This window comes from Fundulus heteroclitus, chromosome 22 (assembly GCF_011125445.2).
Source record: "Fundulus heteroclitus isolate FHET01 chromosome 22, MU-UCD_Fhet_4.1, whole genome shotgun sequence".
Taxonomy (NCBI): Eukaryota; Metazoa; Chordata; class Actinopteri; order Cyprinodontiformes; family Fundulidae; genus Fundulus; species Fundulus heteroclitus.
Window position 1 is genome coordinate 4,468,346 of NC_046382.1, and position 144,179 is coordinate 4,612,524.

At 40.6% G+C, this 144,179-nt stretch overlaps 2 protein-coding genes across 2 annotated transcripts; both read right to left on the reverse strand.

Moving 5' to 3' along the window:
• Nucleotides 1–9,421: 9,421 nt before the first annotated feature.
• LOC118557035 (mas-related G-protein coupled receptor member X1-like) lies at nucleotides 9,422–79,767 on the reverse strand. The gene is made up of 3 exons (XM_036125912.1): nucleotides 79,741–79,767; nucleotides 10,075–10,250; nucleotides 9,422–9,971 (listed from the first exon to the last, which is right to left on the reverse strand). Exons 1-3 carry the CDS (start codon nucleotides 79,765–79,767, stop codon nucleotides 9,422–9,424), a joined length of 753 nt encoding a protein of 250 aa, XP_035981805.1.
• Nucleotides 79,768–93,787: 14,020 nt separating this feature from the next.
• LOC118557036 (G-protein coupled receptor 4-like) lies at nucleotides 93,788–96,351 on the reverse strand. The gene is made up of 3 exons (XM_036125913.1): nucleotides 96,280–96,351; nucleotides 94,512–94,744; nucleotides 93,788–94,408 (listed from the first exon to the last, which is right to left on the reverse strand). Exons 1-3 carry the CDS (start codon nucleotides 96,349–96,351, stop codon nucleotides 93,868–93,870), a joined length of 846 nt encoding a protein of 281 aa, XP_035981806.1. The 3' UTR covers nucleotides 93,788–93,867.
• Nucleotides 96,352–144,179: the final 47,828 nt, after the last annotated feature.

The following is a 144,179-nucleotide window of genomic DNA, read 5'->3' on the forward strand; positions in this document are numbered from 1 at the left end:
AAATAGCTTTATTATGATTCCTGCAAGGAGAATTTCAAATTATATGGACATGACAATGGGAGAGTAAAGGAAGAACAAAAAGTGAAAGAAAAGAAAAAAAAAAAGAGTAGAGGTGAAAGAAAGAGGAGATAAAAGGAAGAGAATGATAAAATGTCCTCTGTCTGCTCCATCACCTGGAAAGAGACACAAAAAGAACAGCACAACCAACAGACATAAAGCAACAGATACACTCTAATAACACCTAGATGCCATTGCTAAATCATATATATTATTATGTAAGCTTACATGTGTAATGTGATATTTGAAAAAAGAAAGTGACACAACATAAATAAATAAATAAATAAATTATAAGATTACTGTATATAAGTGAACACTTAATACCTGGGACCCAGCACCTGTGTGAGATGTGAAAGTGCACTAGTTTAGGTGAAGATTATCCAGAAATAGCTTGATAGTGATTGTGGAGAACCAAAGACCCACCTTCCCCGAGCACAGAGGCAGGCGTCAGGGGACCCGTAACCCCGGACTCCCAAAGGGGTCCCTAAAGCAGGTCGCCCAGGAGGGGCCGACACAGGATATCTGCAACCCCCCCCCCCAAGGAAGGAGCAGAGACGACCCCGAGGAAATCCCCCAGCCACCGCAATGCCGACGCCCTCAAGAGCCGCGGAGACGAGCCCGTGGGCTCCGCCGGCAGCCAGCCCCGCTGAAGTGGTCCCGGCCATGGGCCCTGAGGGCCAGAGGCCCCAGGGGCGCCCCGCCCCCGCGACGAGGGCCCCGGCCGCCCCCCGGGGGGCCAGGCCCCGCGAAGAGGCCGCCAGGAGCGGGCCGGCGCACGCCCGGGAACCCGCCCCAAACCCGAAGCCAACTAATGTGTTATTACTTTATTGACACGCCTTGCTAATACCGTTGTTAGTATACGCAGATCTCCATTTAACAAGGATATAGGCCTATAGGATTGGCAATCTGTGGGATCCTTGCCTTCTTTATGAATAACAATTACTGTGGCTTCTGACCATGATGGTGCCTATTCTTGTGACTCCAAAGCGAATGTATAAGCATTTAGTAATAAAGGTGTAAGTGAGTCTTTAAACACTTTATAGAACTCATTAACATAGCCATCTGGCCCTGGGCTTTTGTTGCCCTTAAGAGAGGAGATGACTTGTTTAATTTCAGTCTCCTCAAGAGGTTTGTCAAGTTCTTCAGCTAACTGGTCTGTCAGTTCTGTGATCTTTATGTGTTCTAAATATTCTGCAATTCCTGCTCATTTGTGCACGTGTCCGTATTTTTATACAGTAATTTGTAAAACTCTGAAAATGCTTTGTGTATGTCATTTGGTTTTGTAACATAAGTTGATTGGTTGATTTTGTACAATATTTAATGCTTGCTGTTTCCGTAGTCTAAACGCTAATGGTTTACTGGCCCTATTTCCATCCTCATAGTATCTTTGATTTGTAAATCTTAAATGACCTTCAATTTTATCAGATAATAGGCTATTGAGTTGTCTTCGAGTTGCGTTTAACTCTTTTACAATGGCAGCTTTTTTAGATTGTTTATGTTCATATTGTAGTTTTTTTATTTTACATTCTAGTTCTTTTTGCTTGGCTTCTCCCGCTTTCTTGCTGATGCATATGAAATTATTCTGCCTCGTAAACATGCTTTAGCGCAGTCCCATAAAATTAAAGGATTTGTTTCTGGTTTAGAATTATTGTTCAGATATTCCTTTAATTCATTAGTAATGAAGGACACAAATTCTTTATCATTCAACAGGGATGTATTTAGCCTCCACTGTCTGGTTGTTGGTCTAAGTCCTATGTCCCATTGTAACAAGACAAGCGCATGGTCGGATAAGGTGATCGGCATAATCTCAATATCAGTCACTTTGTCCAAATTTGCCTTAGGAGTAAAGAAATAATCTATCCTAGAAAGTGAAATCTCTAGCTTGGGTGTTTACTTCTCCATACATCGACAAGACCAGCCTCTAAAGCAAGGTGTTTAAGGGCTTTACTCATTTTAGACATTGGTGTTCTTGATGGTGGTTGTCTATCGGGACATTGTACAATTAAAATCACCTGCCATCAGCAACAGTCCAGTACTATGTTGTATGATTTTATTGTTTATTGTTTATTGATTTTATTTATATATGTTTTAATGAATCCTGGTTCATCTTCATTATGTCCTTATACGTTAATGAGAGAAACTTCGACACCATCAATTACCCCGTTTATTAAACTATTAAAAATCTCCCTTCACTATCTCTATGCAATGAATTTTCAGTAAAGTTTATCTGTTGGTGAATAAGTATTGAGATTCCTCTTTTGCGCCCAGATTTGTGGGAAGCATAATATATTTTGTCTGTCCAAGATTTTAACTTTTCATGTTCTGCATCAGGCAGATGCGTTTCTTGTAGAAAGGCAATGTGGCAATTGAATTGTTTTAGGATAGAGCACGGGGCCGTGGCCACGAACAGACATGTGGTACGTACTGATCACAGATCAGGGAGTCAGTGTGCCTTTGGTCAGGCTGAGGAAACACTACAGCATCTCTGGTTCAGATGTCCCAGACTAGCTCCCCTCTTCTCTTTGTTAAAGCAGTGGGTGGGGGGGTTAGGACTCAGTTTTAATATAAACTGTTTATTTTTGGTCCCAGAAACTCAGCACCACAACGGAGAAATTATTGTCTGGTTAATTTTTTGTTTGGTCAGGTAAAGATGAGCGTTTTGGCTCAACAGGAGAAATAAAATGAAGGAGACAGATTCTGTAGATGTTGACCTGATGATCAGAGGACTGGTGGCTGTACGCAGGCCAGCTGACAGCTTTGCTAGGGCCCGGGACAACGCAGTCTTTTTGGGCCCGCCCCTACACCTGCCACCACCACACACACACACACACACATGCAAACACGCACACACACACACACACACACACACACACACACACTAAAAAAAAAGTCAATTTAACTGTGTACTTCATGCCCTGGAAATCTCTGTATTTTATATTGGATATTTTAAACCCATCTATTAAATTAAGTGCAGTGGTTGATCTTTTCTTCATAGGAGAACAGCAGCACTGCAGCCAAAATATGGCCTTTTTTTACCTGCTGTATATCAGCCAGTCCCTAAGCTTGACGTATCATGAAACTGTTAACCTTCTGGGTTTTGTGATTTTTATTTTACTGTTACAATTAAATAATAATAATAATATTAATCTTTGTCATGTTTGCCTTAAGATGTCGGGCCCACATGCAGAACACACTCGGTAACAACAGGTAAGTTTTAAAGAGTTGATTTCGACACAGGAGTATACAAGGCAGCAGAGCTAATCTGCGGACTGGAGATGGCTCGGGCGAGAACTCAGGAAGCAGGTAACCGGATCGATCACGAGGCGCAGTAATCCGACCGGAGAGGATGGCAGTGTGGACTCAGCTGGATGTTGGTCGTAGGTGTCCGGGCAGCTGGAGAGCGGAGCAAGGGGGTCCGAGCAGCACCGGGGAATCCAGGGATCCAGAAGAGCGGATGGAACCAGGGAAACGTCGGGGGAAGCCTTACGTCCGTGAAGCAGGGATCGACTCGAGACGAACGGGTGAATCACAGGAGGAGTCACGAGGAGGATTGTAGAGCTCGAGGATGGACGAAGGAACACAAGGAGGTACCTGGGAGACACAAAGGGTTGTGGTTAGCGTGGAAGCTAAGTTCTGTGGCGAGACGTTGAGGCTAGTAGGCATACCACAACGGTAACACTCTGGCATCCACCCGCTGTTCGAGTGCAGATCTTATAGTGCAGCTCCGGTGCTGCTGACGAGCTGCAGGTGCGCCTACTCCGCCCACCAGCCAACTGCGAACACCTGTGGATAGAGAGAGACGGTAGCAGGCTGTACGTCCCTGCCAGCTGAGTCCTGTCACCACCCCCCCCCCCCCCAAGGGTCGCCACCTGGCAACCAAGAGGAGGACGTGGAGGGACGAGAGGAGAGGAAGGAGTCAAAGAGGGATCGATCCGGGATGGAGGAGCCAGGGATCCAGGACCGATCCTCGGGACCGCGGCCAACCCAGTCAACGAGATACTGGAATCCCTTACCTCGCCGACGGGAGGCCACGATCCGTTGGATCTGGCGTCCATGAATGTCCTGGGAGGGTGGAGGGGGTTCGGCCGGAGGGCACAAGGGGCTGGAGTTGACAGGCTTAATCTGAGAAACGTGGAACGTGGGGTGGACTCGGGAGTGAGACGGAAGGCGGAGACGGACAGTCGTGGGGCTGAGTATGGAGGTTATCTCGTAGGGTCCGGTGAAGCGTGGGGACAGTTTGCGAGAGGCGGCTCGTGAAGGGAGGTCACGGGTGGAAAGCCAGACTTGCTGACCGGGTTGATAACTGGGGGCAGGGACTCGCTTACGGTCAGCAAATCGGCGGTTAGTTTCAGCGGTGTCTTTGAGGGCTTGAATGGTCTGGGTCCAGTAGTGTCTGCAGCGGTTGATGTGATCCTTGATGTGAGGAAACGGCGATCCGTCTATTGTCCTCGGGCAGTAGTGGTGGCTGATAACCCAGGGAAATCTCGAAGGGGGACATCCCAGTTGCGGTGGAGACGTGACTGTTGTGAGCATATTCTATCCAGGGGAGGTATTTGTTCCAATCCGAGGGATTCTGTGAGGTGAGATAACGGAGAGCGGTCTCCAGCTCCTGGTTCAAACGTTCTGTCTGACCGTTGGTCTGCGGGTGATAACCAGAGGTTAGGGTATACCGGGCCCCGGCAAACTCCTTCCACACCCGCGATATAAACTGTGGACCACGGTAAGACAGAATTTCCTGGGGGATTCCGTGCAGACGGAACACATGTTTGACCAGGAGCTGGGCCGTTTGGAGAGCTGAGGGAAGTTTTCTGAGGGGAATGAGGTGGCAGGCTTTAGAGAAACGGTCGATAACTGTGAGGATGACTGTCATGCCTTGAGAAGAGGGGAGTCCAGTAACGAAGTCCAGGGCGATGTGGGACCAGGGGCGTTCTGGGACTGGCAAGGGCTGAAGGAGGCCTGCAGGTGGCCGATTTGACGAGTTCTGTGGCGAGAGGTCGAGGCTAGTAGGCATACCACAACGGTAACACTCTGGCATCCACCCGCTGTTCGAGTGCAGATCTTATAGTGCAGCTCCGGTGCTGCTGACGAGCTGCAGGTGCGCCTACTCCGCCCACCAGCCAACTGCGAACACCTGTGGATAGAGCAGAGACGGCAGCAGGCTGTACGGCCCTGCCAGCTGAGTCCTGACAATCTTATGTTCATGGTGTTTTTTTCCTAATCCACCTCCTATATCTTTCAATCCTTATGTAATTTTGTCTGTATTGTGTGCACCAGCCTGCTGCTTTAATCCTATTTATTTCCCCATCGTGGAATAAATAAAGGATTAGCTAGTGTTATCTTAAGTAACACTTTTTAATAGGATATGTCTACTGGGTTCTTTCAAGGTCTTAATTACATTTTCTGTGTGGGCTCCAGTAACATATGATAGATAATATCTACTTTGAAAGTTAACATGAACTGCTGCTGAAGATGACCACTCTTATCTACCTGGATGTTCTCTGGAGGCCTGAAACGCCTCAGTCAGTGACGTCAGTCTGTGGGTCTGGTCTGTCGGGCAATCAGAGAAGTTTCGTCTCCTCTCTCCGTTTCTGCTGCCAGACGTTTTCTTGCTCATGGTTTTTCCCGTGCTTATATGAATATGTTATGTTTACACTGAATTTAACTGGCTTTTTACAAACCATACAGCCTGTTTTCATTTACGGAATTAAATTTTAGCCTGACCCGTTTGTCCCCCCCCTGTGGGCGGGCGTGGCTGTACGTCTTAGGACAGAGTTTACCCGTTATAGGATGGAGTCAGACTAGAATGAGTTTATTTTTATTTGGGGAGGTAGAGATATTTTATGTTGTGTAATTGATGAATTGCCTATTCTGAAATATTTAGTTCTTTTTTCTTTTGGGTTTTAGGCTGTAGGTACGTTGTGTATGAGTTCAATGTATGTAATTAATGAGTTTTCATTGTAAATGAAACATTGGACCAAAATTGTTTCATTTACTAATTTTCTATCCTGAAAATTAGTGCAATCTACTGTGATTTCTAGAGTGATTTTTCAAGCTGTATGCAAACGAATTTCTATCTATGTAAAAAGAATCCATGGTTTCACACCCCTGAAAGGTGTGATATGCTGATGATGCTCAGGGTTTCATTAAAATGTGTGTCAACAGACAACCGTGCTTCTTCTTATTTTGATATGAATGTTAAGTTTTTACTGTTATTCTGATCTTAGTGATTGTCAACAGAATATCTCTTTAATGCAGTGCTCATGCTGTCTCTCTCTCTCTCTCTCTCTCTCTCTCTCTCTCTCTCTTTCTTTGATAAATTGAATCCCTGTTTTGGATTTTAAATTTGACTTACAATAGTAGGAGATGTCACCTTAGAGCTAAAAAAATATGTTTTTCAACTTCATTGGCAAATATTCTCTTAATACATGAATTCTAACTAGAAAGAGAAATAAAGTCTAAACTACAATATAAGAAGTAAAATAGGTTTAGTAGGTAAGCAATAGAACACATTGTTCTTTGTTTTTTACACACGGTTAGCTGAAGTTTGTTCTCTAAATCAGGATTTTCTCTGAGATTAATGTTACTTGCTAGGTTATTATGTTAAATTTAATAAACTGACTACATAATTTCCTCAGCTCTTTAGAGACTATAAGGGTTAAATCCTTTATTGTCCTAAAATGGAAAAATTTGGTATGACAGGTCCAAAAAAAACATATGAATGCGGATATATAACAAGGACTTGTGCCTAATACTAAAAGTAGCTCTTAGTAATGTAATTTTACAAAAGTCTTAGAATTTCCTTAATTCAAAGATATTTCTTCTAATTTTACCTTGGTAAAATAAAAGCATCTGAGACATTCAGAGAGTTCCTACAGTAAAAAAAGAAATGTTAGGAGTAGAGAGGAAGACTTTTATCGAGCTCAGAGGGTCTGAAGCAGGAAGATGATGGGAACAGAGAGAGCTGATTGGTTGATCCCTGAAGAGAGAGAGGTGATTGGCTGATCCACCTCCTGAACAGTGGAGGAAATCACATAAACTTCTATAAATATTGTACAACTACAATGTGTAGATAAAACTTGATCATCACCATAGAGGGAAATTAATTAGTTACCACGCCCAGTGGGTTAATGGCGCTGCTCTCCTAACGTAACTTTTATTGAGGATAAATAAATGACAGGAAAAATTTAATAATCATGAATAAAAGTGAAGAAATTTGCAAAGAATAAATAGGTAAGAAAGTATTTCTGTATTAAACATGATGTCAGTAGCCTAAATAATTATCTAATTTGCTTGTGTGATGTCATCTCCTCGCTTCTGATTGCTGCACTGATCGCATCTCACTGGTGAATAAAAGAATCAAGACGTGTTGAGGCTGATCTTCAATGATTGGTTACTGAGTAGACAGGACAAGCTAAACAGATTTGGTCCGCCCCCAAAGAAAGAAGATAAAATCCTTCACATAATCTCTCTAGACACCCAGGATGCACAAAACCATTTGTAATAAATAGAGAACTTATGCTATTAAACCTGCGACAGACTGGTGACCTGTCCAGGGTGAACCCCGCCTCTCGCCACTGACAGCTGGAGATTGGCACCAGCAACCCCTCATGACCCCATGAGGGATAATCATGTTGGAAAATGGATGGATGGGTGCTATTAAACCTATTTCCTTAGAGATAATACTAATTATTATTTAAAATGAAGACAAAAAGGTGGTTTTGTTATCAGAAGTTCTGTAAAAGAGAAGAAAATGTTTTTGTACTAATTGTATTTTTGTATTAATGAATACAGTGTAAATTCTGTAGTGTAAAACTGCAAATGTGCACATTTTATGTACAGGGTCATCCTAACAGTTATAAATTATAATTGAGTTTAAAAAAAAAGTTTTTTAATGTTTAATAAATAACCCTCTGTCTGTTAGGTATTGTCTGGTGAATATAAGCCCAAACAGCTGATATCAGGACAATAGTTGAAAGGAATGATTCCAGCACAGGCGATCATTTAACAGGAAACTCTGCACACATAGAATAAAGGAGTGACAACTTCTCTTCAAGTTCAAGAATTTATTAACAGAAATAAAATGAACATCGAGAGAACATCACAATCTAATGCTGTTTATCTAAATTAACACAATATTTCAATTAACAAATCCTCTCTATTAGGCTAGTGAAACTTAACTAAACTACTAAGCAAAATTAAGGTAAAAAGAAGCTAAGGGTCTATTTACAGACAGAAAAAACAAACAACTTAAGTATATTAGAAAACCACAATCAGAACCACAAAAAAAAAAAGAAAACCACAATCAGAATGATTGAATGAAGGTATTGAGGGCAGGTGTTGGCCTAGTAGTTCGAGCAGTGCGCACAGTGAGGATGGGTTAAGATGCAGAAGGGAATTACTCCATTGTGAGATCAATGGTGTTCATTTATAATTATTATCAATTATAATCAATTGTTTTCCTGTTTTTCTTTATTAATTTTTTTATACATTTTTCAAATCCTTCACATTTTTACATTTTTCCACATTTTTCAAATACTTCAAATTCTAAATATTTTTCAAATTCTTCAAATTGTATAAAGACTGATAGTACTGATTACTACTACTTCTACTACTACTACTACTACTGATAGGGTTATGATAAATAACTTCTTTTATCCTAGAATGAAAACCACACAACACAAGTTTAGACTGTTCTAAAGAAGAGGACAGAGGATAAATCTAAACAGGACTTTTACTCCCTGACAGTCTGGGATCGTCTGCGCCGGTCTGCCTCTGTCTTTCTGCCTTTATTGTCACACATCAAAAAAAGGTCAGGAGGATTCAGGAGTTTACAACATGGGGGTTGAAAACAAAGAAGGGAGCAAGTTTTTTTGCGGGTGATGATCAGTCACCAGCTTCATGCACATCTGGATAAGGGAGACATTCTTATCTTGGAGAATCATTTGTTCTCCCTGTCTAAGGTTAAAAACAACAGAACCTTCCTGAAAGCAAACTCTTAAAACAAACCAAATGCCTGTAACTTGATAAAAATAAAATTATTACATTCACATTTCTTTAACAACAACAACTACTACTACTACTACTGTTTAAATGGTTTAGCTCTTTCATAACTTTCTTCTAATCCTTCAGTTTTTGTCCTTTCATGTTCAAATTGGTTCTTCTTTGACTTCAATGTTTTTCAGCTAGTTTTTCTGTTCTGCAGGGATGTTCTGCATCTTTTGCTCAAATCTTTCTGCAGATTAGCATTCTCACTCGCTGTTATGCAGGAACAGCTTTTTCTTGTTATTATTATTATGAAGCACATTGTTTTTCAGAAAAAAGATCAGCTACAGTAGATTATTGTGGAGGCTCCAGATATTAAACCCTAAACCGTCTCAGTATGTGGAGCAGTCGTGCTTTCAGTATCCTTGCTGCTCATCTCCTGATTGTCTGATGCTTTACAAGAACAGAGTGAAGCCAGAAACTTATCCAGGAAGCTTTTCCGACTCAACAAATACAGAGTTGTGTCTGCAAGGGGACTGAGGTAAATACAAGACATTAACAGATTATAAGGAATTAATTGGGATTCCTTTGGCATGTAAAAACCAGCCATGGGCAGGAAAAGCAGAGAGTAAATTAGCAGCACCACAACCTGAATGGCTACGATTCGTCTTTTTTCTTCTGCTGGGACACTTAGGGATCCAGACAGAGCTTTAATAGTCCCAACCAAGCAGAAGATGAAGACTGGAAGGGGCAGGAGGATCCCACAAGGGAAGATGATTTCAAAAAAAATATCAGTAGTTTTATAATCAGTAGTTAGATACATAATTAGCACAGCTAAAAGAGGAATAGACCAGACCACAACACAGACCACCACGTAGGTCTTGATGTTTCTCCTGAATCTGTACCACAGTGGCTTGGCGATGACCAAATACCTGTAATAACAGATGGAGCTGTTTAGTCCATGGAGACTATCAGGTGCTGACTAATGGGATTATATGAGACAATAAAAAAGCTTAAAGGGAAACACATAGTTACCTTTCCAAGGAGATGCAGACCATGAATATAACACTGGCTATTAAACCAAAGTTCATGATGGGATAGCCAATATCATACCTAGACTGAACTAAATATGTAATTCTTCCGCAGAACTGAATGAGATCAGAAAAGAGAAGGTTGATGACGTAGACTGGGACACCCTGATCCTTTTTTGCCTGCAACAAAGACAACAGAGAAAAAAGTAACTAATGACACCAGAATATTATTAACATGGAAAATGTTTCCTGTTTCAAACATTTCAGTCATTTCTAGGTAAGAAAAGGTAAACTTACACCTGAAATGAGAGAGAACCATTATTTAAAGAACAAACACAAAGTCAAACAGCTCATTCATTGTTGCTGAACATTGTTATTGTGTTTTGGACCTGATAATTCAGCCAGACACAAAGAGCAGATTTAAAAGATTTATTAAACAGCAGGTGTAGCTGGTGCAGGAAACTTCTGGAATGGACTCAGGAACCACTGGAAGGGAGAGGGACATGTTAGTGACAGAGAGGCAGAGTCAGGAAACGTCCACAGGTCGATGTCCAGAAACTGAGAACCAACAGGAGAGTCTGACAGGGACGAGGAACCAGGCAGGAATCCACAAACGATCAGTCACTGACAGGAAGGCAGTCTAGGAACGATGGAAGGTCTTCTCACACAAGGTAATCAATAATCTGGCACCTGGACTCTGGAGGAGACAGGTATAAATGGGGCAATCCTCAAATGACGTCAAATTACTAAATTTAGAACAGGCAGTGCATCTGCGTCACTGTTGGAAAGGCTGTGTAGAGGTGAAGCAGACAGCTCTGTCCTGAATATTGCATCATCAAATATAACAGTAACAATGAAACTCTGCTGCTTCAGAGTCTGCTGGAGTGATTCTCCATGTTACCATGGTGACCATATGACAGGAGTTTGTTTCATTCCCTTTACTAAACCCTGAAAGAATGCAGAGAAATGCCATCGCTGGATAAGAGCGTTTAAGTGGGAGGACTTTACAGTTCAGAGGTAACTTTGTTCAGGGTTTATTTGATCACAAGGGATGTTTTATATGATCCATTCATGTAGATCTATCTAGCAACAAAAATACATGAACAAGCAGACAGCTGTGACGGACTCAGAAAGGGGGACATTTGGTTTCAGTGGACAGACACATAATAATCTAATAAACAAAGCAAATGTTATTTTTGTGAGACATCTGCAAATTAATACAGAGCCGTTTACCTTCTGAGAATGGGTTATTGAGGGATCAGTCGAGTTTATATCCGTGAGGCAAACGTCCTCGATCTGTTCAAACTGCTTCACACTGATGTGTTAAATCTTCAGGTTTAACACATTAACTGATTGATTAACTCTATTTCCATGTGTAGATGGTTGTAAATGAGACAGAGCGGACTGGATTTGCTCTCCCTGCTGCCTGTACTCCCGACTATTGAAGCATGTTGAAATGAAGCCACTGGGACATCCTCATCTCCCAAAATTATCGATGCTGCAAATGTTGCCATTTCCCAGTTTGTAATTTTATTGTCTGACTGTCTGGGGAACTGGAGATGATTTCTGGGGTGTGGAGCCAATCTGATTTATTTTAGAAATGCCCTATAGATCAACCCACAGGTGTAGCAGCTCCACAAATCAGAGCAGTCCCAGGTGCAGGACATCAGGAGATGATTGGTAGAACAGCACCAGGAGCACAGGCTGATGTAAGCAGTCAGCAGCAAAGACACAGAATCACATTACAGAAAACATTTATGTTCTTTGTCTCACCTGTAGAAAAAGTGCAACAATCACTATTAGAGTCAAAGGAAGTCCAATGACTATGGAGAACCAGTCCACCATTTCTAGGATTGTGTAACGTGGATCAGAGTCAGGGAAATAACCAGGGAAATAATCAGGGAAATAATCAGGGAAATAATCAGGGAAATATGGGCAGTAAAGAATTGAGTGGTTTTGGTATGTGAAGTTGTAGCAGGAACTGAACATCCTTTCCAAAGACGTCTTGTTGTTGTTCAACCGTTCCATCCTTCAGTGTTGAACCAGAACTTTGAAGACAGTGGCACCTGCAAACATAAGTGGTGATTGTTGTGTAAATCTTAAAAAAAGCCCACCTTATAAGTATAACATGTGAATCCAAATGTTAAACTAGAAAACCTAAAACATGTGAACTTTGACCAGCCAGATGTCTCTAACAAGCTGATCTGCAGCACAGGAACACCTCGGGGGACTGTGCTGGTACCCAGTGTTGTGCCTGAACGCGTTCATTGAACGAAAGTTCATGAACTCGTTCATATTTTGGGCGAACGTGAACTGAACGTACTGTATTACTGCCTGATAAACGTTATTGTGAACTCGTTCATTCTGGTGTCTGTGAACGGCACGCTCTCTCAGTTCAACTTTGTTCAATAGGTTGCCAAATTTTTATAGAGCCCTCCGGCTAAATCACACCGTAAACAGGCCTTAATATGTAGCGGGATAAACACCCAATCTGGCAACACCAGCTACCAGTGTCGTAGCCTACAGCCGCGCCGCGTGCGTCATCAAAACAAAATGCAGCGTGGAAGCCACAGCAGCATGGAGGCGACCGTGGAGGCGACAAAGCAGCAGTATGATCACTTAAAACAGTTTTATGAGTGACCAGGTGGTCTGTGAGGATGATGGCAACAATCTTACATTTCTCTGCAAACTTTGCCCGCCGGCTTTCAGTAAAAAACATCCGCACTTCAGTAACATCCAAAGCAAATCTGAAACGGCATATAGAACTAAAGCATCCGGCTAGCCTCTCAAGGTATGTGCAAGCAACTAAAAAAACAAAAGACAGTCAGGACAGATCCTCGAGCCAAATTCCAATAACTGCGTACAGTAGCGGCTCCGTTGTCATCTCCCAGCCGCAGGTGAACAACCTGGTGGTGCAGTTTATTGTTGGAGACCTGCAGCCTTTGAGCAAAGTGGAATGCCCAGCGTTCATAAACTTAGTTAAGGGGTTGCAGCCATCCAGACAGGTGCCATCAAGAAAACAAGTACAAACACTGTTAAATAAAAAAAAAAAAAAAGAAAATCAGACTCTGAGTCTTTTTAGTTATTGTTTTTTTGTCTTTTACTTATTCAATGGCCAAAACATTGAAAAGTGACTTGATAATGTTTAAATGTTTTGCACTTTGAATATTGCACTTTCAAGCTCAACCTTAAATTCCTACCTCAGCCTGGTCCCTCAGTTTGTGTTAGTAACATGTTCTTGAGGGTTTTACTATTCATGTAACTTGTTTGTTAAACCTGCCTGGTATAATTTTCCAGGATCCCAGTATTCCTTTTTAGTATGTACTGAAATGAAATTTCAAATGGAAAAAAATATAAAAAAAAAAAAAAACATTTGCACCTTAAAGACTACTTTCCTGTGTTTCTTTTAGTAATTCTTCGTAAAAAAGACCAAGCAGCACATCTTTCCTGATGTTTTTGAGAATATACTGTAGGGGTGAAAGCTGCAGCTGCTACTAGTGTGAAGTGAATGGACAGCAACAAAGCGTTAAAGCAACAATGGGGAAATGCTGTCCCCTCAATGCTAATGTAAACCCTGGTTGGATAAGGATTCAAAACTGGATATGAAGATGAAATCTGATGCACAGTTTCAGTGTTACAACTGAGAACATAATTGCTGTCTGTGGTTCTACAGTAGGCTATGGTGTAATTGAGCAATATATGAAGAAAAAAAAAAAGAACTATGAACTAGTTCATTTTTTGTAACTGAACTTAGTTCAAAAATTTTAATTTTGAACTATGAACTGAACTAGTTCATTTTAAAATGTGTGAACTGAACTTTGAACTAGTTCACCTAGAAAGAGAACTTTCCCAACACTGCTGGTACCGGTTCTGTTCTCCCTCTACTCCCTCTACACTGCAGACCCTCCATCAGCTCACCAGGCTGATAATTAACTTATTTGATCATGAATATTATTAACTATAATTGGATATTATAATTTATAAGGTGTTATTCTAATCAAAGGAATGAGAATTTTTTTTCCTAATAGTTGTGATTAAGGGCTACCAGAATTTAATGATAACTAGCAACTGGTTTTATTAACTAACAATTATTAACCTTATTTACCATGAAAGATGGATGACTAGCCAGTTGTAAGACTGATGTAGACTTGTCACCAGTAAATGTTAATAACATTAACTTATAATTGTGATTGTAATCATTATCATTAACCACAAGCAATGTAAAAATGTCTATGTATATTCATGTTGTTAACTCAAAAGCAGTGATTGGTAAAGATTCAAACACTGATATAAAAACCACAGACGGCCACAATTAAACTATTTAAACTATATTAAACCAATAATTCCCAGTTACTGCAGTAATTCTGTTTAACACTAATGCTACTTGAACACATTAACTACTGAATCAAAACAACATAACAGAAGAAAATAAAGAACAAAGCAAAACAGCAAAGTGATCAAATTTGGATCTAGTAGACTTTGGTAATTTTCCTAACTTAAATAAGCACCTTTAATAGATGTATTCATGTATTAATTGTATCTCGTTTCCATGGAGATGCATATAAAAGCGTGATACGCTATCATCTCAGCCTTCTTCCCTGAGAAGACACAAACAGCCGTCCCTCTCACTGTTTTTTTCCCCACGTGTCACGTGATTCAAGTCCTCGCTGGTTCCGAGTTTTTGCCAAATCAACTTTTCCCTGTATTTCTAAACAGGAGGACTCACTCAGCTTTCAACTTTAAACTACATAAATTTATTTCTGATCCCACTGGAAGCCGCTACCTTCCAGCGATTGACACAGACTCCGCTCGTTGTTTTGGCCAAACAAAGCGTCAGAGAGCGCCCAGAAAACTTGGTGTTTCTTTCTGAACTGTGGGCTGGTTGATAACATCAAGACAATGGTCCTCTGGAGAGCGTTCATGGAAATATAACAACTCACCTAAACACTCACACATAACTGATGTCCACAACAACATACAAACTTCATGCGACTAGACTCCAAGGTTAACCCCCTGCATAAATTTTGTTTCATCATATGTGTTTTTCTCATGCCAAGTTTTTTAATATCTAAAACTGTGTCCTGGAATAGGATAAAGTGTGAAATATGTCTTTTTTTCCTCTCCCTCCCCAAATGTGGCTCCTATATTTCCACAGAGTTAAAGGCAGCGCCCTGTAGTAACCGCATCAGGCGGGGTCCTCGGCAGCAAGGCCTCAGTCAGTCGTTCCCCCAAATGTTTGTGATGTTAGGGTTACTGGGTTAGGGTTACTTTCGTTATACTGGAACTGTAATTTCCCTCTGGGATTATTAAAGTATTTCTGATTCTGATAATCTGTGACATTACAAAGATGATATTCCATTTATTCTTAGATTATTTGTTTTAAATGATCATTCAGTTCTGACAGGATAAACATGTTCAAACTTTTATCCAGACTGGTATTTTGATTGGCAGGCACATACTTGTCAGGGGATGGAGGAGGTTCCCTCTCTGGAAGGATGGGCGGTGGAGATGACACGAGTTTCATCATTGGAAAAAAATTCATAAATGACTGGCTAGACTGGATATATATGAAGCAAAGTGGGTTAAACATTTAAGTTTATTAGAAGGCCCCTGAAAGGTGTGATATGCTGATGATACTCAGGGTTTCATTAAAATGAAAGAGAGAGAGAGAGAGAGAGAGAGAGAGAGAGAGAGAGAGACCGCAGCAGCGGAAAAACATGAACAGGGAAAGTAGCGCCGTTTGGTTTATTTTAATACCATAAATTAAATCAAGCTGTACGTTTTGTAAAAAGCCCGTTAAATTCAGTGGAAACACAACAAATTTATATAAGGATGTGAAAAACCGTAAGCAAGAAAACGTGGAGCGACAGAAACGGAGAGTAGACGAAACTTCTCTGATTGCCCCGACAGACCCACAGACTGACGTCACTGACTGAGGCATTTCAGTCCTCCATGGAACATCCAGGTAGATCAGTGGTCATCTTCAGCAGCAGTTCATGTTAACTTTCAAAGTAGATATTATCTATCATGTTACTGGAGCCCACAGAGAAAATGTAATTAAGACCTTGAAAGAACCCAGTATATATATCCTATTACAAAATGTTATTTAAGATAACATTAGCTAATCCTTTATTTATCCCACAACGGGGAACATTTATAGGATTAAAGCAACAGGCAGGTGCACACAACACAGACAAAATTACATAAGGATTGAAATATATAAGAGGTGGACTAGGAAAAAAACACTAAACATATTATTATTATTATTATTATTATTATTATAATTTTATGTTATATAAAGGCCATATTTTGGCTGCCGTGCCTGCTGTTCTCTTAAGAAAAGATCAACTAGTGCACTAAATTCAATAGATGGTTGGAAAATATCAAATATAAAATACAGATATTTCCAGGGCATAAAGTATACAGTTAAGTTGTCTCTTTTTTTGGTGTGTGTGTGTGTGTGTCATGTGGTGGTAGCAGGTGTAGAGGGGGGGGGGGGGGGGGGCAAAAGGGCCCGAGCAAAGCTGTCAGCTGGCCTGAGTACACTTTGATCACAACCATTAGATTTTCTTTGTTATTGCTTCCTTTGATTAGAATAAAGCATTATTAATTCTAATATCCAATTATAATTATTAACATTAATAATAAAATAGGTAAAATTGCATAACAATGGGTGATGATGATGAGGATGCAGACTGAATTACATACTTTAAGATATTTAATGATTGAATAACTCACAGTCTGTCAGGTATTGTCTTAATATCAGCTCAATTGGCTTTGATATTTGGACATAAGGTAAAAGATTCAAGCACTGACATTCTTCTAACAGTAAACTCTGAAACTTCTCTTCAAATATAAGAATTTTTTGACAGAAATAAATGCTAATCATGAGAAAACCATGAATAATGTTTTCCTGAATTAACGATACATTTCTTTCTTTCCAAGGAATCCTGAAAGGTTTTATTTTCATTTTAGGCTACAGACAGGGACTTTAGGTTTCATTGGATCCAACATTAAAATCAAGTCAGCTAACTAAATGCCAAAAAATGTTTAGGGTTCAGTTTACAGTTTCTCTCATAGATGGTGATGCAACAAGTTTGTGTTTTTGGATTGAAGGATTCTTCCCATTTCCTCTCACCATATCAGCATCACCTGCTGCCACTAATTAACACCAAGTCATTCCACTTGTGACTCTGCCTACTTATACCTGCCTCACTCTACCACTCCCTGCCAGAACGTCTTCACTCACTTTCTGCATGTTTTCTTTGAATCTGCTCTCTATCACCTGTTGATCCAGTGTTCCTGTGCTCTCCCTGCTCATCGTTCTGGTGGTTGTGGTCATCCCCTACTTTGTTCTGTTGCTTTTTGGACTCAATGCTCCTCTGGAAATGTCACCAGCTTCTGCTCTGGTCAAGATCTGTCTCTGTCATCATCTGGTCAGCCTGTCTCTGTCATCACCTGGTCAGCCTGTCTCTGTCATCATCTGGTCAGCCTGTCTCTGTCATGCCATTGCCTGCCATCACCAGCTGGTCTTACCTTCATCTATCTGTCTTATCAATCATCACACTCTTCAATAAACATTAAAACTAACCACACCATGTTTGATTGATTATCAGGTTTCCAGAGTACAATTAAATACATGAAGTATATCCAAATGCTCTTGGAAATATTTTTATAATCAAAACATGTTAAATTACTGCAAATACCAGTAATAAATAATTCTTAGTTATTTCTAAAGCAAATAAATCGCATGTATAGAAATAAATTTGATATTTTTTACCTTAAAAGTTGAATTTTTAAATGTTAAAGCGCTCTGTGCAGCTGCAGTGGAGATTTGGGGATTTTGTCCTCTGCATTGTTCATTTATAGGTAATGTAAGACATGCAAATATTTCTGATAAACATGTTTCTGACACGCCTGCTTTGAGTTTGTCCAGAGGGGCGTTGCTTTTCAGTTCATCAGGTAAAAAGTCTCTATATCCTCCTTTCCATGCAGCTGTGACTTTAGAATCAGATAAAATACCAGTGATGTTCATAAAGCATTTCAATCTGAAAAACTCACACAGAAAGAAGAGACAATTAGAAGAATTTATTGATACAATATTTTAAGACTTTGGTGCTCAGACCTCGGCAGGAAACATTCACGCTGAATTATACTTTAATATGCATAAGCAGGTGTATGAGAATAGGAATGATCCCCCAGGCCTGAAACTGGTGGTGGAGTGGAGATAGAAGAAGTTTGTTTAGTCCATATGATGATCTGCTTGAGCTAGATGTCCAATTTGATAATCACAGGTTTGCATGATTGTCCATGATGAGCAAGCTTGAAGCGACTGTGGAGAGGAAAAAACTCCCCTTTGGGAAGAAACCTCTGGCAGAACCAGGCTCAACATGGCGGTCTTCTGCCGGACCGATTGAGATATGACAGTGAATTCTGTAGAGTCCAGGAGGAATTACACTCTAATAGGAACAAGGTTGTAGGAGCACATAGGAAAGCCAGATGGAGCTGCTATGATGGTGGAGAAGGGGATGGAGGTGGGTTGAATCCGGTCATGGGTTGAGTCCAGATCAGACATCGCACAGCGACTGCTTGCTTGCTGGGTAGAAGTTGAGCTGGATTTAAAGTTCTTTTAAGACGGATCCAGGACACTGATTGGCTTTGACGAGGAGCAGTTCAAAGCTGATTGGCTTGCGTCGGAGGCGAATGAGTCCCTGATTGATGGAGGTAAGCAATGAGTTTCTTCAGTCTGAATTTCCGCATTTAGCTCCATTATACAAACGAACTGGACTGTTTAAAAAAAACACAAAACTCTCTTTAAGGCTTATTTTTGAAAGATTAAATAAAAAATCCCAAACACAATCAGCTTCACGTCTTTGATGTAATCAACGACTACACAGATATAAAAAAATAAAAGAGACTGAAGAAATTATTTTGATCACATTAACACATTTACTAAGAAACTTTATGATGTTTTTAATTACTGTTTAAATAATTAAATATTCATCCTGAACTAACTATAAAAACGGGTTAAATTAGCTCTGTTAAGTTGTGATTTGCACATATTTTGACCATAATGTGCAAACTTCCACATTTACATTTTATTTAAGCAGACATCTCTTTTCCTGGTAGCACTGTTGCCTGGCAGCTAGAAGGCCATGGGGTCTTTCTGCTAGGAGTAAGAATGTTCTCCCTCTGCAAGTGTGGGTTCACTCCAGATACTAAACCTTCTACCTGTATGTTAGACCCAATCCCAACCAAGTTGTTTAAGGAGGTATTACCTTTGATCAGTGGTCCTATTTTAGACATGATTAATCTATCCTTGGTAAATGGATATGTACCACAGGTTTTTAAAGTAGCTGTTATTAAACCTTTACTTAAGAAACCTTCTCTTGATCAAGATGAGTTAGTTAACTACAGACCTATATCTAATCTTCTTTTCTTATCTAAAATTCTTGAGAAAGTAGTTGCTAATCAACTCTGTGAACATTTACAAAGTAATGACCTACTTGAGGAGTTTCAGTCAGGCTTCAGAGCTCATCATAGCACTGAAACAGCTCTGGTGAAGGTCACTAATGATATTCTCATGGCCTCAGATAATGGACTTGTGTCTGTACTTGTCCTGTTAGATCTCAGTGCTGCATTTGATACAGTTGATCACAATATTCTCCTACAAAGACTTGAACATACTGTAGGGATTAAGGGAAAAGCATTAGGCTGGTTTAAATCTTATCTGTCGGACAGATTCCAGTTTGTTCATGTTAATAATAAATCTTCCTCAAACTCTAGAGTTACCTGTGGAGTACCACAGGGTTCAGTCCTTGGATCAATTCTCTTTACTATATATATGCTTCCGATTGGCAAAATTATCAGACAGCATGGGATTAATTTCCACTGTTATGTGGATGACACTAAGCTATATTTATCCATAAATTTCCGCATTTAGCTCCATTTCAATCTGAAAAACTCACACAGAAAGAAGAGACAATTAGAAGAATTTATTGATACAATATTTTAAGACTTTGGCGCTCAGACCTCGGCAGGAAACATTCACGCTGAAATATACTTTAATATGCATAAGCAGGTGTATGAGAATAGGAATGATCCCCCAAAAAATTGCCGAGGTCTGAGCATCTGTATGCTCATAAGCCAGGTGACTATAGCGAAGGATAATGGATGAATAATTGAACTGCCAAGAAGGTTTGCAAACAGCTTACCAAGTCAGGCCGTGGTTATGGAGGCCTGCGAGCAGGCCGTTGCAGTGAAGGCTTACCCAAGTACAGCGAGATGAATGGGAGATGATGATTGGGTGAACGATAAGGTAAAGATGAATTTATCAGGGATGCTTGATGAATGATTTCTTGCGGATGATGCACATAGATAAATGAGTGATCATGAAGAGATCCGAGACAGGTGAAAGGACACATGACAGGATGCAACAAAATGCATAACGGATGCCTGTCGGTATGCATGAAAGGTATGTGACAGGGTGCATGATAGGAAGAACACAAATAACTGCAAATAATATGAGTGAGTTTTGAACCACCACCAGTATTTGAAGTTGAATTACCTTAAAGCTGATAGAGCATTGAGCATGAAAGGACCAATGTGTGCCCAGAAGCAGAGAACTTGAATTGATACCAAAACAGGGCCGTTGCCACGAAGACTTACCAAAACAGGGCCGTTACCACAAAGACTTACCAAAGTTCTGTGAGATGAATGGAATGTTTATGATGCGTTTCTTGCTGATGCGTTTCTTGCTGATGCGTTTCTTGCTGATGCGTTTCTTGCAAAGTTATGTGAGATGAATGGAATGTTTATGATGCGTAACTTGCTGATGCGTAACTTGCTGATACGTAACTTGCTGATGCGTAACTTGCTGATGATGAACATAAATAAACGAGTGATCATGACGAGATGCAAGACAGGTGACAGGACACATCAGAGATGCATGACAGGATGCATAGGAGAATGCATAACGGAATGCATGAAGGGACGTATGACGACGCAGGACCAGACGCGACAAGACGAGTGATCATGACGAGATGCAAGACAGGTTACGGGACACATGACAGGATGCAACGGTATGCATAACAGAATGCATTACGGTATGCATAAGAGAACACATGACAAGACGCAGGACCAGACGCGACTCCGAGTGATCATGACGAGGTGCAAGACAAAAGACAGGACACAGGACAGGATGCAACGGGATGCATAACAGCAAGCATATCGGTATGCATGAAAGGACGCACAAACGCAGGACCAGACGCGACACCGAGTGATCATGACGAGATGCAAGACAAAAGACAGGACACAGGACAGGATGCAACGGGATGCATAATAGCAAGCATATCGGTATGCATGAAAGGACGCAACAAACGCAAGACCAGACGCGACCCCGAGTGATCATGACGAGATGCAAGACAAATGACAGGACACATGACACGATGCAACGGGATGCATAACATGATGCATGACAGAATGCATGAAGGACGCATGACATGACGCAAGACCAGACATGACCAGACGCACAAGAAATGCATGACAGAATGCATTACAAATACGAAAAGAATGCATGAAAGGGTACTTGACAGAATGCATGATAGAAAGAGCACAGGACTACAAATAATATGAATGAATTTTGAACCACCACCAGTATTTGTAGTTGAAATACTTAAAATTAGAGGGCATTGAGCAGCTAAATGAATGGATGCCCAGAATGATATACGAGGCATGATGGTGACCATGCCCATTTGTTGAAGTGATCAGGAATCTGAGAACCAACAATTATATAGAACTCCCCCAAAACCTACGGATGGCAGCATCCGTAAAATCTTTAACATATCTTCAACAGAACACATTATAGAAATATATATTTCCGATCCAGGCGAGAAGCAGACCAGACTAGAAGTTCAGAACACAGCTCTCAACCAGAGTATCCTGTTCAAGAAGGAAACAAACAAGATTAGTTAACTTGAGCTGCCTGGAATAAAGCATGCCTCTGGCAATGATGCATCTGCGAGACTGAGCTGAACGAGCGAGGAGGCAGCTAACGGAAACACTGATATGGAATGAGACTAATATCATGTGAATCCGAGAGCTTAAATGCAGGAAGCCATGATGAAACTAGGTTGAAATCCATACCTAGAACTCGATTTGCAGGTTAACAGGTTTAATTTGAGAGGACAACTGGGAATAGTGAAAGAAGATCTATTTGAGGAAAGTGACCATAAGATAAATGGATGAAGACGGGCAACACTTCTTAAGACATAATTATCAAATAATATTTGCTTAACTCATGAATGCGTAGAATGCCGAACACATACTAAATGCTGTCATGAATCGAATAAGCTTATTTAGCTTATTCCATGGCGTTTTAAATGAATTTAATACTTTAACTCAGATTCTGCACTGCATTCTGACAAAACTGATGATCTTCAATGTTTATTAGCTTAATTATCCTCACCAGCCTGCAGACAAGCTCCGTAATTGAAATACTATCACCAGACAACAGCACCCGCAGTGACGCTCTCCGGATGTTCATCTTAAAATAAATTCTTGAACCTGAAAAAAGAAAATTGTCAATCCCTAAAGCATGAGCAAATGGCTGTTAAAAGATCGCCAATACTCAAATCATTCCCCAACAGCCAACACGACGTCAGCTCCCAGCTGACGTTCAGACAATACCTACAAAAAAGCATAAAATAACTTTAACATGTATAATTTCATACCTGAAGTAATTGATTGGCAAAACTTTGAAATGACCACTGAAATGACAAGAGTGACAAAAGTGGCCTAGTCAGCATAAATAAAAGTCTGAATCCAGTACAGACCGGTCCAAACAGACGCCGAATTGCACCAGAGTTGCAGCGGTTTAACAATTGGTATTAATTACTGGATTTAAAATGCACTTCTGAAATAAAAATGGGGTAAGTATCAACTCAACCCTACTGTCCGGTTAACAGAACATAAATAACATTGAAGGTGCTTGCAGAAGATTGCCAATAGTTAGTCTTATGATGACGAATCAGAGGTTTGAAAATGCGACATTTGCTAGTACAGCCTGCAGGTTGATGATAAAGGGGAGACGTGTTACCATATCAAAAGGTAGTAAGAGAACACAGAATGGGAAATTAAATAGAAAAGAGGAGAGTGATAACAAGGTTAAGATTTAAGCCTACAAACTTAATTTACACTTAAAATCAAAGCATACCATGGCAAGAAATTACTGTAGAAAATATAAACAATGAGTTAAATTAAAATGATATAATTTCGAAATAAGAGAAGATATATGGAGTCCATTACGAACCATACTCCAACCAGTAGGTGGCAGTAATGTTACTACAAGCCTGTTGCCAACCCCCAAAACCAGAAGAAGAAAAACGACAACAACATTAGAATGGATGGGATACGTTCTGCCTAAATAGACGGACATACAGAAGCGTAATGAGCAAACGCGTGCAATATAAATTAAAACATGAGTGGATACATATTACCCTGAGCTGCTCGGAGCGGGAATGAGTGAGGAGATCCGGCTGAAAGTTGCGGCAGGACGATACGGAAAGGTGGGTCTTGCAAAGCCGATCGAAACCAGAGAGATCCCACGGTGAAGCGGAGTCCTCCCCAGCGCGCTACGAAGCGGAGCGGGACCAGAGCCGAAGCAGAGCTGAGACGGCGTCTGTGCCAGGAATCGGATATGATGGGAAACAGAGGTTGGGTGACGGAATGAGATGCCACAGGCGGAAGAAGGCCAGCTAAGAGAGTGAGTCCAGGTCAGCGCTGTTTAAGATATGCTGGAGTGAATATAGCAGTCGGAGATGATGTATGCGCGGCTAGATGCGTTCCCAGAAGCAGGAGGATTTGAGGATAAGTTGTTATCGTCTTGAATCCGGTCATGGGTTGAGTCCAGATCAGACATCGCACAGCGACTGCTTGCTTGCTGGGTAGAAGTTGAGCTGGATTTAAAGTTCTTTTAAGACGGATCCAGGACACTGATTGGCTTTGAGGAGGAGCAGTTCAAAGCTGATTGGCGTGCGTCGGAGGCGAATGAGTCCCTGATTGATGGAGGTAAGCAACGAGTTTCTTCAGTCTGAATTTCCGCATTTAGCTCCATTATACAAACGAACTGGACTGTTTAAAAAAACACAAAACTCTCTTTAAGGCTTATTTTTGAAAGATTAAATAAAAAATCCCAAACACAATCAGCTTCACGTCTTTGATGTAATCAACGACTACACAGATATAAAAAAATAAAAGAGACTGAAGAAATTATTTTGATCACATTAACACATTTACTAAGAAACTTTATGATGTTTTTAATTACTGTTTAAATAATTAAATATTCATCCTGAACTAACTATAAAAACGGGTTAAATTAGCTCTGTTAAGTTGTGATTTGCACATATTTTGACCATAATGTGCAAACTTCCACATTTACATTTTATTTAAGCAGACATCTCTTTTCCTGGTAGCACTGTTGCCTGGCAGCTAGAAGGCCATGGGGTCTTTCTGCTAGGAGTAAGAATGTTCTCCCTCTGCAAGTGTGGGTTCACTCCAGATACTAAACCTTCTACCTGTATGTTAGACCCAATCCCAACCAAGTTGTTTAAGGAGGTATTCCCTTTGATCAGTGGTCCTATTTTAGACATGATTAATCTATCCTTGGTAAATGGATATGTACCACAGGTTTTTAAAGTAGCTGTTATTAAACCTTTACTTAAGAAACCTTCTCTTGATCAAGATGAGTTAGTTAACTACAGACCTATATCTAATCTTCTTTTCTTATCTAAAATTCTTGAGAAAGTAGTTGCTAATCAACTCTGTGAACATTTACAAAGTAATGACCTACTTGAGGAGTTTCAGTCAGGCTTCAGAGCTCATCATAGCACTGAAACAGCTCTGGTGAAGGTCACTAATGATATTCTCATGGCCTCAGATAATGGACTTGTGTCTGTACTTGTCCTGTTAGATCTCAGTGCTGCATTTGATACAGTTGATCACAATATTCTCCTACAAAGACTTGAACATACTGTAGGGATTAAGGGAAAAGCATTAGGCTGGTTTAAATCTTATCTGTCGGACAGATTCCAGTTTGTTCATGTTAATAATAAATCTTCCTCAAACTCTAGAGTTACCTGTGGAGTACCACAGGGTTCAGTCCTTGGATCAATTCTCTTTACTATATATATGCTTCCGATTGGCAAAATTATCAGACAGCATGGGATTAATTTCCACTGTTATGTGGATGACACTAAGCTATATTTATCCATAAATCCTGATTAATCCAGTCAGTTACTTCGACTGCAGTCATGTCTTGATGACATCAAAAGCTGGATGACTTTATATTTCCTGTATTTTACATATTAATCAGGTTTCCAGAGTTAAATTTTTTCACCTCAGGAATATCGCCAAAATTATAAACATTTTGTCCAGGGGTGATGCTGAAAAAGTAGTCCATGTATTTGTTACTTCAAAACTGGACTATTGTAAATCTTTACTATCAGGAAGTCCACAAAATGCAGTTCAAAGTCTTCAGCTGATCCAGTTTTTGTCCGTGAGGCAGACACCCTGTCTGTTTTTAAGACTAATCTTAAAACTTTGCTTTTTGACAAAGCTTATAGTCAGAGTTGCTCATGTTACCCTGAGCTATCTCTATAGTTATGCTGCTATAGGCTTAGGCTACTGGAGGACATCAGGGTCTATTTCTCTCACTCTGCTGAGTTCTCCTACTGTTCTCCAGTTTTGCATTACATGTTGTCATTTCAGCTTTTAACTTTCTGTTCTCTCTCTTTTATCTTCATAGAAGGTACACTTGGTCTGGCGTTCTGTTAGCTGTTACATCATCCAGGGAAGACAGATCACCAGCCATTACCATCTAATGTAGAACAGATTACTGGATCAATGTGTGCTTCTGTGTTTTTTGTCTCTCTTGTTGTGTCTCTGCTCTGTCTTCTCTAACCCCCAGTCGGTCGAGGCAGATGACCGTTCATACCGAGTCTAGTTCTGCTAGAGGTTTTCCTTTCCGTTAATGGGGAGTTTTTCTTTCCACTGTCGCTTCATGCATGCTCGGTATGAGGGATTGCTGCAAAGCCATCAGCAAATCAGACGACTGTCCACTGTGGCTCTACTCTCTTTCAGGAGGAGTGAATGCTGCTTGGAGAGACTTGATGCAACCTGCTGGGTTTCCTTAGAGAGGAAACTGAGGATCTGATGGAGTCTGACTTTGGAAAGAACCTTGAGGTGACATGTATCATGATCTGGCGTTATATAAATAAACTTGAATTGAATTAAACATTCATGCTGAACTAACTATAAAATCTCACTGCAGTGTTCAGTGGAACTTAAATATCAACAAAGAATCAAGAAACACTGAAAGCAAGAAAGACAAAAATATGCTCTTATCCTAGAATCTTTGGTCTGATTTCATAAAAAATAACTTGTTTTAAGATCAGCCTACTTCCAAAGCTAATGGTTACAAAAACTGTTGAATATAAAACTAATAAATAATGTCTACACAAAATAATTGTATGTATGCACACATACTAATTAGAAAACTGGTTATATTAGCTCTGTGAATTTGTGATTTGCTGATATTTGACCATAATGTGCAAACTGGATGTATCTACATTTTATTTAACCAGACATCTCTTTTCCTGGTTTTTTGTACTGTGATGCTCTCTGTTGACCTGTAATGGACTGGTGAACCCCACTTCCCACTCAATGACTTCTGGAGATATGTTCCAGCCCCCCTTTTCTATGTTAAGAAACATTTAAGTAAAAACATTTGCACTAGTTTTTTAACTATATTTTAAATTTCAACCTTTTTATGGAACATCTGGAAATGCTAAAAATAATGCATGATCTGCATTTTCTTTCTTTCCTTGTTCATGTTTGTGTGATTTCAAATCAGACTTTTGACAGGCACCATGCAAATCATTTTGGGTTCAAATAATATTCAAATTAAATTTCTGAAAAGTCTTACCTTGTCTCACCATTAGAATAAGCGTCATCATAACTCTTATGCAAATTGTTTCCCAAACAAAAACTGTCTGTAGGTAAAGAGGAGGAAATGTAATTTCTATTAAAAAAACAAGAGCTTTTCCCATATATTTTTTAGGGAAAGGCACATAAATAAATGTAGAAAAAAGTGCATAAAAATACAAAAAACAATAAAGAGGTTGGCACAGTGGTAGTGCAGGCAATCCATATGTGGGGCCCTGTTAGGTACATCTCTGATATTTGACACATGTCCTGCCTCTCACACAGCCCCAGTTCCTGTCAACCTACTGTTGTGCTATTACACACTGTTTAAAGTTTTTTAGTGTTTCTTAAATAACTCTGTCTGTAGGTATTGTCTGGTGAATATCAGCTCAAGAGCTGATAATAGGACAATAGTTGAAACAGATGATTTGAGCACTGGCGTTTTTTTTTTTAACTGCAAACTCTGCACACATATAGAATAATGAGTGAAAACTTCTCTTGAAGTTGAAGAATTTATTAACAAGGGTCCCCAAAGGTCCATCCTGGGCCCCTCCTATTCAGTATCTACATACTCCCTTTTGCTCAGATTATAAAAACATCAGCTACAATAACTATTGAGAAGACACACAGATCTACATCACCATGTCACCAGGTGACTATGAATTGGAGAAATATGATCCCTCTTGTTGATTTTCATCAGAACTCTTGCTGCAGCACTTTGGATCAGCTGAAGACTTCAAACTGCATTTTGTGGACTTCCTGATAGTAAAGAATTACAATAGTCCAGCCTTGAAGTAACAAATGCATGGACTAGTTTTTCAGCATCACCCTTGGACAGAATGTTTCTATTTTTGGCAATATTCCTGAGGTAAAAAAAGGAAACTCTGGAAACCTGTTTAATATGGGATTTAAATGACATGTCTTGGTCGAAAACACCGAGATTTTTTACTTTATTACCAGAGGCCAAGTTAATGCCACCCAGATCAATCAATCAATCAATCAATCAATCAATCAATCAATCAATCAATCAATCAAATTTTATTTGTCAATTACAATTTGCATTGCAATCGAAAAGTCAGTTCCAGTACAACCGTCCATCACATACACTTAACAAGATGAAGTGATTGATGAAGAACTTTATTTTTTGAGGACTCTGGCCCAAAGATTACAACTTCTGTCTTGTCAGAATTTAAATGCAGGAAATTTAAAGTCATCCAGCTTTTGATGACATCAAGACATGACTGCAGTCGAAGTAACTGATTGGATTCATCAGGATTTATGGATAAATATAGCTGAGTGTCATCAGCATAACAGTGGAAATTAATCCCGTGCTGTCTGATAATTTTGCCAATCGGAAGCATATATATAGTAAATAGAATTGGTCCAAGGACTGAACCCTGTGGTACTCCACAAGTGACCCAAGAGTTTGAGGAAGATTTATTATTAACATGAACAAACTGGAATCTGTCCGACAGATAAGATTTAAACCAGCCTAATGCTTTTCCCTTAATCCCTACAGTATGTTCAAGTCTTTGTAGGAGAATATTGTCATCAACTGTATCAAATGCAGCGCTGGGATCTAACAGGACAAGTATAGACACGAGTCCATTATCTGAGGCCATGAGAATGTCATTAGTGACCTTCACCAGAGCTGTTTCAGTGCTATGATGAGCTCTAAAGCCTGACTGAAACTCCTCAAGTAGGTCATTACTTTGTAAATGTTCACATAGTTGATTAGCAACTACTTTCTCAAGAATTTTAGATAAGAAAAGAAGATTAAATAAAGGTCTGTAATTTACTAACTCATCTTGATCAAGAGATGGTTTCTTAAGTAAAGGTTTAATAACAGCTACTTTAAAAGACTCTTTAATAGATTAATCATGTCTAAAATAGGACCACTGATCAGAGGGAATACCTCCTTAAACTACTTGGTTGGGATTGGGTCTAACATACAGGTAGGAGGTTTAGATCAGGGGTGTCAAACTCATTTTGGTTGAGGGGCCGCATACAGCTTAATCTGATCTCAAGAGGGCCACACGAGTTAACTCATTGCAAGATTAAATAGAACTAATAAATGTGGACTTGTTGATTTTTATATTAAGTTAATTTCACTTTTACACAATATATTATGAATAACCTCAGCGTTTTTAAGAAAAGTATGTGCAATTTCAACAATACTTTTACTCAGTTAAACATTTACTTGTGCATTATGCATAAGAACTGATCACAGTGATTATACAATGTTGAAAAATATTTATTCACATTTTTTGGAACTTAAAAACAATGTCCTGCATGACAAAATACATCAAACAGATAAAAATTAAGAAATGATTTGAATTTTTCCACACCTGAAGCTTAATCTGCTAATTAAAACACAGCGCCCCTCGTGGACAATATAGGAACTGCATATTTTCAATTAAACGAAGTACATGTTTTTTTCAATTGTTTTATCATTCTCTTCCTTTTATCTTGTCCACTTGTGAAAGTCAAATCTGATGAGCTCTTTGTGGCATCTTATTGCCACATTGCCAGACAGGACACTGGAAAAAAAAAAGATAATGCATTTAGCCACAGGGCCGGACTAAATTGTTCGAAGGGCCGGATCCGGCCCGCATGTTTGACACCCCTGGTTTAGATGAAGCTAAAATTTTAGATAGCTCAGAAAGCTACTGCTTTTAAACAGTTCAGACACTGCACAGGTTGTAAAGATTCCTCCAATGCTGCCTCACTTACTGAGGATGAGGTAATCATGTTTGGGAGGATGCCAATAATTTTTTTTTAATGGAATCAATTTTATTTATGAAGAATCCCATAAAAACATTACTGCTAAGAGCTAAGGGAATGGATGGATCAACAGAGCTATGACTCTGTGTAAGTTTGGCAACTGTACTGAAGAGAAATCTAGGATTATTCTTATTCTCCTAAATTAATGATGAAAAATATGCTGCTCTAACTCTGCGAAGGGTCTTGTTATACAACAATAGACTGTCCCTCCAGATTAGGTAGGATTCATCTTGGTGTGTAGAGCGCCATTTTCTCTCCAATTTCCTAACATTGTGCTTCAAGGAACGCAGCTCTGAATTAAACCAAGGAGCCAGCTTCCTGTGGATAATCACCTTCTTTTTCAAGGGAGCTACATTGTCTAATGCAGAACGCAATGACGAAGTCATACCATTTACAAATACATCTATTTGTGAATTGGAAGAAACAACATTGCTGCTATCTGCAGGGTATTTCTGCAATACTGACGATATTAAGAGGGGGACAGACTTTTTAAAGTTTGATGCAGCATTGTCCGATAAAGATCTACTATAATGGAACCCTCTTTTGGGGGTGGAGAACTCAGTTAGATTAAACTTAAATGTTATTAAAAAATGATCAGATAGGACAGGGATGTGAGTAAACACTGTTAATTCTTCACAATCAATGCCATATGTCAGCACAAGGTCTAAAGTATGGAGCCAAGAGTGCGTTGGTTTATGCACATTTTGAGCAAAACCAATTGAATCTAGGATAGTTTTAAAGGCTACACTAAGGTTATCACATTCTGTGTCAACATGAATGTTAAAATCACCCACTATGATAACCTTGTCAGTGTTTATCACCAAATCAGATAAGAAGTCTGACAACTGATCCAAAAACTGAGAGTAAGGGCCTGGTGGACGATACAAAACAACAAACAGAAGAGGTTTTATTGCTTTGCAGTTTGGATGAGGGAAACTGAGGGTTAAATGTTCAAAAGAAATGTAATTATTAGTTGGCCCGGGACTAATTAATAAATCAGACTGAAAGATGGTTGCCACTCCTCCTCCTCTTCCCACAGATCTGGGAATGTGGAAATTTGAATAATTGGAGGGAGTTGACTCATTTATACTAACGTAGTCCTCTTGTAGCCAGGTTTCTGAGACAAAAAAAATCAATCTGTTTATCAGAAATCAATTCATTAACTAACAAAGTGTTTGGAGGGAGAAACCTTATATTTAATAGACCACATTTAATTGTTTTATTTTTAGGTTCAAGGTGAACCGTATTGATTTTTATTAGGTTTTTATGATTTGTTCCTTTTAGATAAGTTTTTGATCTGTTAAGTTTTGGCCGTGGGAAAGACACCGTCTCAATAGGATAATGGATGGGTAACAGTACAGAAGCTGCAGAGAGGTGTGTTAAACTACGGCTCTGCTTCCTGGTCTGGACCCTGGGTTGTCAGCATTTAGGAGAACTAATAAATCCGGCCAGATTTCTAGAAAGAAGAGCAGCACCATCCAAAGTAGGATGGATGCCGTCTCTCCGGATCAGACCAGGTTTTCCCCAGAAAGTTCTCCAGTTATCAATATAGCCCATGTCGTTTTCAGGACACCACCTAGACAACCAGCGGTTGAATGATGACATGCGGCTAAACATGTCATCACTGTTCAGATCAGGCAGGGGACCAGAGAAAATTACGGAGTCCGACATTGCTTTTGCAAACTCACACACCGAAGCAACACCAACTTTAGTTGGCTCCGTGCTAGTGTTACGGGTCTCAAAGGATGATGACCACATTAACAAATATGTTACCTGTTTTAAGCAGGTGAAAGAGGAGAAGTGAGGACAGGATACGAATCGTTTCTCTCCCAAATCACGTCTCGTTTATTAAACATTAATTTGTCACAAACATTGCTACATTTTATCTTCAGCTTGTTTAAACTCTGTTTACTCAGTTCCTTAAATCAGTTCAAAAGTCCTTTAAACCATCTTTAGTTCCACATTTACATTAACAAATCTTCTTGGTCACATACATTCCTGAGATGAACACATCTCCATTATCATGTATTTACATTCACAGTCTTTGTGCATAAAATCACTTATTTTTATATCACAGCCTACTACTGGCTCAAAACACTCAAATTAAGTGTTAATTATACAAGAAATGTGCATAAAACTAACACAAAATTAAGCTTCTGTAAAATGTACAGGTCACTGAAATATGCAGCATGGAATGTTCTCATGTTAACTTTAACCAGTTTCCAATAAACAAAGATTTAAATAATTAAATTCAAAATTAAACGAAAATTCACAGAATAAAATGGTACAAAATGCAAATAAAGTGCTTATCTCACCATAAGTGCTGTTAAATCCTTTTTTTTAAATGCTACAGCATGTGCTCAGGAGTTTTCAAAATAAACCCAACCGCCATCTCCATTGTAGGACTCGTGGCGCTCAACATGTCAGCCACTCAGGGAAATGCACTTCCAAAAGTAACTTTACTTAATTTTTATACTTATGAAAACAATGTCAAATACACACACACAATAAATTAAACTAATGCTTGGCTGAATACACATATATTTGGCGACTTACTAACCTGTTTTAAGCAGGTGAAAGAGGAGAAGTGAGGACAGGATACGAATCGTTTCTCTCCCAAATCACGTCTGGAGAAACAGCGGAGGCGTGCTCCCCTTTACCGCTCCCAGCGCAACAAGAGAGAAACAAAAGTTCCGCCCCCCGCTTTTACGGAGGAAAACTACTGAAACTTAAAATCACCAAATAAACACAAATACAATTTCAAACAAATGTGGTAACCCTATTGTGGGTGCCACACTAGCAAAGGGGCGGCTATCATCTGGTTTTTCCATAGCACGGAGCCGGGTCTCTCATTCTGACACCCTCGCCTCCAAAGCTACAAAAACACTACATTTATTACAAGTACCATTATCACTAAAGGAGGCAGAGGAATAGCTAAACATCTGACACAGAGAGCAGGAGATAAGGGGAGACTTAGTCAGAGACGGAGAAGCTGAAGTAATAGTAGGAGAGGAAGCCATTGTGGAGCTAAAGCTAGGCTAGGCTAAAGCTAGGCTAGCGCCCTTTTACCACGCCAAGAGAGCAAACCGTGAAACACGAGGAGTTCCCAAGCGTGATGTGCAGCAACAGAAAATGTTTTAAAATTGCTTATGTGTTAGAAACAGATGTTACAGCAAAGAGATTAAACATAAAAGCGAGAGAATCTGGAGCAACAAACCGGTGCTCACACAGTAAAAACAGGAAGTGACACAATACGCCTTACCGCAAACAGGAAGTGACGTCAGCCAAGAACTGTGTGTCTGATGACTCAGCAATAGTTGGCTGCAGTGAAAGGGGTGATGAGAGTGAATATAGGACTGTGGTGGGCAACTTTGTCACTTGGAATGAGCTGAACCATCTGCAGCTCAATGTGACAAAGACTAAGGAGCTAATAGTGGATCTGAGGAGGACAAACACACCTGTGACCCCTGTTTCCATCCAGAGGGTCCTTGTAGACACTGTGGAGGAGTATAAGTACCTGGGAGTATACTTTAACAATAAGCTGGACTGGACTAGAAACACCGAGGCGGTCTACAAAAATGTTCAAAGCCGACTCTTCTTCCTGAGGAGGCTGAGGTCCTTTAACATCTGTGGGACGTTTTATGAGTCTGTTGTTGCCAGCACAATCTTCTTTGCTGTCTCATGCTGGGGCAGTGAGCTGGGGGTCACTGACAACAACAGACTGAACAAACTGATCAGGAGGGCGGGTGATGTTGTGGAGCTTTACACTCTGACGACCGTGGCACAGAGGAGGATGCTGTCCAGGCTTCAGTGCATCTTAGACAATGTCCCACACCCTCTCCATGACACACTGACCCAGCAGAGGAGCTCCTTCAGCAGAAGGCTCCTCTTACCCAGATGCACCACAGAGCGCCACACTGATTCTGATTCTGATACAAAATAATTGTATGTATGCACACATACTAATTAGAAAACTGGTTAAATTAGCACTGTGAAGTTGTGATTTGCTGATATTTTGACCATAAGGTGCGAACTGGATTTATCTACATTTTATTTAAGCAGACATCTCTTTTCCTGTACTGTGATGCTCTCTGTTGCCCTGTGAAGGACTGGTGAACCCCACTTCTCATCCAATGACTTCTGGAGATATGCTCCAACCCCCTCCTTTTCTATGTTAAGAAACATTTGAGTAAAAATATTTGCCCCCTTTAAAAGAAAAAAAATATATATTTAAACTTTCAATGAAACATCAGGAAATACTAAAAATGATGCATGATCTGTAATTCCTTTCCTTGTTCATGTTTGTGTGATTTCAAATCAGACTTTTGACAGGTGCTATGCAAATCATTTTGGGTCCAAATAATATTCAAATTAAATGTCTGAAAAGTCTTTCCTTGTCTCACCATTAGAATAAACGTCATAACTCTTGGGCAAATTGTTTCCCAAACAAAAAACTGCCTGTAGGTAAAGAGGAGGAAATGTAATTTCTCAAAAACAAATAAGAGCTTTTTTTAGGCACATGAATAAATGCAGAAAAAAAGTGCATAAAGATGAAAAAAAAAAACATTAAGAGATTGGCACAGTGGTAGTGCCTTCTTGGTACATCTCTGACATTTGACACATGTCCTCCCTCTCACACTCAGGCCCAGTACCTGTCAACCTACTGTTGTACAATTGAACACGGTTTAAAATTATTTAATGTTTCTTTAATAACTCTCTCTGTGTTAGATACTGTCTGGTGAATATCAGCCCAAGAGCTGATATTGGGACAATAGTTGAAATGGATGAATTCGAGCACAGGCGTTCTTTTACCAGCAAACTCTGCAAAAACATAAAATGAGGAGTGAAGACTTCTTCAAGTTCAAGAATAACATAAATAAAATGAACATCCAGAGAACATCACTATAAAATGCCTTTTTATCTGAATTAACACTATATTTCAATCAACAAATCCTCTCTAGTAGGCTTGTCAATTTCACTAAAACTACTAAGCTAAATGGAGATAAAAAGAGACTAAGCTAAAGAACTATAAATACACAAAATATCAAAATGACAAAGATATTTGAAAACCATCATCAGAAAGATTCAGAGAATCACTGCAGAAAAGTTTAATAAATAGTCAGTGAATGAAGCAAGGTGTTTAATGACATCCATATAAATACAGACTGTGGAAGAACCACCGTGCTGGTTCTATTGGACCTCAGTGCAGCATTGATACTGTTGATCACTCCATTCTGTTAGAACGCCTGGAGAACTGGGTCGGCCTCTCTGGTACAGCTCTCAACCGGTTTAAATCCTATCTTAAGGACTTTTAGTGTCAGTAGGTAACTTTACAACAGAGATGACAAAAATCACATGTGGGGTTCCCCAAGGGTCCATCCTGGGTTCCTCCTGTTCTAGATCTACATGCTCCCTCTAGCTCAGATCATAAAAAACAACAACATCAGCTACCATAACTATGCAGACGACACACAGCTCTACATCACCATGTCACCAGGTGACTATGAACCAGTTCAGGCACTGAGTAAATGCCTAGAAGAAATCAATGCAGGATGAGACAAAATGTTCTTCAATTGAATAAAAACAAAACAGAAGTAATAATTTTTGGACCAATAGAGGAGAGATCAAAAGTTAGCTCACAGCTTCAGTCACTTCAGCTAGGAACCACTGATCAGGCCTGAAACCTGGGAGTAGTTATGGACTCAGACCTGAACCTCCAAAAGCATCTAAAGACAATTACAAGGTCGGCTTTCTATCACCTGAGGAACATTTCTAGGATTAAAGGACTGATGTCTCAGCAGGATCTGGAAAAACTAATCCATGCGTTTATTTTTAGTAGAATTGATTACTGCAACGGTGTTTTCACAGGTCTGCCTAAAAAGTGGATCAGACAGCTGCAGCTGATCCAGAACGCTGCTGCCCGCGTCCTCACTAAGACTAAGAACGTAGAGAACATGGACCCGGTTCTGAAGTCCTTCCACTAAGACTAAGAACGTAGAGAACATGGACCCGGTTCTGAAGTCCTCACTAAGACTAAGAACGTAGAGAACATGGACCCGGTTCTGAAGTCCTCACTAAGACTAAGAACGTAGAGAACATGGACCCGGTTCTGAAGTCCTTCCACTATGACTAAGAACGTAGAGAACATGGACCCGGTTCTGAAGTCCTTCCACTAAGACTAAGAATGTAGAGAACATGGACCCGGTTCTGAAGTCCTCACTAAGACTAAGAACGTAGAGAACATGGACCCGGTTCTGAAGTCCTTCCACTAAGACTAAGAATGTAGAGAACATGGACCCTGTTCTGAAGTCCTTCCACTAAGACTAAGAATGTAGAGAACATGGACCCGGTTCTGAAGTCCTCACTAAGACTAAGATTGTAGAGAACCTGGACCCTGTTCTGAAGTCCTCATTAAAAATAAGAACATAGAGAACATGGACCCGGTTCTGGAGTCCTTCCACTAAGATTAGGAACATAGAGAACATGGACCCGGTTCTGAAGTCCTCACTAAGACTAAGAACGTAGAGAACATGGACCCGGTTCTGAAGTCCTCACTAAGACTAAGAACGTAGAGAACATGGACCCTGTTCTGAAGTCCTCATTAAGAATAAGAACATAGAGAACATGGACCCGGTTCTGAAGTCCTTCCACTAAGATTAAGAACGTAGAGAACATGGACCCGGTTCTGAAGTCCTCACTAAGACTAAGAACGTAGAGAACGTGGACCCAATTCTGAAGTCCTCACTAAGACTAAGAACATAGAGAACATGGGCCCGGTTCTGAAGTCCTCACTAAGACTAAGAACATAGAGAACATGGAACCAGTTCTGAAGTCCTTCAACTAAGACTAAGAACGTAAAGAACATGGACGCAGTTCTGAAGTCCTCACTAAGACCAAGAATGTACAGAACATGGGCCCGGTTCTGAAGTCCTTCCACTAAGACTAAGAACGTAAAGAACATTGACGCAGTTCTGAACTCTTCACTAAGACTAAGACCGTACAGAACATGGACCTGGTTCTGAAGTCCTTCCACTAAGACTAAGATTGAGAGAACATGGACCCGGTTCTGAAGTCATCACTAAGACTAAGAACGTAGAGAACATGGACCCGGTTCTGAAATCCTTCCACTAAGATTAAGAACGTAGAGAACATGGACCCTGTTCTGAAGTCCTCACTAAGACTAAGAACGTAGAGAACATGGACCCGGTTCTGAAGTCCTCACTAAGACTAAGAACGTAGAGAACATGGACCCGGTTCTGAAGTCCTCACTAAGACAGGGGTGTCAAACTCATTTTGGTCTAGGGGCCGCATTCAGCTTATTCTGATCTCAAGGTGGCCACACATGTAAACATATTGCAAGATTAAATAGAACTAATAAAAGTGGACTTGTTGATTTTTATATTAAACAAATTTCCCTTTTACAAAAACATATTATGAATAACCTCAGAGTTTAAGAAAAGCATTTGCAATTTCAACAATACTTTTACTCAGTTAAACATTTATTTAAGTGCATCATGCATAGGATCTGGTCACAGTGATTGTAAAATGTTGAAAAACATTTCTTCACAGTTTTTGGGGCTTAAAAACACTGTCCTGCATGACAAAATACATCAAACAGATAAAAAATTAAGAAATTATTTAAAATCTTCCACATCTGAAGCTCAGTGCTGCTGTTAGTTCCGATTGTAATGCTTATTAAAGCTTGGCGCCTGACTACAGCCACATATGGTAAGAGGCAGTCAGAGGTTCGGCTGAGGAGCCTGTGTGTGAATAACAGACAAGTACTTATTGTAATTAAACTTACATTTTTACATACATTTAGGGAGGTATTCAATAATAGTATTAATATTTTCCTATGAATATAAACAAACACATCAGGAAAACAACAGAAAATAACCCTAATAACACCCAAGAGTTTCTTTCTCTTATTTAAGTCTGTCCTTTTGTTTGCAGGATGATTAATGGTCCATTAATCAATGATCTGTGTTTTTTTTTAGTCTATGATCCACGGCAATAGATCCGGGAAAATGAAATAGCCCCGTTCAATTAAATCTTACCGCACAGCTGCGGTCATCAGGTAGCTCCCATCCTGGGTCGGAACAGGGGATGGAAAAAAAACCCTGACCCCCATAACGTCATAAATAAAAAAAAAAATTAGCACTTAAAGACGGTTAAACTGCCATCCATCCAGAATTCCATAGGCCATTGACAAATTTAATGAAAAGTAACATAAAATTATCATTAAAAGACAAAATTTAGAAAAATCAAAGTGCTTATGTAATGCTTTGAGAACATATCTCCTATTCGGCCGCAAAATGAACAAAAATAGAATGATCTTATAAGCTATAAGACCATTTTTAAGATGCCATTACATAGATTTATAAGTGGCCGTGTAGCCAACGCATTTCCTTCGTCTGGCGGTACAGGACGGTACACTTGAGACCAGGACGAAGACAGTAGCCGAGAACTTGAGACCAGGACGGAAACCCAGGAGTAGAGAACTTGAAACAAGGACGACTCACCAGGAGCTGAGAACTTGAGACCAGGACAGAACCCAGGAGTCGAGAAACTTGAGACCAGGACTGTTCACCAGGAGTTGAGAACCTGAGACCAAGATGGAACCCAGCAGCCGAGAACTTGAAACCAGGACGAAACCCAGCAGCCGAAAACTTAAAGCCAGGACTGAGCACAGGAGCCGAAGACAGACCCCAGCGGAACACCGGAACCGGCGAACCCTAAACTGTGGGCTGAGTTGGAACGGAGTCTCTAGCTGTGACTTAGCTGGAACAGTGTTTCAGGCGGAGGCTGGGCTGGAATGGAGTCTCTGGCCGAGGGTGAGCTGGAACAGAGCTGAAGCAGAGTCTCTGGCAGTGACTGAACAAAAATAAAGCTATAGAAAGTCTTTTGGCTGACTGAACAAAAACTGAGCTGATACAGGATACTGACTGAAACTGAGCAGGAGTTGAACACTACTGACCGGCAACAAGCACAGAATAAGGTGGGTATATATAGAGGTGACAACAGGTGGAAACAAATCAGTGATAATTGCAGCCTGACAGGTGGAACCAATCAGGCTGCGCAGGGAAGAGAAAGAGGAAGGGAGGTTCAGCTTGCAGCCTACAAGCTGCATCCTGACAGTACCCCCCCCCCCCCCCCCCCCCCCCCCTCCCCCTCCCCCAAGGCCAGACACCGGACGGCCCAGAACCTCCCACACCGGGTGGGTGGAGGGGGCCCAGGAAGGCAGGCGATAGTCAAAACTGAAAACTGAGGAACCAAAGGGCCAGCGAACACGGAGAACCAATGGGCCAGAGAATACAAAAAACCAAAGGCCACAGTAACACGGAGAACCAAATGCCACAGTAACACGGAGAATCAAAGGCCAAAGTAACACGGAGAATCAAAGGCCAAAGTAACACGGAGGACCAAAGGCCAAAGTAACACGGAGAACCAAAGGCCAAAGTAACACGGAGGACCAAAGGCCAAAGAACACGGAGGAACCAAAGGAGCTAGAGAACACGGAGAACCAAGACAGGCACAAGCCGGAGCACAACCAGTGTGCGGAACACCAGGGAAAGGAACAGGCGCACAACAGCGGCAGGGGAAAGAACAGGCGTACGACAGCACCAGAGGTGAAGAACAGGCGTACGGAAACACTAGGGCTCACGAGACGTATGGAAACGCTGGCGCACAACTAGTGTAACGAAATGCCAGGGGAAGGAACAGGCGTACGACAACGCCAGAGGGAAAAACAGGCGTACGACAACGCCAGAGGGAAGACCGCCGGGAAACAGGAACATCTAAAACACCAGGAACAAGTACAGAAGGCGCCCTAACACGCCAAGGAACCAGAACGAAGGGCATCCTAACACGCCGGAGAACAAGAACAAAGGGCATCTTAACATGCCAGGGAACAAAGGGTGAGCTAAGCAGCAACAGGCCAGGCGCGCCAGAGGGCACAGACAGCAACCTAGGAGCGCCGGAGGGCTCTGGCGACGACCTGCGTGCCCTAGGCAGCGACAGGCTGAGCGCACCAGAGGGCACAGCCGACGACTTAGAAACACCGGAGGGCTCTGGCGGCGACTAAAGACAGGGAAAAACGGGAACTAAAAGGATTTAGGTGAACAGAGCAGAGAAACCAGGGAAAGCCAGAACAAAACAGAAACTAGAGAAATAAATACAGAACTCAGACAGGAACTACTGGGCTAGGACAGGTACTACCGGGTCTAGACAGGAACTACTGGGCTAGGACAAGGACTACCGGGTCTAGACAGGAACTACTGGGCTAGGACAAGGACTACTACGAGAGGTCTAGACAGGAACTACAGGGCTGGACGGAACTACTGTTCTAAAACTAGAAAATCAAAACAAAACCAGAAAACTAGGAAGGGGATCAAACGCTAAAGCAAAACTATAAAACAAAGCAAAACAGGGAGGCGAGGGCAGGCACAACTAAACTAATGAAAAACTAGATAACTAAAGCTAGAAATAACAACACAAAGCAAAACAGGAAGTCTAAGGCAAAAAACTAGAATTCAAAGGCAAAACTCGGAAGATTAAAGGCAAACCTAGAACAATAGAAGAGAGCTGAAAAGAAAAAAAAACAAAAGCTAAATAGAAACTCAAGTACTCTAAAGTAGGAACTAAAAAGCAAAGCAGAATTAGAACACAAAACAGAAACTAAAGAACTCTAAGAAACACTGAAATACTCTAAAACTAAGGAATGTTAAGTAACTCAAAACACAAGGGTCAAAAATAACTTAAAACAGAAACTAGAAGGCGCTGGGCAGCAAAGTCTTAATATGCTGGGCAGCGGCGATAGTTACGCTGGGCAGCGTCAGAGGCGGGTCTCGCGGTGAACGATCCCGAAAAACAGAGTCAAAGGCAGGGCGTCGCAGACGCGACCCCGGCAAGACGAACCAAAGGCGAGGCGTCGCAACACAGCGACCCAGGCGAGATGAACCAGAGGCGGGGCAGATCCTGCCAGCTTCTGCACCAAGCTCTGTTTGTGCTCGGGTTCATCCCGTGGCCGGTCCGTAATGTCACGATATTTTTCTGGGATGAACCCGGACACAGCGCGCACACACAGAGCTAGTTCTTAAAAGTGAGTTTATTGAACAGTGTGGATGATGGAAGACGAGAGGAACCAGAGTCTTTTACCAGACGGAGATGTAGGGTGCAGAAGCTGGCCGGCAGGAAGAGTGTGGAGGGTCAGACCAGGAAGGAACACTGAAGCTGATGACTTGAGACCAGGATGGAAACCCAGGAGTAGAGAACTTGAAACCAGGACCGCTCACCAGGGATTGAGAACTTGAGACCAAGACGGAACCCAGCAGCCGAGAACTTGAAACCAGAAATAAAATATGTTCCACATATTTTAGGAAAATGCACATAATTAAATGTGGAAAAGAAAGTGAGTCATAAAGATACAAAAAAACAATCAAGAGACTGAGTGCACTGGTGACACAGTGGTAGAGCACATAATCCATGTATAGAGGTCTTAGTCCTTGATGCGGCCCTCCTGGGTTCACCTCTGACCTTTGACACATGTCCTCCCTCTCACACTCAAACCCGGTTCCTGTCAACCTACTTCATTAATGGCCACTAATGCCACAGAAATGTTTTTAATCTTATTAATTAAAAGTTTGCGTATTCCCAAAAGCTGAAAATTTTGTACGGCAAAAAAAGATCCTGATTTATAAAAATGCACACCAGCATGCAATTTCCTGTTATGAATGACAATTTGATCTGAATATTTGCGAACCAGGTTCCTCATGTAATGCCTTCCACACACCCAGATTCAGTCATAAATGGTCAACGCAAACCATCTAATGCTTAACAATATGCAAATACGTCGGCTGACAGTTGTTATTTCATGGTTAACTTTGTAACCACATAGAAAAGAGCAACTAAACTTTAAAAAAAGTGAAAGTACTATAATCAATGTGAAAATCAAAGGTAAAAATTGTACATATAAAAAGAAGTTGTTAAAAAGTTAATCATATTACTCTAGTCACAGTTTTTTTATTAACTTTCCATAAAAACACATCCAGAGAACATCAAGAAAGGTGCAGAATAAAAGTATACATTTTAATGAAAAATAAATATATAGTATATGCATAACTGCTTTATATATTTAGACTAGTCCAAAAATATAAATTTATCTCTGGTTTATGATGGCAACATTGAGAAAAAAGGATTCTTCACCAATAGCAATAGCAGGTTGAAGTCACATGAGACGGAGCTCCGGTGTTACCAGATGTTAGTAGCTCCATGTTAGCGCTGGGAAACGGCTTCTGTTCAACGTTAAATTTCTGACATTAAAAGCTGACTAAAAAAGAAGCAAAACAAAGGTGAGCATTAGTTCAACTTTGTAGTCCAACTGATTTTAATGTTTGCTTTTAGTTTCTATTCTCCCATGTCTATTTTGTTTCTACATTATATTCCTACTTGCTTTTATTCTGTTTTATTTTCCTGTATTTGAATCATGTAAAGCACATTGCGTTGTTTCTGTACTGAAATGTGCTATACAAATTAATTTGCCTTGCCTAATAGGGACTGTTGAAGAGGGGAAGTCATTGATTATGACATTGAACACTGATGGTCAAAATAATTAAACGTCATAGTATGACTCTGATGACAACTAAATTTAAACCAGGGCATGTAAGTCAGTGGAATAGAAAAGTTAAAATAAAATTAGAGTAATATGACAAATTGTAAATTAGTCAAGATGTAACAATATTTGAGCTATGGTTAAATGACAAATAATGGATATAATTGTGCATAAAGTATTGGCTACAAATTCCCCTGGTATCTCTATTCCATGGCTTGCCATTAGAAATAAAATCAGACGGAGTAGGAGACAACATGAAATGTGACACTGTTACAGGCACACAGGAATGGCTCTCATTGCAGTGGGGAGGGGGGGGGGGGGGCACTGTATAAAGACTTGCTGCCCACAGACAATCATTGTCCCTTCACACTGTTCCTCAGCAGCAGCAGTGGAAACCCCACACTGTGGAGACCAGCTTTAGCAGTGCTGGTCAGGCTAAGCAGTCTGTTTTCTGAGAAACCAACATCAGAACTTACAGACTACTGTCCTGGAGACGGTCTGCCTGTAATCTTTCTTAGCTGTTGCAGGAAAGCTGAGTTTAGACGGTGCAGAGCGATCTCTTCTATGGCCAAGCTGAGAGGAAAAGCTGACTTGAAGCCGCCCGCTGCAACCGGCTCAGACCCCCACAAGAGCAGCTATGCCAGGGAAGCTGAGTGGAGGTCCCTGCTTCCACCACCTGGTAGATTTTCTAAACGGATGTGTTTTTCTTACATTGTTACTGAATTTAAGAAACTAAATTAGAAATAAGGGAAAATAACTTTTTACTGATTCTACACATTCTGGTCTACTGAGCAGAAGAGATCAACATTTAAAAATGTAGAGGGTAAAAAGTTAGATTAGTCAAGGGACGATGAAACAGAAGCACATTGTTACATTTTGTCTTTTAATTAGTGTGTGTGTCACGACCCCCTGTTGGTCTAGGGAAGTGGGGTCATGAACATATAGGCAGAAACCGGTAAATTATAAAATTATAAATTTATTTGATACCAAGAGGTGCAAGCAATAAACAAACAAAAAGAGGGTGGATGAGGGTCCTGTGAAAATAACAAACCAAATTAAATAAAAGAGATCCTCAAAAGGAGGATTATGCCTAACTATACATTTAAACAGAGGAGATTCTTACTAAAAAACACAGAGAGCACAGCACCCACTACACCTAATGAGACTAACATAGAAAAACTCAGTGTGGCAGTCAGTAAGAACACTGGCCCTAATTCCACCCTCTTCTTGGCCTCAAGGTAATAAATGCACAAAAAGCAAACACAACAAAAGATACTGGCACAGGCTACTAAACACAAACCAAAATGGGTAACCATAAACTTAAATGAGCCACTCCACTAGGCACAAATACATCAGCTAACAAACAATTTCTCATTCACACGAGGCACACAAGTCAACTGGCTGTGACAAGCTGCCTCAATCAACGGGTTGGCTCTCCTTATGAGCAGGAGGTGATTGTAGGTGGTGATGAGCCATTGGTTGAGGTGGAACTGAGGGAACCAATAGAGGGGATTGAGGTCAGCACCCTAGAAAGCAGGAAGTAGGCGGGTCTTTCTACAGGAACATGCAGCCTACTTAGAAATGAGAAAGGAAAAAAGAAGGAAACACAAATATGACGTCAACAGCCGTGACACTCCCCCCCATAAACACAAACTCCCCAGTTTGTAAATTTGAAAAGTCTAGACTTAACCACCCCTTTTTTTAAATTCATGAATGTAGTCTAGATAAGGCATCTGCAATAATGTTTTCTGAACCTTTCTTATGATGCATCTCCAGATTGTATTCTTGTACAATTAATGCCCACCTCATGAGCCTCTGATTATGGTTATTCATTCGAGATAAAAACACAAGTGGATTGTGGTCTGTGTAAACTACCACTGGCAAAGAACTGGAACCGACATAGACCTCAAAATGCTGTAAGGCCAACAACAGAGCAAGGGTTTCTTTTTCGATGGTTGAATAGTTAAGCTGATGGCGGTTATACTTCTTTGAGAAGTAACATACAGGATGGTCTATACCCTCTACATCTTCCTGCAAAAGCACAGCACCAGCTCCTACGGCACTGGCATCCACCTCCAGCTTAAAGGGCTTGGAAAAGTCTGGGGCAGCCAGGACAGGAGCGTGAGAGGGGAGAGACTTAGCTCTATTGAATGCAATTTGACATTCCGGGGTCCACACAAAGTCGGTTTTAGGGCTAAGCAACCTGGTTAACGGTTCGACCACAGACGAGAAGTTCCTACAAAACGCTCTGTAATAACCTGCCAGACCGAGAAATGAGCGCAATGCTTTACGAGTGGTTGGAACTGGACTTGAAGTAATAGCTTCTACTTTTGCCTCAACTGGACGAACTTGACCTTGACCGACTTGACGGCCTAGATAGGTCAAAGTGGCTTTCCCAAACTCACATTTAGCTAGGTTTATGGTAAGGTTGGCTTGATCAAGGCAAGAAAATACTTCAGAGAGGGAAGACATGTGACTCTCCCAAGTATCAGAGTAAACAATGAGGTCATCTAGGTAAGCATTACAGTTTTTAACCCCAGCTAATATTGTGTTAACTAACCTCTGCAAAGTAGCCGGAGCGTTACACATTCCAAAGGGCATTACAGTGTACTGCAAGAAATCATCAGGAGTCACAAAGGCTGAGACCTCAGAAGCACGCTCAGTAAGAGGGACTTGCCAGTACCCTTTTAAGAGGTCTAGTTTGCTCACAAACACTGCTGTACCGAGGGTATCAATGCAATCTTCCATCCGCGGCAGAGGATATGAATCACGCACAGTGACAGCATTAACTTTTCTAAAGTCTGTGATAAATCTTGGTGAACCGTCAGCCTTGCTTTCTAGAAGACATGGTGAACTCCATGGACTAGAGCTAGGTTTGGCAAGGCCATGTTGAAGGAGGTACTCTACTTCTCCTTTCATTACACCCTTACCTCACGCTTCATGGAATTTGCGCGGTAAGGGTGCTGCTTAATGCTGCTTAAAAAAACACAAAACTCTCTTTAAGGCTTATTTTTGAAAGATTAAATGAAAAATCCCAAACTTTCGCACAATCAGCTTCACGTCTTTGATGTAATCAACGACTGAACAGATATAAAGGAAACAAAAGAGACTGAAGAAATTATTTTGATCACATTAACACATTTACTAAGACACTTCATGATGTGTTTAATTACTGTTTAAATAATTAAATATTCATCCTGAACTAACTATAAAAACAGGTTAAATTAGTTCTGTGAAGTTGTGATTTGCACATATTATGACCATAATGTGCAAACTTCCACATTTACATTTTATTTAAGCAGACAACATCTCTTTTCCTGGTAGCACTGTTGCCTGGCAGCTAGACGGCCATGGAGTCTTTCTGCATGGAGTTAGCATGTTCTCCTTCTGCATGTGTGGGTTCTGTCTGGGTACTCCGGCTTCCTCCCACGGTCCAGCCAAAAAAATGACTGATAGGTTAATAAAGCCTTTAAAGGCTAATTCGAAGATACCAGAGTGTCCATGGTTGTTTGTCCTGTGTTTCTCTCTGTTACCCTGTGATGGACTGGTGAACCCCGCCTCTCACCCAATGACTGCTGGAGATATGCTCCGGCCCCCCTCCTCTTCTATGTTAGGAAACATTTAAGTAAAAACATTTGCACCTGTTATCAAGTATATTTTAAATTTGAACTTTTTTTATGAAACATCAGAGGATAATTAAATAATGCTATCTGTATTTTTTTCCATTCCATGTTCATGTTTGGCTGATTGAAATAATATTCAAATTAAGTTTCTCAAAAAGTCTTAGTCTAGCCAACAGAATAAATGTCATAACTCTAATGCAAATTATTTCAGTGCAAACAAAAAACAGTCTGAAAGTAAAGAGGAGGAAATGTAATTTCCCAAAATCAGATTAGAGCTTGTTCCACATATTTTTAGGGAAATGCACATAATTAAATGTAGAAAAGAAAGTGAGTCATAAAGATACAAAAAACAATCAATAGACTGTGTGCACTGGTGTCACAGTGGTGGTGCACATAATCCATGTATGGAGGTCTTAGTCCTTGATGCAGCTCTCCTGGGTTCACCTCTGACCTTTGACACATGTCCTCCCTCTCACACTCAAACCCGGTTCCTGTCAACCTACTTCATTAAAGGCCACTAATGCCACAGAAATGTTTTTAATCTTATTATTTAAAAGTTTGCGTATTCCCAAAAGCTGAAAATTTTGTACGGCAAAAAAAGATCCTGATTTATGAATGACAATTTTATTTGAATATTTGTGAACCAGGTTCCTCATGTAATGCCTTCCACACACACAGATTCAGTCATAAATGGTCAACGCAAACCACCTAATGCTTAACAATATGCAAATAAGTCGGCTGACAGTTGTTATTTCATGGTTAACTTTGCAACCACATAGAAAAGAGCAACTAAACTTAAAAAAGTGAAAGTACTATAATCAATGTGAAAATCAAAGGTAAAAATTGTACATATAAAAAGAAGTTGTTAAAAAGTTAATCATATTACTCTAGTCACAGCTTTTCTATTAACTTTCCTTAAAACACATCCAGAGAACACCAAGAAAGGTGCAGAATAAAAGTATACATTTTAATGAAAAATAAATATATAGTATATGCATAACTGTTTTATATATTTAGACTAGTCCAAAAATATACATTTATATCTGGTTTATGATGGCAACATTGAGAAAAAAGGATTCTTCACCAATAGCAATAGCTGATTGAAGTCGCATGAGACGGAGCTCCGCTGTTACCAGATCTTAGTAGCTCCATGTTAGCGCTGGGAAACGGCTTTTAAGGACTTTAAATTTCTAACATTAAAAGCTGACTAAAAAAGAAGCAAAACAAAGGATCATTAGTTCAACTTTGTAGTCCAACTGATTTTAATGTTTGCTTTTAGTTTCTATTCTCCCATGTCTATTTTGTTTCTACATTATATTCCTACTTGCTTATCTTCTGTTTTATTTTCCTGTATTTGAATCATGTAAAGCACATTGCGTTGTTTCTGTACTGAAATGTGCTATAAAAATTAATTTGCATTGCCTAATAGGGACTGTTGAAGAGGGGAAGTCATTGATTATGACACAGAACAGTGATGGTCAAAATAATTAAACGTCATAGTATGACACTGATGACAACTAAATTTAAACCAGGGCATGTAAGTCAGTGGAATAGAAAAGTTAAAATAAAATTAGATTAATATGACAAATTGTAAATTAGTCAAGATGTAACAATATTTGAGCTATGGTTAAATGACAAATAATGGATATAATTGTGCATAAAGTATTCTCCTGGTATCTCTATTTCATGGCTTGCCATTAGGAATAAAATCAGACGGAGTTGGAGACAACGTGAAATGTGACACTGTTACAGGCACACAAGGAATGGCTCTCACTGCAGTGGGGGGGGGGGGGGGGGGGGGGTCACTGTATAAAGACTTGCTGCCCACAGACAATCATTGTCCCTTCACACTGTTCCTCAGCAGCAGCAGTGGAAGCCCCACACCGTGGAGACCAGCTTTAGCAGTGCTGGTCAGGCTAAGCAGTCTGTTTTCTGAGAAACCAACATCAGAACTTACAGGTAACTGCCCTGAAGACGGTCTGCCTGTAATCTTTCTCAGCTGTTGCAGGAAAGCTGAGTTTAGACGGCGCAGAGCGATCTCTTCTATGGCCAAGCTGAGAGGAAAAGCTGATCTGAAGTCGCCCGCTGCAACCGGCTCAGACCCCCACAAGAGCAGCTATGCCAGGGAAGCTGAGTGGAGGTCCCTGCTTCCACCACCTGGTAGATTTTCTAAACTGATGTGTTTTTCTTACATTGTTACTGAATTTAAGAAACTAAATTAGAAATAAGGGAAAATAACTGATTTACTGATTTTACACATTCTGGTCTCCTGAGCAGAAGAGATCAACATTTAAAAATGTAGAGGGTAAAAAGTTAGATTAGTCAAGGGACGATGAAACAGAAGCACATTGTTACATTTAGTCTTTTAATTAGTGTGTGGAACTTTGGTCATTCATTGATTTATAGCTGAATAAAGTGAAGTTTTAATAGGGAAGGATTAATAGTTACCCTGAGAATTAATACAGGATGAAGTAAATGCATATCATAAAAATATTTGCTGTTTATAAAGACACAACACATTCTTTATATTATTATTCCAGAGTTAAATATCTCTCTCTATGCATTGTCTACATTGTTACATTGTCTTACATTGTTTAATTTCTATTGTTTACATAAATTGCTGCTGCATCTGGATACGTGAATAGCACACTGTCTATTTCCCCTGCATTGTTTACATTGTTACATTGATTTTCATTTCAACTGTTTACATAAATCGCTGCTGCATCTTTATCCTGAAAAATAGTGCAATCTACTGTGATTTTTAGAGTGATTTCTAGAGTGATTCTTTTCAAGCTGTATGCAAACGAAATTTCGTTCTGTACGCACTTTGTGCATACAAAATGACAATAAAGATATCTATCTATCAGTCTGTGTTTGTGGAATGTCTCCTCATATTTCTTTCAGCATGTTATTCATACACACAGACAGACGGACAGTTTCTATTGTAAATAAAGAGTCTCCTTATGTTTTCAAAACATTTATTAAAATATGTCAGTTTAGCACATCATTAATTGAAAGTAAATATAGAACAAGCATTAAATAACCCCTCATGGGTGTAGGGTTGCATAGGGATCATAGGGACATGTCCCTTCCAACCGCTCCGTCTGTCCTGTCCCCTTAAATTAGCAGCGTATGTGGTAAAAGAAGGAAATTTATCACTCTCAACTGAGGTCTGGGAAAAGATTAACAAATTACAATTAATGACCTCGAGCTCCAATACTTGGAAACAGTTCTGTTGGAAAAACACTGTTTGATATTTTGTAACTCCAGTTCAGAAAAAAACATCGGGGGAGCGGAGACACATGCTGGAGACTCTGTGGAATAAACGGGACAAACCACCATCACATCTTCTGGAGATGTCCGGTGATTAAAGTTTTTTGGAGCAAATGTGTTCCCACCTAAATAACATATTTAATGAAAGAATCCCATGTAAATGTGAATCCTTATACTTAGGAAATATTCCATTTGATAATTGGACTCTGGAAGATAGAGAACTGCTGTTAATGCTTCTGGCAGCAAGCAAAAAACAATCACCAGAAAATGGTTAAAGCCGGAAGCACCTACAGTTGAGGACTAGGTTAATATTGTACAGGACATTGACATTCAGGAGAAGTTATCTTTTTCTCTTCAAGGTCGAAGGGAATCATTCTTCAGGATCTGGTCTAAATGGACAAACTGTGTAAAATCAGTAATCCCTGTGGACTAAATATGTCTACCACATGTAAATATTGTTGTGATGTGTATTCCACCCCGGTTCAGGATCATGGCAATATTATGTTCTTGATTGTGCTTTACCCATAACATAAGAAAAATAAGAATAGACCCCCCCACTCAATCTTTTGTTATGAATGTTCGGTTATTATACAAAAATACCGGATTGGCTTATGTTATTTCTGCTCATACTTCTATTGTGGTGGAAGCTGGTTTGTACAAAGTAACTGTATCTTGCCTTTCCAAATAAAAGTTAAAAAAATAAAATTAGCAGCGTATGTGACTGCTCTGTGTGCTGTTTAACTCCACTCTCATTCATTGTTATGCCTTAAGTTCTGCCTTCCGCTGGTGCTGTGCAGCAAGAAGGTCCTGGGTTCGAGTCAGACCCTGGGTCCTTCGGAATGGAGTTTGCATGTTCTCCCTGTGCATGTGTGGGTTCTCTCCGGGTACTCCTGCTTCCCCCTACCGTTCAAAAACATGACCTGTTAGGTTAATTCGTCTCTCTAAATTCTCATTAGGTGTGAGTGTGTGTGTGGATGGTTGTTTGTCATGATTGTCATGATGTTTCCCTGCGATGGACTGACGACCTGTCCAGGGGAAACCCCACGTCTCACCCATTGACTGCTGGACATAGGCACCAGCACCGCTCAGGACTCCAATAGGGATAGACGTGTTAGAAGATGGATGGAAGCAGACTGAGGATGTTGTATCGTTCTCTCCCTTTTTTGTCCTCTTTCTTTCATCTTTTCTCCTTTTTTTCCTCTTCTACCTTCTTGTTGTAGTGTCCATATAACATGAAATATTTCCTGCATAAATTATAATAAAGCTTCTTGCATATATATATCAAGCGGAGCACTATGGCGAAAGCAGTAAGGGCAAAGGGTAATCTGTTGGGCTCTTTTTGGCATTATGACAACAATTCTTATTGCCACGTGTGTATATGTATACACATATGTAAATATATGTTTTTGTATATTGTTATTTATATATTTATAAATGTTAAATATATATATTTAAATGAATAAAATGCAAAATATTTCAGCACATGACTTTCTCAGTACTTGATAGTTTTAGAACATAACATAAAAGTATATGGCATTTGACATCTTAAAAGTCTTAAGCCCCCCCACCTGAACATGAGAAAATCCTCTTTATTCGATGCTGTAGTGCACATATTCTGGGGGGAAATAGGGAGTACCAATATGGCGGCTGGTGGCTTCAAAGCGACTCGTTCAAACAGCGGGCAATTAGCACTCCAGTGTATAATATAGCTCAGTGGAATAAACGCTGACACGCGACATGGCCACAGGTGGAAATAATTCATCAATTAACTTCAAGAGCAGAGAGACACACTTACCAAGGGAAGTTGTTGTCAGCTGTTCTGTCCGCTGAACATTCGGATCTGGTGGTTTGCTTAAAGGCATACTATGCAACATTTTTCAGTTAATTAATGTGTTCCATACCGTTTTGGATGATTAAATGAGTCATTTCAGGTCGAACAAAGGTTTTCTCGGCCGCCCTGGGGGTCTGTGGGGGAAATACCGCACTTGCAATTGCAAGAGCTCTCGGCTCGCACCCACAGAAGTCTTGCTTTACGGCGAGAACTCCATGTGTTTTTTCCCTGCCATTCACTATATGCACGTGCGAAAGCAACAACAAAGAACCGCGTGTTAACGTCAAATAAACATGCAAGCATATCGAGTTTTATTATTATTATTATTATTATTATTAATATATTTTTTTTTTATGTTGGCGAGACGCCACCGCGGCGGCGAGGCGGCGGCGGCCGCGGCTTGGCGAGGCGGTGGCGGTATCGTCTCGCCAACATAAAAAAAATAAAAAATAATAATAATAATAATAAAACTGGCGAGGCGGCGGCTGGGCGAGGTGGCGACGGCGGCCGCCTCGCCAAGATAGCGCTGCGGGAAGCTTGATGTTCATACCTTCACTGTGTTAGTCATTGTTTGTACTGCCGTTTTTTCCCCTTTTCGTTGCGTTCGCCTGTCTGCTAAGCTCAAAACAACCGCGCCTGGGTTGACGGAGAAACCAGAACAGCTGAGCATCTTTACGACAGTGCACTTTTACTTTCGCCCTCTGGGGGGAGCCTCGCTGGAAAATCAACCCCGGTTGCATAGTATACCTTTCAATCCAAAGAAAGTATTTGACCACCACAACTTTCATTCATATCAACTGTGGTCAGTTTGAGATGTTCTTCCAAAAGTAAAAATGATAAACACCGATAAACCTCAGACTGGCAGATCTTCGTTTTGCAAAGACCCGCCCTACTCTGCTTATGATTGGCTAATGTCCTGGCTCTGCCAGATTTCATTGGTTGAGCGCAGTTTTTGTTTAAAATCTTGAATAAAAAGACTACACGGAACATTTTGCGCTCATTTTCCAAATGACGGAAATGCGTCGCAGCGATGGCTAACTTTAACCCCTAATAATATTACTTATTCAGATCATAGGGAAGAGGAATGTATCCCCCCAGGGATAAAACATGAATGACCAGAGGGGGGGACATCAAAAACAGAGGGGGGGGGGGGGGGGGGGGGGGGGTAAATCCCCCCCCCCCCCAGCAAATCGCACCAGCCCGTATTGATGTGTTAAATCTTCGGGTGGAATCCACTAATTGAACGATAATGTAACGACCCTCTTCTTTTTCTTTGCTAACAAAATAAAACATCTCTATTTTCACGTGTAGATGGTTGGAAATGAGACAAATTCACTCTCACTGCTTCATGTGTGCTCCCGACTATTGAAGCATGTTAAAATTAAGATCCTGGGACATCCTCATCTTCCAGAATTATTGGTGCTGCAAACGCTAACATTTCCCAGTTTGTCATTTTATTGTCCAACCGTCTGGGGAACTGGAGTTGATTTCTGGAGGGTGGAGCTAATCTGATATATTTGAGAAATGCCCCATAAATCAACCCACAGGTGTGACAGCTCCACAAATCAGAGCAGTCCCAGGTGCAGGACATTAGGATATGATTGCTAGAGCAGCACCAGGAGCAGAGTCTGATGTAAGCAGTCAGCAGCAGAGACACAGAATCACGACACCGGAGGCCGTGAGAGGATTGCAGTAATCGACGCGAGCAGGAGGTCTGAAAAAGTTGGAGGGAGGTGGTTGGACGGTTGTGAGCGCGGCAAAACGAAAACGTATATTGGAGTTGGAAAAGGTGGAGTTGGCATAAGCTGGTATGTGAATGGTTCGGATGGAAATGGAGACAGGAATTGAGGAAGATATGGAATATGAAGGGTGGACGCCAGTGGGGAGAGGAAGAGGGAGAGGACGGGAAAGACAAAAAATAAACGAAGGAAAGAGTATTAGTGACATTCAAGGAAATAAAAGAGAACTGGAAGGAAGTAGCTCTGAAGAAGAAAGGATAGTGAGAAGGAAAGTTGTGAGGGAGGAAGTTAAAATAATATTAAAACTAAAAAATGAAGAAGAACAGAATAACATCAGCCCCATTGTGGTGTCAAGAGAAGTAAAAAAGAAAATCGGAGATGTTGAAATGGTGAAGATATTGAGAGATGGAAATTTATTGGTAGTTTGTAAAAATGAAGAACAAAAAAATAAGGCTTTAAATGTGGATAATATATGTAAAAAAACTGTGATGGAGAAAAAAATAGTAGGCGAAAATAAAAAAAACTAGAGGAGTGATTTATGGGATCCCTCTAGAGGAAGATCTTGAGAAAATTAAGAAGAATATTACAGGAGGAAAAGTGAATAACTTGAAGAGGTTGTCAAGAACAATAAATGGAGAAAGAGTAGGTAGTTTGTCAATTCTCATTGAATTTGAAGAGAAGGATTTGCCACAAAACATCAAAATAGGATATCTCAGTTTTCAGGTCAGGCCTTATATCCCTCCACCACTTCGTTGTTTTAAATGTCAAAGGTATGGACACATAGCAGCAGTTTGTAAAGGGCAGCAGAGATGCCCAAAATGTGGTGAAGATCATAAAATGGAGGAATGTAAAGAAGAAGCACAAGAAAAATGTTGTAATTGTGGAGGGCAACATAGAGTTACGTATGGAGGATGTGAGGTGAGGAAGAAGGCAAAAGAAATCATTCAGATTAAAACAATTAAAAACATTAGTTATGCAGAGGCTGTTAAAAATGTGAAGGAGCAGACAACAAGAAAGAGTGAACAAACAGTGAATCAAATCCCACAGCAAAGCAAAGTGCAGTTAGAAGAAAATATCACAGTGTCAGTAGAAAAATTAATACTATTTATAGCATATGTTATCAACTGCACCGACCAAGTCAAGCATAAAACTGAGAAAATCAAAATAATAGTGAGAGGAGCAGAAAAATATTTGGGGTTTAAAGAGGGATCATGGGAGAACATAAACAAAAAGCTGGAGGGGGATGGGAGATCAGGACCACCAGCTGAAAATAATTAATGTTAATATTACAATGGAATGCAAGAAGTTTAATTGCTAACGGACAGGAATTTAAGGGTTATGTTGATAGTCTTGAGGAAAAACCAGAAATTATTTGTGTTCAGGAAACATGGTTAAAAACAACATTAGATTTTGTGATTAAGGGATATAATAGTGTAAGAAGAGATCGACAGGAGGGAGGGGGAGGAGGATGTGCAATATTTATAAAACAAGGGATACAATATCAGGTATTAGGGAAGGGGAAAGAACTTGAATTTATAATAGTTGATATATGGGAACAAGAAAGTAAATTCAAAATAATAAATTTTTACAATCCATGCAAAACATTATCAATTGAAATAATGGAGGAGTTAATGGTATATTTGGAAGAGAAAGTAATTTGGTGTGGGGATTTTAATGCAAATAGTACATTATGGGGTAAAAGTAATGATAAAAATGGAAAAGTTATAGAGGAATTAATGGAGGTGAAAAATCTTGTATGTATTAATGATGGTAGGGGAACAAGAATCAATGTAAGAACAGGGATGGAATCAGTTTTAGATTTAACAATTGTTTCAAATGTTTTAGCTGGTATATGCGAGTGGTTCATTGATAAAAATACAACAATAGGTAGTGATCATTATCCAATCGTAGTTAAGGTAGGATTAAATCTAAATAAGAATATAAAGGTAAATAAAAAACTGAATTTTAATAAAGCAGATTGGATTAAATTTAGGTATTTGAGTCAAATAAATTTAGAGAAAGTAGATATGACAAGGGATATAGATGAAGTTAATCTAGAAATTTGCAAAATAATTATGGAAGCAGCAGATAATTCAATAAAGAAAACAGGATGTAGAAGTGATAAGAAAATGGTGCCATGGTGGACAGATGAATGTAAAAAAGCAATAAAGATAAGAAATAAAGCATTTAAGGTATTAAAAGGGAATCCGATTTATATAAATTTAATTGATTATAAAAGAAAGCAAGCAATGGTAAGAAGAACTATTAAGAACGCAAAAAGAGATTATTGGAGGAATTTCTGTAGTACAATAGGGAGAGAAACCAAAATGGAAAAAATATGGAAAATAATTAAAAGAATGAATGGCAAAAAGAAAGAGTTTGAATATCCTATATTAAAAATGGATAATATAAATATAGTAAGAGATGAAGATAAAGCTGAAACATTGGCAAGAACATTTAGTAAAGTTCATAGTTCAAATAATATAAGTGAAGAGGGAAGGAGAGGGAGAGAAAATACAAAACTTAAATATAAAGAGCTATTAGAGAATATTGAAGAAACAAATAATTTGTTAAATGTTGAGTTCACAAAAGCTGAATTGAATTCTGCACTCAGGAAGACAAAAAATACAGCACCAGGTAAAGATAAGATTTGTTATAGAATGATAAGACAACTTAGTGAGAAATCAAAAGATGTAATATTGCAAGTATATAATAAAATTTGGGAGGAAGGAAAATTACCAATGAATTGGAAGGAATCAGTTATAATACCAATAGCAAAACCAGGAAAAGATAATTCAAACCCAGGAAACTACAGACCAATAGCTTTAACATCCAATTTATGTAAAATAATGGAAAGAATGATTAACAATAGGATGGTTTATTATTTAAATAGTAAAGGATATATATCAAAGTATCAAAGTGGGTTTAGAAAAGGGAGGAGCACTAATGATCCAACGTTATGTTTAGAACATGAAATTAGAAGAGCACAAGTAAATAAAGAAAGTGTGGTGGCAGTATTTTTTGATATAGAAAAAGCATACGATATGATGTGGGTGGAGGGATTATTGATTAAATTATATATGTTGGATATTAAAGGAAAATTATTTAAATGGATTAAAGACTTTTTAACAAATAGAAAAATACAAGTGAGAATAGGGGAAGAGTATTCAGAAAAATATAAGGTAGAAAATGGAACTCCGCAAGGAAGCATTATAAGTCCTTTACTGTTCTTAATTATGATAAATGATGTGTTTAATGGTATTGGAAAAGAAATAGGATGTTCATTATTTGCAGATGATGGAGCGGTCTGGAAAAGAGGGAAAAATGTAGATCATATGGTAAAGAAAGTACAAAAGGTTATCATTGAAATAGAAAAATGGGCGTTGCAATGGGGATTCAAGTTTTCAGTTGAAAAGACAAAAGTAATGATATTCACAAAAAAAATAAACAAGGAAATAAAATTAAAATTATATAATCAAGAATTAGAACAAGTAAAGTGTATAAAATTTTTAGGAATATGGTTTGATGAAAAACTAAACTGGAATATACATATTCAAAAAGTGGTTGATAAGTGTAAGAAAATCTTAAATATTTTAAGATGCTTGGCTGGCAGTGACTGGGGAGCAGATAGAAAATCAATGAAGCAGATTTATAATGGAATGATAAGATCTAACATAGACTTTGGGTGCATAGTTTACGGTTCAGCAGCTAAAACACATCTGAATAAATTAGACATAATTCAACATCAGGCAATAAGAATATGTACTGGAGCATTTAAAACCACACCAACAGCTGCAATAGAAGTAGAAATGGGAGAAATGCCATTAGATTTAAGAAGAACAAAACTAGAAATAAATTACTGGTTAAATTTACAAAGCAATAAAATTGATCATCCAACTCGGGAAATTTTAGGTCCATGTTGGGAAAAAGAAAAGAAAGAAATGAGGAGTTTTGGATGGAATATTGGAAATAAAATAAAAGAATTCAAGATTGATATTTTAGAAATAAGTCAAACACCAATGTCAATAATACCGCCATGGATTTTACCAGAAGCAAATGTAGACATGTCAATAATAGAAAAGAAACAAGATAAATCATACACGGTAGATAAATATTCAGTACAGATGCATATAAACAAATATTACAAATATATTCAAATTTATACAGATGCGTCAAAGATAAATGGAAAGATAGGAGTAGCTGTTGTGGTGCCAGAATTCGAAGTAAAAATAGGAAAACGGAGCACAGATGGGTTATCAGTATACACAGGAGAAATGTTGGCAATATTGTTAGCCTTGCAATGGGTGGAAGAAATAAAACCATTAAAAACAGTGATATGTTCAGATTCAAGTTCAGCATTATTAAGTATTAAAAATGTTCAATCAGATAGTAGGATGGATATATTATTAGAAATATTTTATACATTGTATAGAATACAGAATATGGGGCTGGTAGTTGTATTTGTATGGATTCCAGCTCATATAGGGGTAGAAGGAAATGAGAGGGCAGATAATATGGCAAAAAGGGCAATTCATAATAATATTAGTTTTAAAGTTAAAACAAGTAAATATGAGGGAAAGAGTATGGTTAAAGAAAAACTGATGGAAAAATGGCAAAAAAGGTGGGATGAAGAAAAAACAGGAAGATGGTTTTATAAAATACAGAAGATAGTAGGAGAGAAAAGAAATGAAAGAAGAAATAGAAAGGAAGGAAGGGTGATAACAAGATTAAGATTAGGGCATACAGGTCTTAATTATACACTTTTTAAAATACAAAAGCATAATAATGGAAAATGTGAGTATTGTGACAGATATGAAACGATAGAACATGTTATGTTAGAATGCCATAAGTATGAAAGAGAAAGAAGGTGTATGAAAAGAGAGTTTGAATGTATTAAGGAAAAGATTAATTTGATAGATATTTTGAGGAAGAATTCGGGGAGTAAACATATACAAATAATTATTAAATATTTAAAGAAAACTAAATTATTTCAAAGAATATGATTAAAATAGGTGTGTGTGTGAATGGGTGCATGATCTAGGGGGGTGGATTATAAAGACATATATAAAAATGGATGAGAGTATGTAGGTATATATAAATAGGAAATTAATTTAGTTAAATTATATATTAAAGGTAGGAGTAGGAAGAGATAAATAATTATATAAGTTGATAGTCCATTTCGAACCACACTCCATACCAGTAGGTGGCGGTAATGCTACTTAAAGTTTGTTGCCAACCGCCAATAAAATCAACAAGAAGAAGAAGACACAGAATCACAGGAAAAGATTGTGAATGTCACAGAATACATTTAAGTTTTTTTTCTCACCTGTAGAAAAATTGTAACTATCACTATTAGAGTCAAAGGAAGTCCAATGCCCATGATGACCCAGTTGATCATTTGTAGGATTTTGTAAAGTGAATATGAGTACTTTTGAACTGAGTTGTTATTTTCTGTGAAGTTGTAGAAGGAACTGATCCAGCTTTCCAAAGAAACCTTATTGTCCTTCATGTCTTCCATCCTTCAGTGTTGAACCAGAACTTTGAAGACAGTGGCACCTGCAAACATAAGTGATGATGGTTGTGTAAATAAAAGAAAAGCTTTTATGATTGAATTTCAAGTATAACATTTTAATACAAATGATAAACTAGAAAATCTAAATGATGTGAGGTTTGTCTCTGACAAGCTGATCTGCAGCACAGGAACACCTCAGGGAACTGTGCTGGTTCTGGTTCTGTTTTCCCTTTACACTGCAGACCCTCCATCAGATCACCAGGCTGCCACTGAAGTAGATTTGCCACCAGTAAATGTTAACAACATTAAATAACAATTGTGCTTGGAATCATTACCATTACCACAAGCAAAGGAAAAATGTCTCTGTATATTCATGTTGTTAACTCAAAAGCAGTGATTTGTGAACTCTTAGAGAAGATTCAAACACTGATATAAAAACCACAGATGACCACAATTAAACTATTTAAACTATATTAAACCAATAATTCCCAGTTACTGCAGTTATTCTGTTTAACACTAATGCTACTTGAACACATTAACTACTGAATCAAAACAACACAAGAGAAGAAAATAAAGAACAAAGCAAAACAGCAAAGTAATGAAACTTGGATCTGTCATGTTTTTCAAATGCTTAGCCCACATGCAGACACGAACGGGAGACCAGTACACAGTCTAAAGATGTTTATTTTAAAGGAATATGAAGAACAGAGAGCAAAGCTATAGGTAGCCTGGAACGAGGCCTGAACGTCGGGGCGGGAATGACATTAGTCGAAGAGACCTAACCGGGGAAGAGTAAGTGCCAAGGGAATGAGTGTGCCTACTCTAGTAGGTGGGTGGTGGCTGGAGGGCGGCAGATGGAGCTGGCGAGAGATCCGAGACAACCATTTGAAATTTCACATTGAAATTTCCTTATTTTTGAAGGAAAAGCACTGTACTTTTCAATGAAGATAACTTTAAACTAGTCTTAACTTTAAAGAAATAAACTCTATACATTGCTAATGTGGTAAATAACTATTCTAGCTGCAAATGTCTGGTTTCTGGTGCAATATCTACATAGGTGTATAGAGGCCCATTTCCAGCAACTATTACTCCAGTGTTCTAATGGTACAATGTGTTTGCTCATTGGCTCAGAAGGCTAATTAATGATTAGAAAACCCTTGTACAATCATGTTCACACATCTGAAAACAGTTTAGCTCGTTACAGAAGCTACAAAACTGACCTTCCTTTGAGCAGATCGAGTTTCTGGAGCATCACATTTGTGGGGTCAATTAAACGTTCAAAATGGCCAGAAAAAGAGAACTTTTATCTGAAACTCGACAGTCTATTCTTGTTCTTAGAAATGAAGGCTATTCCATGATTCTATTTTCTATTAATTTCACAATGTGTGGTGGTGAACAAGTGTGACTTTTCATGGAAAACACAAAATTGTTTGGGTGACCCCAAACTTTTCAACGGTAGTGTTTGTCCACATGCAGGAATGATTTCCTGTGGCGCTCTGTGGTGCATCTGGGTGAGAGGAGTCTTCTGCTGAAGGAGCTCCTCTGCTGGGCCAGTGTGTCATGGAGAGGGTGTGAGACATTGTCTAAGATGGACTGAAGCCTGGACAGCATCCTCCTCTCTGTGTCCAGTTCCTCCCCCACAACATCACCGGCCCTCCTGATCAGTATGTTTAGTCTATTGTTGTCAGCGACCCTCAGCCCGCTGCCCCAGCATGAGTCAGCAAAGCAGATTGTACTGGCAACAACAGACTCATAAAGCATCCTCAGCATCGTCCCACAGATGTTAAAGGACCTCAGCCTCCTCAGGAAAGAGTCGGCTTTGGCCCTTTTTGTAAACTGCCTCTGTGTTTCTAGTCCAGTCCAGCTTATTGTTAAAGTACACTCCCAGGTACTTATACTACTCCACAGTGTCTACAGGGACCCCCTGGATGGAAACAGGGGTCACAGGTGTTTTTGTCCTCGTCAGATCCACTATTAGCTCCTTAGTCTTTGTCACGTTGAGCCACAGATGGTTCAGCTCACACCAAGTGACAAAGTTGCCCAACACAGTCCTGTATTCACTCTCATCACCCTTGTCAATACAGCCAACTATTGCTGAGTCATCAGAAAACTTCTGAAGATGGCAGGACTCAGTGCAGTAGTTGAAGTCTGAGGTGAAGAGGGTGAAAAGGAAGGGGGAGAGGACAGTCCCCTGAGGGGCTCCAGTGTTGCTGACCACCATTGCCATCTCTGAACGCCCTTTTCTTCTCATTCAGGATGGCCTTTTTTTCTTTAGTGATCCAACGTTTATTGTTGGCCTAACAGGTGACAGTCTGAGCTGGAACATTGCAGTCCACACATAAGTTGATATAGTCCGTAATGCACTCTGTGAGCCCCACGGGGAGGACATTGATGGGCTCACAGAGTGCAGGCCAGTCAGTCTCCTCAAAGCAGGCCTGCAGTGAACCAGGTTGTGATCTGACCTGCCCTGAGGAGGGAGATAAGTGTAGATGTAGATCTTTAATGTTAGCATACATCAGGTCCAGGGTCCTCTCATCTCTGGTAGGGCAGCTCACATACTGTTTGAAGGTCAGCAGAACTTTGTTCATGGTGACATGGTTAAAGTCTCCCGACATGATGATGAGGATGTTGGGTCTGTAGTTTGGAGATGGTGGTGTGTATGATGCTGCAGGCAGATGTTGGGTTTGCAGACGGAGGGAAGTACAGGACAGCAGCGATGACATGTGGGATCTCTCTAGGCAGCTGATATGGACAGAGTCCAACGGCCAGCAGTTCAACATCCGGGCTACAGAGCTGTTCTTTAATGGTGATGTGACCCGGGTAACACCATCTGCTGTTTACTAGAATGGCAAGCCCCCCTCCTTTCCGCTTAGCGCTCTTAGTGTCCCGGACGTTGTGAAAGCCATCCACGGAGACAATCTGGTCCGTAATGTCCTTGTGCAGCCATGTCTCGGTGAAACACATCAAACTGCACTCACGGTACTCCGGTTGGCTCCACGTTAGCGCTGTTAGCTCGTCCATGTTGCTAAATGAACTGCACGTTTCCCATAATGACAGAGGGGAGACACCGCCTCAATCTTCTCCTTTTAATAAGCCCGTCTTGTCTCAACCCTCCTTTCATCCCCCGATGTTGCTTTCCTCCTCTGCAACCTCGACGTGTTTTTCTCTAGAGTTCGGGTGGTATTCCAGCTGGTCTGGCCACCACACCGGTCGGCATTAGGGCGATCAGCTGTTCTCCGGAGTAAACAAAGGCAGCATGTCCCGGTGAGCGCGGCATGATAAAAATAACACGAAAAAGCACGAAAACTCTCTGAAAACAACCTCGTTAGAGAGAACAATACTTCACAGAGTTACTGTGAAAAAACAAGAGCAATCAAAAAAAGATAAAAGTAAGAACGTTAAAAAGCAACCCGGAGCGATGTAACTGCAGCATGCTGCTTTCGCGCATGCGCCTAAAAATTACTTTATATCTATTATAATTATGATCTATCTATCTATCTATCTATCTATCTATCTATCTATCTATCTATCTATCTATCTATCTATCTATCTATCTATCTATCTAGTTATTATTTTTTCTATTTATTTCTATTTTTTTTTCATTATGTCCTCATCTATATGGTTAGTGTAGTGGTAGTGGACAAGGGGGTAGATGTTGGTAACCAGAAAATAATCAGCACAGATGGTGGTGTTTGTCTGGGTGGAGGTATTTTTGCTGTTTGTTTTTGTTATTGTTAAATACTTAAATGAAAATAAAACTGTTAATAATAACAGTGATTGACGTAAGATAAAGGCTCAAGTTGCTAACCACTAGCCATAGATAGGTGCCTCAACCCCAAGGAACTACCAAGGGGCAACTAACTCGAGACAATCAGAATCAGTATCAGACATACTTTAATGATCCCAGGGGGAAATTACTTTTGTTACATGCTCCAGATATACACACATTGGTATATATACACTACCGTTCAAAAGTTTGGGGTCACCCAAACAATTTTGTGTCTTCCATGAAAAGTCACACCTATTCACCACCATACGTTGTGAAATGAATAGAAAATAGAGTCAAGACATTGACAAGGTTAGAAATAATGATTTGTATTTGAAATAGGATTGTTTTTTTTACATCAAACTTTGCTTTCGTCAAAGAATCCTCCATTTGCAGCAATTACAGCATTGCAGACTTTTGGCATTCTAGCTGTTAATTTGTTGAGGTGATCTCGAGAAATTGCACCCCACACTTCCAGAAGCAGCTCCCACAAGTTGGATTGGTTGGATGGGCACTTCTTGCGTACCATATGGTCAAGCTGCTCCCACAACAGCTCAATGGGGTTCAGATCTGGTGACTGTGCTGGCCACTCCATTACCGATAGAATACCAGCGGCCTGCTTCTGCTCAAAATAGTTCTTGCACAATTTGGAGGTGGGTTTAGGGTCATTGTCCTGTTGTAGGATGAAATTGGCTCCAATCAACGCTGTCCACTGGGTATGGCATGGCGTTGCAAAATGGAGTAATAGCCTTCCTTATTCAGAATCCCTTTTACCCTGTACAAATCTCCCACCTTACCAGCACCAAAGCAACCCCAGACCATCACATTACCTCCACCATGCTTAACAGATGGCGTCAGGCATTCTTCCAGCATCTTTTCATTTGTTCTGCGTCTCACAAGCGTTCTTCTTTGTGGTCCAAACACCTCAAACTTGGATTCATCTGTCCACAACACTTTTTTCCAGTCTTCCTCTGTCCAATGTCTGTATTCTTTTGCCCATCTTAATCTTTTTCTTTTATTGGCCAGTCTCAGATATGGCTTTTTCTTTGCCACTCAGCCATGAAGCCCAGAATCACGCAGCCGCCTCTTCACTGTAGATGCTGACACTCAAACTAGAGACTTTAATGTACTTATCTTCTTGCTCAGTTGTGCAACGCGGCCTCCCACTTCTTTTTCTACTCTGGTTAGAGCCTGTTTGTGCTGTCCTCTGAAGGGAGTAGTACACACCGTTGTAGGAAATCATGGAATAGCCTTCATTTCTAAGAACAAGAATAGACTGTCGAGTTTCAGATGAAAGTTCTCTTTTTCTGGCCATTTTGAGCGTTTAATTGACCCCACAAATGTGATGCTCCAGAAACTCAATCTGCTCAAAGGAGGGTCAGTTTTGTAGCTTCTGTAATGAGCTAAACTGTTTTCAGATGTGTGAACATGATTGTACAAGGGTTTTCTAATCATTAATTAGCCTTCTGAGCCAATGAGCAAACACATTATACCATTAGAACACTGGAGTAATAGTTGCTGGAAATGGGCCTCTATACACCTATGTAGATATTGCACCAGAAACCAGACATTTGCAGCTAGAATAGTCATTTACCACATTAGCAATGTATAGAGTGTATTTCTTTAAAGTTAAGACTAGTTTAAAGTTATCTTCATTGAAAAGTACAGTGCTTTTCCTTCAAAAATAAGGAAATTTCAATGTGACCCCAAACTTTTGAACGGTAGTGTATGTATTTACAACATTCCACACAAGGTAGTATCACAATAGTCATATCACTTCACCTTGGCAATCCAAGTGAAGTGATATGACTTGTGCAAAAACAGTGCAAAGAATGCATAAATGTCAGTTACAGAGGGGGGGGGGTTAGAATAACTGAGGGAGGCGTTGTTGTAAAGATTGATGGCCACAGGCAGGAATGATTTCCTGTGGCGCTCTGTGGTTCATCAAGTATTACACTAAGTATATCAAAATGCTCTTGTAAACAGTTTTATAATCATAACCATAAACATGTTAAATAACTGCAATTACCAGTATTAAATAATTCTTAATAATTTCTAAAGCAAATAAATTGCATGTATAGAATTAAATTTGATATTTTTACCTTAAAAGTTGAATTTGTAGATGTTAAAGCACTCTGTACAGCTGCAGTGGAGATTTGAAGAGTTTGTTCTCTGTGTTGTTCATTTATAGTTCATGTCAGACATGCAAATATTTCTATGATAAACATAATCTGACACGCCTGCTTTAAGTTTGTCGAGAGGGGCGTTGCTTTTTAGTTAATCAAATAAGAAGTCTCCAGATCCTCCTTTCCATATAGCTGGGATTTTAGAATCATATAAAATACCAGTGATGTTCATAAAGCATTACACAGCCTAACTGGACTATTTAAAAAATCACAAAAAAAACTCTCTATGGCTTATTTTTGAAAAGATTAAATGAAAAATCCCAAACTTTCATAAAATAAGCTTCACATCTTTGATGTAATCAATGACTACACGGATATAAAGAAGACAAAAGAGACCGAAGAAATTATTTTGACCACATAAAGACATTTAGTAAGACACTTCATGATGTGTTTAATTACTCTTTAAATAATTAAACATTCATGCTGAACTAACTATAAAAGATGAATCTCTTATTGTTCTGAGACAATCTCAGTGTTCAGCAGCACTTAAATATCAACAAAGAATCAACAAACGCTGAAGGTAAGAGAGCCAGAAATATGCTGTTATCCTAGAATATATGGTCTGATTTGATCAGAATTAACTTTTGTGTTAAGTTCAGCCTGCTTCCAAAGCTAATGGTTACAAAAACTGATAAATACAAAACCAATGATGTGTAATGTCTACATAAAATAATTGTATGTATGCACACATACTGATTAAAAAAATGGTTATATTAGCTTTGTGAAGTTGTGATTTGCTGATATTTTGACTATAATGTGCAAACTGGATGTATCTACATTTTATTTAAGCAGACAACTTTATCCTGGTCTTGGTCTCTTTAAATTAGCCTTTAAAAGCTTAAAGTGTCCATGGTTGTTTGTCCTGTGTTTCTGTGTTGCCCCTGCCTCTCACCCAATGACTGCTGGAGATATGCTCCAGCTCCCCTCCTTTTCCACAATAAGAAAAGGAGGAAACAAAGTAAAAACATTTGCACCTGTTTTTTTCAAGTATATTTTACATTTCAACTTTCTATGGAACATCAGAGAACACTAAAATAAGTGTATCTGTATTTTTCTGTCCTTGTTCATGTTTGGCTGATTTTAAATTAAGCTTTTGACAAGCACCATGCAAATTATTTTGGGTTCAAATAATATTCAAATTAAATTTCTGAAAAAGTCTTAGCCTAGCCATTAGAATAAATGTCATTACTCTTATGCAAATTGTTTCAGTACAAACAAAAAACAGTCTGTAAGTAAAGAGGAGGAAATGTAATTTCTCAAAAACAGATTAGAGCTTTTCCCACGTATTTTTAGGGAAAGGCACGTAAATTAAACATAGAAAAGAAAGTGCATAAACATACAAAAAACACTCAAGAGACTGTGTGCACTGGTGACACAGTGGTAGAGCACATAATCCATGTATGGAGGCCTTAGTCCTTGATGTGGCCCTCCTGGGTTCACCTCTGACCTTTGCCACATGTCCTCCCTCTCACACTCAGACCCAGTTCCTGTCAACCTTCTTCATTAAAGGCAACCAGTTCCACAGAAATGTTTTTAATCTTATCATCAACCAAAGTTTATGTATGCCCTGTTGTGGAAAATGTTATTGATGAATGTAACTCTGATCATATCAGGTCTGGATGCACCTGCATAACTTTCCCGTGATAAAGAAACTCTCATGATTACAGATTTACTGTGTTTCCTCATCCAAGGACACAGAGAGGAGGTGAGTTAGATAGGAACTGGATCATTCCAGTGGCTGCACTCTGAAGATTACTCCCACTTTCTTTGTTAACCCACAATATATAAAAGTTTAGTATTCTTTCTCTCTTCGCTCTGTTTCTTGACTTCGTTAGGGGACAGAGACATTGAAACGCTTCTTGCTTATGAATTAATTAAATAACTTACATAGACAAAGGATGCATCATTTGTTTTCATGAGTTGTGTGCTTACTTAATTGATAGTTATTAATATCCACTACATGATGAAATTGCATTTATTCCAAGATCATTTCTAATGTCTTCATCGATATTGTTAGTGCAGTGCTGTTAGTTATGTAAAGGAGCAAGGGGGTAGATGTGTGTAACCAGAAAAGAATCAGCACAGATGATGGTATTTGTCTGGGTGGAGGTATGTTTGTTGTTTTTTGTTATTGTTGAATACTAAAAATGAAAATAAAATTGTTAATAATAAAAAGCTAAGATAAAGGCTCAAGTTGCTAACCACTAGCCACAGTTAGATGCCTCAAGCCCAAGAAACTACTGAGGGGCAGCTAACTCGAGAGAAAGGCTACTAGCTGACCGAGTGAATGAGCTTCAAACAAAATCCACATGAAATTTTAAAAAGTGGGGAAGAGAGAGAAGAGAGCGATGAAGGAAAAGAGATTGGAACGTAAAGATAACGATCAGAATAATAACCCTGGAGCTGACGGCTCGGCTCATTCAGAATAATCATGACAAAATCCACAATAATAACCATGATGTGTTTAATTACTGTTTAAATAATTAAACATACATGCTGAACTAACTATAAAAGATGAATCTCTTATTGTTCTGAGCCAATCTCACTGCAGTGTTCAGCAGCACTTAGATATCAACAGAGAATCAACAAACACTGAAGGTAAAGAGCATAGAATTTATGGTCTGATTTGATCAAAATTAACTCTTGTGTTAAGATCAGCCTACTTCTAAAGCTAATGGTAATGAAAACTGTTGAATAAAAACCTAATGATGTGTAATGTCTACAGAAAATAATTGTATGTTAGATAAGATAAGACAGGCTTTATTGATCTCACAATGGAGAAATTCACTTGCCACATCGGTTCATACAAGAAGGTGCAGAGTAGGGAAGGTGCATTCAGTTATATACAGTGAATCTTTATATATACAATGGATCAAAAAGGATACAAAAAATACAAAAGAAATAGAGTTGGGCATATGCTGTCTTATTTACATACATAGTGATCTATATGTATATAAACATATATATATATATGTGTGTGTGTGTATGTATATATATATATGTGTATGTGTGTATGTACATATATATATGTGTGTATGTACATATATATATATATATGTGTATGTATATATATAAATATATATATATATATATATTAGGGCTGGGCAACGATTCAAATATTTAATCGCGATTAATCGCCCTGATTAATCGCGATTAATCGCATTGTATTTACAAACTCCAAGAATGAATTCAAAAGTAGTGTAAAGAGCACTTTTATTTTAATGTTCTGCTGCCATATGAACAAAAGTGTTGTAACATTTGTAGCACTTATTTTATACTGGATATTTTCAACCCATCTATTGAATTTAGTGCACTAGTTGATCTTTTCTTCATAAGAGAACAGCAAGCACTGCAGCCAAAATATGGCCTTTTTTGACCTGCTGTATATTAGCCAGTCCCTAAGCTTGATGTATCATGAAACTGTTGACCTTTTGGGTTTTGTGGTTTTTATTTTATTATTACAATTAAATAATAATAATAATAATAATAATAATAATAATAATAATAATAATAATAATAATAATGTTATGTTCAGTGTTTTTTCGCTAATCCACCTCTTATATATTTCAATCCTTATGTAATTTTGTCTGTGTTGTATGCACCTGCCTGTTGCTTTAATCCTATAAATTTCCCCGTCGTGGGATAAAAAAAGGATTAGCTAATGTTATCTTATCTTAAATAACACTTTTTAATATATGTACTGGGTTCTTTCAAGGTCTTAATTACATGTTATGTGTGGGCTCCAGTAACATCCATCCATCCATCCATCCATCCATCCATCCATCCATCCACTGATCTACCTGGATGTTCCCTGGAGGACTGAAACGCCTCAGTCAGAGACGTCTGTGGGTCTGTCAGGGCAATAACAGAAGTTTCGTCTCCTCTCTCCGTTTCTGGGGCTCGACGTTTTCATGTTTTTTCACGTGCTTAGATAAATTTGTTGTGTTTCCACTGAAATGAACCGGCTTTTTACAAAACATACAGCTTGATTTCATTTACGGTATTAAAATAAAGCCAAACGGTGCTACTTCCCCTGTTCATGTTTTTCCGCTGCTGCGGTCTCTCTCAGCTGTTTGTGTGTTAAGTTTGTGTGAGAGCTAAGTGGGCGGGCCAGGCTGAGCCTACGTGCTGATTGGCTGGCGCCGCTGAGCCATGTACGAGAGGGGAGGGGGAGCGGGAGAGTGCTGCCGTGACAGCGCGCTGCAGTCAGCGCGCCTGCTGACTGACACTGACTGAAAGCATGTGAGCAACATGCGTTAATGCGCGATAAAATAAATACCGCCGTTAATAGTCTAATGAATTAACGCGAAATTAACGCGTTAACTTGCCCAGCCCTAATATATATATATATATATATATATATTTATATACGCCTACATACATACGTACCTACACGTATATATGTGCATGTACATTCGTGTATACATTTGTACATACATACATACATGTGTACTGACATATGTTCAGGTGGTGATAGCAGCAGAAGTCACTACATCAGGATTATTTCACGGGTTGTGGCACAGTGTATTAATTAGATTATTGCACAGTTGTTATTACTATTGTGGATACAGTTATAGTGCAGCATTGTATAGTCTGGTAGCAGCAGGGATGAATGATCTGCGGTAGCGCTCCTTTTTACAGGCAGGATGTCTAAGTCTGCCACTAAAGGAGCTGCTCAGCTCCTCTACAGTCTGGTGCAGGGGGTGGAAGGTGTTGTCCATGATGGATGTGAACTTGGACAACACCCTCCTCTCAGCCACTTCCTCCACAGAGTCCAGAGAGCAGCCTAGGACAGAAGTGGCCTTCCTCACCAGCTTATTCAGCCTCTTTCTGTCCCGCTCTGTACTGCCAGGAGCCCAGCAGACGACAGCGTAGAGGAGGGCTGAGGCCACCACAGAGTCATAGAAAGTCTTAAGCAGAGGCCTGCTCACTCCAAAGGACCTCAGCCTCCTCAGGAGGTGTAGCCGGCTCTGGCCCTTCTTATAAAGAGCGTCGGTGTTATGTGTCCAGTCCAGCTTAATATTGACGTGAACACCCAGGTATTTGAAACTCTCCACAGTTTCTATGTCCTGCCCCTGGATGTTCACAGGTGAGTGAGGTGGGGGTCTTCTCCTGAAGTCCATCACCATCTTCTTGGTCTTACTGGTGTTTAAGCACAGGTGGTTCTTCTCACAGCAGTCCACAAAGTCCATGATGACCGACCGGTACTCCAGCTCGTTCCCCTCAGACACACAGCCCACAATGGCCGAGTCGTCAGAGAACTTCTGAAGGTGGCAGCTGTCCGTGTTGTAGGTGAAGTCCGAGGTGTAAATGGTGAAAAGAAACGGAGACAGAACGGTGCCCTGGGGAGCCCCGGTGCTGCAGAGTGTCATCTCTGACTGACAGCCCTGCAGCTGCACATGCTGAGGGCGGTTAGTGAGGTAGTCGATGGTCCAGTCAGCTATATGTTTGTCCACCCCAGCGTCCTCCAACTTCTCCCTCAGCAGCACCGGTCTGATGGTGTTGAAAGCGCTGGAGAAGTCAAAGAACATGACTCACAAAGCGCTCCCGGTGGTCTCCAGGCTGCTGCTCCTCCATCTTCTTCCCATAATTCTTCTTTGCCACCCTGATCCTCCACTGGAGCTCCCGCTGGACTCTACGCTAGTCAGGCTGTCGATGTCATCACCATGACAGCTTTGGAACATGCTCCGGTCTGTGGATCTGAAACAATCCCTCAGTCTCTTTCAGTGGCCTCATCTCACCAGACTTTCACTGATTTCTTCTGTGCTATTGTTCTCCTCATTAGTGGAATGTAATGGGGGAGCAGGTAGACGAGGTTGTGGTCAGAGCGTCCGAGTGGGGGGAGGGGGGCGGAGGTCTAGGCGTCCTTAACATTGGCATAAAAAAGGTCCAAAGTTTTATTTATTTCCCTTGTAGCACACGTGACGTACTGGGTGAGCGTGGGGAGGGTGGAACAGAGGGAGGCATCTCCTGTGATCAGCAGGAGAGAGCGGGAGTGTTCTGTCTGCAGTTTGTTTACCGCCGCGTGAATCCGCTCACCCGCAGCGGTGGCATCTGCTGAAGGAGGTATATAACCACAGAGCACGATCACATGGCCAAACTCTCGCGGCAAGTAATAAGGTCTCAAACTCACTGCGAGAAATTCAACATCTGAGCAGCTTATCTGCTGCTTCACGTGAACATGAGCCGCGCTGCACCATCTCTCATTCACAAACACCACCAGCCCCCCTCCTCTCTTTTTTCCACTCTCCGCCAAAGTTCTGTCCGCGCGGATAAGTTTAAAGCCGTCATGAGAGATCACTGAGTTCGGGACAGATATATCTAACCACTAGCCTGGGTGCCATTCCGAACTTAGTCCCGCCCACAACGTTTGAGGTTGGGAAGTTCGATCTGGCATTGCTCAATAGTAGCGCGAGTATGCTCGCCCAATATCTGGCGGGCCAATCAAATCGTCAGGGTGGGCTTTATGTGATGATGGACAGATGATCAACAGTAACGTAAACAACCATGTCACCAAAGCGCGCTTGGGTTGAATTCGTTTACAACAACGATGGCTGTCGCTGGAGAGTTGAGGTGTGTAGATTCTGCTATTAGGTCTGTTCTTGAAGAAATCGACAGCAAATTAATTTAAAAAGAGGAACAGAGAAACGCGATCAAGGCATTTGTTGAAAAGAAAGATGTTTTTGGCGTCCTTCCTACGGGATTCGGCAAAAGTTTAATTTATCAGCTGGCTCCGTTGGTCACTAAGAAGATGGGACACAATGAAAACCCATTCGTCATTGTTTCTCCTTTGGTCGCACTCATGGAGGACCAAGTGAAAGAAGCAACTGAAATGGGCATCACGGCGATGCAACTCGGCGTGAACGACGAGGTGGATATAGCCAGCGGTCGTTGCCAGCTCCTTTTCGGAAGCCCAGAATCCTGGCTGCTGAACAACAAGTGGAGGGTCATGCTAGGCTCCGATGTTTTTCAAGCCAACGTTATGGGTATTGTTGTGGACGAAGTTCATCTAACTTACAAATGGTAAGAGATCATCTGACTGTCTGACTTAGTAAATAACTCGCAATGTCGTGATATGAATCCCATGTTGTGAACATAGTAGGTTGGTCTCCTTCGTCGTCTGCCCATTTTTTTAACACAAACATGTCGCGTTCCAACCGTATTATAACGTTCTGACAGGACCGACAAATGCGATGCGATTTATTTGATGTTTTTGTAGGGTTGTAATCCTAAACGGAGAACTTGCTCGTATGTGCATTCGCCTTTATTGTTTTTATGAAAAATTCAATTCAATTCAATTCAATTCAATTTTATTTATATAGCGCCAAATCATGAAACATGTCATCTCAAGGCACTTTACAAAGTCAAGTTCAATCATATTATACAGATTGGGTCAGATTATACAGATTGGTCAAAAATGTCCTATATAAGGAAACCAGTTGATTGCATCAAAGTCCCGACAAGCAGCAGTCACTCCTGGGGAACCGTAGAGCCACAGGGAGAGTCGTCTGCATTGTACATGGCTTTGCTGCAATCCCTCATACTGAGCAAGCATGAAGCGACAGTGGGAAGAAAAACCACCCATTAACGGGAAGGAAAAACCTCCGGCAGAACCGGGCTCAGTATGAACGGTCATCTGCCTCGACCGACTGGGGTTACAGAAGACAGAACAGAGACACAACAAGACAGACAAACAAGCACAGAAGCACACATTGATCTAGTAATCTGTTCTACATTAGATGGTAGTAGCGGGTGAGCCGTCTTCTCTGGATGATGTCACAGTTAACAGAACGCCAGACCAGGTGTACCTACTATGAAGAAAAAGAGAGAGAGCAAAAAGTTAAAAGCTGAAATGACGACAGTCATTTCAATGTAATACAATGCAAAACTGGAGAACAGTAGACTGAAGAACAGTAGAAATCAGTAGAGTGAGAAAATTAGACCCTGATGTCCTCCAGCAGCCTAGGCCTATCACAGCACAACTATAGAGATAGCTCAGGGTATGAGCCACTCTAACTATAAGCTTTGTCAAAAAGGAAAGTTTTAACATTAGTCTTAAAAATAGATAGGGTGTCTGCCTCACGGACCAAAACTGGGAGTTGGTTCCACAGGAGAGGAGCCTGATAGCTAAAGGATCTGCCTCCCATTCTACTTTTAGAGACTCTAGGAACCAGCAGCAGACCTGCAGTCTGAGAGCGAAGTGCTCTGTTAGGAACATACGGGGTAATCAGAGCTCTGATATATGGTGGAGCTTGATTATTAAGGGCTTTATACGTTAGAAGGAGAATTTTAAATTCTATTCTTGATTTAACAGGAAGCCAATGAAGGGAAGCTAAAATTGGAGAAATATGATCCCTCTTGTTGATTTTCATCAGAACTCTTGCAGCAGCATTTTGAATCAGCTGAAGACTTCGAACTGCATTTTGTGGACTTCCTGATAGTAAAGAATTACAATAGTCCAGCCTTGAAGTAACAAATGCATGGACTAGTTTTTCAGCATCACTCCTGGACAGAATGTTTCTAATTTTGGCGATATTCCGGAGGTGAAAAAAGGAAACTCTGGAAACCTGTTTAATATGGGATTTAAATGACATGTCTTGGTCGAAAACAACACCAAGATTTTTAACTTTATTACCAGAGGCCAAGTTAATGCCATCCAGATTAAGGGATTGATTAAGAACTTTATTTTTTGAAGACTCTGGCCCAAAGATTACAACTTCTGTCTTGTCAGAATTTAAATGCAGGAAATTTAAAGTCATCCAGCTTTTGATGTCATCAAGACATGACTGCAGTCGAAGTAACTGATTGGATTCATCAGGATTTATGGATAAATATAGCTGAGTGTCATCAGCATAACAGTGGAAATTAATCCCATGCTGTCTGATAATTTTGCCAATCGGAAGCATATATATAGTAAATAGAATTGGTCCAAGGACTGAACCCTGTGGTACTCCACAAGTGACCCTAGAGTTTGAGGAAGATTTATTATTAACATGAACAAACTGGAATCTGTCCGACAGATAAGATTTAAACCAGCCTAATGCTTTTCCCTTAATCCCTACAGTATGCTCAAGTCTTTGTAGGAGAATATTGTGATCAACTGTATCAAATGCAGCACTGAGATCTAACAGGACAAGTATAGACACAAGTCCATTATCTGAGGCCATGAGAATATCATTAGTGACCTTCACCAGAGCTGTTTCAGTGCTATGATGAGCTCTGAAGCCTGACTGAAACTCCTCAAGTAGGTCATTACTTTGTAAATGTTCACATAGTTGATTAGCAACTACTTTCTCAAGAATTTTAGATAAGAAAAGAAGATTAGATATAGGTCTGTAATTTACTAACTCATCTTGATCAAGAGATGGTTTCTTAAGTAAAGGTTTAATAACAGCTACTTTAAAAGCCTGTGGTACATATCCATTTACCAAGGATACATTAATCATGTCTAAAATAGGACCACTGATCAGAGGGAATACCTCCTTAAACAACTTGGTTGGGATTGGGTCTAACATACAGGTAGAAGGTTTAGATGAAGCTAAAATTTTAGATAGCTCAGAAAGCTCTACTGCTTTTAAACAGTTCAGACACTGCGCAGGTTCTAAGGATTCCTCCAATGCTGCCTCACTTACTGAGGATGAGGTAATCATGTTTGGGAGGATGCCAATTATTTTATTTTTAATGGAATCAATTTTATTTATGAAGAATCCCATAAAATCATTACTGCTAAGAGCTAAGGGAATGGATGGATCAACAGAGCTGTGGCTCTGAGTAAGTTTGGCAACTGTACTGAAGAGAAATCTAGGATTATTCTTATTCTCCTCAATTAATGATGAAAAATATGCTGCTCTAGCTCTGCGAAGGGTCTTGTTATACAACAATAGACTGTTCTTCCAGATTAGGTAGGATTCCTCTTGGTGTGTAGAGCGCCATTTTCTCTCCAATTTCCTAACATTGTGCTTCAAGGAACGCAGCTCTGAATTAAACCAAGGAGCCAGCTTCCTGTGAATAATCACCTTCTTTTTCAAGGGAGCTACATTGTCTAATGCAGAACGCAATGACGAAGTCATACCGTTTACAAAGACATCTATTTGTGAATTGGAAGAAACAACATTGCTGCTATCTGCAGGGCATTTCTGCAATACGGAGGATATTAAAAAGGGGACAGACTCTTTAAGTTTTGATACAGCATTATCCGATAAAGATCTACTATAATGGAACCCTCTTTTGGGGGTGGAGAATTCAGTTAGATTAAACTCAAATGTTATTAAAAAATGATCAGATAGGACAGGGTTGTGAGGAAATACTGTTAATTCTTCACAATCAATGCCATATGTCAGAACAAGGTCTAAAGTATGGAGCCGAGAGTGCGTCGGTTCATGCACATTTTGAGCAAAACCAATTGAATCTAGGATAGTTGTAAAGGCTACACTAAGGTTATCACATTCAGTGTCAACATGGATGTTAAAATCACCCACTATAATAGCCTTATCAGTATTTAACACCAAATCAGATAAGAAATCTGACAACTCATCCAAAAACTGAGTGTAAGGGCCTGGTGGACGATACAAAACAACAAACAGAAGAGGTTTTATTGCTTTGCAGCTTGGATGAGGGAAACTGAGGGTTAAATGTTCAAAAGAACTGTAGTTATTAATTGGCCTGGGACTAATTAATAAATCAGACTGAAAGATAGTTGCCACTCCTCCTCCTCTTCCCACAGATCTGGGAATGTGGAAATTTGAATAATTGGAGGGAGTTGACTCATTTATACTAACGTAGTCCTCTTGTAGCCAGGTTTCTGTGAGACAAAACAAATCAATCTGTTTATCAGAAATCAATTCATTAACTAACAAAGTCTTTGGAGGGAGAGACCTTATATTTAATAGACCACATTTAATTGTTTTATTTTTAGGTTCAAGGTGAACCGTATTGATTTTTATTAGGTTTTTATGATTTGTTCCTTTTAGATAAGTTTTTGATCTGTTAAGTTTTGGCCGTGGGAAAGACACCGTCTCAATAGGATAATGGATGGGTAACAGTACAGAAGCTGCAGAGAGGTGTGTTAAACTACGGCTCTGCTTCCTGGTCTGGACCCTGGATTGTCAGCATTTAGGAGGACTAATAAATCCGGCCAGATTTCTAGAAAGAAGAGCTGCACCATCCAAAGTAGGATGGATGCCGTCTCTCCGGATCAGACCAGGTTTTCCCCAGAAAGTTCTCCAGTTATCAATGTAGCCCACGTCGTTTTCAGGACACCACCTAGACAACCAGCGGTTGAATGATGACATGCGGCTAAACATGTCATCACTGGTCAAATCAGGCAGGGGACCAGAGAAAATTACGGAGTCCGACATTGCTTTAGCAAACTCACACACCGAAGCAACACCAACTTTAGTGACCTCCGATCGGCGTGATCGGGTGTCATTACCGCCAGCGTGAATAACAATCTTACTGTATTTACGCTTATCCTTAGCCAGCAGTTTTAGGTAAGATTCTATGTCGCCCGTTCTGGCCCCTGGCAGGCATTTAACTATGGTCCCTGGTGTCTCTAGTGCCACGTTTCTGACTATTGAGCTCCCAATAACCAGGATCGGCTTCTCAGCGGGTGTGTCGCTGAGTGGGGAAAATTTATTTGAAACGCAGACGGGTCGGTGGTGAACTGGGGGCTGAAATCTAGAGCTATGCTTCCTACGAACTGTCACCCAGCCGGCCTGCTTACCCGGCTGCTCGGGTGCTTCTGGAGGACCACTAAGTGAACTAACGCTAGGTCTATGTGGCTCCGCGCTAGCAGAGGGGCGGCTATCAGCTGGTCTTTCCATAGCACGGAGCCGGGACTCTAATTCTGACACCCTCGCCTCCAAAGCTACAAAAACACTACATTTATTACAAGTACCATTATCACTAAAGGAGGCAGAGGAATAGCTAAACATCTGACACAGAGAGCAGGAGATAAGGGGAGACTTAGTCAGAGACGGAGAAGCTGAAGTAATAGTAGGAGAGGAAGCCATTGTGGAGCTAAGGCTAGGCTAGGCTAAAGCTAGGCTAGCGCCCTTCTACCACGCCAAGAGAGCAAACCGTGAAACACGAGGAGTTCCCAAGCGTGATGTGCAGCAACAGAAAATGTTTTAAAAGTGCTTATGTGTTAGAAACAGATGTTACAGCAAAGAGATTAAAGATAAAAGCGAGAGAATCTGGAGCAACAAACCGTTGCTCACGCAGTGAAAACAGGAAGTGATACAATACGCCTTACCGCAAACAGGAAGTGACGTCAGTCAGAGTCAGAATCAGTTCACATGTGTTGAATGACTCCTTGTATGCTTAAATTCTTTTTGCAACACTGGCAAAAATCGTTCACGCTCATCTTCTTATTCTAGGCTACTTCTTTTTCAGCGTGCAGTTGAGTTCTGTTGACAATTATGCGTCGCTTAACATACATCACACACTCTGTTGCTCTTATTGGTTGTAGGTCTATCCAATTGAGTGCAGAGGCATTTTTTTCCCTGGTTCATTCGAAACACGCCCCATAATCACAGCTCTATGAAAAAGTATAAGACTCAAATTCTGACTAGAATTGAGTATGACTACGTCAGGCTATCTAACCACGTTTCCATGAAGCAAATTATACTAGCGTCTCTGTACCTCCTTTCGAAACGGGTTAGTGCTGCGAGCTCCTTGGTCTTGTTGTGGAGAGATCTTACGTTTCCCATGACAACCGATGGTAAATAACTTTTCCTCCGCTTCGTCCTGCCGCCCCTGCAGCCTCTCCGTTTCCTCTGTATGTCAGCAGAGATGTCTGATTTCTCAGCGTGGTGGGGAGCAGGGCAGCAGTGTGTGGGGTCCCGTAGTCCGGAATCCCAGATACGGTATTCACTAATATAAAAACACTATAAGACTATAAAAACAATATATAACACTATAAAAACAATATAAAGAAGAGAAAGTAGGAAGAAGAAAGGACGGAGTCGAAGTAAAAGGCTGTGTGTGTGCAGCGTCATCTTGGAATATTCAGCACATCAAGCATGAGCCTACGGTCAGGTAAAGCAGATGACATAGAGAACATGGATAATGCAAGCAAAACAGACACAAGTTCTAAGTCTACATGCTCATGTTAGTCCAAACATTTGTCAACAAGCTCTGCAGCATTAAAAGCAAGTAATTTTTAAAAGAAAACAGAATTTGTTTAAATGCTGTGGTTTTATCTCAGCATCTTGCAAGGTGCAAATAAAGTGTATGGACTGTGGCAGCAACAGATATTTAGCAGTGCTACATTCAAGTCCACTCCCTGCTCCAGCTGAGAGCTTTGAAGCTGATAAAGATACAGAATTTATTGATTTTTATTTCTCAAGAGTGCTTGGTTCAAAAGTTTTTTGACGGTCCCTAACTGCACCACCGCGTGTGGGAGGAGGGAGCAGCTGAGAGACGCTGGCCGAAATCGGAGTCCTTCAACTGGATCAACCGTGAGCTAGATCTCGCTGACTGCGCGGAGCTTGAATGTCCAATATCCAACTTCAAACCAACTTCACTGCGGTGCTGGATCATGCGTAAATACGCAGCGTGAACCCCAAGTGTTGTAGCTGAGGGGAAAATGTTGGACCGGCTTGATGAAACTCCTTCTCATTCACAAATTAGACCAACATGGATAGAATAATGATAATCTGTAGTGTTTTTATTGCCTGGATGTGAATCTGATAATTCATATTGTGCCTTTTATAATCAACTACAATATTTTCTTATCAAGCGAGCTCTGCATGGGGTCCAATGTAATTCTCCCTGCGCGGTGGGAGACTCGTTTTGAGGAAACTATGGTTGAAGCTCACTGTCTCCCTTGCTGTGGTTGCGGAGAGGTGTCTGTTTTGTAGAATAAATCATCCACCGATGAGTTACTGATCTGGAAAAGCCGAATCTGAAACCACAGAAAAACATTTCAGATCCCAAGTGTACAGCGTTCTAATTCTTCCAGTCTATTGGCAGCTTTCCTTAAGAGGTCGGACACTGAACGTCTATGGAGGACCAATCCTGCCATAATTAAAAATACACACAGAAATAAATAAAGGACTTAATAATATAAAATGGCTTGAACAAGTAGCTAATAATATGAATTTGTGTGCCATTAAATGCGACAAAATAATAAAAAGAAGATATTTATTGAACAATTGATCAATTATTCTTAAAAAAAATATATAATTTAACTTACACTTTTATTTTTACTTTTCTTCTTGCTTTTATGGTGACTTATTTTTAACCCACTTGTTTTCTGTTATACGTTTTTATTGAAGTCTTTATTTTGTCTTTGTGTATTTGTTTCAAGTGTGTTTTTTGGTTCCGTATTTCCACTGCAACCTTTTTTATTGTTTGATATTTATTTACACCAACATTTTTAAAATATGTTTTTATTTTTGTTTCATTCTTATTTACAACACAACATTTTTAAAACATGTTTTTACTCCACCATAAATATTTCCTTTCCTTTTATTTTAACATCCTTGTATTTCTGAAACAATCATTTATTTCTGCCTCTAACATTTCTGTTTTTTTTACCCAACGTATTTTTGCCTGCCCTTTTTATTTCCATCTGTATTTCCACTTAGTATATTTCTACTTCGTGTTTTTAAAGCAACATTTTTAAAGCATGTTTTTCTCCACCATAAATATTTCTATTTTATTTTATTTTAACCTTCTATTTCTGAAACAATCATTAAAGATTTTGTATCCCCAAAATGCTGCACTTTGCTTCCTTCAACTTTCTGTTGAAGGAAGATTACAACAACATGGGGGGAAGGGGGGGGGGGAGAAAAAAAGACAGATGCTTGACAATTTATGCTGTCACAAATAAAGAGTCAAACAACCAACAAAAAAAACCCTCATTGCACGAAAAGCACAAATAACACAAGACACATATATGCAGAAGGTAAACATTTGAGACCCGTCGCGGGTCATCAGTTTTTATGAGCATCAGTTATGTGTGACTGTTTGGGTGAAAATGTTTATATTTCCATGAACACTATCCAGAGGCCATTGTCCTTGATGTTATCAGCCGGCCAACAGTTCAGAAAAAGCATCCACAGGTGTCCGCAGGGAAGGGGGTTAGCCGGGGGCTTTTCTGAGCACTCTCCGCCATAACAATCCAGGAGTAGAGATAGGGAGGGCATAATCCAAATATGTTATTTGTTATGAGGACAAGCTGCACTGCCTTTCCTGTCAGCTTTAAGTCATTTTGCTGGCTCCAAATGGTAAATGCAATTTTTCGAATTGTTGGGCTTTTCTGCGCTTCACTTCTAGATTTTATCCCATCTCCCTTTAAGTTCAACCACCAAAGCCAGTCTGCGTTCCAGCGCATCCAGCTTTTCAGCTCTGCTCCTTCACCTTCCAGATCTGTCCGTTCACAGCCATAGTGATCGCGTCATATGCAGCCGGCAGCCTGATCAAGACCAAATGGCTACCGACCTCCGCTGTATTTGCTGATACTTCAAAAATCCACAAAAAACAATAAGTAGAGATCCAATTATCCTGAATCCAAACATGCAAACGTTTAAAACGTCCAGGAATGACAAAGTCGAAAGAGACACACCGTTTTCCATCCAAGAATATAGGGTGTATCCCGCAAAATGAGTCAAATCAGGACCGGACGGGTCCCCCTGTCCGCCTACAGGTGGGAGGCTGACCTGGTGCAGGGAGAACAACCTGGAGCTCAACGGTGTAAAAACAGTGGAGATGGTTGTGGACTTCAGGAAGAACTCAGCCCCAGCTACCCCCATCACCCTCTGTGACTCCACCATCAACACTGTGGAGTCTTTCTGCTTCCTGGGAACTTTCATCTCCCATGACCTAAAGTGGGAGCTGAACATCAACTCCCTCACCAAGAAAGCCTTGCAGAGGATGGACTTCCTGAAGAAGGCAGCTGAAGAAATTCAACCTGCCAAGGACAATGATGGTGCAGTTCTACTCCTCCATCATTGAGTCCATGCTCACCTCCTCCATCACCATCTGGTACGCTGGTGCCACCGCTAAGGACCAGAGCAGACTGCAGCGGGTCATCAGGTCTGCAGAGAAGGTGATTGGCTGCAATCTTCCATCTCTCCAGGACCTGTACGCCTCCAGGACTCTGAGGCGTGCAGGAAGATTGTGGCTGATCCCTTCACCCCAGTAACAAACTATTTCAGTCACTTCTCTCTGGCAGGAGGCTGCGATCCATCAGGACCACAACCTCACACCACAAGAACAGTTTTTTCCCATCTGCTACCAGCCTTTTGAACAAGGCCAAGAGCCGCCCGTGAGACTGGACACTGTCTCTCTCTCCCGGACTTACAAGCTTCTGCATTACATTAACGCACATTCTACCGTGTATATAGGTTCTGTATATATATATATATATATATATATATATATATATATATATATATATATATATATAATTTTGTTTTGCCTGCACCATCAACACCAAGTCAAATTCCTTGTAAGTGCAAACCTACTTGGCAATAAACTTGATTCTGATTCTGATGTCATTGTCGAGTATGTATTTATGGTTATAACAAATGTTATCTCCACAAGGGTTTCATACATTGATGGGACATTAATGTGATCCAGCCCACTCATTATGACTAAAAATAAAGCTAAAGTCTTTAAAGTTAATGCTGAAAACCCGCTAGCCAAAATACTACTTGCTCCTGTTAACACCCAGTTCCGGACATTCAAAAGGAGCGTGTTTTAAAGCATAAAGCTTAACCGTTCCGCTCCATCGTCGGCCGATAGAGCTATGAACCTTATTCCCGCATTGATATTGAATATTAATGTCAGTTTAAAGGCAATTTTGATAACTTTAGACTTTGACCAATTTAGCAACCGACTGCTACAGCGACCCCAGGTGCCAGGAGGGAGAATCGCATTAATAAGATCGACCATAAGGTTAAATGATTTTACTGCGCAAATCATTCTTTAGAATATTATTTACTCAAAATAATGTTCTGCTTAACTTGGGCTTTGCATTGTGAATGGATTCAAACACATGCCAAATGTTTTTTTACTTCATTCCATGCTTTTTGTAATCAGATATGCAGTGAACAAGGCTTCACTGAATTATTCTGATTATGGTCAACCACTTTTGTTTTGTCATGAAGCTGAAGCGCAAGTTCAATCGAAGAAACTCATCGCCTGCCTCCAATCAGAGTCCGATACGCCTCTGATGTGAGCCAATCAGCTACGAACCGCACCTCCATGAAGCCAATCAGCATCCTGCGCTCATCTTAAAAGCAACTTCAAATCCACGTCTCAGCCTGCTAACCAGCAAGCGCAAACGGATTGCATGTCGGATTTCGAATCAGATGTCCGATTCAACCCACCCCCAACCCCTTCTCCACCATCGTAGCTGAGTTCATCTAGCTACCAAGACGTTCCTCCATCCTCAACCCATCAGAGTGTTTTCTCCCTTCAGTCTTCATTACTCCCTATCACCTCGTTATTGGTCCGGCAGAAGACCACCATGTTGGGCCCGGTTCTGCCAGAGGTTTCTTCCCAAAGGGGAGTTTTTCCTCTCCACAGTCGCTTCATGCTTGCTCATCATGGACAGTTCATGCAAACCTGTGTTTATCAAGTTGGACATCTATCTTAAACAGATCACCATATGGACTGAACAAACTTCTATCTCCACTCCACCACCAGTTTCAGACCTGGGGGGAACATCCCTGTTCTCATACATCTACTTATGCATATTAAAGTATAATTCAGCATTAATGTTCCTGCCGAGGTCTGAGCGCCAAAGACTTAAAATATTGTGTCAATAAAATCCTTCTAATTGCCATTTCTTTCTCTGTGAGTTTTTCAGATTGAACTTTGTTTTGCATGTAAATAGTTCCTTAGCTTCTTTTTATCTTCATTTTGCTTAGTAGTTTAGTTAAGTTTCACTAGCCTAGTAGAGAGGATTTGTTAATCGAAATATTGTGTTAATTCAGGTAAACAGCATTACATAGTGATGTTCTCTGGATGTTTATTTTATTTCTGTTATTAAATTCTTGAACTTGAAAAGAAGCTGTCACTCCTTTATTCTATGTGTGTGCAGGTTTTGCTGTTAAAAGATCGCTAGGGCTCAAATTCATCCCTTTCAACCATTGTCTTGATATCAGCTTAAGAGCTGATCATCACCAGACAATACTTAACAGAGGGTTATTTAATAAACATTAAGTAACTTTAAACAGTGTATAATTGCACAACAAATGCTATCTGTATTTTCTTTCATTCCATGTTCATGTTTGCTTGATTTTAAATTTAGCTTTTGACAGGTACCATTTTAGGTTTAAATAATATTCAAATAAAATTTCTGAAAACTCTTAGTCTCACGATTAGAATAATCATCATCATAACTCGTATGCAAATTGTTTCAGAACAAACAAAAAACAGTCTGTAGGTAAAGAGAAGGAAATGTCATTTCTCAAAAACCGATTTGAGCTTTTCCCATGTATTTTTAGGGAAAGTCATGTTAATAAATGTAGAAAAGAAAGTGCATAAAGATACAAAAACAATCAAGAGAGTGGGTGCACTGGTGGTACGGGGGTAGTGCACGCAATCCATGTATGGAGTCCTTTGTCCTTGATGCGGCCCTCCTGGGTTCATCTCTGACTTTGCCACATGTCCTCCCTCTCACATTCAGACACAGTTCCTGTCAACTTACTTATTAAAAGCCACCAGTGTCACACAAATGTTTTAATCTTATCATTGTCATGGTTTTCAGGTGACGAGTCCACATGCAGATACGAACGGGAGGCAATGCACAGTTTTAAGATGTTTATTTTGGAAACAGGCAGATCTACGGACGGAACTACAGGCGATCCGGCAGGGTCAGAACGTCACGGCTGGAGAGTCTGCAAGAGAGAGGGAGTAAGTGACTCTGAAAGGAGAACCAGGAGAACTGCTAGGAGTTGCGCTGCTTACCATTGGGCTGGGCGGACCTAACCGGGAAGAAGTAGCGTCGAGGGAACTCTGTGATTCTACTCTGCTGATGATAGGCGGCTAGTGGCTGAGGACGGCAGATGTAACTGGCGAGGGATCCTGAGCGAGCCTAGTCGGCAACGGTTGACAGATGGATTGACCAGAGTGAGCGCAGAACCAGCAGAATCCGGGAGAGGGGATCTCAGGCCTCGCTGGGTAACATCCAGGAAGTATGAGGGGAGCGCCAGAGCAAAATCTGAGCGGACAGGTTCTGCTGGTCTGTTTCTTCGGACGAGATGTCAAGACAGGTGAGTGCATCCAAGCACCAAAATCTGAGACAAAAACAGGCAGAACCAAAATTAGTCAAAGTCAAAAGAGCAAAAAACTCACAAGTAGGTTTCCGAGAGTGGGACAGAGGCCACATCGTACCACGACTGGTTAAGGCTCTGGCGTCTTCCATCTGTCAGCGCTCTGCTTAAGAAGCCAGAGGAAGCCGCCTGCAACGAGCTGCAGGTGTGGACCACGCCTCCTCAGCCAACTAGACACACCTGAGGAGTAGAGTTAGAGCAGGACAACACAGAGAACCCTGACAATCATAAGATAATATATAAGGTCTAGAGTGGTGCTGAATAAAAGTATACATTTTAAGGAAAAGTAAAAATATATATGTAACTATTTTATATATTTAGACTAGTCCAAAAAATATAGTTAGCTTTGGTTTATGACTGCTACGTCAATTTAAAAAGATTTTTGCATCAACAGGAATAGCAGGTTGAAGCACATGAGACGGAGCTCAGGTGTTACCAGATCTTAGGAGCTCCATGATAGCGCTGAGAAATGGCTTCTGTTTGACGTTCAATTTCTCAGAGCGGACCAAAAAAGAAGCAAAACAAAAGTGAACATTGGTCAACCTTTTGTGCGTTGGTGTCGACTTCAGGAAGCAAAGAGGCTCAGAAACCTTGTGGAGGTTGCTGCTTTCCTTCTGGACAGATGAATGTTTGCTAAAGCTAACCTGTGGACCTGACAACTGGCTCGCAAACAGTACAACTGAAGGTTGGAGCGAGAGCAGGCGAGCATGAGTGCGCTCAGGAGCAGAACTTCTATCTATCTCCTGTTAATGTTGGGCGACATTTCAACCCAAATTTCCCCACTGTGGGACAATAAAGGAATTATTATCTTATCTTAACATATGCTCCGCGTTAAGGGTTTCCCCCCAATGATGAAGAGTACCCTCCTCTACGCTCTTCTGTTTGGAGATCAGCTTAAGAGCCATAGGGAGTAGACGCTGTCCCCAGTAGGATGCAGCGCTCTAGGGAGTATAAATAGGCATGTTAGTGTTGTACCTCAGCCATGATGAATATAAATATAAAACTGTAACTAACAGCTATAAGAAGTATGAGACTATAGGACCTTCCTTGGATCATCCTGTAAAAGCTACTGCCCCTATTAGTAGTTGGAGCCCTCTGCACCCTGTACTTTCCTTTTACTCCGTGTAAGCAATTAAACATTGAATAACTTCTTTTGAAGGAAATTACTTTCTAAATAGAAACTAAACTTTAACAGCTTTCTTCTAAACAAGCCAGAGAAATAGTCACAGATTCAGCTGAGGCTCTAGGCAGGTATCGACCTGGGAAAAAGAGAAGGAGGGAGCTTAGAATGCCTATCACATGAGTCTTTATAGATGCCAAGCTTTGCCTGCAAGGACGTTCGCTCCTCCCGCTATCATCAGTAGAAACTGGTCACCTCTCAGGTATTACACTGTCCAAGTGTACATGCTGCCTCAAGATAACTGACCATTTCCCTTTGTCTACATCAATTTATGCTACATCCGTGACATACACAAATATATATGAGTCAACTGTTATTTTACCAACAAGTGCTTTCAACAGCTCCAACTACCTGTAGTTTCCTGTAATAACTAACAGGCCCCCTGGTGATTACCACAAAACAGTTCAGATAAATCAAATGTGAGCCGGAGAAAAATCAATGGAAAATTTTAACAATAATCAGCATGAACTTTTTACAAGTCAATTGTCTTCCCCCAAGATCATAGTTTTAGCATTTATCTACAATCTATTTAAGTATAGAGTATTTTAGGTTCCTAGGCACTCATTATTTTAATTTACATTAGAGTAGGTAATCTAAGCCTGTGTACTAATATGGTCATATGTGTCTACTCTAACTGCCTGCCTGAACGCCTCCTATCTGTAACTCTACACATCCATGGATGAGTATCCAGCGCATCCAAATTTACTCAAACCTCACAGCAGAGGACGTTACAGGTCAGGCCTTTTCTCCAATGAAAACATCACCCTATCTAAAATGTAGTAAAAACAATCTGAGGCCCAGAGAAATCCTGCTCTAGGACAATCAGAGCAAAAGACCCTGCCGTTTTCCGAGCTGACCTCCTAGGCTCAGGAGCGGAACGGCAGGATAGCATTCCAACCCTCATAGGCTGCCCTGTTCTGTACTAAAGAAATTAAATGTTTTTGGGTAACAGTTTTTGTGTACATCGGCGGGTCGCCGATGCATAATGATGGGGAGGAATGTAACGGATGGCACCAGTAGGTGACGCAGTCTCCGTAGCCTGAGCCTCTATAAAAAGGGAAGTTAGAAGGGTGGTAGCCAGGAGTTCACTTTCTGTGTCTGGAACCAGGGGTGTGGTGGATCCACGTTGTTGGCTGGCTGGGGTAGGTTGGGGGGAAGATTGTTTTGAGTTGATCCCCTTCGGTAGGTTTGTGCTGATTAGGTTTTTTTTGTTGTACAGGGCCGCCTCTATTGTTGGTGTTCGGGTGGTGGTGTTGCCTGTGTGTGTGAGTGTTTAAAGCCGCAGGTAGGCTTTTACATTTACTGTTTTTAAGTGATGCAGGTAAGCAGTGTTTTAATGAATACTTTGTAATTTTGTATCTTTGTTTGACAGGGTTGTCACTGCTTCCTGCTGTCCTTTATAGGTTGATTTTCTTTTTTTTTAGTCCACCCTGTTTGGATTGTTTGTTTTCCTTTCGACTACTTTTAAGGACTGGCTAACAACTTTCCATTTATAGGGTAGTTCACGCGTGACGTCAGCGCTACATCCGGACACTGTGGTTGGCAAAAAACAGAGCTGCTCTCTTCTACTACATGACAAAACGGGTGATTTAGAGCGTACTTTTAGTTAGTTTATTTTTGGAATCTAAACAGTGCCTACGACTTGTTGTGCTCCCGGTTGCACAGAGAGGCATTCCAAATCGTTGGATGTACGTTTCTGTCGTTTACCGAAGGACGAAGAAAGAAATGGATAATTTCAATGAAAAGAGCGCAGGCAGACCCTCCCAATGGACTGGGGGAGCCATCATACTACGACAGAATTTGCAGTCTACACTTCATCTCCGGTAAATTAGGGTGACCATATTTTCATTTGGGAAAAGCAGGACACCTTTAAGGGGGGGGGGGGGGGGGGGTGTGTGTTTGGGAATCTCTGTTCCCATGCACAGAGATGTATGTGGCATAGGGCTGGGCAATTAAAATTAAAAAAGAAAAGGCATATTGATCGATATCGATAATTATAGAAAATATTTAAAACCATAGTTTATGTGCAGCTCTGCCTGGACATTTTATGATATTGCTAAATGATTTGATTTAAAGAACACAAACACAGAATTCCAATTAAATCTTTATTCAACCACCTTTTTTAACCATAACAGATTTTTTTTTTTTTTTTAAGAAAAATAACTTAACTTTATATAGCGGATCAAGAGTGGCAGGTTATTGTTTGAAGCCAGGTTTTTCAGCTGCAGAGAACAGCAGACATATCCATCACTATGAAGCACGTTACTGCATGCGTGATGTCCTTATGCCGCTTGGACGCTTTGTCATTTTATCACAAAGAAGGGAGCCCAGTTTAGCTGCTATGCCTGCTTTGTTTTGGAAGAAGTTAAGCGACGACGACGAGGCGCAGCTCGCGCTGCTGCGGGTGTGAGCGGCTTACGTGATGAATACTGGTGGGTTGCGTTACCAGACTCTGCTTTTACCGGTTCCTTGCAAGTTTTACAAATCACTGTTGTTTATTTCTATCAGGCTGGCGAACTAGTAAAACCTCGTTTTGGGACCGTTTCCTCCGCCGCTACTTGCTGCTACATATTCACGTGCTCTGTGTTGTGGTTTGAGAGGGCGGCGCTTAGTGACGGCGTGCCGACTGTAGCAAGGAAGTAAAACTGTCTATCGAAGTTTTTATCGACCGTATTTTTTCCTATCACGCCCCACGTCTATCGATCGATAGATATTGTTATCCACGCTATCTATCTTCTGATTAAGAACAGGGCTGCCCGCACTGACACGGCTCAGGGGTTACGTCACACGCAGCGCTGTGCGCAATGCCCTAGTGCCTGTCAATTTAATGGTCCAATGAAGGTAATTTAAAAAGCAGGACATTTCCTCACTTTCTAAAAAAAACCCGGGACGCCCGGGACAGGACGTGAAATACGGACATGTCCCGGGAAATACGGACGTTTGGTCACCCTACGGTAAATACAACTTAATTCTGCTCTAGTCATTGTTCTACTTAAATAGCGGCGGAGGGGAGGTGGCGATCGCTACACGGGCCGGAGAAGCGGTAGCAGCAGCAGCCGTTGTCTGAAGCAGCAGCCGCTGCTGCTTCAGACAACGGCTGCGGAGCAGACAGCGGCGGCGGCGGCTGCTGCTGCCATTACGCCCCCGTTCACGGGCGCTAGTACTTCTGTGTTTACGCTGCAATGTCGCCGACACCCCCACCCATTTTAACAAGACAAAAACACCAAAATAATCCTTCCTCTGCTGAGACGCGGCCTGTGTCCGACGCCGCTTTCTGCTGTTACACAAACATGTCTGAACATCCATCCATCCATTTTCTGACCCGCTTAATCCCTCATGGCGTCGCGGCCGTTGCTGCAGCCTTTTTCTCGATATAAAATAATTGTAGCCTTCCAGTGGTTTCGTGGCTTTCATGCTCTCTCGTCTGTACTGGCCTGCGTGTTTATAAGGCAGCTGTGTGTCGCGGTACGAAACCCCTGGCCAGCATTTCACAGACTCGCTCCGTCCCTTCAGGCTTTTGCTGTGTGGATCTGGCAATCTGATACCATCAACCATGAACTTACTGTTAAAACGATCTTGTGATACGTTATCTAAAGAAGAAAAATACGTGGAGAACTCGTCAGTTTCTCTGTTTGCGTCCGCCATTGTGTTCGTCTTTTGCCAACCAGTCCGGCGCGCATGCGCGAAAACCCGCATCGAAACAAAAACAATGAACTGGTCTATAGAGGCTATGGAGACTGCGCCACTTACTGGTGCCCCCCGATACAAGTTAAATCCCTGTTTTGGATTTTAAATTTAACTTACAATAGTAGGAGATGTATGGAGTGAGGATTGTCTTAAAAAGATTTGAACAAATATAAAAGGATATTTATATATATACATATACATACATTTATAACTATCCAAGTACAAAATACAAATATAAAAATGTGACATACAAATAAATAAACAAAATACAAATATAAAAAAGTGACATACAAATAAATAAACAAATTTATATAAATAAACGTGTCTTTGTAAATATATTTTCGAGATTTGAAAATAAAAATGCTTGACTTTGTATGTGGAATCTGCATTTGGTAATCTCCTTTTTGCATTTGTGAATCTCCATTTTCCTTTTATGTCGATGACGTAATTTTGAGACATTGCTACTGAGAGGGTCTGAAGCAGGAAGATGGTGGGAACAGAGAGATCTGATTAGCTGATCCACCTCCTAAACAGTAGAGAAAATGAGTACATAAACTTCTATAAATATTGTACAACTACAATGTGTAGATAAAACTTGATCTTCACCATAGAGGGAAATGAATTGGTTACCACGCCCCGTGGGTTAATGGTGCGGCTCTCCTAACGTAACTTTACTGAGGATAAATAATTAACAGGAAAAATTCAATAATCATGAATAAAAGTGAAGACATTTGCAAATAATAAATAGGTATTTTCTGTATTGAACATGTCAGTAGCCTAAATGGTCATCTGGCTTGCTTGTGTGATGTCATCTCCTCACTTTTGATTGGTGCACTGATCGATTCTCACTGGTGAATAAAAGCATCAAGACGTGTTGAGGCTGATCTTTAACGATTAGGTCCCCAGTGGACAGGACAAGCTAAACAGATTTGGTCCGCCCCCAAAGAAAGAAGATGAAATCCTTCACATAATCTCTCTAGAGACCCAGGATGTGTCACACAGTGGAAATTTGTTTTCTTGTGATGGTGGGATTATGTAAACATGTGTGCATGATTTCTCTTTTAGTGCATGTTTTTATTGTTGTGGTGTTTTCATCCACTGTGAACTCTGAGGACAAATTACCAGGGGCCTGTTTCAGAAAGGAGGTTAAGTGAAAACTCTGAGTATGTTAACCCTGAAATGAGGGAAACTCTGGGTTTTCTGTTTCAGAAAGGGAGGTAAGTTAAACCTGAGAAAGCAGAGTAAGTCAAGCCCGTTTCTGAAAGAGAGGTAACTTATACTCAGAGTCAGTTACCATGGCAATTTACTCTGTGAACCTAACCTGGTCGGGAGCAGGTTTTCTTGAGAAAACCCAGAGTTTATTTTGGTCTCCTCCCCTTTTTTAAAGAGGAAATGGTGTTTAAACACCTCATTGATTCTTTGGGGACATATTCATTGCGCACATTTCAGTCACGCAGAGCGCATCAAAGGGAATGAAATGTCCTTTTATGGATGATCTTGTTGACGAAGAGGTTGTATTACTTCGTAGGGAGTTACATTTACGCCGGGAAAGGATTTTGAGGCCCAGAGTGGATTTTTTGTCATATCCCTATCCTATCACAGCAATTTATATGGTGTTCTTCATTTGCTAAAAAAAAAAAAAAAAAAAAAAAAAAAAAATTTAAATAGTTTTAATACTTCCTAGAATTCACCTGTGACCATACACTCACCTCTCACTTTAGTTTCAGAATGTTGATTTCCAGATCTGCCTTTTGGATCTGGCGGTCCAAGTATACAAGTTCTTTGCTGTTTTTTTCTATCTTTTTAATAAGAAGAAGTCTATATAACTCCTTAACTGGCAACTGAAAATACATTAGATTAGAGTTACATCATAAATGTAGTCTAAAATTCAGAATGAAACTGTGGCATTTACTGTAAATCACTGAACTGTGTCCATCTGTGCACCAGAAGTTGATGGACCTTCCTCCTGCCGTTCTTCCATAACTCTGGGGAGGTAGAGATAAGAATGACCATTTATAGATATAAACTTGGATTCTATAGGATACTCCACATATAAATGTGAATGTGTAGATTGTTTGATGTGTACACATATAATATTAAAATTACCTCTGTAGGCTTGTCTGTGGCAGCAGAAACGGCTTCTTCATCCCCATCATCCTGTGCAGATGAGCATTTCATAGAGTACACTTTATAATACTATTTGTCATAATTGATGGTGTATGGAGTAGGCTACTGACAACTGCATGGGGTAATGTTGGGACAGGAGGCTCCAAGAGGCAGATATTACCATCCGAATCTGTTGGAACCAACAAAAAACCCAATCCAAAGTAATATAAATGGAAGTATCATATTTAGTCTATATAAAAAATAACACTGTAGGTAGACCTCTTACATTTTATGAAGGCACTTAAATCTTCTGGAGTGACTGGCCATCTCTTCTGCATTTGTCAGGAGTGGTGGTGCAGGTCCTCCTCCTGTTTTATGAGCCTCTGCCTTCTTTCTGTTGGCTGAGTAGAAGTCAAACGAGAATGAACATTTAGACCTATGTCAAAAATGCTACACTGAATGCCATTTAGTCATTTAATATGTCAAATGTTTGTAAAGCCAGGTAGCTACTCCTATGATGTGCTCAAGGCTTACCTGCTTGAAATATGTTTTTATATTTCATTTTCAGCTGCTGCCATGTTCTTTTGATGCCTGCAGGATTGCACATATCCATGAAAATTAAATAAGGTTTAATAAAATACTGTTCTTCTAGTTTCACCTCTGATATTATAACAGTTGGGTAAGTTACTCTAAAATAGTTCTTAATTACTAACTACAAATTTTATCTTCAACAAGTCTAATTAGATTAATGTAATAATTACTGTCTCTAGAAAGTATTGGTCTACTTACCAATTTGTTTTACTTACTTATTAATTACTTTCTAAATCCCAAATTAACCTCAACCACTTGAACAATACAAGGAGAGACAAGAAACTGCACTTCTAACGCTTTCAAATAAACAATATTCAATTGCATGAATTAATCTTAAATTGACCAAAGTGTGTAACTAGAGGGAGTAAGTTAAATTAAAAATATACCTTTTAAAATTTGATATTAAATCCACTATTGTTTTATAGTCTTTAATTTAATTGCAGTATTTAGATGACTTAGTAATTTAATTCATTACACCCAACACTGTATAAAAGTAATTAACCAGTTCTGCTGGTGAGAAATATGCACACCTTTTTTTGTCTGACGCTGTTGCCATGGTGACTCGTAATATCTGTGCTCCATTGATAATGGCTTTTTATAGTAGTGGTGCACGCGCTTAACTCAGAGTCAGGCAACTCAGAGTTGATTGAACTAACTAATTTCAGCTGTTCTGAAACACAAAACTCAGAGTTTCCCATCTCAGGCTAAGTCAACTTAGAGTTCAAGTTTTAACTCAGAGTTGGTTGAACCTCCTTATTGAAACAGGCCCCTGATGATGGCCACCTGTGGAGTTGTGGGTGTGCCTGGAAGCAGCCTATCAGCTGTTTCACAGACTTGCCAAAGGAAGCTGGCAGAACATTTAAAGGGTGAAGAACTCACTACAGGAGCAGAGGGGAGAAGCAGGCCATAACAGCCAGGTGTGGTGGGAGGAGAGACTAAGTAACCACCAAGTATAAGTATAAGCAGACTGATCGGCACGACGTGGGGACCATCTCTGCAGCAGGAACAGAGTGCAGTGGAAAACAAAGCGTTGGATTGGCAGCGGGGCGCCTGCATCCGTGAGTAAACGTTTTCCACTGACATCTGCAGGGTTTTGCCACGTTGGAAGGGCTGCAGCAAAGATCAGTTGGCTCCACAAACAACGCTTCTGGCCAGCGTGTGTTTGTGTTTGCAGGAGTCCAGTGGCGAGTGAGAGGCGCTTGGGGGCGGACCACAGCAAGGATGCGGTGCAACTGGACCAATCCTGAGACGGCTGCGGGGTGGAACTAAGAACTCACTACTTTTGTGGACTCTGCTGCTGGACAATTATCCTGGACTGGAAGCCTCCCGTTTTTAGTTGTTTTACTGATTTTAGATTATTTAAAGAAAACATTTTATTGTGTTTTTTAGCTTTTTAAGAGACTGGTTTTTATGAGAAATAAAAACCCTCCACTTTAATCTGATCTGTTCTCTGTTCCCTGGGTTCTGACTCGCTAGCTCCCTCTAATTGTGAAAGGACCTACTGTAACACTGAGCTGTCCAACTTGGTGTTGACAGATGCACAAAACCCTTTGTATTAAATACAGAACCTATGCTATTTAACCTGTGATGGACTGCTGACCTGTCCAGGGTGAACCCCGCCTCTCGCCCATTGACAGCTGGAGATTGGCACCAGCACCCCCTCATTACCCCATGAGGGATAAACGTGTTGGAAAATGGATGGATGGGTGCTGTTAAACTTTTCCTTAGAGACAATACGAATTATTATTCAAAATAAAGACAAAAAGGTGGTTTTGCTAGAAGAAGTTCTGTAAAAGAGAAGAAAATGTTTTTGTACTAATTGTATTTTTGTAATAATGAATACAGTGTAGATTCTGTAGTGTAAAACTGCAAATGTGCACATTTTATATACAGGGTCATCCTAACGGGTATAAATTATAAATGAGTTTAAAAAAAGTTTTTTAATGTTTAATAAATAACTCTCTGTCTGTTAGGAATTGTCTGGTAAATATCAGCCCAAACAGCTGATATCAAGAAATTATTTGAAAGGAATTAATTCCATCACTGGTGTTTTTTTAACAGCAAACTCTGCACACATATAGAACAAAGGAGTGACAACTTCTCTCCAAGTTCAAGATTTTATTAACAAAATAAAATGAACACCCAGAGAACATCAGTATAGAATGCTCTTTATCTGAAGTAACACTTTATTTCAATCAACAAAGCCTATGTAGTGAAACTTAACTGAACTACTAAGCAAAATTAAGACAAAAAGAAGTTAAGGACCTATTTACACACAGAAGAAACAAACAACATAAGTATATTAGAAAACCACCATCAGAATGATTGAATGAAGGTGGTGGCCTAGTGGTTAGAGCAGCGTGCTTGCACCCAGAGAAGGATGCAAGTACCCGGTTTGATCACCACTGCCTGCACTCTGGGTACCTGAGCAAGACCCTTAACCCCAGATTGCTCCCCAGGCGCCGCACATGGCAGCCACTGCTCCCCAAGAGTGATGGGTTAAGATGCAGAAGTGAATTTCTCCATTGTGAGATCAATTATAGTTATCAATGATACACAGCATTCTTATTATGAAGCACATTGTTTTTCAGAAAAAAAACAGCTACAGTAGATTGTTGTGGAGGCTCCAGATATTAAACCCTAAACAGTCTCAGTATGTGGAGCAGTCGTGCTTTCAGTATCTTTGCTGCTCATCTCCTGATTGGCTGATGCTTTACAAGAACAGAGTGAAGCCAGAAACTTATCCAGGATGCTTTTCCGAGTTAACAAATACAGAGTTGTGTCTGCAAGGGGACTGAGATAAAGACAAACAAATAACAGCATATCAAAAATTATTTTGTTTTTCTTTGATAGGAAGTAACTAATCACGGGCAGGAAAAGCAGAGAGTAATTTAGCAGCACCACAACCTGAATGGCTACAATTCGTCTTTTTTCTTCTGCTGGGACACTGAGGGCTCCAGACAGAGCTTTAATAGTCCCAACCAAGAAGAAGATGAGGAATGGAAAGGGTAGGAGGGCCAAACTAGGTATGATGTTTTCATAAAAAATAACTGCAGTTTTAGTATCATGCATAAGTAGTAGAGCTGAAAGAGAAAGAGTCCAGACCACAACACAGACCACCACATAGGTCTTGATGTTTCTCCTGAATCTGTACCACAGTGGCTTGGCGATGACCAAATACCTGTAATAACAGATGGAGCTGTTTAGTCCATGGAGACTATCAGGTACTGACTAACAGGATTATATGAGACAATAAAGAAGCTTAAAGGGAAACACATAGTTACCTTTCCAAGGAGATACAGACCATGAATCCAACACTGGCTATTAAACCAAAACACATAATGACATAGCCGATAGGAAACTCCATGATGGGATAGCCGGTATCATACCTAGACTTAACTAAATATGTAATTCTGCCACAGAATTGAATGAGATCAGAAAAGAGAAGGTTTATGACGTAGACTGGGACACCCTGATCCTTTTTCACCTGCAACAAAGACAACAGAGAAAAAAGTAACTAATGACACCAGAATATTATTAACATGTAAAATGTTTCCTGTTTCAAACATTTCAGTCATTTCTAGAGGTTAGAAAAGGTAAACTTACACCTGAAATGAGAGAGAACCATTATTTAAAGAGCAGACACAAAGTCAAACAGCTCATTCATTGTTGCTGAACATTGGTTTTGTGTTTTAGACCTGATAATTCAGCCAGACACAAAGAGCAGATTTAAAAGATTTATTAAACAACAGGTGAAGCTGGTGTGGGAAACTTCTGGAATGGACTCAGGAACCACTGGAAGGGAGAGGGACATGTTAGTGGCAGAGAGGCAGAGTCAGGAAACGTCCACAGGTCGATGTCCAGAAACTGAGAACCAACAGGAGAGTCTGACAGGAGCGAGGAACCAGGCAGGAATCCACAAACGATCAGAGTCACTGACAGGAAGGCAGTCTAGGAACGATGGAAGGTCTTCTCACACAAGGTAATCAATAATCTGGCACCTGGACTCTGGAGGAGACAGGTATAAATGGGGCAATCCTCAAATGACGTCAAATTACTAAATTTAGAACAGGCAGTGCATCTGCGTCACAACTGGACAAGCTGTGTAGAGGTGAAGCAGACAGCTCTGTCCTGAATATTGCTTCATCAAATATAACAGTAACAATGAAACTCTGCTGCTTCAGTGTCTGCTGGAGTGATTCTCCATGTTACCATGGTGACCATATGACAGGAGTTTGTTTCATTCCCTTTACTAAAGCCTGAAAGAATGCAGAGAAATGCCATCGCTGGATAAGAGAGTGTAAGTGGGAGGAATTTACAGTTCAGAGGTAACTTTATACAGGGTTTATTTGATCACAAGGGATGTTTTATATGATCCATTCATGCAGGTCTGTCTAGAAATAAAAATACAAGATAAAGCAGACAGACACATAATAATCTAATAAACAAAGCAAATGTTATTTTTGTGAGACATCTGCAAATGACCACAGAGCCATTTACTTTATGAGAATTTGTTATTGAGGGATTGATCAAGTTTATATCCATGAGCCAAACATTCTCAATCTGTTCAAACTTCACATTGATGTGTTAAATCTTTAGGTTCAACACATTAACTGATTGATTTACTCTATTTCCATGTGTAGATGGTGGTAAATGAGAGAGCGGACTGGATTCACTCTCCCTGCTACATGCACTCCCGACTATTGAAGCATGTTGAAATGAAGCCACTGGGACATCCTCATCTCCCAAAATTACTGATGCTGCAAACAATGCCATTTCTCAGTTTGTAATTTTATTGTCTGACCGTCTGGGGAACTTGAGATGATTTCTGGGGTGTGGAGCCAATCTGATTTATTTTAGAAATGCCCTATAGATCAGCCCACAGGTGTGACAGCTCCACAAATCAGAGCAGTCCCAGGTGCAGGACATCAGGAGATAATTGCTAGAGCAGCAGCAGGAGCAGAGTCTGATGTAAGCAGTCAGCAGCAGAGACACAGAATCACAGGAAAAGATTGTGAACGTTACAGAAAACATTTATATTCTTTGTCTCACCTGTAGAAAAATTGCAACCATCACTATTAGAGTCAAAGGAAGTCCAATGACTATGGAGAACCAGTCCACCATTTCTAGGATGGTGTAACATGGATCAGAGTGACGGTAATAACCAGAGTCATATGGGCAGTATAGAATTGAGTGGTTTTGGTATGTGAAGTTGTAGCAGGAACTGAACATCCTTTCCAAAGACGTCTTGTTGTTGTTCAACCGTTCCATCCTTCAGTGTTGAACCAGAACTCTGAAGACAGTGGCACCTGCATAAATAAGTGATGATTGTTGTGTAAATCTTAAAAAAAGCCCATCTTATTTTTAAGTATAACATGTGAATCCAAATGTTAAACTAGAAAATCTAAATGATGTGAGCTTTGACCAGCCAGATGTCTCTAACAAGCTGATCTGCAGCACAGGAACACCTCAGGGAACTGTGCTGGTACCAGTTCTGTTCTCCCTCTACACTGCAGACCCTCCATCAGCTCACCAGGCTGATAATTAACTTATTTGATCATGAATATTATTAACTATAATTGGATATTATAATTTATAAGGTGTTATTCTAATCAAAGGAATGAGAAAAAATGTTTCTGAGTGGTTGTGATTAAGGGCTACCAGAATTTAATGATAACTAGCAATTGGTTTTATTAACTAACAATTATTAACCTTTTTTACCATGAAAGATGGATGACTAGCCAGTTGTAAGATTGAAGTAGACTTGTCACCAGTAAATGTTAACATTAAATTATAATTGTGATTGTAATCATTATCATTAACCACAAGCAATGTAAAAATGTCTCTGTATATTCATGTTGTTAACTCAAAAGCAGTGATTGGTAAAGGTTCAAACACTGATATAAAAACCACAGACGACCACAATTAAACTATTTAAACTATATTAAACCAATAATTCCCAGTTACTGCTGTAATTCTGTTTAACACTAATGCTACTTGAACACATTAACTACTGATTTAAAACAACATTACAGAAGAAAATAAAGAAAGATAAACAACAAAGTGATGAAACTTGGATCTAGTAGACTTTGGTAATTTTCCTAACTTAAATAAGCACCTTTATAAGATGCATTCATGTATTATATAATACAAATCTTATCTCGTTGCCATGGTGATACGCTATCATCTCAGCCTTCTTCCTTGAGAAGACACAAACAGCCGTCCCTCACTCTGGTTTTTTACCACGTGTCACGTGATTCGAGTCCTCGCTGGTTCAGAGTTTTTGCCAAATCAACTTTTCCCTGTATTTCTAAACAGGAGGATTCAGTCAGCTTTCAACTTTAAACTACATAAATTTATTTCTGATCCCACTGGAAGCCGCTACCTTCCAGCGATTGACACAGACTCCGCTCGTTGTTTTGGCCAAACAAAGCGTCAGAGAGCGCCCAGAAAACCTGGTGTTTCTTTCTGAACTGTGGGCTGGTTGATAACATCAAGACAATGGTCCTCTGGAGAGCGTTCATGGAAATATAACAACTCACCTAAACACACACACATAACTGATGTCCACAACAACATACAAACTTCATGTAACTAGTCTCCGAGGTTAACCCCCTGCATAAATGTTGTCTCATCATATGTGTTTTTCTCATGCCAAGTTTTTTAATATCTAAAACTGTGTCCTGGAATAGGATAAAGTGTGAAATATGTCTTTTTACCCTCTCCCTCCCCAAATGTGGCTCCTATCTTTCCACAGAGTTAAAGGCAGCGCCCTGTAGTAACCGCATCAGGCGGGGTCCTCGGCAGCAAGGCCTCAGTCAGTCGTTCCCCCGAAATGTTTGTGATGTTAGGGTTACTGGGTTAGGGTTACTTTCGTTATACTGGAACTGTAATTTCCCTCTGGGATTATTAGTATTTCTGATTCTGATAATCTATGTGACATTACAAAGATGATATTCCATTTATTCTTAGATTATTTATTTTGAATGATCATTCAGTTCTGACAGGATAAATATGTTCAAAGTTTTATCCAGACTAGTATTTTGATTGGCAGGCACATACTTGTCAGGGGATGGAGAAGGTTCCCTCTCTGGAAGGATGGGCGGTGGAGATGACACGAGTTTCATCATTGGAAAAAATGTCATCTAAATAACTGGCTAGACTGGATATATATGAAGCAAAGTGGGTTAAACATTTAAGTTTATTAGAAGGCCCCTGAAAGGTGTGATATGCTGATGATACTCAGGGTTTCATTAAAATGTGTAAATAGACAACTGTGCTTCTTCCTATTTTGATATGAATGTTTTTACTGTTACTCTGATCTTAGTGATTGTCAACAGAATATCTCTTTAATGCAGTGCTCATTTTCTGTCTCTCTCTCTCTCTCTCTCTCTTTCTCTCTCTCTCAGCGCTTTGGCTTCTCTTTTCTAAAGTTGCCTGTAAATTTTATGAGTCACAGGTTGCGTTTTTATGGGCTTGTTTCTGAAAGTGAAGTCGCTTATTTGGGCTCTAAAATAAGTGACGATAAACGCGAGTTATAAAGAGACCTGCGTGCACTGCAGACACTTTGTCTGTACGGCACTTATGTCAGTTTTTCATGTCAGTGATCGACTTTTCTCTGTTTACTAGATCTTCTCTGTCAGAGTTACCAACACATATAGAAGGATTTTCCCCTTCTTTTGGTTAATGATTAGTGATTAATAAGTCCAATTGTTATATTCACTGAAGGCTAGTAGATCCACGCCCACTGACAGGGGGGGACAAACGGGTCAGTTGTACCGGGCCCAGGACGGGGGTGGGGGGGTTAAAACTGACACTCTGACCATTAAAATACAGGCAGAAGTAATTTTTAAGAAAATATTTGTGAAAAATGTTTAATATTGAAGTAACTAAATATACAGTTGAAGCTGCTGCAGTCAGCGCGCTGACTCACGGCACTCTGCTGCTCCCCCTCCCCTCTCATACATGGCTGAGCGGTGCCAACCAATCAGCACGCAGACTCAGCCTGATCCGCCCACTCAGCTCTCTTCACAAACAACCGTGCTGCTCATAGACATAATATGAGAGTAGACCCCGCATTGACTGTCGCGGCGCAGGAATTACGGCCGCCATCTTGGGGCGGTCGACCTGCCATCCTAACCTGCTGATTCAAGCTGAACACACTAATGATACCTCAGCACTGTGCGGCGTATTTTTGTTTAAATCGACGGACTATTGACGTCAGGGATTACTCGAGGGATTACTTTTCACAAGTAAGATTAAAAGATATTGTTTATATTAGAAAGTGATTTTTTTAATATTAGATAGAGAGATACAGGTCAATACATCCAAGTTTTTGTGACTTAGTCTCTCCGAAATTGCATCTACTCTGTGAAGGCATCAGAGCTTTGTTAGACATTAGCAAATATATATATATATATATATATATATATATATATATATATATATATATATATATATATATATATATATATATATATATATATATTCCCCTTCACCGAGCAGCTGCAATACATATATATCTATCTATATAGGTAGATAAATATTTTTTGTTATGGCCTGGCTCTTAGACCATAACAAATCAAAGGGAAGCCCCTTATTTAAGTTATCCCATGGGATAACTTAAACTGGGATTTATTTAACAAAAATCAGAACTGGTTGGAGAGGAGAGGGAAATAGAGAAGTAGGTGGCAGAGAGAGAGAAAGAATGATCTGAGCTACTCCCAGCTGGGGTTGGTGCTTGGGCTGGAGCTGTCAGGTGAGGAAGCTTGCTGCCGTCAGTGTGGCCAGCTGCCTCCACTTCCAATCAGCACCAATTAGAAGCTCTACAGTACACAGGGACTCAGAGGAAAGGCCTTGGGCCGTAAGAAAAAAAATAACAAAATAATATTAATTATTATATATATATATATGTGTGTGTGTGTGTGTGTGTGTGTGTGTGTGTGAGTGGCTGTGTTTTGCAGCATACATAAATTCTGACAGAATATTCAATTACTTTTAACCGCACTAAGAACATTTAAATGCACTGAACCATTTGTTATAATAGCTATAGCTTTAAAGTTTTCAGAAAAAAACAACGTGAAAATTACTCCAATAATCAGCAAGTATAGTTGACTAAAATTGATTCTGCACCTGGTTAACACATTACACTGAGCGGAGTTGTCGATCGCCCCAAGATGGCGCCCCTAAATCTCGTCAGTGCCTATAGGCGAGAGCGGTCGATGCGGGATCTACTCTTTATATATGTCTATGGCGGTGCTGCTCAGACTCGGAGAGAGAGAGAGAGAGAGAGAGAGAGACCGCAGCAGCGGAAAAACATGAACAGGGAAAGTAGCGCCGTTTGGTTTATTTTAATACCGTAAATTAAATCAAGCTGTACGTTTTGTAAAAAGCCCGTTAAATTCAGTGGAAACACAACAAATTTATATAAGGATGTGAAAAACCGTAAGCAAGAAAACGTGGAGCGACAGAAACGGAGAGGAGACGAAACTTCTCTGATTGCCCCGACAGACCCACAGACTGACGTCACTGACTGAGGCGTTTCAGTCCTCCATGGAACATCCAGGTAGATCAGTGGTCATCTTCAGCAGCAGTTCATGTTAACTTTCAAAGTAGATATTATCTATCATGTTACTGGAGCCCACAGAGAAAATGTAATTAAGACCTTGAAAGAACCCAGTATATATATCCTATTACAAAATGTTATTTAAGATAACATTAGCTAATCCTTTATTTATCCCACGACGGGGAAAATTTATAGGATTAAAGCAACAGGCAGGTGCACACAACACAGACAAAATTACATAAGGATTGAAATATATAAGAGGTGGACTAGGAAAAAAACACTAAACATATTATTATTATTATTATTATAATTTTATGTTATATAAAGGCCATATTTTGGCTGCCGTGCCTGCTGTTCTCTTAAGAAAAGATCAACTAGTGCACTAAATTCAATAGATGGTTGGAAAATATCAAATATAAAATACAGAGATTTCCAGGGCATAAAGTATACAGTTAAGTTGTCTCTTTTTTTGGTGTGTGTGTGTGTGTCATGTGGTGGTAGCAGGTGTAGAGGGGGGGGCCCAAAAAGGCCCGAGCAAAGCTGTCAGCTGGCCTGAGTACACCTTGATCACAACCATTAGATTTTCTTTGTTATTGCTTCCTTTGATTAGAATAAAGCATTATTAATTCTAATATCCACTTATAATTATTAACATTAATAATAAAATAGGTAAAATTGCATAACAATGGGTGATGATGATGAGGATGCAGACTGAATTACATACTTTAAGATATTTAATGATTGAATAACTCACAGTCTGTCAGGTATTGTCTTAATATCAGCTCAATTGGCTTTGATATTTGGACATAAGGTAAAAGATTCAAGCACTGACATTCTTCTAACAGTAAACTCTGAAACTTCTCTTCAAATATAAGAATTTTTTGACAGAAATAAATGCTAATCATGAGAAAACCATGAATAATGTTTTCCTGAATTAACGATACATTTCTTTCTTTCCAAGGAATCCTGAGAGGTTTTATTTTCATTTTAGGCTACAGACAGGGACTTTAGGTTTCATTGGATCCAACATTAAAATCAAGTCAGCTAACTAAATGCCAAAAAATGTTTAGGGTTCAGTTTACAGTTTCTCTCATAGATGGTGATGCACCAAGTTTGTGTTTTTGGATTGAAGGATTCTTCCCATTTCCTCTTACCATATCAGCATCACCTGCTGCCACTAATTAACACCAAGTCATTCCACTTGTGACTCTGCCTACTTATACCTGCCTCACTCTACCACTCCCTGCCAGACCGTCTTCACTCACTGTCTGCATGTTTTCTTTGAATCTGCTCTCTATCACCTGTTGATCCAGTGTTCCTGTGCTCTCCCTGCTCATCGTTCTGGTGGTTGTGGTCACCTCCTACTTTGTTCTGTTGCTTTTTGGACTCAATGCTCCTCTGGAAATCTCACCAGCTTCTGCTCTGGTCAAGATCTGTCTCTGTCATCATCTGGTCAGCCTGTCTCTGTCATGCCATTGGCTGCCATCACCAGCTGGTCTTACCTTCATCTATCTGTCTTATCAATCATCACACTCTTCAATAAACATTAAAACTAACCACACCATGTTTGATTGATTATCAGGTTTCCAGAGTACAATTAAATACATGAAGTATATCCAAATGCTCTTGGAAATATTTTTATAATCAAAACATGTTAAATAACTGCAAATACCAGTAATAAATAATTCTTAGTTATTTCTAAAGCAAATAAATCGCATGTATAGAAATAAATTTGATATTTTTTACCTTAAAAGTTGAATTTTTAAATGTTAAAGCGCTCTGTGCAGCTGCAGTGGAGATTTGGGGATTTTGTCCTCTGCATTGTTCATTTATAGGTAATGTAAGACATGCAAATATTTCTGATAAACATGTTTCTGACACGCCTGCTTTGAGTTTGTCCAGAGGGGCGTTGCTTTTCAGTTCATCAGGTAAAAAGTCTCTATATCCTCCTTTCCATGCAGCTGTGACTTTAGAATCAGATAAAATACCAGTGATGTTCATAAAGCATTATACAAACGAACTGGACTGTTTAAAAAAACACAAAACTCTCTTTAAGGCTTATTTTTGAAAGATTAAATAAAAAATCCCAAACACAATCAGCTTCACGTCTTTGATGTAATCAACGACTACACAGGAAATATGGATCATAAACGTTTAAGTGGAGGAGCTAGAAAAAAAATTCAGCAAGAAAAGAAAAAAAAGGAATCAGTTTTACTTGAGAGTGTTCCAAATATCTCCAGCTTCTTCAGTACAAAGACATCTGCTGAAAGCAATTTTATAGATATAAAAAAAAAAGAGACTGAAGAAATTATTTTGGTCACATTAACACATTTACTAAGAAACTTTATGATGTTTTTAATTACTGTTTAAATAATTAAATATTCATCCTGAACTAACTAAAAAAACGGGTTAAATTAGCTCTGTTAAGTTGTGATTTGCACATATTTTGACCATAATGTGCAAACTTCCACATTTACATTTTATTTAAGCAGACATCTCTTTTCCTGGTAGCACTGTTGCCTGGCAGCTAGAAGGCCATGGGGTCTTTCTGCTAGGAGTAAGAATGTTCTCCCTCTGCAAGTGTGGGTTCTCTCCAGATACTAAACCTTCTACCTGTATGTTAGACCCAATCCCAACCAAGTTGTTTAAGGATGTATTCCCTTTGATCAGTGGTCCTATTTTAGACATGATTAATCTATCCTTAGTAAATGGATATGTACCACAGGTTTTTAAAGTAGCTGTTATTAAACCTTTACTTAAGAAACCTTCTCTTGATCAAGATGAGTTAGTTAACTACAGACCTATATCTAATCTTCTTTTCTTATCTAAAATTCTTGAGAAAGTAGTTGCTAATCAACTATGTGAACATTTACAAAGTAATGACCTACTTGAGGAGTTTCAGTCAGGCTTCAGAGCTCATCATAGCACTGAAACAGCTCTGGTGAAGGTCACTAATGATATTCTCATGGCCTCAGATAATGGACTTGTGTCTGTACTTGTCCTGTTAGATCTCAGTGCTGCATTTGATACAGTTGATCACAATATTCTCCTACAAAGACTTGAACATACTGTAGGGATTAAGGGAAAAGCATTAGGCTGGTTTAAATCTTATCTGTCGGACAGATTCCAGTTTGTTCATGTTAATAATAAATCTTCCTCAAACTCTAGAGTTACCTGTGGAGTACCACAGGGTTCAGTCCTTGGATCAATTCTCTTTACTATATATATGCTTCCGATTGGCAAAATTATCAGACAGCATGGGATTAATTTCCACTGTTATGTGGATGACACTAAGCTATATTTATCCATAAATCCTGATTAATCCAGTCAGTTACTTCGACTGCAGTCATGTCTTGATGACATCAAAAGCTGGATGACTTTATATTTCCTGTAATATACATATTAATCAGGTTTCCAGAGTTAAATTTTTTCACCTCAGGAATATTGCCAAAATTATAAACATTTTGTCCAGGGGTGATGCTGAAAAAGTAGTCCATGTATTTGTTACTTCAAAACTGGACTATTGTAAATCTTTACTATCAGGAAGTCCACAAAATGCAGTTCAAAGTCTTCAGCTGATCCAGTTTTGGTCCGTGAGGCAGACACCCTGTCTGTTTTTAAGACTAATCTTAAAACTTTGCTTTTTGACAAAGCTTATAGTCAGAGTTGCTCATGTTACCCTGAGCTATCTCTATAGTTATGCTGCTATAGGCTTAGGCTGCTGGAGGACATCAGGGTCTATTTCTCTCACTCTGCTGAGTTCTCCTACTGTTCTCCAGTTTTGCATTACATGTTGTCATTTCAGCTTTTAACTTTCTGTTCTCTCTCTTTTATCTTCATAGAAGGTACACCTGGTCTGGCGTTCTGTTAGCTGTTACATCATCCAGGGAAGACAGATCACCAGCCATTACCATCTAATGTAGAACAGATTACTGGATCAATGTGTGCTTCTGTGTTTTTTGTCTCTCTTGTTGTGTCTCTGCTCTGTCTTCTCTAACCCCCAGTCGGTCGAGGCAGATGACCGTTCATACCGAGTCTAGTTCTGCTAGAGGTTTTCCTTTCCGTTAATGGGGAGTTTTTCTTTCCACTGTCGCTTCATGCATGCTCGGTATGAGGGATTGCTGCAAAGCCATCAGCAAATCAGACGACTGTCCACTGTGGCTCTATTCTCTTTCAGGAGGAGTGAATGCTGCTTGGGGAGACTTGATGCAACCTGCTGGGTTTCCTTAGAGAGGAAACTTTCTGACCAACCTGGAGGATCTGATGGAGTCTGACTTTGGAAAGAACCTTGAGGTGACATGTATCATGATCTGGCGTTATATAAATAAACTTGAATTGAATTAAACATTCATGCTGAACTAACTATAAAATCTCACTGCAGTGTTCAGCGGAACTTAAATATCAACAAAGAATCAAGAAACACTGAAAGCAAGAAAGCCAAAAATATGCTCTTATCCTAGAATCTTTGGTCTGATTTCATAAAAAATAACTTGTTTTAAGATCAGCCTACTTCCAAAGCTAATGGTTACAAAAACTGTTGAATATAAAACTAATAAATAATGTCTACACAAAATAATTGTATGTATGCACACATACTAATTAGAAAACTGGTTATATTAGCTCTGTGAAGTTGTGATTTGCAAACTGGATGTATCTACATTTTATTTAACCAGACATCTCTTTTCCTGTTTTTTTGTACTGTGATGCTCTCTGTTGACCTGTAATGGACTGGTGAACCCCACTTCTCACTCAATGACTTCTGGAGATATGTTCCAGCCCCCCTCCTTTTCTATGTTAAGAAACATTTAAGTAAAAACATTTGCACTAGTTTTTTAACTATATTTTAAATTTCAACCTTTTTATGGAACATCTGGAAATGCTAAAAATAATGCATGATCTGTATTTTCTTTCTTTCCTTGTTCATGTTTGTGTGATTTCAAATCAGACTTTTGACAGGCACCATGCAAATCATTTTGGGTTCAAATAATATTCAAATTAAATTTCTGAAAAGTCTTACCTTGTCTCACCATTAGAATAAGTGTCATCATATCTCTTATGCAAATTGTTTCCCAAACAAAAACTGTCTGTAGGTAAAGAGGAGGAAATGTAATTTCTATTAAAAAAACAAGAGCTTTTCCCATATATTTTTTAGGGAAAGGCACATAAATAAATGTAGAAAAAGTGCATAAAAATACAAAAAACAATAAAGAGGTTGGCACAGTGGTAGTGCAGGCAATCCATATGTGGGGCCCTGTTAGGTACATCTCTGATATTTGACACATGTCCTGCCTCTCACACAGCCCCAGTTCCTGTCAACCTACTGTTGTGCTATTACACACTGTTTAAAGTTTTTTAGTGTTTCTTAAATAACTCTGTCTGTAGGTATTGTCTGGTGAATATCAGCTCAAGAGCTGATAATAGGACAATAGTTGAAAAAGATGATTTGAGCACTGCCGTTTTTTTTTTAACTGCAAACTCTGCACACATATAGAATAATGAGTGAAAACTTCTCTTGAAGTTGAAGAATTTATTAACAAGGGTCCCCAAAGGTCCATCCTGGGCCCCTCCTATTCAGTATCTACATACTCCCTTTTGCTCAGATTATAAAAACATCAGCTACAATAACTATTGAGAAGACACACAGATCTACATCACCATGTCACCAGGTGACTATGAATTGGAGAAATATGATCCCTCTTGTTGATTTTCATCAGAACTCTTGCTGCAGCACTTTGGATCAGCTGAAGACTTCAAACTGCATTTTGTGGACTTCCTGATAGTAAAGAATTACAATAGTCCAGCCTTGAAGTAACAAATGCATGGACTAGTTTTTCAGCATCACCCTTGGACAGAATGTTTCTATTTTTGGCAATATTCCTGAGGTAAAAAAAGGAAACTCTGGAAACCTGTTTAATATGGGATTTAAATGACATGTCTTGGTCGAAAACACCGAGATTTTTTACTTTATTACCAGAGGCCAAGTTAATGCCATCCAGATGAAGTGATTGATGAAGAACTTTATTTTTTTAGGACTCTGGCCCAAAGATTACAACTTCTGTCTTGTCAGAATTTAAATGCAGGAGATTTAAAGTCATCCAGCTTTTGATGTCATCAAGACATGACTGCAGTCGAAGTAACTGATTGGATTCATCAGGATTTATGAATAAATATAGCTGAGTGTCATCAGCATAACAGTGGAAATTAATCCCGTGCTGTCTGATAATTTTGCCAATCGGAAGCATATATATAGTAAATAGAATTGGTCCAAGGACTGAACCCTGTGGTACTCCACAAGTGACCCTAGAGTTTGAGGAAGATTTATTATTAACATGAACAAACTGGAATCTGTCTGACAGATAAGATTTAAACCAGCCTAATGCTTTTCCCTTAATCCCTACAGTATGTTCAAGTCTTTGTAGGAGAATATTGTCATCAACTGTATCAAATGCAGCGCTGGGATCTAACAGGACAAGTATAGACACGAGTCCATTATCTGAGGCCATGAGAATGTCATTAGTGACCTTCACCAGAGCTGTTTCAGTGCTATGATGAGCTCTAAAGCCTGACTGAAACTCCTCAAGTAGGTCATTACTTTGTAAATGTTCACATAGTTGATTAGCAACTACTTTCTCAAGAATTTTAGATAAGAAAAGAAGATTAGATAAAGGTCTGTAATTTACTAACTCATCTTGATCAAGAGATGGTTTCTTAAGTAAAGGTTTAATAACAGCTACTTTAAAAGACTCTTTAATAGATTAATCATGTCTAAAATAGGACCACTGATCAGAGGGAATACCTCCTTAAACTACTTGGTTGGGATTGGGTCTAACATACAGGTAGAAGGTTTAGATCAGGGGTGTCAAACTCATTTTTGTTGAAGGGCCGCATACAGCTTAATCTGATCTCAAGAGGGCCACACTAGTTAACTCATTGCAAGATTAAATAGAACTAATAAATGTGGACTTGTTGATTTTTATATTACATTAATTTCACTTTTACACAATATATTATGAATAACCTCAGCGTTTTTAAGAAAAGTATGTGCAATTTCAACAATACTTTTACTCAGTTAAACATTTACTTGTGCATTATGCATAAGAACTGATCACAGTGAATATACAATGTTGAAAAATATTTATTCACATTTTTTGGAACTTAAAAACAATGTCCTGCATGACAAAATACATCAAACAGATAAAAATTAAGAAATGATTTGAATTTTTCCACACCTGAAACTTAATCTGCTAATTAAAACACAGCGCCCCTCGTGGACACTATAGGAACTGCATATTTTCAATTAAACGAAGTACATGTTTTTTTCAATTGTTTTATCATTCTCTTCCTTTTATCTTGTCCACTTGTGAAAGTCAAATCTGATGAGCTCTTTGTGGCATCTTATTGCCACATTGCCAGACAGGACACTGGAAAAAAAAAAGATAATGCATTTAGCCACAGGGCCGGACTAAATTGTTCGGCGGGCCGGATCCGGTCCGCATGTTTGACACCCCTGGTTTAGATGAAGCTAAAATTTTAGATAGCTCAGAAAGCTACTGCTTTTAAACAGTTCAGACACTGCACAGGTTGTAAAGATTCCTCCAATGCTGCCTCACTTACTGAGGACGAGGTAATCATGTTTGGGAGGATGCCAATTATTTTTTTTTAATGGAATCTATTTTATTTATGAAGAATCCCATAAAAACATTACTGCTAAGAGCTAAGGGAATGGATGGATCAACACAGCTATGACTCTGTGTAAGTTTGGCAACTGTACTGAAGAGAAATCTAGGATTATTCTTATTCTCCTAAATTAATGATGAAAAATATGCTGCTCTAACTCTGCGAAGGGTCTTGTTATACAACAATAGACTGTCTCTCCAGATTAGGTAGGATTCATCTTGGTGTGTAGAGCGCCATTTTCTCTCCAATTTCCTAACATTGTGCTTCAAGGAACGCAGCTCTGAATTAAACCAAGGAGCCAGCTTCCTGTGGATAATCACCTTCTTTTTCAAGGGAGCTACATTGTCTAATGCAGAACGCAATGACGAAGTCATACCATTTACAAATACATCTATTTGTGAATTGGAAGAAACAACATTGCTGCTATCTGCAGGGTATTTCTGCAATACTGACGATATTAAGAGGGGGACAGACTTTTTAAAGTTTGATGCAGCATTGTCCGATAAAGATCTACTATAATGGAACCCTCTTTTGGGGGTGGAGAACTCAGTTAGATTAAACTCAAATGTTATTAAAAAATGATCAGATAGGACAGGGATGTGAGTAAACACTGTTAATTCTTCACAATCAATGCCATATGTCAGCACAAGGTCTAAAGTATGGAGCCAAGACAAGAGTGCGTTGGTTTATGCACATTTTGAGCAAAACCAATTGAATCTAGGATAGTTTTAAAGGCTACACTAAGGTTATCACATTCTGTGTCAACATGAATGTTAAAATCACCCACTATGATAACCTTGTCAGTGTTTATCACCAAATCAGATAAGAAGTCTGACAACTGATCCAAAAACTGAGAGTAAGGGCCTGGTGGACGATACAAAACAACAAACAGAAGAGGTTTTATTGCTTTGCAGTTTGGATGAGGGAAACTGAGGGTTAAATGCTCAAAAGAACTGTAATGATTAATTGGCCCGGGACTAATTAATAAATCAGACTGAAAGATGGTTGCCACTCCTCCTCCTCTTCCCACAGATCTGGGAATGTGGAAATTTGAATAATTGGAGGGAGTTGACTCATTTATACTAACGTAGTCCTCTTGTAGCCAGGTTTCTGAGACAAAAAAAATCAATCTGTTTATCAGAAATCAATTCATTAACTAACAAAGTGTTTGGAGGGAGAAACCTTATATTTAATAGACCACATTTAATTGTTTTATTTTTAGGTTCAAGGTGAACCGTATTGATTTTTATTAGGTTTTTATGATTTGTTCCTTTTAGATAAGTTTTTGATCTGTTAAGTTTTGGCCGTGGGAAAGACACCGTCTCAATAGGATAATGGATGGGTAACAGTACAGAAGCTGCAGAGAGGTGTGTTAAACTACGGCTCTGCTTCCTGGTCTGGACCCTGGGTTGTCAGCATTTAGGAGAACTAATAAATCCGGCCAGATTTCTAGAAAGAAGAGCAGCACCATCCAAAGTAGGATGGATGCCGTCTCTCCGGATCAGACCAGGTTTTCCCCAGAAATTTCGCCAGTTATCAATATAGCCCACGTCGTTTTCAGGACACCACCTAGACAACCAGCGGTTGAATGATGACATGCGGCTAAACATGTCACTGTTCAGATCAGGCAGGGGACCAGAGAAAATGACGGAGTCCGACATTGCTTTTGCAAACTCACACACCGAAGCAACACCAACTTTAGTGACCTCCGATTGGCGTGACCGGGTGTCATTACCGCCAGCGTGAATAACAATCTTACTGTATTTACACTTATCCTTAGCCAGCAGTTTCAGGTAAGATTCTATGTCGCCCGTTCTGGCCCCTGGCAGGCATTTAACTATGGTCCCTGGTGTCTCTAGTGCCACATTTCTGACTATTGAGCTCCCAATCACCAGGATCGGCTTCTCAGCGGGTGTGTCGTTGAGTGGGGAAAATTTGTTAGAAACGCAGACGGGTTGGTGGTAAACTGGGGGCTGAAATCTAAAGCTATGCTTCCTACGCACCGTCACCCAGCCGGCCTGCTTACCCGGCTGCTCGGGTGCTTCTGGAGGACCACTAAGTGAAGTAACGCTAGGTCTATGTGGCTCCGCGCAAGCAAAGGGGCGGCTATCATCTGGTTTTTCCATAGCACGGAGCCGGGTCTCTAATTCTGACACCCTCGCCTCCAAAGCTACAAAAACACTACATTTATTACAAGTACCATTATCACTAAAGGAGGCAGAGGAATAGCTAAACATCTGACACAGAGAGCAGGAGATAAGGGGAGACTTAGTCAGAGACGGAGAAGCTGAAGTAATAGTAGGAGAGGAAGCCATTGTGGAGCTAAAGCTAGGCTAGGCTAAAGCTAGGCTAGCGCCCTTTTACAACGCCAAGAGAGCAATCCATGAAACACGAGGAGTTCCAAAGCGTGATGTGCAGCAACAGAAAATGTTTTAAAATTGCTTATGTGTTAGAAACAGATGTTACAGCAAAGAGATTAAAGATAAAAGCAAGAGAATCTGGAGCAACAAACCGGTGCTCACACAGTGAAAACAGGAAGTGACACAATATGCCTTACCGCAAACAGGAAGTGACGTCAGCCAAGAACTGTGTGTCTGATGACTCAGCAATAGTTGGCTGCAGTGAAAGGGGTGATGAGAGTGAATATAGGACTGTGGTGGGCAACTTTGTCACTTGGAATGAGCTGAACCATCTGCAGCTCAATGTGACAAAGACTAAGGAGCTAATAGTGGATCTGAGGAGGACAAACACACCTGTGACCCCTGTTTCCATCCAGAGGGTCCTTGTAGACACTGTGGAGGAGTATAAGTACCTGGGAGTATACTTTAACAATAAGCTGGACTGGACTAGAAACACCGAGGCGGTCTACAAAAATTTTCAAAGCCGACTCTTCTTCCTGAGGAGGCTGAGATCCTTTAACATCTGTGGGACGTTTTATGAGTCTGTTGTTGCCAGCACAATCTTCTTTGCTGTCTCATGCTGGGGCAGTGAGCTGGGGGTCACTGACAACAACAGACTGAACAAACTGATCAGGAGGGCGGGTGATGTTGTGGAGCTTTACACTCTGACGACCGTGGCAGAGAGGAAGATGCTGTCCAGGCTTCAGTCCATCTTAGACAATGTCTCACACCCTCTCCATGACACACTGACCCAGCAGAGGAGCTCCTTCAGCAGAAGACTCCTCTTACCCAGATGCACCACAGAGCGCCACACTGATTCTGATTCTGATACAAAATAATTGTATGTATGCACACATACTAATTAGAAAACTGGTTAAATTAGGACTGTGAAGTTGTGATTTGCTGATATTTTGACCATAAGGTGCGAACTGGATTTATCTACATTTTATTTAAGCAGACATCTCTTTTCCTGTACTGTGATGCTTTCTGTTGCCCTGTGAAGGACTGGTGAACCCCACTTCTCATCCAATGACTTCTGGAGATATGCTCCAACCCCCTCCTTTTCTATGTTAAGAAACATTTGAGTAAAAATATTTGCCCCCTTTAAAAGAAAAAAAATATATATATTTAAACTTTCAATGAAACATCAGGAAATACTAAAAATGATGCATGATCTGTAATTCCTTTCCTTGTTCATGTTTGTGTGATTTCAAATCAGACTTTTGACAGGTGCTATGCAAATCATTTTGGGTCCAAATAATATTCAAATTAAATGTCTGAAAAGTCTTTCCTTGTCTCACCATTAGAATAAACGTCATAACTCTTGGGCAAATTGTTTCCCAAACAAAAAACTGCCTGTAGGTAAAGAGGAGGAAATGTAATTTCTCAAAAACAAATAAGAGCTTTTCCCACATATTTTTAGGCACATAAATAAATGCAGAAAAAAAGTGCATAAAGATGAAAAAAAAACATTAAGAGATTGGCACAGTGGTAGTGCCTTCTTGGTACATCTCTGACATTTGACACATGTCCTCCCTCTCACACTCAGGCCCAGTACCTGTGAACCTACTGTTGTACAATTGAACACAGTTTAAAATTATTTAATGTTTCTTTAATAACTATCTCTGTGTTAGATACTGTCTGGTGAATATCAGCCCAAGAGTTGATATTGGGACAATAGTTGAAATGGATGAATTCGAGCACCGGCGTTCTTTTACCAGCAAACTCTGCAAAAACATAAAATGAGGAGTGAAGACTTCTTCAAGTTCAAGAATAACATAAATAAAAGGAACATCTAGAGAACATCACTATAAAATGCCTTTTTATCTGAATTAACACTATATTTCAATCAACAAATCCTCTCTAGTAGGCTTGTCAAATTTAACTAAAACTACTAAGCAAAATGGAGATAAAAAGAGACTAAGCTAAAGAACTATAAATACACAAAATATCAAAATGACAAAGATATTTGAAAACCATCATCAGAAAGATTCAGAGAATCACTGCAGAAAAATTTAATAAATAGTCAGTGAATGAAGCAAGGTGTTTAATGACATCCATATAAATACAAACTGTGGAAGAACCACCGTGCTGGTTCTATTGGACCTCAGTGCAGCATTGAAACTATCGATCACTCCATTCTGTTAGAACGCCTGGAGAACTGGGTCGGCCTCTCTGCTACAGCTCTCCACTGGTTTAAATCCTACTTAAAGGACTTTTAGTGTCAGTAGGTAACTTTGCATCAAAGATGACAAAAATCACATGTGGGGTTCCCCAAGGGTCCATCCTGGGTCCCCTCCTCTTCAATATCTACATGCGCCCTCTAGCTCAGATCATAAAAAACAACAACATCAGCTACCATAACTATGCAGACGACACACAGCTCTACATCACCATGTCACCAGGTGACTATGAACCAGTTCAGACACTGAGTAAATAGAAGAAATCAATGCCTGGATGAGACAAAATGTTCTTCAATTGAATAAAAACAAAACAGAAGTAATAATTTTTGGACCAATAGAGGAGAGATCAAAAGTTAGTACACAGCTTCAGCTGCTTCAGCTAAAAACCACCAATCAGGCCCGAAATCTGGGAGTAGTGATAGACTCAGACCTGAACCTCCAAAAGCATCTAAAGACAATTACAAGGTCGGCTTTCTATCACCTGAGGAACATTTCCAGGATTAAAGGACTGATGTCTCAGCAGGATCTGGAAAAACTAATCCATGCGTTTATTTTTAGTAGAACTGATTACTGCAACGGTGTTTTCACAGGTCTGCCTAAAAAGTGGATCAGAACGCTGCAGCTGATCCAGAACCTGCTGCCCGCGTCCTCACTAAGACTAAGAACGTAGAGAACATGGACCCGGTTCTGAAGTCCTCACTAAGACTAAGAACGTAGAGAACATGGACCCGGTTCTGAAGTCCTTCCACTAAGACTAAGAACGTAGAGAACATGGACCCGGTTCTGAAGTCCTCATTAAGAATAAGAACATAGAGAACATGGACCCGGTTCTGAAGTCCTTCCACTAAGACTAAGAATGTAGAGAACATGGACCCGGTTCTGAAGTCCTTCCACTAAGACTAAGAACGTAGAGAACATGGACCCGGTTCTGAAGTCATCACTAAGACTAAGAACGTAGAGAACATGGACCCGGTTCTGAAGTCCTTCCACTAAGACTAAGAACGTAGAGAACATGGACCCGGTTCTGAAGTCCTCACTAAGACTAAGAACGTAGAGAACATGGACCCGGTTCTGAAGTCCTCATTAAGAATAAGAACATAGAGAACATGGACCCGGTTCTGAAGTCCTTCCACTAAGACTAAGAACGTAGAGAACATGGACCCTGTTCTGAAGTCCTTCCACTAAGACTAAGAATGTAGAGAACATGGACCCGGTTCTGAAGTCCTCACTAAGACTAAGAATGTAGAGAACATGGGCCCGGTTCTGAAGTCCTCACTAAGACTTAGAACATAGAGAACATGGACCCGGTTCTGAAGTCCTTCCACTAAGACTAAGAAAATAGAGAACATTGACCCGGTTCTGAAGTCCTCACTAAGACTAAGAACCTAGAGAACATGGACCCGGTTCTGAAGTCCTCACTAAGACTAAGAACGTAGAGAACATGGACCCGGTTCTGAAGTCCTCACTAAGACTAAGATCGTAGAGAACATGGACCCTGTTCTGAAGTCCTCATTAAGAATAAGAACATAGAGAACATGGACCCGGTTCTGGAGTCCTTCCACTAAGATTAGGAACATAGAGAACATGGACCCGGTTCTGAGGTCCTCACTAAGACTAAGAATGTAGAGAACATGGACCCTGTTCTGAAGTCCTCATTAAGAATAAGAACATAGAGAACATGGACCCGGTTCTGAAGTCCTTCCACTAAGATTAAGAACGTAGAGAACATGGACCCGGTTCTGAAGTCCTCACTAAGACTAAGAACGTAGAGAACGTGGACCCAATTCTGAAGTCCTCACTAAGACTAAGAACATAGAGAACATGGGCCCGGTTCTGAAGTCCTCACTAAGACTAAGAACATAGAGAACATGGACCCGGTTCTGAAGTCCTTCCACTAAGACTAAGAACATAGAGAACATGGACCCAGTTCTGAAGTCCTTCAACTAAGACTAAGAACGTAAAGAACATGGACGCAGTTCTGAAGTCCTCACTAAGACCAATAATGTACAGAACATGGGCCCGGTTCTGAAGTCCTTCCACTAAGACTAAGAACGTAAAGAACATTGACGCAGTTCTGAACTCTTCACTAAGACTAAGACCGTACAGAAGATGGACCTGGTTCTGAAGTCCTTCCACTAAGACTAAGATTGAGAGAACATGGACCCGGTTCTGAAGTCATCACTAAGACTAAGAACGTAGAGAACATGGACCCGGTTCTGAAGTCATCACTAAGACTAAGAACGTAGAGAACATGGACCCGGTTCTGAAATCCTTCCACTAAGATTAAGAACGTAGAGAACATGGACCCTGTTTTGAAGTCCTCACTAAGACTAAGAACGTAGAGAACATGGACCCGGTTCTGAAGTCCTCACTAAGACAGGGGTGTCAAACTCATTTTGGTCTAGGGGCCGCATTCAGCTTATTCTGATCTCAAGGTGGCCACACATGTAAACATATTGCAAGATTAAATAGAACTAATAAAAGTGGACTTGTTGATTTTTATATTAAACAAATTTCCCTTTTACAAAAACATATTATGAATAACCTCAGAGTTTAAGAAAAGCATTTGCAATTTCAACAATACTTTTACTCAGTTAAACATTTATTTAAGTGCATCATGCATAGGATCTGGTCACAGTGATTGTAAAATGTGGAAAAAACATTTCTTCACAGTTTTTGGGGCTTAAAAACTCTGTCCTGCATGACAAAATACATCAAACAGATAAAAAATTAAGAAATTATTTAAAATCTTCCACATCTGAAGCTCAGTGCTGCTGTTAGTTTGTAATGCTTATTAAAGCTTGGCGCCTGACTACAGCCATATATGTTAAGAGGCAGTCAGAGGTTCGGCTGAGGAGCCTGTGTGTGAATAACAGACAAGTACTTATTGTAATTAAACTTACATTTTTACATACATTTAGGGAGGTATTCAATAATAGTATTAATATTTTCCTATGAATATAAACAAACACATCAGGAAAACAACAGAAAATAACCCTAATAACACCCAAGAGTTTCTTTCTCTTATTTAAGTCTGTCCTTTTGTTTGCAGGATGATTAATGGTCCATTAATCAATGATCCGTGTTTTTTTTTAGTCTATGATCCACGGCAATAGATCCGGGAAAATGAAATAGCCCCGTTCAATTAAATCTTACCGCACAGCTGCGGTCATCAGGTAGCTCCCATCCTGGGACGGAACAGGGGATGGAAAAAAAACCCTGACCCCCATAACGTCATAAATAAAAAAAAAAAAATAGCACTTAAAGACGGTTAAACTGCCATCCATCCAGAATTCCATAGGCCATTGACAAATTTAATGAAAAGTAACTTAAAATTATCATTAAAAGACAAAATTTAGAAAAATCAAAGGGCTTATGTAATGCTTTGAGAACATATCTCCTATTCGGCCGCAAAATGAACAAAAATAGAATGATCTTATAAGCTATAAGACCATTTTTAAGATGCCATTACATAGATTTATAAGTGGCCGTGTAGCCAACGCATTTCCTTCGTCTGGCGGTACAGGACGGTACACTTGAGACCAGGACGAAGACAGTAGCCGAGAACTTGAGACCAGGACGGAAACCCAGGAGTCGAGAAACTTGAGACCAGGACTGTTCACCAGGAGTTGAGAACCTGAGACCAAGATGGAACCCAGCAGCCGAGAACTTGAAACCAGGACAAAACCCAGCAGCCGAAAACTTAAAGCCAGGACTGAGCACAGGAGCCGAAGACAGACCCCAGCGGAACACCGGAACCGGCGAACCCTAAACTGTGGGCTGAGTTGGAACGGAGTCTCTAGCTGTGACTTAGCTGGAACAGTGTTTCAGGCTGAGGCTGGACTGGAATGGAGTCTCTGGCCGAGGGTGAGCTGGAACAGAGCTGAAGCAGAGTCTCTGGCAGTGACTGAACAAAAATAAAGCTATAGAAAGTCTTTTGGCTGACTGAACAAATACTGAGCTGATACAGGATACTGACTGAAACTGAGCAGGAGTTGAACACTACTGACCGGCAACAAGCACAGAATAAGGTGGGTATATATAGAGGTGACAACAGGTGGAAACAAATCAGTGATAATTGCAGCCTGACAGGTGGAACCAATCAGGCTGCGCAGGGAAAAGAAAGAGGAAGGGAGGTTCAGCTTGCAGCCTACAAGCTGTACCCTGACAGTACCCCCCCCCCCCCCCCCCAAGGCCAGACACCGGACGGCCCAGAACCTCCCACACCGGGTGGGTGGAGGGGGCCCAGGAAGGCAGGCGATAGTCAAAACTGAAAACTGAGGAACCAAAGGGCCAACGAACACGGAGAACCAATGGGCCAGAGAATACGAAAAACCAAAGGCCACAGTAACACGGAGAATCAAAGGCCAAAGTAACACGGAGGACCAAAGGCCAAAGTAACACGGAGGACCAAATGCCACAGTAACACGGAGAATCAAAGGCCAAAGTAACACGGAGGACCAAATGCCACAGTAACACGGAGAACCAAAGGCCAAAGAACACGGAGGAACCAAAGGAGCTAGAGAACACGGAGAACCAAGACAGGCACAAGCCGGAGCACAACCAGTGTGCGGAACACCAGGGAAAGGAACAGGCGCACAACAGCAGCAGGGGAAAGAACAGGCGTACGACAGCACCAGAGGGAAGAGCGGGCGCACCAAGCGCCAGAGGTGAAGAACAGGCGTACGGAAACACTAGGGCTCAAGAGACGTATGGAAACGCTGGCGCACAACTAGTGTAACGAAATGCCAGGGGAAGGAACAGGCGTACGACAACGCCAGAGGGAAGACCGCCGGGAAACAGGAACATCTAAAACACCAGGAACAAGTACAGAAGGCGCCCTAACACGCCAAGGAACCAGAACGAAGGGCATCCTAACACGCCGGAGAACAAGAACAAAGGGCATCTTAACATGCCAGGGAACAAAGGGTGAGCTAAGCAGCAACAGGCCAGGCGCGCCAGAGGGCACAGACAGCGACCTAGGAGCGCCGGAGGGCTATGGCGACGACCTGCGTGCCCTAGGCAGCGACAGGCCGAGCGCACCAGAGGGCACAGCCGACGACTTAGAAACACCGGAGGGCTCTGGCGGCGACTAAAGACAGGGAAAAACGGGAACTAAAAGGATTTAGGTGAACAGAGCAGAGAAACCAGGGAAAGCCAGAACAAAACAGAAACTAGAGAAATAAATACAGAACTCAGACAGGAACTACTGGGCTAGGACAGGGACTACCGGGTCTAGACAGGAACTACTGGGCTGGACGGAACTACTGTTCTAAAACTAGAAAATCAAAACAAAACCAGAAAACTAGGAAGGGGATCAAACGCTAAAGCAAAACTATAAAACAAAGCAAAACAGGGAGGCGAGGGCAGGCACAACTAAACTAATGAAAAACTAGATAACTAAAGCTAGAAATAACAACACAAAGCAAAACAGGAAGTCTAAGGTAAAAAACTAGAATTCAAAGGCAAAACTCGGAAGATTAAAGGCAAACCTAGAACAATAGAAGAGAGCTGAAAAGAAAAAAAAAACAAAAGCTAAATAGAAACTCAAGTACTCTAAAGTAGGAACTAAAAAGCAAAGCAGAATTAGAACACAAAACAGAAACTAAAGAACTCTAAGAAACACTGAAATACTCTAAAACTAAGGAATGTTAAGTAACTCAAAACACAAGGGTCAAAAATAACTTAAAACAGAAACTAGAAGGCGCTGGGCAGCAAAGTCTTAATATGCTGGGCAGCGGCGATAGTTACGCTGGGCAGCGTCAGAGGCGGGTCTCGCGGTGAACGATCCCGAAGAACAAAGAGTCAAAGGCAGGGCGTCGCAGACGCGACCCCGGCAAGACGAACCAAAGGCGAGGCGTCGCAACACAGCGACCCAGGTGAGATGAACCAGAGGCGGGGCAGATCCTGCCAGCTTCTGCACCAAGCTCTGTGTGTGCTCGGGTTCATCCCTTGGCCGGTCCGTAATGTCACGATATTTTTCTGGGATGAACCCGGACACAGCACGCACACACAGAGCTAGTTCTTAAAAGTGAGTTTATTGAACAGTGTGGATGATGGAAGACGAGAGGAACCAGAGTCTTTTACCAGACGGAGATGTAGGGTGCAGAAGCTGGCCGGCAGGAAGAGTGTGGAGGGTCAGACCAGGAAGGAACACTGGAGCTGATGACTTGAGACCAGGATGGAAACCCAGGAGTAGAGAACTTGAAACCAGGACCGCTCACCAGGGATTGAGAACTTGAGACCAAGACGGAACCCAGCAGCCGAGAACTTGAAACCAGAAATAAAATATGTTCCACATATTTTAGGGAAATGCACATAATTAAATGTGGAAAAGAAAGTGAGTCATAAAGATACAAAAAAACAGTCAAGAGACTGAGTGCACTGGTGACACAGTGGTAGTGCACATAATCCATTTATAGAGGTCTTAGTCCTTGATGCGGCCCTCCTGGGTTCACCTCTGACCTTTACCACATGTCCTCCCTCTCACACTCAGACCCACTTCCTGTCAACCTACTTCATTAATGGCCACTAATGCCACAGAAATGTTTTTAATCTTATTAATTAAAAGTTTGCGTATTCCCAAAAGCTGAAAATTTTGTACGGCAAAAAAAGATCCTGATTTATAAAAATGCACACCAGCATGCAATTTCCTGTTATGAATGACAATTTTATCTGAATATTTGTGAACCAGGTTCCTCATGTAATGCCTTCCACACACCCAGATTCAGTCATAAATGGTCAACGCAAACCACCTAATGCTTAACAATATGCAAATAAGTCGGCTGACAGTTGTTATTTCATGGTTAACTTTGTAACCACATAGAAAAGAGCAACTAAACTTAAAAAAGTGAAAGTACTATAATCAATGTGAAAATCAAAGGTAAAAATTGTACATATAAAAATAAGTTGTTAAAAAGTTAATCATATTACTCTAGTCACAGCTTTTTTATTAACTTTCCATAAAAACACATCCAGAGAACACCAAGAAAGGAGCAGAATAAAAGTATACATTTTAATGAAAAATAAATATATAGTATATGCATAACTGTTTTATATATTTAGACTAGTCCAAAAATATACATTTATCTCTGGTTTATGATGGCAACATTGAGAAAAAAGGATTCTTCACCAATAGCAATAGCAGGTTGAAGTCACATGAGACGGAGCTCAGCTGTTACCAGATCTTAGTAGCTCCATGTTAGCGCTGGGAAACGGCTTCTGTTCAACGTTAAATTTCTCAGATTAAAAGCCGACCAAAAAAGAAGCAAAACAAAGGTGAGCATTTGTCAAGCTTTTGTGTGTTGGTGTTCTCCAATGAAAACATCACTCTATCTAAAAGGTAGTAAAAACCATCTGAGGCCCAGAGGACTACTGCTCTATGATAATCAGAACAAAATACCCTGTTTCTGAATCTAATAATTATTACCATCAAATTTAAGGACCTCAATCATCTCCTAAGTCATCCTATATAAAGGCTAAAGTTACTTGCAACATTGATAATGTTGTGACTCTGGAGCAAACTGTTTCTGTTTACCATCATAGAACACTGATGGTCAAAATAATTAAACGTCATAGTATGACTCTGATGACTAATAAATTTAAACCAGGGCATGTAAGTCAGTGGAATAGAAAAGTTAAAATAAAATAACAGTAATATGACAAATTGTAAATAAGTCAAGATGTAACAAAATATTTGAGCCATGGTCAAATGATAAATAATGGATATAATTGTGCTTAAAGTATTGGCTACGGATTGCCGTGTTATCTCTATTCCATGGCTTGCCATTAGGAATAAAATCAGACGGAGTTGGAGACAACATGAAATGTGACACTGCTGGTGAAGATTCTCAGTCATCCAGGTCATGGTCATTCCAAAAAAAAGGTAAAAACAAAGCAACTGGACTTGTTTTCCGTAGTTGAAGACGTTTCGCTTCCTCTCCCGGAAGCTTTCTCAATTCAAAAAGTCTGGAGTAATGATGAGTAACAAGCTTTATACCATACCAAACAAAGGCCTGTAATGGCTTAGATAACATGCAAATTCAACCGAAACAGGACCACCCCTTAGTAATGGGCGGTCGTAAAAACCATTAAGCCAGCGGAATGGACCGAAACTGGTCCACTCCTCTGTAACGAGGAGTCGTTAGAGTGTTATTGGCTTGGCTTAAAGGAACAATGTTTTAATCACCTGAATGAGGGTGAGAGTTAAGTTGACGATTGGCTGGAATTATTCCTATAGCTGTGTTGTAAGTTTTTGAGAGTTGGAACCTAAGGCCTCCTCCTCTGTTTAAGGTTGGTCTTTCTCTCTTGACGTAGATGGCTTCCTTCACACCCCTTTCAAACCATCTGTCTTCTTTGTCCAAAATGTGAACATTTTGGTCCTCAAAAGAGTGTCCTTTGTCCTTTAGGTGTAAGTGGACAGCAGAGTCTTGACCTGAGGAGGTAGCTCTCCTGTGTTGAGCCATGCGTCTGTGGAGAGGTTGTTTGGTTTCTCCAATATAAAGATCAGAACATTCCTCACTGCACTGAACTGCATACACCACTCCGCTCATCTTAGGTTTGGGGGTTTTGTCCTTGGGATGCACCAGCCTCTGTCTGAGGGTCCTGTTTGGTTTGAAATGTACTGGGATTTTATGTTTGTTGCTTGTTGAAGACGTTTCCAAGATAGTGACCTTAATAACAGAACTAATTTCACTCCGGACCAGATCTGTACCCTACTGGACCTTTGTCTTTCTACTACTTATTTCAAGTTCAGCGATCAATTTTACAGACAGAATCATGGCTGTGCCATGGGATCTCCAGTGTCACCTATTGTAGCCAATCTTTACATGGAAGAAATGGAAAAGAGAGCTTTGGGAACCTTCAGAGGAACACCACCAAGCCACTGGTTTCGATATGTGGATGACACCTTTGTCAAAATCCAGCTAAAAGAAGTGGAAGCGTTCACAAGACACATCAACTCGGTGGACAACAACATCAAGTTTACTCGAGAGGATGCCAACGACAACAAGCTACCTTTTCTCGACTGTTTGGTGAATTTGGAAGGAGATGGAAACCTCAACATTGAAGTGTATAGGAAACCCACCCACACAGACCAATATCTTCTTTTTGACTCACACCACCCACTGGAGCACAAACTTTCCGTCATCAGAACCTTACAACACCGGGCCGAGCATGTCCCGACTAAAACAGAAGGGAAGCACAAGGAACAGAAACACATCAGAGATGCCCTCCAAACCTGTGGGTACCCTAACTGGGCTTTTGTCAAATCAGCAAGAAAATCCAAAAGACCTGCTGCAGAACATAATGGTGAGAAGAATAAACGCAAAAACATCGTCATCCCATATGTTGCTGGAGTCTCTGAAAAACTCAAGAGGATTTTCTCCAAACATAAAATCCCAGTACATTTCAAACCAAACAGGACCCTCAGACAGAGGCTGGTGCATCCCAAGGACAAAACCCCCAAACCTAAGATGAGCGGAGTGGTGTATGCAGTTCAGTGCAGTGAGGAATGTTCTGATCTTTATATTGGAGAAACCAAACAACCTCTCCACAGACGCATGGCTCAACACAGGAGAGCTACCTCCTCAGGTCAAGACTCTGCTGTCCACTTACACCTAAAGGACAAAGGACACTCTTTTGAGGACCAAAATGTTCACATTTTGGACAAAGAAGACAGATGGTTTGAAAGGGGTGTGAAGGAAGCCATCTACGTCAAGAGAGAAAGACCAACCTTAAACAGAGGAGGAGGCCTTAGGTTCCAACTCTCAAAAACTTACAACACAGCTATAGGATTAATTCCAGCCAATCGTCAACTTAACTCTCACCCTCATTCAGGTGATTAAAACATTGTTCCTTTAAGCCAAGCCAATAACACTCTAACGACTCCTCGTTACAGAGGAGTGGACCAGTTTCGGTCCATTCCGCTGGCTTAATGGTTTTTACGACCGCCCATTACTAAGGGGTGGACCTGTTTCGGTTGAATTTGCATGTTATCTAAGCCATTACAGGCCTTTGTTTGGTATGGTATAAAGCTTGTTACTCATCATTACTCCAGACTTTTTGAATTGAGAAAGCTTCCGGGAGAGGAAGCGAAACGTCTTCAACTACGGAAAACAAGTCCAGTTGCTTTGTTTTTTACCTTTTTTTTGGAATGAAATGTGACACTGTTACAGGCACACAAGGAATGGCTCTCATTGCAGTGGGGGGGGGGGGGGTCACTGTATAAAGACTTGCTGCCCACAGACAATCATTGTCCCTTCACACTGTTCCTCAGCAGCAGCAGTGGAAACCCCACACTGTGGAGACCAGCTTTAGCAGTGCTGGTCAGGCTAAGCAGTCTGTTTTCTGAGAAACCAACATCAGAAATTACAGGTAACTGTCCTGGAGACGGTCTGCCTGTAATCTTTCTCAGCTGTTGCAGGAAAGCTGAGTTTAGACGGCGCAGAGCGATCTCTTCTATGGTCAAGCTGGGAGGAAAAGCTGACTTGAAGCCGCCCGCTGCAACCGGCTCAGACCCCCACAAGAGCAGCTATGCCAGGGAAGCTGAGTGGAGGTCCCTGCTTCCACCACCTGGTAGATTTTCTAAACTGATGTGTTTTTCTTACATTGTTACTGAATTGCATTGTTACTGAAAACTAAATTAGAAATAAGGGGAAATAACTGATTTACTGATTCTACACATTCTGGTCTACTGAGCAGAAGAGATCAACATTTAAAAATGTAGAGGGTAAAAAGTTAGATTAGGCAAGGGATGATGAAACAGAAGCACATTGTTACATTTTGTCTTTTAATTAGTGTGTGTGTGTGTGTGTCACGACCCCCTGTTGGTCTAGGGAAGTGGGGTCATGAACATATAGGCAGAAACCGGTAAATTATAAAATTATAATTTATTTGATAACAAGAGGTGCAAGCAATAAACAAACAAAAGGAGGGTGGATGAGGGTCCTGTAAAAATAACAAACCAAATTAAATAAAAGAGATCCTCAAAAGGAGGATTATGCCTAACTATACATTTAAACAGAGGAGATTCTTACTAAAAAACACAGAGAGCACAGCACCCACTACACCTAATGAGACTAACATAGAAAAACTCAGTGTGGCAGTCAGTAAGAACACTGGCCCTAATTCCACCCTCTTCTTGGCCTCAAGGTAATAAATGCACAAAAAGCAAACACAACAAAAGATACTGGCACAGGCTACTAAACACAAACCAAAATGGGTAACCATAAACTTAAATGAGCCACTCCACTAAGCACGAATGCAGCTGCTAACTAACAATGTCTGGTTCACACGAGGCACACAAGTCAACTGGCTGTGACAAGCTGCCTCAATCAACGGGTTGGCTCTCCTTATGAGCAGGAGGTGATTGTAGGTGGTGATGAGCCATTGGTTGAGGTGGAACTGAGGGAACCAATAGAGGGGATTGAGGTCAGCACCCTAGAAAGCAGGAAGTAGGCGGGTCTTTCTACAGGAACATGCAGCCTACTTAGAAATGAGAAAGGAAAAAAGAAGGAAACACAAATATGACGTCAACAGCCGTGACACTCCCCCCCCCATAAACACAAACTCCCCAGTTTGTAAATTTGAAAAGTCTAGACTTAACCACCCCTTTTTTTAAATTCATGAATGTAGTCTAGATAAGGCATCTGCAATAATGTTTTCTGAACCTTTCTTATGATGCATCTCCAGATTGTATTCTTGTACAATTAATGCCCACCTCATGAGCCTCTGATTATGGTTATTCATTCGAGATAAAAACACAAGTGGATTGTGGTCTGTGTAAACTACCACTGGCAAAGAACTGGAACCGACATAGACCTCAAAATGCTGTAAGGCCAACAACAGAGCAAGGGTTTCTTTTTCGATGGTTGAATAGTTAAGCTGATGGCGGTTATACTTCTTTGAGAAGTAACATACAGGATGCTCTATACCCTCTACATCTTCCTGCAAAAGCACAGCACCAGCTCCTACGGCACTGGCATCCACCTCCAGCTTAAAGGGCTTGGAAAAGTCTGGGGCAGCCAGGACAGGAGCGTGAGAGGGGAGAGACTTAGCTCTATCGAATGCAATTTGACATTCCGGGGTCCACACAAAGTCGGTTTTAGGGCTAAGCAACCTGGTTAACGGTTCGACCACAGACGAAAAGTTCCTACAAAATGCTCTGTAATAACCTGCCAGACCGAGAAATGAGCGCAATGCTTTACGAGTGGTTGGAACTGGACTTGAAGTAATAGCTTCTACTTTTGCCTCAACTGGACGAACTTGACCTTGACCGACTTGACGGCCTAGATAGGTCAAAGTGGCTTTCTCAAACTCACATTTAGCTAGGTTTATGGTAAGGTTGGCTTGATCAAGGCAAGAAAATACTTCAGAGAGGGAAGACATGTGACTCTCCCAAGTATCTGAGTAAACAATGAGGTCATCTAGGTAAGCATTACAGTTTTTAACCCCAGCTAATATTGTGTTAACTAACCTCTGCAAAGTAGCCGGAGCGTTACACATTCCAAAGGGCATTACAGTGTACTGCAAGAAATCATCAGGAGTCACAAAGGCTGAGACCTCAGAAGCACGCTCAGTAGGAGGGACTTGCCAGTACCCTTTTAAGAGGTCTAGTTTGCTCACAAACACTGCTGTACCGAGGGTATCAATGCAATCTTCCATCCGCGGCAGAGGATATGAATCACGCACAGTGACAGCATTAACTTTTCTAAAGTCTGTGATAAATCTTGGTGAATCGTCAGCCTTGCTTTCTAGAAGACATGGTGAACTCCATGGACTAGAGCTAGGTTTGGCAAGGCCATGTTGAAGGAGGTACTCTACTTCTCCTTTCATTACACCCTTACCTCACGCTTCATGGAATTTGCGCGGTAAGGGTGCTGCTTAATGCTGCTTAAAAAAACACAAAACTCTCTTTAAGGCTTATTTTTGAAAGATTAAATGAAAAATCCCAAACTTTCGCACAATCAGCTTCACGTCTTTGATGTAATCGACTAAACAGATATAAAGGAAACAAAAGAGACTGAAGAAATTATTTTGATCACATTAACACATTTACTAAGACACTTCATGATGTGTTTAATTACTGTTTAAATAATTAAATATTCATCCTGAACTAACTATAAAAACAGGTTAAATTAGTTCTGTGAAGTTGTGATTTGCACATATTATGACCATAATGTGCAAACTTCCACATTTACATTTTATTTAAGCAGACAACATCTCTTTTCCTGGTAACACTGTTGCCTGGCAGCTAGACGGCCATGGGGTCTTTCTGCATGGAGTTAGCATGTTCTCCCTCTGCATGTGTGGGTTCTCTCTGGGTACTCCGGCTTCCTCCCACGGTCCAGTCCAAAACTGGACTGACTGTTAGGTTAATAAAGCCTTTAAAGGCTAATTCGAAGATACCAGAGTGTCCATGGTTGTTTGTCCTGTGTTTCTCTCTGTTACCCTGTGATGGACTGGTGAACCCCGCCTCTCACCCAATGACTGCTGGAGATATGCTCCGGCCCCCCTCCTCTTCTATGTTAAGAAACATTTAAGTAAAAACATTTGCACCTGTTATCAAGTGTATTTTAAATTTGAACTTTTTTTATGAAACATCAGAGGATACTTAAATAATGCTATCTGTATTTTTTTCCATTCCACGTTCACGTTTGGGTGATTAAAATAATATTCAAATTAAGTTTCTCAAAAAGTCTTAGTCTAGCCAACAGAATAAATGTCAAAACTCTAATGCAAATTATTTCAGTGCAAACAAAAAACAGTCTGAAAGTAAAGAGGAGGAAATGTAATTTCCCTAAATCAGATTAGAGCTTGTTCCACATATTTTTAGGGGAATGCACATAATTAAATGTAGAAAAGAAAGTGAGTCATGCAGATACAAAAAAACAATCAAGAGACTGAGTGCACTGGTGTCACAGTGGTAGTGCACATAATCCATGTATGGAGGCCTTAGTCCTTGATGCGGACCTCCTGGGTTCACCTCTGACCTTTGACACATGTCCTCCCTCTCACACTCAGACCCACTTCCTGTCAACCTACTTCATTAATGGCCACTAATGCCACAGAAATGTTTTTAATCTTATTATTTAAAAGTTTGCGTATTCCCAAAAGCTGAAAATTTTGTACGGCAAAAAAAGATCCTGATTTATGAATGACAATTTTATCTGAATATTTGTGAACCAGGTTCCTCATATAATGCCTTCCACACACCCAGATTCAGTCATAAATGGTCAACGCTAACCACCTAATGCTTAACAATATGCAAATAAGTCGGCTGACAGTTGTTATTTCATGGTTAACTTTGCAACCACATAGAAAAGAGCAACTAAACTTAAAAAAGTGAAAGTACTATAATCAATGTGAAAATCAAAGGTAAAAATTGTACATATAAAAAGAAGTTGTTAAAAAGTTAATCATATTACTGTAGTCACAGCTTTTTTATTAACTTTCCTTAAAACACATCCAGAGAACACCAAGAAAGGTGCAGAATAAAAGTATACATTTTAATGAAAAATAAATATATAGTATATGCATAACTGTTTTATATATTTAGACTAGTCCAAAAATATACATTTATATCTGGTTTATGATGGCAACATTGAGAAAAAAGGATTCTTCACCAATAGCAATAGCAGGTTGAAGTCACATGAGACGGAGCTCAGGTGTTACCAGATGTTAGTAGCTCCATGTTAGCGCTGAGAGACGGCTTCTGTTCAACGTTAAATTTCTCAGATTAAAAGCCAACCAAAAAAGAAGCAAAACAAAGGTGAGCATTTGTCAAGCTTTTGTGTGTTGGTGCTCTCCAATGAAAACATCACTCTATCTAAAAGGTAGTAAAAACCATCTGAGGCCCAGAGGAATACTGCTCTATGATAATCAGAACAAAATACCCTGTTTTGAATCTAATAATTACCATCAAATTTAAGGACCTCAATCATCTCCTAGGTCATCCTATATAAAGGCTAAAGTTACTTAAAACATTGATAATGTTGTGACTCTGGAGCAAACTGTTTCTGTTTACCATCATAGAACACTGATGGTCAAAATAATTAAACGTCATAGTAAGACTCTGATGACTAATAAATTTAAACCAGGGCATGTAAGTCAGTGGAATAGAAAAGTTAAAACACAATTAGAGTTATAAGACAAATTGTAAATAAGTCTAGATGTAACAAAATATTTGAGCCATGGTCAAATGATAAATAATGGATATAAATGTGCATAAAGTATTCCCCTGTTATCTCTATTCCATGGCTTGCCATTAGGAATAAAATCAGACGGAGTTGGAGACAACATGAAATGTGACACTGTTACAGGCACACAGGAATGGCTCTCACTGCAGTGGGGAGGGGGGGGGGGGTCACTGTATAAAGACTTGCTGCCCACAGACAATCATTGTCCCTTCACACTGTTCCTCAGCAGCAGCAGTGGAAGCCCCACACCGTGGAGACCAGCTTTAGCAGTGCCGGTCAGGCTAAGCAGTCTGTTTTCTGAGAAACCAACATCAGAACTTACAGGTAACTGCCCTGAAGACGGTCCGCCTGTAATCTTTCTCAGCTGTTGCAGGAAAGCTGAGTTTAGACGGCGCAGAGCGATCTCTTCAATGGCCAAGCTGGGAGGAAAAGCTGATCTGAAGCCCCCCGCTGCAACCGGCTCAGACCCCCACAAGAGCAGCTATGCCAGGGAAGCTGAGTGGAGGTCCCTGCTCCACCGCCCGGAAGATTTTCTAAACTCATGTGTTTTCACAAATTCATGTGTTACTGAATTTAAGAAACAGTGGACAGTGGTTAGCACTGTTGCCTTGTAGCAAGAAGTTTCTAGTTTCTGGGTTCAAATCCAACCCTGGGTCTTTCTGCATGGAGTCTGCATGTTCTCCTTGTGCATACATGGGTTCTCTCCAGGTACTCCGGCTTCCTCCCACAGTCCAAAAACATGACTGTTAGGTTAATTGGTCTCTCTAAATTGTCCTTAGGTGTGAGTGTGTGTGTGAATGGTTGTTTGTCCTGTCTGTCTCTGTGTTGCCCTGCAACAGACTGGTGACCTATCCAGGGTGTACCCCGCCTCTCACCCGGTGAACGATGGAGATAGGCACCAGCAACCCCTGCGACCCCATGAGGGATTAAGCGGGTCAGAAAATGGATGGATGGAAACATTTTGGTATGACAGTTACAAAAAAACATATGGAAGAAGATATGCACAAAGGACCTAAGACATTTCTTCTAATTTTACCTTGGTAAAATAAAAGCATCTTAGGCAAAAATAAAAATAAAAAATAGAGAGGAGGACTTTTAGCAAGCTCAGAGGGTCCGAAGCAGGAAGATGGTGGAACAGTAAGGGAGCTGATTGGCTGATCCTATTTGAAGATTTGGACCAGTCAAAATGCGCAAAACAGTTCTTCATATTATTTTTAGGTTCACCTTGAACCTAAAAATAAAATAATAAAATGTGGTCTATTAAATATAAGGTCTCTCCCTCCAAAGACTTTGTTAGTTAATGAATTAATTTCTGATAATCAGATTGATTTGTTTTGTCTCACAGAAACCTGGCTACAAGAGGACTACGTTAGTATAAATGAGTCAACCCCCTCCAGTTATTCAAATTTCCACATTCCCAGATCTGTGGGAAGAGGAGGAGGAGTGGCAACTATCTTTCAGTCTGATTTATTAATTAGTCCCAGGCCAACTAATAATTACAGTTCTTTTGAACATTTAACCCTCAGTTTCCCTCATCCAAACTGCAAAGCAATAAAACCTCTTCTGTTTGTTGTTTTGTATCGTCCACCAGGCCCTTACACTCAGTTTTTGGATGAGTTGTCAGATTTCTTATCTGATTTGGTGTTAAATACTGATAAGGTTATTATAGTGGGTGATTTTAACATCCATGTTGACACAGAATGTGATAACCTTAGTGTAGCCTTTAAAACTATCCTAGATTCAATTGGTTTTGCTCAAAATGTGCATGAACCGACGCACTCTCGGCTCCATACTTTAGACCTTGTGCTGACATATGGCATTGATTGTGAAGAATTAACAGTATTTCCTCACAACCCTGTCCTGTCTGATCATTTTTTAATAACATTTGAGTTTAATCTAACTGAATTCTCCACCCCCAAAAGAGGGTTCCATTATAGTAGATTTTTATCGGATAATGCTGTATCAAAACTTAAAGAGTCTGTCCCCTTCTTAATATCCTCAGTATTGCAGGAATGCCCTGTAGATGGCAGCATTGCTGTTTCTTCCCATTCACAAATCGATACCTTTGCTAACAATGTGACTTCCTCATTGCGTTCTGCATTAGACAATGTAGCTCCCTTGAAAAAGAAGGTGATTATTCACAGGAAGCTGGCTCCTTGGTTTAATTCAGAGCTGCGTTCCTTGAAGCGCAATGTTAGGAAATTGGAGAGAAAATGGCGCTCTACACACCAAGAGGAATCCTACTTAATCTGGAGGGACAGACTATTGTTGTATAACAAAACCCTCCGCAGAGTTAGAGCAGCATATTTTTCATCATTAATTGAAGAGAATAAAAATAATCCTAGATTTCTCTTTAGTACAGTTGCCAAACTTACCCAGAGCCACAGCTCTGTTGATCCATCCATTCCCTTAGCTCTCAGTAGTAATGATTTTATGGGATTCTTCATAAATAAAATTGATGCCATTAAAAATAAAATAATTGGCATCCTCCCAAACATGATTACCTCGTCCTCAGTAAGTGAGGCAGCATTGGAGGAATCTTTAGAATCTGCGCAGTGTTTGAACTGTTTAGAAGCAGTAGAGCTTTCTGAGCTATCTAAAATTTTAGCTTCATCTAAACCTTCTACCTGTATGTTAGACCCAATCCCAACCAAGTTGTTTAAGGACATATTCCCTTTGATCAGTGGCACTATTTTAGACATGATTAATCTATCCTTAGTAAATGGATATGTACCACAGGTTTTGAAAGTAGCTGTTATTAAACCTTTACTTAAGAAACCTTCTCTTGATCAAGATGAGTTAGTAAATTACAGACCTATATCTAATCTTCTTTTCTTATCTAAAATTCTTGAGAAAGTAGTTGCTAATCAACTTTGTGAACATTTACAAAGTAATGACCTACTTGAGGAGTTTCAGTCAGGCTTCAGAGCTCATCATAGCACTGAAACAGCTCTGGTGAAGGTCACTAATGATATTCTCATGGCCTCAGATAATGGACTTGTGTCTATACTTGTCCTGTTAGATCTCAGTGCTGCGTTTGATACAGTTGATCACAATATTCTCCTACAAAGACTTGAACATACTGTAGGGATTAAGGGGAAAGCATTAGGCTGGTTTAAATCTTATCTGTCAGACAGATTCCAATTTGTTCATGTTAATAATAAATCTTCCTCAAACTCTAGGGTCACCTGTGGAGTACCACAGGGTTCAGTCCTTGGACCAATTCTCTTTACTATATATATGCTTCCGATAGGCAAAATTATCAGACAGCATGGGATTAATTTCCACTGTTATGCTGATGATACTCAGTTATATTTATCCATAAATCCTGATGAATCCAATCAATTACTTCGACTGCAGTCATGTCTTGATGACATCAAAAGCTGGATGACTTTAAATTTCCTGCATCTAAATTCTGACAAGACCGAAGTTTTAATCTTTGGGCCAGAGTCCTCAAAAAATAAACTTCTTAACCAATCACTTAATCTGGGTGGCATTAAACTGGCCTCTGGTAATAAAGTAAAAAATCTTGGTGTTATTTTTGACCAAGACATGTCATTTAAATCCCATATTAAACAGGTTTCCAGAGTTTCCTTTTTTCACCTCCGGAATATCGCCAAAATTAGAAACATTCTGTCCAGGAGTGATGCTGAAAAACTGGTCCATGCATTTGTTACTTCAAGGCTGGACTATTGTAATTCTTTACTATCAGGAATTCCACAAAATGCAGTTCAAAGCCTTCAGCTGATCCAAAATGCTGCAGCAAGAGTTCTGATGAAAATCAACAAGAGGGATCATATTTCTCCAATTTTAGCTTCCCTTCATTGGCTTCCTGTTAAATCAAGAATAGAATTTAAAATTCTTCTTCTAACGTATAAAGCCCTTCATAATCAAGCTCCATCATATATCAGAGCTCTGATTACCCCGTATGTTCCTAACAGAGCACTTCGCTCTCAGACTGCAGGTCTGCTGGTGGTTCCTAGAGTCTCTAAAAGTAGAATGGGAGGCAGATCCTTTAGCTATCAGGCTCCTCTCCTGTGGAACCAACTCCCAGTTTTGGTCCGTGAGGCAGACACCCTGTCTACTTTTAAGACTAGGCTTAAAACTTTTCTTTTTGACAAAAATTATAAATAGTGACTCATGTTACTCTCAGCTACCTTTATAGTTTTACTGCTATAGGCTTAGGTTACTGGAGTATATCAGGATCTAATTTTCTCACTATATTGAGTTCTACTGTTCTTCAATTATGCATTATGTGTTGTCATTTCTGCTTTAACTTTCTGTTCTCTCTCTTTTCTCTTCATAGTAGGTACACCTGGTCTGGCGTTCTGTTAACTGTGACATCATCCAGAGAAGACGGCTCACCCGCTACTACCATCTAATGTAGAACAGATTACTAGATCAATGTGTGCTTCTGTGCTTTTTGTTTCTCTTGTTGTGTCTCTGTTCTGTCTTCTGTAACCCCAGTCGGTCGAGGCAGATGACCGTTCATACTGAGCCCGGTTCTGCCGGAGGTTTTTTTTCCCGTTAATGGGTGGTTTTTCTTCCCACTGTCGCTTCATGCTTGCTCAGTATGAGGGATTGCAGCAAAGCCATGTACAATGCAGATGACTCTTCCTGTGGCTCTACGGTTCCCCAGGAGTGAAAGCTGCTTGTCGGGACTTTGATGCAATCAACTGGTTTCCTTATATAGGACATTTTTGACCAATCTGTATAATCTGACCCAATCTGTATAATATGATTGAACTTGACTTTGTAAAGTGCCTTGAGATGACATGTTTCATGATTTGGCGCTATATAAATAAAATTGAATTGAATTGAATTGAATTATTTAAACAATTATAGTATATAATTATTCATATATAAAATATATGTATTTATTATATAGTAAATAGCCGTAAAATTAATACTTTTATATAATTTTTATATAATTTTACATAATTATATTTAATATAATTATGTTATCCGCGCAAAACTTGTTTCGGACAACAATTCACCGCCTCGCCTAAGCAAATTCCTGCGGGAAACACTGCTGTCTATGTCCCGATATAAAATAATTGTAGCCGTCCAGTGGTTTCATGGCTTTCGTGCTCTCTCATCTGTACTGGCCTGCGTGTTTATAAGGCAGCTGTATATGTCGCGGTATGGAACCCTTGGCCAGCATTTCACAGGCTCGCTCCGTCCCTTCAGGCTTTTGCTGTGTGGATCTGGCAATCTGATACCATCAACTTACTCTTAAAACAAGCTTGTGATACGTTATCTAAAGAAGAAAAATACGTCGAGAACTCGTCGTTTCCTTTGTTTGCTTCCGCCCATGTGTTTGCCTTTTGCCTACCTGTCCGACGCGCATGCGCGAAAAACCCGGATCAAAACAATAACAATGGAATGGTCTATGGCGACAGTCCAGCTGCTGCAGCTAGTGGCAGGACCTCTGACACCTGTTGACACCTGCAGTGGCATGCAGCTGCCACAAGGTGTCACTGATCCGCTGCCGCACTTCTGTTGCTGTTTATGCAGTTTGTCATTGGGGTTATTTAGTGCCTGTTCTATATTTACTTTCAATTAATGATGTGCTACATTTACATAATTTAATAAACACTTTTTAACACATTGTTTGCCCAGCAGCAGCAGCAGCAGTGAAACAGCAACTGAGGCATGCAGCTTTTGGGTCTAACTTTATTTAATTAAATAAAAAAAACAATAGAGATCATCAATTGCAAGTAATTGGGTGACAGTCTGTGTTTGTGGAACATCTCCTCATATTTCATTTAGCACGTTATTCATACACAAAGACAGACGGACAATTTCCATTGTAAATAAAGAGTCTCCTTATGTTTTCAAAACATATTTATTAAAATATGTCAGTTTAGCACATTATGAATTTAAAGTAAATATAGAACAAGCATTAAATAACCTCATGGGCGTAGTGTTGCATAGGGACCATAGGGACATGTCCCTACCAACCGCTCCGTCTGTCTGTTTTGTCTGTCCTGTCCCCTTAAATTAGCAGCGTATGTGGTAAAAGAAGGAAATTTATCACTCTCAACTGATGTCTGGGAAAAGATTAACAAATTACAATGGATGACCTTGTTACTGTCTTCACCGTGCCCCGTCTATGGTGAAACACCCTTGGTGGACCCAGCTCTTTTTACCCAGTCAGGCGACCCCCACTTACTTATTACCTTGAATGTAGGATGCATAAAACAGACAAGTATACTTTTAGTTATATTTTATCTACGTAAAGACAGAGAAACAGTTACAGACACATCAGCGCTGATGGGCTCTTGATCGGCAAGAAGCCCCGATTGCTCATCACACAAACATTATATAGGGTGCTAGGTACACACCCATGCAAAGGCTGTACACATCCAAACTGTGACATCAGCAGAGAAACTGTGTCACCTCTGGGGTGGTATCTGATAGATATGTGCCAATCTTTTGGGTCAGTCCTATCTTAGTGTGCCATGCAGTTCTGGGATAAACAGTTTGTTTCACTTGAAACCTAAATGGCACATCACCAAAGATGATCAACCAGTGGAATGACAGGTCTCAGGCTGTCCCTCTCCCAGAACAGCTGGTGATTCTTTCCAGTCCAAGCAATCCAAGCACGTCAGCTTCCGGCTTCCAGAGTCCATCCATCCGTGATCTCCATGGCAGTCGATAGTGCAGCTCAGTCTCTGGGGTCACACAATCTCTGCTGGTGTGCCCGAAAGGCACATCATAAAAAACAGTCCAATTTTCCGTTAGCCCCCCTGTTGGTGTGCCCCAAAGGCACATCACAACGAAATGGTTCCAAGAAATGGGCCGGACAAACCTCAATGGAAACATCTTAGCATCAATCAGCGTGAATACTTCATAATTCAGCAAATCTCACTCAAGACCACAGTCCAAGCATTTTATCTACAATTTAGGGTCCAACTAATCGAGCTAGGCCTGCTTTAGGTTCCTATGCACACATTATTTTAAGTTTACTTTAGACTAGGTAAGCTAAGACTGTTCATTAATCAAGGCCAAATTTGTCTACTCTACCTCCACCCCAAGAAACCTCCTACTTGGTCCTCCACTCTCCATTCCCATGGACAAACATCCATCACTTTCAAACCTCACAAATCCAAGAGCACCACAGGGCGGGCTGGGCCTCCAGCAGAAAAACCCCATCTCTCTAAGAAATGGTAAAAAACCCGATAGAGCCCAGTCTAGGGTACTCCCACTCTGGGCCAATCTGAGTGAGAAGACACCCTGTATTGAATCTAAAAATTTGCCTTACCAAGTAATTTATGGATCTGTGATAGCCATCAGATCCTGGTTCTCTATATAACAAAGCAAAAAGACTGCAAGAACTGTAGGTCTAGGTGTGTGTGTCCTTAATAGACAGTTTCCATTCTTAATCACAAAACCATAACAATCAACTTAATGCAACATCACAGTATAAACATCATAACAGATAAAATAAAACATGCTGATGGAAGTCAGTGGAAAAGAGAAAAATCAGTTTTGTGATATAAAAAGAGTCTGTACGTCAATAACGAAAGCAAAAAAAAAAAAAAAAAAAAGTCAGGCCAGATTGAGCACGTGGCAGGCATGAATGTATTTGCGCATAAGTGGTCAGCTCAGTGTTCTCAGGCAACTGCTTCTTCGTGGTAAAACAAAAAGAGAGAGAGAGGAAAAAAAAAAAAAATTCACAGTTCTCTTGGCATGTTCCTACCAAACTTCTTAAGTCCTCTTCTTATTCCTCAGCATGGACAAAAACGATTTAGTTGGATGGTAATGAGTGTTCAGTCCTTTTTCAGGCAATAAGCATGTTATCTCCAGGAAAATGCTCTGTTGAGATGGTTGGCAGACACCAGGCCTTGTTTACTATTGAAGAACAGAAACAAGGTGTAATTAGTGTTCTTATCAAGACTCCCAATCCTTCTTTCATTTACCTTCTTTAAACACTTTCACATCCAGATATTTCCGTTCACAATTATCGTGCTCTTAGCTTAACCTCCTTTACTGTAATCTTTCGATCTTGCATTGGTCTTATATGAAAGGAGAAATCTGAAAGTTCAACTTTATCTTCAGCAGCAATTCTCTTTAATTCTTAACCAAATTTTTTCCCATGTGTGTCTCACCTTACAATGTCCAACAGTTGAAATATCTGCAACAGAAATTTGTCATCATATGTTTCATGGCTACTGTGTCACAGTTCATCGCAACTTATTTAGCACACAAGGAATTGTATTAAAACCTTTCAGAAACTTCTTTCTGAACCAGCTTTAAAAACACCTCACATTTTTCTAAAAAGACCAACAGAAAAGTTTGTAAAAGAAAGCTCCACTATGTATATTTGCAGAATATTGTTGTGATGGTACTCAGACGCAACCCTATGTACTTCTTGTCTTATTTTAAAAAGCTCAGCTGAGAAAAAGGAAGTGTTGTGCATGTTTCTAGCGCACACAAAGTCATAATTGGCTGCCATTCAGGAAGTGGGTGTAGCCCAGGGCGGAGACAGGAAGTAGTTCTGTGAATCAGTTTCAGCTTGATGTGCAACAAACCAAGGGACTTCTAGTTGAATGCGCCCTCCACCTGAAGCGAAGAGCAATTCTAACCCCATTAAATTCTTGATTTTTTAATCACTTCTGCTTGTTTTAACAGACAGCTTTTGTAAGCAACCCTGGTTGTATCTTATGTCCCCCTGTTTGAATCTTGTTTGAAACAAACCTTTAAACTGTAGTATGCTGTGAGCAGTAACTCATTGCTTCTCTTTTAACATCTCCCCCTGAACATTTAACTGCTCCACACTGCTCTAGATAGATTTTTTTATGAGACTTTAAACCTGTTTCAGTCATCTAAAATGAGTTTAATTGATAATACACCCAAGCATAATTTTAACCCCAAGTAAATCAACCCTTTAACAAGTATCATGTTCTTGTTCTCATGTGTTTAGTTTACCCTTGAAAAACTTTAAGCAGACATTACTCCAAGTGATTTTCTTTTATTGTCATTTATCCATTATTACTACTGTTGCTTTTTTTTTACAGTTTTACAAATTCAGCATCTGTGTTATGTTATGTTTATGTTAACGTATATCACCCAGTGATCTAGAAATCCTTATTTTATGTTTGCACCGTGTCTTGTGTTAAAAATCCCATTCTAGAACTTGCTTTTTTGTTTCATCAATCACTGTCTGTTGTAATTATTGAAGAAATTGTGCAGTTCCATTGAACCCTCTTAAATATTGACCACCCGTTGGTAAATGATCAGTATTAAGTTTTGCCCTTCTTCTAATTCTTTGTTTAGCCTTATTATCTGCATTTTAATCCGTGGATCATAGGAATTCTTTGTATGAACACGTTTCTCTGTCGGTATTTGTTTAGGACTCTATAATTCTGTTCTTTGCGTTTTAAGTGTGAACCTGGTCAGTGTTGAAGCCGTTTGCTTCGCCGGGTTCGTTAATTAGTTGTGCAGGACTTAAAAAATATCTCAGCCTGGACGCAGAATTTCAGTTTCACCTTTGCAAAGGGAGTGATGCACCAGCCAGCCTCTGCGGGCAGCAACTCTGACTCTTTCTCCCGCTCAGTCTAGTTTTATTTGATTTCAATGGATGATTTTCACATAGACACACAAGCAAATGACGTATACAGTATCGGTTTCTACTCCCTAACAGCTACTTTTACCTTTTAAGGATTTTGTTTTCACTCCGTTGATAATACATTGCTGGCCTGACCTTGAGACTGTCTCTACTGCTCACAAACTGAAACATCCTGTTCTGCTAATTGCTGACCTGGCCTTGAAACCCTCTCTTCTGCTCACAAACAGTGCTTTTTACCCTAATCTTCTCACATTCTACTTTAAAGCATATATAAGCATATGAAAGCACATAAAAGCATATAAAAACATGTTAAACTTTCATAAAAATTTATACATTCCACAACTCCCCCTTTTGAACTCTTTTAAGAGTTCACCCATAAACTATGGCAGTAGAAAACCCTAAATTTACTGGTTTGTCTTGACACCTTTGGTCAATATTTGATTATATTCTAATGGTAATAAGTAATAAAAGAAAAACACATATTTTCCCAAAAAACAGTAATATTTCTAGTTAAATCTTATACATGCATCAGCTCAAACCCAGTGTCCTCGTTCTCCTCCTCAGGTGCTGTGACTAACAAAGGCATCATGACTCTGGGATTTTGTTTCTCAATGGTGGAGGACATGAGGCGGACTGTCAATGAGCAAATGCATTGAATCCAACAACAACCACATGTAATCAATATTGCTACAAATACTGCATGATAGATAAAAAGAGATGATCAGACTTTTTCACTTGCCAAACACACCAGTCATCCATCTCCGCAGTGCTCGTGCTTGTTTTCTGAGAGCGTGCGCAATCCTTCTAATGCTTTTATTACTGCCTATGATCACCACAATAATAGTATAATCCAGATATAGCCATTTGAATAATTTCGTAAGATGCTCTATGCTTACATCACGTACCTTTTTTTTTTACTATCTGCTCCACTGTCCATAATTAATTTTACTACCGCACTTTATAATATCACAAAGGTGGACCTGAAAGGTAGTTGTCGCCCTCCGACTGTAATTTAATTCCACTCCGCCATATTGTTCTAAGCACCAGTCATTGGATGCTGCTGTAATAGCGCGTCTTTGTGGTCTTCCTAGGTGGATCAGCTGGACATGTTTAGGAATGGAAGGTCGCAAAAATACCACAATATACCTGTAACAATAACAACTGATAATAATACACCTCCTGCAACCCAACCCTTAGGGGGTTTGGTCACAAGTCTTTCTGCCCACATGCTTTGTGCTGTTTTGGTGCCCAGTGGAAAAACACCTGTGGAGAAGCACACAAATTTCAACAACAAATGCAAAAAAACAAAGGTAAAAACAATTCCGCCTCTTCTTCTTTGTTCTTCTGCTCTGTCTCCTTTGCGCGATTTTTGTGAGTGAGCTTAAGCTCACTGAATCTCTCTACGAGTGTTATTATGACCCTGGTTGAGTAGAGGATTCACTGGTAGGCTCCCTTTCACGGCGTTGTGGTGTTATCCTGTAAATCCTGCCGCACCTGATGTTTGAGAGGGCTGGGGTTCCTCAGTGGCTGCACACTGACTCCAATGATACCAGGTGTCGCCTTTTCCTTTGAGCCTGACTGCGTGCGAAGTGCGTTCCACCATCCGGTACGGGCTGGTCCACCTTGGTTCTGACCACTTTCTTTTGATGACTTTCTGGAGTTCCCACTCTGGTTCTGCACTGGTCTCGGTGTTTCCTTTGGCACCCTGTGGTGGGACCTCACAGCTCCGCACTCTCGTCAGAGCACCCTAAATCACAACCCCCACCTCTGTCCTTCATTGACATTAGCGCACACTCAGCCGAGGTCTGGGGGTTGGTGTACCCTCTTTCACATTCCTTAGGAATCTCCAATATAATCTGAAACTACACAACAATCTTTTAGATGTCAAATTTCGTGTGCTACCTGTGAATCATGGGAGGTTGACATCGCACCCCTGAAAAACTCCTTCCAGTCAGAGAATGCATCCTGTAATGAAATTAACTGAACACTCCAACAAGAAACAAAAACTTTAACCCATGTCAATTTAGTCTGTGCACAGATTTTGGCCAATTATTCTTTCAGATACTAATTAATCCTTACCACCTTCCATTGTTCCATCTTCATCCTGTCAGGAAACCTATTTTTAGAAATGTAATAGTTAATGAGACATTTTATCATAGTTTCTCTGTTCTCTCCTTTCACGGGCCTCTGGTCGTCCTGTAAAAGAATCCACACACGCACACACAAACACTTTAAACCTCGGATGTGGATCACCATGTCTGTGGAATCAAAAGTTAGTTAATTGTGGTTTGAAATCAAAGTATATTTTTTCCTATAACGATGTCCGAATCTTCCCTGGATTAAAATGACCACACATCGCAGCCACACTACTTTACACACGACATTGCTGTTACCTCTTTAATCCCAGATGTTCTTCTCCGGGTGCTTCAGAAAAAATTCCTGTTTTAATCCTGGAGGAAACACCATCAGGTCGTTTTACAGCACCCGTTCTACTCTAACGCACCTCTGAAGCTGCTCTGCTCCACCTACACTCTTCTTGTAATTAATCAGTGAGAATGCTATACAGCATTCTCACTGATTAATGCAGACATTCAGCGCAAATAAACACTTTTTGAAACCGTGGTTTTCTAGAATTTTAATCTGGATTATTTTCCAAAGACGAACAGAGCTTTCAAGACAATTAGACGAACAAAACACACAATCATGTCTTTCCTTTTAACAGTATTTTTCACAGATCATGTTTGAAAAGTTTAGATTGCCGAAATATATTTTGCCGAAATATCATGCGTATTGGTCAACGTGCCTCTGTCACTCCACGGGGAGGTTGAGCTGGCAAAATTGCCCCGCAGCGCCATAACCGCTCAATTTACCGGCTGTCCGAAGCCTCGCCTCCGCAGAAACAACGTTCAACATCTCGCCACTCGCCTGTCATCTTTTATCTCATTACGTTTCACGGTTATTTTAGTCATTTTACCCCACTAGCCGACAGAAGCATCTATTCGGTCCGTCGCTAAAATGTTTCCCCCGCGCAACGCTGCGCCTCTGAAAGTTCTATTCCTTTTTCGTAATTCTCCTATACTCCAGCTGGTATTCTCGGCTCTGTCATACGCACAAATCTACTCACACAGACTTACACACAAAAACCCATATGCACACAGGTCATCAATCTCTGCGGATCCAAGCAGTCTCTCCCCCACTCCCTCAAACACAATGATCGCATTTCTAACAGACACAATATGTTGTATAAGACATGACGAAGACAACAATATCAGACAGACAGACAGACAGCTTGCAGAGACTGTCTTCTGCGAGACGTCCGTCCGTCCGTCTTCTTCCGCTTATCCGGGGTCGGGTCGCGGGGGTAGCAGCTTCAGTAGGGAGGCCCAGACGTCCCTCTCCCCAGCCATTTGGGCCAGCTCCTCAGGAGAGAGACATAGTCCCTCCAGCGTGTCCTGGGTCTTCCCCTGGGCCTCCTCCCAGTGGGACGTGCCCGGAACACCTCACCAGGGAGGCGTCCAGGAGGCATCCTGACCAGATGCCCGAGCCACCTCAACTGGCTCCTCTCGACGTGGAGGAGCAGCGGCTCTACTCTGAGTCCTCCCCGGATGACTGAGCTCCTCACCCTATCTCTAAGGGAGAGCCCAGACACACTACGGAGAAAACTCATTTCAGCCGCTTGTATCCGGGATCTCGTTCTTTCGGTCACGACCCAAAGCTCGTGACCATAGATGAGGGTAGGAACGTAGATCGACCGGTAAATCGAGAGCTTCGCCTTTTGGCTCAGCTCTCTCTTCACCACAACGGATCGGTACAGCGCCCGCTTCACAGCAGACGCTGCACCAATCCGCCTGTCGATCTCCCGCTCCATCTTCCCCTCATTCGTGAACAAGACCCCAAGATACTTGAACTCCTCCACTAGGGGCAGGACATCCTCCCCAACCCGGAGAAGGCACTCTACCCTTTTCCGGTTCAAGACCATGGTCTCGGATTTGGAGGCACTGATTTTCATCCCGGCCGCTTCGCACTCGGCTGCGAACCGCTCCAGTGAGAGCTGTAGATCACGCCCTGATGAAGCCAATAGGACCACGTCATCCGCAAATAGCAGAGACGCAATCCTAAGGCCACCAAAACGGATCCCCTCAACACCTTGGCTGCGCCTAGAAATTCTGTCCATAAAAGTTATGAACAGAATCGGTGACAAAGGGCAACCTTGGCGGAGTCCAACTCTCACCGGAAACGAGTTTGACTTACTGCCGGCAATGCGGACCAGACTCTGACACCGGTCGTACAGAGACCTGACAGCCCTTATTAAAGGGTCCGGTACTCCATACTCCCGAAGTACCCCCCACAGGATCCCCCGGGGGACACGGTCGAATGCCTTCTCCAGATCCACAAAGCACATGTAGACTGGTTGGGCAAACTCCCATGCCCCCTCAAGAATCCTGCTGAGGGTATAGAGCTGGTCCAGTGTTCCACGGCCAGGACGAAAACCACACTGCTCTTCCTGAATCCGAGATTCGACTATCCGACGGACCCTCCTTTCCAGAACCCCTGAATAGACCTTACCAGGGAGGCTTAAGAGTGTGATTCCTCTGTAGTTGGAACACACCCTCCGGTCCCCCTTTTTAAATAGGGGGACCACCACCCCAGTCTGCCAATCCAGAGGAACTTCCCCCGATGTCCACGCAATGTTGCAGAGCCTCGTTAACCAACACAGCCCCACAACATCCAGAGCCTTAAGGTACTCAGGGCGAATCTCATCCACCCCCGGGGCCTTGCCACCGAGGAGCTTTTTAACCACCTCGGCAACCTCAGCACCAGAGATGGGAGAGCCCGACCCAGAGTCCTCAGGCTCTGCTTCCTCAATGGAAGACGTGTTGGTGGGATTAAGGAGGTCTTCGAAGTATTCCGCCCACCGCCGCACGACGTCCCGAGTCGAGGTCAGCAGCACACCACCCCCACTGTAAACAGTGTTGGTACTGCACTGCTTCCCCCTCCTGAGACGCCGGATAGTGGACCAGAATCGCTTCGAAGCGGTACGGAAGTCTTTCTCCATGGCCTCTCCGAACTCTTCCCACGCCCGAGTTTTTGCCTCAGCGACCAGCCGAGCCGCCTGCCGCTTCGACTGCCGGTACACATCAGCTGCTTCCGGAGTCCCACAGGCCAAAAAAGCCCGGTAGGACTCCTTCTTCAGCTTGACGGCTTCCCTCACCGCTGGTGTCCACCAGCGGGTTCGAGGGTTGCCGCCGCGACATGCACCGACAACCTTGCGGCCACAGCTCCAACTAGCCGCCTCAACAATAGAGGCGTGGAACATGGTCCATTCAGACTCAATGTCCCCCGCCTCCCTCGGGACGTGTTTAAAGTTCTCCCGGAGGTGGGAGTTAAAGCTCCATCTCACAGGGGACTCTGCCAGACGTTCCCAGCAAACCCTCACAGTGCGTTTGGGCCTGCCCGGTCGGACCGGCTTCCTCCCCCGCCATCGGAGCCAACTCACCACCAGGTAGTGGTCGGTGGAGAGCTCCGCCCCTCTCTTCACCCGAGTGTCCAAGACATACGGCCGCAGGTCAGATGAAACGACAACAAAGTCGATCATTGAACTGCGACCTAGGGTGTCCTGGTGCCAAGAGCACATATGGACACCCTTATGCTTGAACATGGTGTTTGTGATGGACAATCCATGACGAGCACAGAAGTCCAACAACAAAACACCACTCGAGTTCAGATCAGGCGGGCCATTCCTCCCAACCACGCCCCTCCAGGTCCCACTGTCATTGCCCACGTGAGCGTTGAAGTCCCCCAGCAAAACGAGGGAGTCCCCAGGAGGGGCACTCTCCAGTACCCCTTCCAATGACTCCAAAAAGGGTGGGTAATCTGAACTGCTGTTTGGCGCATAAGCGCAAACAACAGTCAGAACCCGTCCCCCCACACGAATGCGGAGGGAGGCCACCCTCTCGTTCACCGGGGAAAACCCCAACGTGCAGGCACCGAGATGGGGGGCAACCAGTATGCCAACCCCAGCTCGGTGCCTCTCACCATGGGCAACTCCAGAGTAGAAGAATGTCCAGCCCCTCTCAAGGAGACTGGTTCCGGAGCCAGAGCGGTGCGTCGAGGTGAGTCCGACTATCTCTAGTTGGAACCTCTCAACCTCGCGCACAAGCTCAGGCTCCTTCCCCACCAGAGAGGTGACATTCCACATCCCAAGAGCCAGCTTCTGCAGCCGAGGATCGGAACGCCAAGGTCCCCGCCCTCTACTGCTACCCGTTGCACATTGCACCCGACCCCTTTGGCCCCTCCGACAGGTGGTGAGCCCATTGGAAGGGGGACCCATGTTGCCTCTTCGGGCTGAGTCCGGCC

What these genes read in the sequence shown, in the direction of transcription:
- LOC118557036 (XM_036125913.1), bottom strand. Translation starts at nt 96,351, where the DNA reads ATGGTGGACTGGTTCTCCATAGTCATTGGACTTCCTTTGACTCTAATA. An exon ending in TGGTTGCAATTTTTCTACAG is followed by an intron (nt 94,745 to 96,279) that starts GTGAGACAAAGA and finishes TGGTGTCATTAG; the next exon opens with TTACTTTTTTCTCTGTTGTC. An exon ending in GTCTGTATCTCCTTGGAAAG is followed by an intron (nt 94,409 to 94,511) that starts GTAACTATGTGT and finishes CTGTTATTACAG; the next exon opens with GTATTTGGTCATCGCCAAGC.
- LOC118557035 (XM_036125912.1), bottom strand. Translation starts at nt 79,767, where the DNA reads ATGGCTGTGAACGGACAGATCTGGAAG. An exon ending in TGAACGGACAGATCTGGAAG is followed by an intron (nt 10,251 to 79,740) that starts GTGAAGGAGCAG and finishes TCTTTGTTGCAG; the next exon opens with GCAAAAAAGGATCAGGGTGT. An exon ending in GTCTGCATCTCCTTGGAAAG is followed by an intron (nt 9,972 to 10,074) that starts GTAACTATGTGT and finishes CTGTTATTACAG; the next exon opens with GTATTTGGTCATCGCCAAGC.